The sequence below is a fragment of the Anastrepha ludens genome, chromosome 5 (assembly GCF_028408465.1).
Source record: "Anastrepha ludens isolate Willacy chromosome 5, idAnaLude1.1, whole genome shotgun sequence".
In the NCBI taxonomy this organism is placed as follows: Eukaryota; Metazoa; Arthropoda; class Insecta; order Diptera; family Tephritidae; genus Anastrepha; species Anastrepha ludens.
In genome coordinates this window covers 123866685-123978471 of record NC_071501.1, presented here as the reverse complement: position 1 = coordinate 123978471, position 111787 = coordinate 123866685, and the positions used below count along the sequence as shown (strand labels likewise).

General features: G+C 37.4%; 5 protein-coding genes across 5 annotated transcripts; 1 reads left to right on the top strand and 4 right to left on the bottom strand.

Moving 5' to 3' along the window:
* Positions 1-16464: 16464 nt before the first annotated feature.
* Positions 16465-18058, bottom strand: LOC128862912 (WW domain-binding protein 4). The gene is made up of 4 exons (XM_054101737.1): positions 17948-18058; positions 17781-17853; positions 16982-17709; positions 16465-16873 (listed from the first exon to the last, which is right to left on the bottom strand). Coding segments are annotated over exons 1-4 (1023 nt in total). The 5' UTR covers positions 17950-18058; the 3' UTR covers positions 16465-16653.
* A 12651-nt stretch (positions 18059-30709) lies between these two features.
* Positions 30710-31465, bottom strand: LOC128864893 (DNA topoisomerase 1). The gene has a single exon (XM_054104653.1). It carries the CDS (start codon positions 31463-31465, stop codon positions 30710-30712), a length of 756 nt encoding a protein of 251 aa, XP_053960628.1.
* Positions 31466-42358: 10893 nt separating this feature from the next.
* On the top strand, positions 42359-43167 carry LOC128864892 (uncharacterized). The gene is made up of 2 exons (XM_054104651.1): positions 42359-42526; positions 42583-43167. Exons 1-2 carry the CDS (start codon positions 42410-42412, stop codon positions 43165-43167), a joined length of 702 nt encoding a protein of 233 aa, XP_053960626.1. The 5' UTR covers positions 42359-42409.
* Positions 43168-43285: 118 nt separating this feature from the next.
* Positions 43286-44087, bottom strand: LOC128864891 (putative nuclease HARBI1). The gene is made up of 3 exons (XM_054104650.1): positions 43934-44087; positions 43732-43876; positions 43286-43665 (listed from the first exon to the last, which is right to left on the bottom strand). The coding sequence occupies exons 1-3, from the start codon at positions 44069-44071 to the stop codon at positions 43286-43288; spliced, it is 663 nt and encodes a 220-aa protein (XP_053960625.1). The 5' UTR covers positions 44072-44087.
* Positions 44088-55883: 11796 nt separating this feature from the next.
* On the bottom strand, positions 55884-108705 carry LOC128864890 (homeobox protein goosecoid). Its single transcript, XM_054104649.1, has 4 exons — positions 108686-108705; positions 100195-101174; positions 97764-98116; positions 55884-56198 (listed from the first exon to the last, which is right to left on the bottom strand). Exons 1-4 carry the CDS (start codon positions 108703-108705, stop codon positions 55908-55910), a joined length of 1644 nt encoding a protein of 547 aa, XP_053960624.1. The 3' UTR covers positions 55884-55907.
* Between the last annotated feature and the right edge of the window lie 3082 nt (positions 108706-111787).

Below are 111787 nucleotides of genomic sequence, written 5' to 3'. Positions count from 1 at the left end.
TGCTCTGCTACAACAACTAAAACGTTATGTACATATGTTCAAATATCTTTGTGATGTAGACATTTGTGGCCAGTGTGGAAATGTGGAAATGTGGAAATGTGCTGACGCATTCGTCCCTTGACTCAAAGAAAAAATTGGCAAAATTCGCGAAATGACGGAGAAGTGTGCGCATTCGAAATGTTTAAGTGGTTATTAAAAACTTTCATAAAATATTTTACGAGTACAAAAAACCAAACGCATATAATCTTTCATCTGTGACTCATTTCGATATTGACTGACTACTGAGAATATTATTATGGACAATTTTCTATTATTTCCACTAAAAAAACTTCCTTCATGGCAGAGCCGTAATAAGACAAGTTTTCTACAGGGTTTTCCTTTAGATAATCATCCGATCTAGGAGGAGTAGCAATAACAATATAGGCCTTGTGTTTAGGGTGTTTAGGATGTTTCCTTCTTCATAACCGTTTTTATAAAAACCAAATTTTCAGTTCCTTTAAATGAAATACACCCCTCAATCATCATACCTATGTCCCCCGCCGTGTTTATTTTATCCTCGGTTTCAGGTGGTTTGCTTTCAGCTCCTCATTGTGCTTCCGCCAAACCATGGCTTTCTCGTGACTACCGAATAAGTTAAATTTGCTCTCATTCAGGAAAATTACGTATTTCCACCAAGTTTCTTCATGTTTTATGTGCAAAATTCATCCGCAGCTTCCCAGTTCGTTCGTTTATATACGTTTTCTATCTACTCGGTCATTATAACCCTCTGGTTTCCGGACACTACGAATGGTTTGGGGTATCGACTAGCTCTATACTGCTGGGTTATGGAAGTGGCTGCTCTTATTTCTTACTTTCAATGTTCATGTACTTGTTCTTCCATATCGCCAACCTAGGCAGCCGGATAGTGTTGCTGCTTGACTGCTGGTGATTTGTTTCTAAAAACTAAACTGCGCTTGCTTTCATTGCCCTTGAAATTTTAATTTTATTTAAGGCCGGCGGGCCAATTAAAAGGTCAAAAAAATCGATTTTTTTTTTCCTGAAATCAATAGCTTAGATATTCAAGAACATGAGACACAAATTTTCAGAGTTGAATTCCAAGTATTTGCAGAGCTACAGAGCCGAGCGTAGTGCGGCGTCGAGCAACCGTGCGCTTATTGTTGACTTTGAAGCGCGTTTTCTCGGCTTTTCATTTTCACGACTTTACCTAATTTATGTACACGATTGCAAAAAAACTAAACGAGCTATCCATTTCATTCAAAATGCGTTATCTTCAGTATTGTTTTCTCTTCTATGTGAACTAAAAAAAACATCCAAAAACTTTTTTTAAGCGACTTTTTTACCCAGTTGAAGAGTTTTTTTTTCCTTGAAAAACCACTTTTTTTTCTACCTTCCCCAAAAATTCGAATTTTACGTGTTTCTCCCAATTTTCTTAGTTCACATCGACAATAATTACATCAAAATTAATAATCTTTTTTTTTTTTGTTTTCAGATGAAAATTGCAAGTTGTATCTTGTACAGAAGTTGGATACTTCAGTGGCAAGGCGCTCTGGGAATCTATTGATAACTCGGCTTACAATATATTGTTGGAGATTGTACAAATTTTTTTTTTAGTTCAAATATATATTAAACTATCCCCAAAACTTCATTTGGCTAATTGTTTTTTTTCTCATCCTACAACGCTTCGCGAAAACTACTGAATTTAGGACATCTAATTGGCCCGCCGGCCTTAAATTATTTTATTTGCCCAAAAATAGGGGAATGCGTCTTCTAAATGTTGTCATAATTCTGTCATTCTGTATTAGCCTGAATGCTGTGGGTTCGACCAGCAAAAGGGACGAAAGCAATAAAAACTTGACCGAAACTCTTCTTACAATTTTTCATTATTTTTAATTCTTACATTACTTTATATTTTACTTATACTAATACATTTTATTTACCCATATCAAAATGTCAACTATGATTCATTCAACTTTCACCTTTGCAGAGCTTTTGCTTTGTTGCCCTTTTTGCCTTTATTTGTGAGGCCGCTGAAGTAATTTTTTTTGAACTGCGAAATCGGAGACTCATACATATACACACATATACATGTATAAGAATATTTATGTGCACTTTATCATCTACTTATGTGTGCTTTAGAAAATTGTGTAGGTGGACACTGCAGCAATGAACTGGTCAGTAAAGAAAATGTGAAATTTAATTCAGCTAATTTGCGATTCCCTACAAACTGAGACAAAAGGGATGCAAAGTGTGCCCACTGCTACTACTCGACTAAAAAGTCAAGCAGTTCAATGCACTTCTATTGTTTTTGATTGTTGCATGCGATTTTTTTCAACCCAATGCATGCGAGTAAAAGAGTAAAAGGTAAGAGAGTAGGAGTTGCAGTACTCATAAGAAGGGACTTCAAATGGACTCAGAAATAGAAAATTTGCAAATCAGCGCACACGTGTCTCTCTGTTCAATCAATTTACTCTTTCATGTGTGTGAATTACCATCCAGGTACGAATGGGTCTCTTGACTGCATTTCCGTTTGATATTTTCTTGTGCTTGTTTTTTAAATATCAAAACAAGTCAATTTAATGGATTATCGATGAAATTGTTTTGATTTTTCACTGTGGAATTTCATTCTTTTGTATTCTATCTGTAACTTTTTTGCACAAATCGGCAGTATCTACTTGCTATTGTATGTATGCATGTATTTATTTCACTTGTATTCTTGTAGCTATCTGTCTGCCAGTCTGTCTACCCGTCGGTTGTCTATGTTTTCAGTTTATCTGCTTGTTTATCTGCCATTCGTTAACAGTCGGATATTTTGAAGACGCTTTTCTTCTGACTTTATTTTGTTGTTGTTGTTGTTATTGTTATGGTACATTAAGTGTTTATTTTTCGTTGTCTGGATTTGCGGTCATTTGCATGCCTAAACTGGTTGAACGCGTGCCCCCCACCGCAGGCCACAAACTGTGCGTTAATCACATCGATTTTCATTTCAGCCTTTGGATGACTAAATTAATCACTCTTTCATTTCGGAATACGAAATGGGCTTAATTAGCATTGGAATGTTGATGAGCGCACACAAATGTCGCTTCTGTATTATTTTAGTGTTGGTTTTGGGGGCAATTGATAGCTTGTGGGCGCATGCATTCTTACTCTCAGAGGTGCCATTAGAGGTATGCAAATGTGTGAATGAACTCGGGTTACACTGATTTACAAATCCTTTTTTACTATACGATTCCTTTGTAAAATTGAACGATGATGACAAAAATCGAGTTACATTTTTGAATGGGCAATAGACTGGCCGCAGCTTGTATGGAGAAAAATAAAAATTGGAAATCCAAAAGTTTTCGGGTCTTAAAACATGAGGTTAGATGCAATAAAGAACGGTATATTTTTTCAAGCCGATCCAATGATGTCTAACCGTGCCCATTTGATCCCAAAGTATGGAAAATTTGAAAAAATCACAATTTTTACTAATTTTTTTTCGTTTCCAATTTTTTTGTTCGAATCTTATATTTATTAATGTGATGCGATTTTAATTAATGATCTTGTTTACTTTATTGCGGTATGGCCCAATTTATATCGCGAAAGCCACCTGACAAAAGGCGCTTTCAGCACACAAAACTGATTAGTGATACGTGGAAAATATGTCACCGTCAGTTGAGTAATAGAAATTGTGTTTTATGAACGGTGTGTTGAGCCAGCTGCTAAATGAAATAATTATTTTTAAATTTTATGCAAAGGTACTTTTTCAATAATTTTTCACACTTCACTATAATAATAAAAATAAAAATTTGTTTCACAATCAACACTTTGGTGATCACTAAACAATTCATCAACTGTTGTGTTCGCTGAATACGCTAAAAGTTTTGAATTTTTACTCGACATTTGAATTAGTAGGCTTTGACATTGCATTCTTATACAGTTTCAGTTGCCTTATGCGTTTAATAGTACAAAAGTAATTAGTTAGTGAAAAAATGAGTTCAAAATCATTATCAGGCATTCCGAAAAAAAGATTACGTTCTGAGCAAAAAATATTTCTTGTGGGTGAATGTGAAAGTGTTATTTTGGGGGCCAAGTTGCCATCAATGAAACAGGTGCTCCAATTATTGTTTTACAAAATGAGGCACGAAAACTTGACTTTGGAAAGCAGTATGAAATACACGATTGGTGCCATGATTGAATTTTGGAAAAAAACTAAAATTCCCACGGCGCAAGAAAAAAATTGTATTAAAAAACTTAAAAACCTTTACGAGGAATGGAGAAATTTACAAAAACATTCCAAGACTCCTAACGAGAAGTGTCGTAAAAATGAAGCAGAGTTTAAAGATAAAATTGAAAACTTCATATTTGACATTGCAGCCATGGATGCCCTAGGTATAATGAAAATGCAGGAAGATAAAGACTTTCTTTGCTCCAAAGAAATAGAGGACGTCCAGGTAGTATGTATGGTGCCGATACTGTACTCACAAGAAAAGAAAAACGCAAAGAGCAACGAATGGAAGAAGAAAGAAAGCGCGTTGAAAAGCATTAAGTTCATACTAAGTTTATTAAAGTTAAGCTTTACTGGTTCTTTTTTTTAATATTTGATCCCATTTGAAGCTAATTATGCTCTTGAAGTCTCTGATACCGAGGATGCTGAAAAGGATATTTCAGCTGGCGAAGAAAATGCAGCAAAAGATATGAATGAAGGCGAAGATACAGAAGGAAGTAACATTAATTTACTACCGAAAAAGGCAAATCGAGGAAAAATTAATTTTATAGATGATAGAATGCTTGCATGCATGGACAAATGTAACCTCTCAACAAGAGATAACATGCATTTGGTGAGTGCAACGGTTGCTGCCTTCATAAATACGAGTACCATGCAAAATGTTAATGGAACGCCGTCAATAAAAATGGAAGATTTAATTCTTAATCGAACAACATGAACGATGAGGAGAGATTATCGTCGCAGACAAGCTCAAGAGATTATTAATGGATTCAGTGTAATGGTTTTACTAAATATGTTTATAAGAGTTTGGATTCTTGACCAAAAAGAAAGGTCAAGAATCCAAAATCTTGTTTGTAGATTCCCGACGTTTTTGTCCTTCACTGGCATGGCAAGCTGCTTGCAGAAATCCGAGGCACAGAAAAAAAAGATAGATTGTCTCTTGTTGTCACAGGAGAAAATATGGAAAAACTGCTGGGAATACCAAAAATTGAAAGTTCAACGGGAGATGCAATAGCTGCAGAAATACATAACTTTTTGTGCAAGTGGAAGCTCGATGATTTAGTGGAAATTGTATCATTTGATACAACAGCTGCTAATACAGGAGTTAATAATGGAGCAGCGTTCTAGCTTGAAAAAAGGTTGGGCCGAAATCTACTTTTCTTTCCCTGTCGTCACCATGTTAGTGAGTTGCTACTCAAAGCAGTGTTCGAACTAAATTTTAGAAAATCATCAGCACCGGAAGTTCCCTTATTCAATCGTTTCTCTAACAGCTGGAAAAACATTAATTCTAAGTCATTCAAAAGTGGAATATCGGAAAATGAAGTTCGGAAAGTCTTTACAATAGCTGAAGTGGAAATACTTAAGAATTCTTATCGAACTGCTTTAAATAGTCACCACACTTGTGCCGATTATAAAGAATTTCTACAACTATCGTTGCTCTTTGTTGGGGAAGACGTACCAAATTTTTCACAAGTACGGTCACCTGGTGCAACATCACACGCAAGGTTTATGTCAAAGTGCCTATATTGCTACAAAATGTTTCTGTTTCGCGAGCAATTCATGTTAACAACTTCAGAGATAAATAGTCTAAGAAGCGTTTGCATTTTTTTAACCTGCATCTACGTTCCATATTGGTTTCGTTGTGTGGATCTAATAGCTGCTCTACAAAATGACCTTAAGCTCAATCAAGATGTGATTGTATGTTTCGATAAGAATGTATCCAATGCCTTGTTACATAAAATTAAAAATCATTTATCGTATTTGTTGGAAGAGGCGGTTGGCTTTTCATTTTTTGATGATCAAATTCCTTCACATATTAAGCGAAAAATGGTGGAGGCAATTACTAGCGATAACCAGAAGGAAGATGCTGCAACAATGTCAGAAATAACACTTTACGGCAGCAAGAATATAAATGATTTTATTTCATCAAGAACTAAAACATTCTTTACCCGCTTAGGAATTGAAACAAGTTTTTTGGAATCAGATCCTTCAACATGGCAAGAAAGTGAAGACTATATAGCGGGAAAACGAATTTGTCAGCATTTGTCTGTAGATAATGACGCTGCAGAGAGAGCATTGAAATTGATCACAGACTACAACAGATCGCTTACTTATAATGAAGAAGATAAACAGTACTTACTGCAAGTTGTTGAGCACTACAGCACCAAAACATCTCTCATTAAACAGACAATCTAATTCTTTAATTAAAATTTTATTAAATAAAAATAAATAATATAAATAAAGTTAAATTATATATATATTAAGTACATACATATTAAATTAAATTAAATTATATAAATTGGAAACAAAAAAAAATTTTGTAAAAATTGTGATTTTTTGAAATTGTCCATACTTTGGGATCAAATGGGCACGGTAAGGCATCATCGGATCGGGTTAAAAAATTACACCGTTTTTCATTACTCCTAACCTCATGTTTTAAGACGCGAAAATTTATGGATTTCCACAAAAAAAAGTTACGGCCAGTCTAATGGGCAAATTTCCGAAATATTTGCATTTTACTATTAGTCAGCCAAAAAACAGTAGTTCCATTCAATCAAAAAATCGAAAGATAATAGAATTCACCATTAATATTGTATCAAAAGACGAAACGCTAAGTTTATGGCAAGACCGCTGGAGAAACGAAGCGCGCGAGAAAAAGAACGCTATACGTTGGAGAACTCACTCGGTCATAGGTATAACCACCGAAAATGTAATCGACAAGTTTCTACGCAGCGAGAAAACGTGGGAAATTATCAGTACATTAGGGGCAAATATACTGCGGATGAAAAGGCTGCAGCACCATAAATCTTATAACGAGTTTTTGTTTAGTCCCTGACATACACCTGCTGCGACGGCAGCTTTAATGATGCATAAGGCATTTAAACCTCAACCGCGGAAAAAAAGAAAACTCGGATCTCAATCAGCGAGCGATTCTACGTAGAAATTGTATAATTGCTGCGCATTTTTGCTGTAGACCAGTGTAGCTCATATGTATAAATGTAATAGCTGCTTACATCCCTTTTTATGTGCCTATGTGAGGAGAGCCTAATATGTGAAAAAACTGTTTGATCAAACCCAGGATCTACAATCGATAGGGCATGCACAATCACACCCGGCTCCGGCGGTTGAATTTGAGGTTTTTCATGTGATTTAATGCCTTTCAATGGAATAAAGTGGACGAAAGAAATGAATTTATTGAAATAAAAACCATCTTCAAAATTTTCTAATAACGATTATTTCTCAGCAAATTCCAGCTCACAAAGCTTTAATTGCCTCCATTCTTTCACTCATTTATCTGTATTAAATTGTATATAAAATAAAGTAGCCAATCGGCAAACCATCAAATACTCGAACTCAAAACAAAAAAAATCCAAATGTGTAGTAACTATAAATTTTAAAAAGCCTGCAACTTAAAGTTGATTCTCGCCTTGTTTGATTTTCTGAAGAATTGAAACATGATACCAACGAATATTTATTTACTTGCTGCATATTTTATTTACTTTACATTTTATAATTTTCAATATAAACTTTTTTTTTAATCGATTTCCTCTTTTGCCCTTTATTACAATACAAACAGCTATTTTTATAAGCAAATTTTTCCGCTTGCAAATTCTTAAATGTGAAAACTCTTCCAACACGAATTTGCGACTTGGTCTTAGATGTCACTTTACTCTTACATAACAAATTTAAATAAATGCTAGAGCACATAAAAGGCGGCTAACAATTTTCGATCAGATAAACGCCTCTGGGTGATAACAGAAAAATGTTAGGCAGTAACATAAGGCATTTACAGGCATTACAACAGAGAATGTCATTAACATTAACATTCGCATGTTACCATGTTAAGGTTAGTGCCATTCTCCGATTATAGTCTCGTACAAAATACAAGGTGGCACAAAAATAATCATCCAACTTTGTTTTTAAACAACTCTTTTACTAAATAAATAATAATAATTTTAAACGATGGACATATTTATTTCGACCGTTCATTATTTGTCTTTTTGTATATTGCAGCTGTCTAGTTCATGATTGAAGTACGACGCCCTCTGGAAAAAAAATAAAAATCTTCCTATAGGGTGATTAATTTTGTGCCATGTTGTACATACAAAAAAAACCGCGTTCGATTTGCCACTCTTCTGCTGGGAAAGCAGCAGCAAATTAACTGAGTTGGCGATACATTTTATAGCAAATATTTGGCAATTATTCAGTATTGACTTGTCATTGAAAGCTCAGCACATCGTTAAAACAATTTGTATTGACGAAAACTGAAATAAATTATAGCATCCCATTGTTTTTTCGTAGTGGCACATGGCGTTCACACCACGAATAAATAAACAATAATTTAATAGCAGATCAATAATGAAAAATCTTTCTTTCCACAGATCCAATGTGATTTGTTTTGATCAGCTACATCAACTACATCTGTATGTGTGTTTATGCATATATGTATTTTAGTGGGCGTTTAGAATTGTTTACATAAATGGACGGATGGGCGTGGGAGGCAAATAGACGTATGCAGTGGTGGAAAATAGGATACATCTGCGCGTACAAATTTCCTCGGAAAACCCCTGAATTGTTTACAATTATGAATCAAAGAGGAAAAAATAAACGTAGTCTCTCAAAATATAAACATATACACCTACATACATTGTTCTAATAATTTAATATAATATGCGGACCAGAGACAGTCCAGCAGAATGTTCTTTCTGGCCTACATATTTACAACCGTGGTCATATAATTAAATACCCCATTCCAAAGAATTGCTATTACATTTGTTTTGTTTTGGGTGTTGTAGTTTTTGTTGTTGTTGTAGCAGCTCACTAGGTCCTGACAGTGCGGAGTACTCACCGATCGTCATCGTCTAACTCATCTAACGGTAGGGCCTGGCAACTTGCTGTTTCGACAGGTTGGCTCTAGGGGGAGTGAGGTGTTAAATAAGTGGATTTAAGAGGGTAAGTGAACAGGTGGTCAGTATCGTGCGGTGTAACTTCACATGCAGGCCGTTTATTGAGTAGATTCTAGAAAAGAAGGACTTCAACCTGCTACAATACGCAGACCGTAAGCGAGCCAAAATTACTCAGGCTTCACGAGGCAGTTGAGGCTCTTCGTCTGCAATGGGTGGTGGTTGGACTTCGATAGCGGCTTTCGGAGGTGAAGAGTTTAGAAAGGTGGGGAGAGTCTCCCGATGAATCTCGTTTTGTGTCTTTCTATATACTGTCCGGTCCAGTAGTTCAGCTGTGTTGGTTTCACCCGTAAATTATAAATACCACCTCTTATGAGATGATTTGGCTTTGATTCGGCTTTTGCTCTGAGGTAGTGGCGGTGGAGCAGCTGATTAGATACTTTCTTTTGGTTTTGGTCTCTAAATTGTCAAATTTTATTTGAAATTTTTCTCAACTTCCACTTTTAATTTATATATTTTGACATTTTAGGAACCAAAGGCAAAAAAAAAATTATTGCTCTTGTTGTTTTTGCTCTACTGCTACCACCTATTCAATGTGCTTTGATTTATACACAAAAATGCCATAGTTAGTGTTGTTGTTCTTGTTTTCTTGTTTTTATTGTAAGATCGCAAAACATTATCCATACATTTTTAGGAAACGCTGTTGAATTGGCAGTCCTTGGCCGAATCTTGCCGCCTGTTCAGAACAAACTGTTGTGGGAATGAATAGAAGATAATACTTGGTTGTGACTTTCGATTGGAACGCTTCATTCGATTACGAAAAAATGTATGTAAGATGTTTTGACACCTTTCTCAAACAGAAGTTACATTAATTGCGTTGAAAGATGCATTAGCATATATTAAGTTCGAATAGTAATTAACGAGAAATAGGACGAATGTTTCGTGAATGTAGATACAAGTTTATATTTCAGAATGTAACGAAAAGAACTTTCATCGCATATGCTCTTGTTAGTTGACAGCATACGACTTCCTTATTTACTTACTTAGGTGGCCTACAACCGGATATGGGTCTTGGCCGAACCAAAATAAGACGCCAGCTGTTTCTGTCCTGTGCTCGCTGGTGCCAGTTGGAAATCTCGAGTTAAGATAGGTCCTGCAGCATGTGGTATTCACCTTACTCGTCTTCCTTTTTTGGGATCGTTTCATACGTTCGCCTTGCTGGAACGTCTTCGTTCATATGGGTGGCATGTCCAAGCCAGCGTAGCCGCTGTATTTTTACACGCTTAGCAATGTCCATGTCCTTATATAACTGTTGTTGTTAACAGCATAGGTAGCCCTGTCAGTGTAGTCATATCATCGTTCGTCTTCGTCTAGCTCATCTAAGGGTAGGCCCAGGAAACATGCTGTTTCGACAGGTTGGATCCAAAGGGAGAAGGGGGTTAGATGAGTCGGTTTGAGGGGGCATGTGAAGAGGTGGTTAGTGTCGTGCGGGGTACCTTCACATGCCGGACATGTGTTTGGTATGTCGGGGTCGATTCTGGATATGTAGGAGTTTAACCTGCTACAGTATCCAGAGCGTAGTTGTACCAGTGTTACACGGGTCTCGCGGGGAAGCTGGAGCTCTTCATCTGCGATAGGTGGTGGTTGGACTCCGATTACGGCATTCACAGGACGGGAGTTCAAGAAGGTGGTAACGGTCTCCCGGTGAATGTCGTTTATAGACTGTCTAAATACTGTCCGGTCCAGTAGGTTACGGTCGGTCTTGTCCTGGATATCGCCAGCGTAGTCAAGGAGGTGTCTCCTGACGTGCCTGGGAGGCGGCTCGGGCTCAAGCAGGTGTCTGCAGGGATGAGACCTACGGTAACATCCGAGCAGGAACTGCTTACTGAGCAATTTGTTGTGCTCCGCAACTGGGAGCATTTGTGCCTCGTTATGAAGGTGTTGAATAGGTGACATCAGGAGGCACCAGGTCGCTGTCCGAATGGCGGTATTTTGACAGGTCTGTAGCTTAGTCCACTGCGAATCACTAGTTCCAGGCGACCAGACAGGCGCAGCATAGTTGAGAACCTGCCGGCCAATTGCCTTAAATGTCGAAAGCAACAGTTCTTTGTCTTTGCCCCAAGTGCTGCCGGCCAGCGATTTGAGGACCTTGTTGCGATTTTGGACTTTAGTGGCAATTGCGGTTGTATGCGCAGAGAAGGAGAGCAAGCTGTCAAAGGTTACACCCAAAATTTTGGGGTTATTCACAGTCGGAATTGGTGTGTCGTCGACTTTTACCTTAAGGGACAGCTTGACCTCCTTTGTCCAGGTGGTGAAGAGGGTCGCCGTGGACTTGGTGGGGGAAAGTTGGAGATTCCTCGCAGTGAAAAAGCGAGAAAGGTCGGTGAGGTAGTTGTTCACTTTGGAACACAGGCCATCGATGTCATTGCCCGACGCCATTATCGTGCAATCGTCAGCGTATGAGATCAGGGAAACTCCCGCTGGTGGTTGGGGGAGCTTCGAGATGTAGAAGTTAAAAAGCAAGGGTGAAAGGACACCACCCTGCGGTACGCCTTGCTTAATCTTCCTCTGCTTTGACATTTGATCTCGAAAAATCACTGACGAGTGCCGACCGCTCAGGTAGTTCGCGGACCACCTCTTCAGCCCTGGCGGGAGTGTCGACAGATAAATGTCATCTAGTAGCGTGGAATGGCTGACTGTATCGAAAGCCTTTTTCAAGTCCAACGCTACTAGGACAGTCCTCTCGCAGGGGCGGTTTTGGTTAAGCCCGCGATTTATCTGGGCGTTTATGGCGGTGAGTGCAGTGGTGGTGCTGTGCACTCGTCGGAAACCGTGCTGATGTGGGGCTGGGGCCAGGTGTTTCGTGTAGAGTGGGAGTAGGAGGGCTTCAAGTGTCTTCACTACTGGGGAAAGGAGAGTTATCGGCCGATAAGACTCCCCTTGGTTGGCGGGTTTCCCAGGTTTCAGTAGTGGAACCACTCTCCCTGCTTTCCACTTGTCAGGGATGATGAGAGTGGCCATGGACAGATTGAAAACCCTTGTGAGAAATCCTACTCCCAGGGGTCCCAGATGCTTCAGCATCAGCGCGTTTAAGCCGTCAGGGCCAATGGCTTTCGATGATTTCGAATGGTTGATGGCCCCCTGAACCTCATCACCGGAGAAAGTAAGTGGCGCACTGTTGTTCGTCAGTTTGTGCAGCCTTCTGGTAGCACGACGCTTGGTTCTGTCGCCCGGAGGATGCAATATAAAAAGCCGGCTAAAATAGCTCGCGCATCTCTTCGGGTCCGACGAAGTGCAACCGTTGAAGGTGATAGCCACCTTGTCGTTGTGCTTCGTCGGGTTTGACAGAGACCTAACGGTGGACCAGAGCTTACTCACCCCAGAGGTGAGGTTGCAGGTCTTCAGGTGCTCAACCCATTTGGTCCGCTTATGCTGGTTTACCAGTTGCCGGATCTCCAAATTGAGATCCCTTATGCGGGGATCCCCGGGATCGGCCTGGCGTAGGTGGTCACGCTCGTTTGCTAAACTGGCTGCTTCGGCTGGGAAATGAGGACGAATGTCCTTATAACTTCCAGCTGGAATGAAGCGAGCCGCAGCAGCTGTGAGCACCTTGCGGAATGCGCGTTCGCCTACGCGCACATCAGTGGGGATGGGAAGAGCGGCGAAGGTGTCCTCAGTGAATTCCGTGAAGCCGGCCCAATTAGCTTTTTTAAAGTTAAAATAGGACCGGTGATTCGCGGAAACGAAGTCGGCAGGTCTCCCGATCGAGACGATAATGGGCAAGTGGTCTGATGCAAGCGATAGCATAGGTCGCCACGTTATGCTATTTATCAGACCAGCGCTAGCAATTGTTAGGTCAGGCGAGCTGCTGCAATTGCCCACTACCCTGGTGGGGGCGTCGTCGTTCACTGTGCTGAATGTCGAGTCGTCTATCTGCTCTGCCAGTTGCTGTCCCCTACGATCATTTGGCAGGCTTGAATGCCAAAGATCGTGATGCGCATTAAAGTCACCTACAACCAATCGGTTTTCACCTCTGATGAGCGCACCTATATCAGGGTGATATCCTGCCGGGCAGCAGGTGACAGGGGGTATATATACGTTAAATACTTCGAGCTCGGAATCGCCTGAGCGGACAGCTATGCCTTGACATTCTAAGGTGCTGTCCCTGCGGTCGATTCCTTCATCGATAAGACGATACTGCACAGTGTGGTGGACTATAAACGCTAGGCCACCACCATTGTCTCGCTCGCGATCGTGTCTGTGCACGTTATAGCCATCCCTGGTGATCAGAGATGACCTAGCGTGCAGCTTTGTTTCTTGGACCGCAGCTATCTTGATACTGTGCCGGCTCATAAAGTCGACTATCTCGTCGACCTTACTCGTAAGTCCGTTGCAGTTGAATTGGAGAAGCTTGAAGCTTCTCGGCGAGGTCAGTGTAATCCGGGGTGTGAGGGACGCGTGGTGTTGTCTGCGTTGGGCCTGCTGCGCAATCCACTGTGGCTGTTGCGGCCTGATGGTGGTGGGCGGCCGCGCCTCCGAGGGCGGTAGTGGGTGCAGGGCTCTGCAGCAGGGGGCAACGTAGGCAGTTGTCCACTCACGGGTGGTGCGCAGGCCGGAACATCTCCGAAAATGGCACCAGCCATTGCAGGAATTGCATTGGACTGTTACCAGATTCCGAGGTATTACGGCCTGACACACGGAACAGACTGTGCGGGGGACCAGGAGCTGCTGGTTTGTCCCCGCACTGGGGTTGGAGCTGGAAGGAAGGGGAGGGGTTGAAGGGGAGTTGTGTTGCTCCGATAGGCTCCTCACCGTGGAGGTGTTGGTAGTGGTGGCGGTTGGTAGTGCCGGCCTATCAGGGGGTGTGTTAGCCGTGGAGGCATCAGACGCCTGCTGGCGGGAGCAACACGTGGCCACATACCGTGTGGACCACTCCCTATGTGACTTAAGACCCGAACAGGTTTTAAGGTGGCTCCACCCGTTGCACTTGTTGCACCTAACCGAGGTGGAGTTCGGGTGAAGCCGTTTGTGGCAGACGCAGCAGTAGAATACTTCTGGCCCAGGGTTGGATTCGATTCCAGCTCTGAGGAGAAGTATTTGGAGCAGGATTGCTGCGGGAGTTTGCTCCTGTGACGTAAGGGGTGAGATGATATGGGTTTCACTAGACAGGGCTAGTATACTAGGGCGTCAGCCCTTGGTCGGGAAAAACCCGAGTCATTCCGGTACGTAGAACCGGCTGCCATGGGAATGACTTATATAACTCATACTGCTCGCTGTTCCACCGTACACGATACTCCTCACCAACACGGAGGGGACCAAAGATCTTACGAAGAATTTTTCTCTCGAAAGCTCCCAAAACTTTCTCATCTGATGTCTGATTTTCATCGTCCATACTTCTGATGGCCGCGTAGCCGATTGGATTGGTGTGTGACTACCATTCGGCATTCGAAAAACGTAGATTCTAATCTTCCTGAAACACCAAAATGAAAAAACAATTTTTTTCTAATATTGGCCGCCACTCGGCAGGCAATGGCAAGTCTCAGAGTGTATTTCTGCCATGTATTTCTGCTCATAAAAAAAAATATCTGTCATTCGGAGTCGGGTTAAAGCTGTAGGTTTCCCATTTTTGAACCAACATCAAGACGCACGCTACAAATAGGAGGAGGAGCTCGGCCAAACACCCAAAACGGATGTAAGCGCTAATTACTTATACATATATACATCTGTGCAATATGGCAGACCGGGAATAATGAGCGTTTTGTACAGTCCCAGGTTGGTGCTTCGAGAGAGAGCTCTTCTTCTCAGTTGCCTACTGAGCCCATAGGAACACCTGTTGGCAAGATTTATTCTCCGCTTGGCCTCCAGACTGACGTCATTTTTGCAGTTGATGCTGGTCCCAAGATAGACAAAGTCCTTCATATCTTGAGATTACTGTTTGTCAACACTAACATATTGTCAAAGACGCGAAGACTCCTCGGCTGTTGACGGCAGGTTCTTTGTTTTGCCCTCATTCACCACAAGGCCCGCTCTCCTAAAGCTGTAGCATGCCGAGCAGACGACTGCGCTCAAAAAAATAAGGCTCTAAAAGTTCCAAATCTAAGCATAGTACATTGTACACCTTCTACTGGGAAATGCCATTTAGATGATGTTCCGTGTTTCCATATTTTTCCTTCGGCATTCTAAATGTATTTTGTGCTTACCAAAATATCCAATCAATTCTTGATACATTAACGGCATATACTGCTCATTCCACAGCAGTCGGTTCTACATTACGGAAGGTCCGAAACCGGAGGTCCCAAATCGTTAGTCGGTGGCACTTAGGGCAAAGACAAAGGAATTTTGCTGGCGACATTTGAAGAAATTGACCGGCCGGTACTGAGTTATGCTACGCCCGTCTAATTGCCTGACACCAGTGATTCGCAGTAGACCAAGATCCGGACATGTCAAAATGCTGCTATCAGGACAGCCACGGGTGGCCTCCTGATGTGCCACCTGCAACACCTCCAAAACGAGTCTTCAATGCTCCCGGCACAGCAAACAATTCCTACTCGGGTCTTACCATAGGAATCACTCCTGCAGGCAATTGCTAGAGCCTATGCCACCTTCCAGGCGAGTCAGAAGGCATCTCTACGACTCCACAACAGTCGGTTCTACGTAACCGGAACGACCCAGATTTATATCCGACCAAGGACTGTCACTTCAGCAGCATTCCTCGTATATGCACGGGGAATGTTTATGCTGCTACAACAACAACAACAACATCTCTACACTAAACGGCATTCATCGGGAGACTCTAAGCTCCCGGCCTCCGAATGCCTTTATCGAAGTCCAACTACCACCTTCCAGCAGCTTTCCCCATGCATGTATGCGGAACCACAACTAATCTATTATTTCTGTAAAATTTAAATATTGAGAAAAACTATATTAGATGTTTAAATCCATATCCAATGTTCAAAACAAGACATTTAATATGAGAAATTAGCCTTTACAAGCAAATTTACTGTCCATTTTGATAAAATAATTAATTTTCACCTTAATTGAGGCTTTTTGCTCCAATTCCTATTTTCGAAATACGAGTACTTGCCAATATTTTCAGCTTCATAAATATTTTGCATGGCCTGTGACGATGCCAGCATCTTCCGTTGAGATATGCATGTATGTATGCACGTAGTTTAGCAAGGAATAGTTTATATAAGTTTATTTTTATATGTACGCAAATACAAATGTATGCATTTACATGTCCGAGTGTTTTTATGCCAGACTGAACGCTTACAACTGCACGTTGACTATAATGAAACGCGTCATTTATGATTCACCAGCCGCTGACGTTGGCACTCTTAATTACACAAATATAAATGTGCCTTGCACACTGCATATGTGATTCTAATTATTTATGCGCAATAATGTCTAATTTTTGACGTCAAAATACATGCGCGGCGTGTCGTAAACACCCATACAAGAATTATTATTGACATTATTTCATAGTTCATTTAAACTAATCAACTTAACTAAGTTATTGACTAAAGCGAAATCGGATTACGGTGGTTAATCGACGTCCAGTCGTTGACGCTGATTAGCTTTTGCGGCAAACTTTCGCTTCTTGAATGAGGTGGGTAAATTAATTGCAATTGTTGGGTCCAATGAATTGATAGTTTTCTCTTTGAAGCGTTTTGCCGGCGGCTCAGCGGGTACTTCCGACACCACTGGAGGTACATAGTAGTTATCAACCTTGGGTAGTTCCAAGTCTATTGGTGCAGGAGTAGGTCTTTAAAAAAAAGTTGTTTGGTTTTAGGTAAAGACATTTACGTTATTATAAACAAAGGCAAATTATAATGGATCTGCAATGCAGTATCGTTTTTTTTTTTTGACTTACACTTGCTCCACCACCTGCCACTCTCCTATTGTTTGAGCGGTTGCCTCCTCTTGTGTTTTGTATGCCTGTTTTTCTTCGCGCCTTCGTTGTATCTCCTGTGGCGTTTCGGGTTTACGAAACATTTTCAATCGTTCACGGTTATAACGCGCGACATCTTCGTTTACGTTCTCACGAAACTTCTTCGCCTCAGTGGCTTGTTCCATTTCGTGCTTTTTTACCGCCAATTCGTTTATCCTTTGATATTCGGCATACGATAGATAGCCTTCCTTGGGTGGCTCCCATACAGATTCGTTAGTTTTCACATTCCAATAATATGTGTAACCTTCTTCAGAAACGCCCTCTACCCAAAGTGAAGCATTTGGTACACTTTCCGGTGCGACTTTTTGCACCCTAACACGTTTGCCGTCTTCGTTCTCATCATCTGAGTTTCCTGGTAGACGCACTGGATCCACTTGCTTTCCTCGTCCGGCAGCTGTTGATGTTGACGCAGTCACCGTGCCGGTTGTTGTGGTAGCATCAAGTACAGCGTTGATAGTGCGCGCCGTAAAGTCTCCACCTATGTGTATATCTTGTGCGTATGAGCGCATAGCCGCTTCTTCCATTTTCCGAATCTCGGCATCCATTTTCTTGCGCTCACGCTCAGCCTTTTCGCTATTGCGGCTGATATCCGTAATGCGCTTGGCGACGTTCATTTTGTGGCGCTTCCCACTCTCGTGGAAGGCAATGCTCTGTGAAAGTGGAGGTTTTTCATAAATATAAATTAAGAGATTCGCAAAAAATAGGTAAATATGTTATTAACCGCTTTATTGTCGCTAATCCAGCATTTGCAGAAATCGCAGTACTTGCGATCGTTCGACTTCCAGTAATCCGTCCTATAAAGAAGTGAATTAAAATGCAATAAAGACGAAATCATTTTAGCAACAGATAAGTAAAATGTTACGAATATTCAGAAAATATTAAACTTACATTTTATTAAAATTAAGCCTTAAATTGTTTGTAAACAACTTTGTTTCAGCGATAGTCAATTTTAGCGAACTGTCAACTGATGTGGAGACCAGCTGGTACAGTCGACAAGGCGGTGCATGAATTGTAATAGATTAATAGAACCATCGTGGTGTGTGACTTTGCTTTTGTCAGAATCAAAAAAGCAGAGAATATTAATGGACTCCGAGATTATTTATGGAATGAGAAGGCGCAAATGTTAAATAAGGTATGTTCACATGTCCATTAATTACCAATAAATCCACAAAATTAATCTACCTGTTCACATATGGTAGATTACGTGCAATATTTACAATCAGCTGTTGTTTCTTCATAGAAACTATTTTGGTGGAATATTTCGGTGTTTTTGGTTTGCTTAATTATTACTCACGATATGAAGAAAATACAAGGAGAAGGAATAGCTAATTTAATTGCGAAATTGACTGTTAATAATATACAGTTGGCGGAAATCCGTGAACGATGAGGTAGTGCGCAGAGAACGTTAATGTATAGAGAAGTCTCACGAGCTACGAATAATGTGAATTGTCAAAAATGAAGTCTGACCGCGAAGACTTTTTCACCACGCTCAACTCGACTGTGGGGAACTTCTTAACAGAGCTGATTACAGTTAATTATGTACAAGTACATTGGCTCTGCTCTGTTTTTGATTTCTGTATGAAATCAAATTGACGAATGCCGACGGCATTTTGCAAGGCATTTGCTTGTGCATTTCTATGTTCATTTGATAAACGAAAATTTATTCAATATAAAGAATTAAAATCCAACATATAAAATCAAAGTAACTTTAATGTTTGTTGCTTTAATTTTAAAAGAAGAATTTAAACAAAATACATTATAAAACGACCTCACATTTTGTTGTGTGCGTTTTAGTAAATTTGGTGAAAATTTTTACTAATTTTTCGAGTCGAAATTAATTTTAGACAAGAAATCAAAGAGCATATTGGTATATTGATGAATATATATTATATATATGTATATACATTGTACATATATTATGTTAGTTATATTTGTGCAAAAGTTCAATTGCATCTTCAATTCTTATGGTGTTACATATGCATGCGCACACGCACTGCAGCAACAATGACCTACCTCACGAGCATCGCCTTATCATATTTTATGCAATAATTAGGGAGTAAATATTCGAATTCCTGCAAATGCTAAAACAATTTCTTCTGCATATGCATCGACGTATTTGCATGTGTGTATATGCACACTTGATGCCCTAACCTATGTCGTTCAATTGATCAAATCAATAAATTCTTCAGGCACACAGGAAGATGGCATATGCAAATATTATATAAATAACGATCTCTGTTTTCTATACAGAAAACAAAGGGTTGTATTTAAAAAAGTATGGTTATAATCTAGGATTACTTCATAATCTCAGATTTCTGGATAGAAATTTTGTATGGATAGTCTCGCTTTTTAATTACGGATTGGCATTTAAGTACGAAAAGTAGATCATCTACTTATACGAGTATGTGAACGTATTATAACTTTTCTTCGAGTACTAAATTGAAGATTCGTTGTAAGGGATTTAAGATTTTTGCTTACCACGCTTGTAGAGCATTTCAGATTATTTTCACCACGGTGGTAAGGGATTTCAACACGCTAGTAAGGGGTTCGTCACATTTCATGCTCACAGCAAAGCAAATGAATTGGCTATTGAGAAATTCGCGCACACACTTAATCTTTGGTGTAGACGCTAAGGCCGACGAAGTGATTCGTATGGTTTTTGTGGCGCGTATTTAATTAAGGTTCAAGTCCTCCAGTGTGGCACTTTTACTTGAACAATTTTTTTCTTTATGCTTGAATTCCAAACCAGGAAAATTTGGTAAAAGTTTTGAGCTTATGTAAATTATAATTGCTATAAAATAGTGTTTTGGGTTTTTTTATATTTGATATTTAGAAATTTATTTTCCGTATTAAATAGTTCAATCTGGATATGAACTGATTTTTATATAAATCACAAAAAAAGGTCTGTTAAAAGTTTCACCGCACCACGGCGGCGATTAGACTTCATTTTTGACAATTCACACTATTCGTAGCCCGTGAGACTTCTCTATACATTAACGTTCTTTGTCAGAGAGTGTTAACGAAATGAGAAGACGCAAAAGTTACTGTTAAGTATTTTTAGTGCAATTGAGTTTAGAAAGGTTTGCTAGTAATGGATTTTAGGCGATAGAGACACCACACTGGGTTTTCCACCACACACAACTTTAAAACACCACCTCATTATTTCACCAATTAAATTTTTACTATTTTCTTACTTTTTAAATGATAAGCGAATACTTAAAATTTATTACACAAAATTTTTTTCGATTGAAATAAAAATAAAAAAGATAAAGAAAACATAAAAAAAATAATTTAGCGCCGTGAATTGCTGTCAGATAATATATTCTTCTTTTAAGGAAAACTGTTGACCGATTCCATTCATAATTCTTAAATCTAATGAAAAGCTCCTGGAAATGTTTACATTTATTTACATTTACATTTATGTATATTTTACATTTAATTTGTATTTGCTTGGAAATGGTCTCATATAAAAATTACTCATTTCATATACAATTAAATTATTTTATTTGCATATCAAAAATGTGTTGCTTTTACGTGTTCATTGGAAATCCATCACTTACCAGATACCCAGGCGACGCATGTGACATTTTACTCAAGGTCTGATGGGGCTCGAGCGCACTCAAATGCGAAATCCTTATCTTCTCTCTCTCAACAATATAAACTTAGCTTACCGCATGTTAATTAAGGCATGTGGAGCCCATAATTAGAGTGTTACTGTATGCTTATTATTCTCTAATCGCTCCCCCACAATTTCAGACTCTCTGACCACTTAAACAACAAAGCTTTCTTTGTTTTTGCTATCTTTTCATCCGAACACTCCGCGTATAACAAAAATACAGCTATCTCTACAATGTCGGTGTAGTGTATTTGCATGTATTTTCCATTTACGTTATTAGACACCAAATGCCACAAAAAGCTTAGCTTATATTAAGTTTCTTTCTTTCTCTACTTTGCATTAAATCTTTTTTTGTTTTTACAAGTACTTTTTCTCTTATTGTATTTTTAATCTTAATCACGCTTACATGGAAAGACCACCCACCTCAACAAGATTTGTGACGGCTAAAAGCATTGCAATACAATTTTACATTCTCACTTTTGCATTCGGTATATGAAGATAACCGTAATGAGTGCTGACGATAATAACTGCAGAGGTGGAGAGCGTCAATAGGTGAGTTTTTCGTTGTGTGACAATAGACCTACCCACATTCCCCCATCCCCAACACTATCGCATTTAATCCACACAATAAGAGACAAAAGTGACTACAATGTCGGAGCTGCTGCCGCTACAATTGTTTTTGTTGTTGGCTGGGATAATGATTATACTCAGCTGTTGAGCTGAGTTTGGCAGTTTGGGAGGCCGGGTGTTGGCATGAAATGGTAAGCAGGACTGCCTCGACGCGAGTCGACACTCGTCTGATGGATGTCAGTCAGGTGCTTAAAACTTAAAACCCTATGGGTTTTGGACTTTTTGCTAAATGTAGTTCGAAGCCTGATGAACTTTAGCATGAAATACAAATATACGAATAAATTTATGTAAAAGCATGAATGTGGTTGATGTTGATGGAATGGTAATGGGCCTTAATAACTGCTGAAATGTAATCATTTTAATTACTTTGAAGGCGTTGTCTCATGTACACTCCACTGATGACGTTCAGGCACTGGCTCAATCAGTTAATTATAATCATAGGAAATGACAACAAAACAGAAAAAGTTGCTAGGAGTTTCTAAACATTACCAGTTATTACGGAGATTTAGGTTGGTTAAAAAATACTGAAAGCGGGAACTATTAACCAGTAGGTGAATAAAAGTTTAAACGCCATTTTAGTAACTCAACTCTCATCTTTGCAGATCGATAGAACAAGTACGGTAGGGACCGCGTCGTATCTATAGGACGCTGGCGGGCGATGCAATCTAAACGTCCCTATAAACATCCGGTCAAATGAACATAAGAGGTTCTACTGCTCACAAGGTCCCAAGCCGACAGACGAACTCAAACAAGCAGAGGAATGGCAATCAAAATGGGACCAGTGTCACAAATTAACGAGTGCATCTGCCGAAAACACGGGGACGTTGATTTTTTCCCGACGCGATTTTTAAGCGGACACGGACACTTTTAAAAATATGCATCGCTTAGACTTGGCTTGGTAGTCCTTATTGCCGAGAATGTTTGGACGAAGAGGAGACTGCCGAGCATCTGACCTTTTATTGCAGCAAGTTCGCTAAGGAACGCGACGCCCTAGCAAACACAACTGGTGCATTTCTAATACCCAATAAGCTAGACCCACAAATGCTTGAGTCGGATGAAAAGTGGAGGGCGGTACAAGCGTTTGCAACACGAATTGTAGACGAAGGAAGCGTGAATTGGAGGCGAAGAAATGATGCTAGCGAATGCAGTAGCAAGAACAACTGCCGTATTGATAAAAGCAGCAAGACGAACAGCAGCCGAATGTAACTGACGATTGAGCTTATTGCTCGCGACGGCCTCCAGACGTAATTACCAAATCGGATCATCCTTCGAACTTGAGCTGTTTTTAGTGGCGCTAAAGTCCCACACTGTCAATCAGTGCCACGTTACGTTCTTCAAACTACGGAACGTAGTACGAACGTCGTACAGTGTCTCTGCTACTCCCCTTCAGTCTGTTGACAAGTTTACTGGGGCGGCATCCTTTGGTCTGGAAAACACGGGTCATTCCGGTAACGTAAAACCGGCTGCCATGGGAACGAGATCAAAGACCTTGGTGTGATCTTCGAGTCCTCTTTTTTTATTCAGCAAGCACATCAATTTGATCATACTTAAATCATATGGGCTTTGGGCTTCGAAATAGTTCTTATCTCACAGACCCCTACACTCCAAATACTCTTTACATCTTTTGCTCGTCCAAAACTTGATTATGCTGCATTTATCTGGAGACCGCATCAGAAATTTGCTGTTGATAGAATTGAGCGTATTCGCACGGTTTTCCTATGATGTGCCCTTTCTTCCTTAAATTTCTCCATGCCCACCCCGCGTACAAGCCCCGCCTCCTTTTCATTAACCTTAAGTCCCTCGAAAGCAGACGGACTATTCTTTCCTTGCATTTTATGCATGACTTGGTAAGTGATGCAATCGATTTTCCGAATCATATAATTCGAGTTGCAAACTAAAAAATGGGGGCGGAATTGGGTTTATACTTGAAAAAGCTCACGTGATACAGTTTTATATTTATAAAAGCGTGTCGAAGACATGAGTCGACACTTGATTGATGTAAACTTCGACCACTCTAAATGCAATCTTAATCTAGTGACAACCCTACCTAGCAGCCAAAAGGGCAACGGGACTCCCTCTTGCGCGCTGTTAGGCATCGACGGGAATTCAATCAATTTTGAAGCTTAGTTTTTAAAGTTAACGCAAGAAATGTGCATTTACTGTAATTTAAAGGCGAATGAAAGGCAGTTTAAATAAAATAAAAGGGCCTACAACTAAAGAAACAAGAATGGTTAAAAAAATGTATAAAAACGATGAAATAATAAACATGGTGCCGAAACCAGGGACCTTTCATTTCAAAATTTCAATTGTTCAATATGTTTGGAAAATTTGGAAGCATTTACCAGTTGTCAGGTCGATGAATTTTCACCTGTAGTCATTCACTTTATATTTTTTAAAAATCTTAGTAAACTGCCACTCTAGAAATTAAAAAGTTTTTAATTTAGAAATTAATGAGATGGTCATTCGATTCCGTTGCTCGCAATCAGAAGTAACTACCTAATAATAATTTCAAAAAAAATTTTTTTTTTCAATTTGATAAAATGAAATAATAAGGACTAAGGCAAATGAGGGTATAAAGGTGAGTTGTGCTATAGTTTCTAAGACATATTTTAAATAAATATTTCTACAAGCAAATTAACTAATGTAAATAATCAACAAATTATGCTCAGTTACTAGTCACCGATAGAAGAGATGCAGATATTTAGCTATTCATTTTGCTTTACTCTATTACCATATAACACTGTGCGACAGTGATTTTATACTTTTATGGAGACCTAGTACAACTTGTAGGTATAGTAAAACTAAGAAAAATGGTATAGGAGAAATTTCCAATACACCCCCAAAATCTCGTTTTATGGCCATAAAACCGTTTTTCAGTAGGTTGATGTGAAGAATCACTCCTAACATCGCCAATTTCCATCTGATTTCGAATTTGTTTTTTTAGTTCGAAAGAACAAAAACAAGCCTTTTTGACAGTGTGTTGACAATTTTTCTGAAATGACAACTGACGAGACTGTAGGCGGAAGTATTTGGATTTTTTTTTATTTTTTCTCTATTTTTTCAACTTTGACATAATTTTTACGATATTATCCGATATTGAGGATTTTTTTTAGTACACTACTGTTATAGTAAATTTAATTTTGCGTAGAATGAGCTATATTTGACTGTAATTGAATTAAAATTAATAGAGTTGCGTGAGTTTTAAGATTTTATTTTTTTTTTTACTAATTTGGTATATAGGTATAACTTACGCTAAATGGGAATAAGGACGTGTTTTGATGCGTTATTATAGATACGTAATAATTATTGGAGTATATATGTAATGTACTGCATACAACAGAACTGGTTAGAACTTACGAAAATATCTGACATATTATCACACATTTTTTTTTTCAATAGAAACATGAAAAAGCTCCCAAGTGTACCAAAGTTCACACTGTACATTGATTAACAAAAGAAGTTTGTTATTATAATTTAACCTTATTAAAACATTTAACCTTAAAAAAAATTCAAGAGATACAAATCAAAACGTTGCCAGAAAAGTCGAATTTCTCAATATTCTCCGATGATGTGGCATCATCAGCTTTTCATAAGCCAGATGATTGTTATTTTTGTAAAACGGACGTAAACGGTCATCATTATAAAGCTCGAAAGCACATAAAATATGCTGATGTTGCAACTGTTAAGAACCCCGTAGTCTTGGACGATATGATTGACTCAACTGCAGGAACTGAAGGAAGTTCAACTCATTGCTGATGATGATCAAACTGATAACAATAAACCCGATGATGAAGAGTACTTTCCGTCTGGTTCTAAGTCTTCAGAACGACACATTGTATCAAATTCAGATTTTCAGGATCTTTCTCGAGATTTACTTCCATCGGGAAGACAATCTGAAACGCTCGCTTCTCGATTTAAACAATGGAATTTAGTTGATAACAACTTCAGATGAATGATGATAATCGAATTTCTTAGAGAGAAGTATTCAAAACTGATGAAGAGAATGACAAATGTACCGTACCATACTAAACTCCAAAGGGCCGTTTCCAATGCATTTTTAAGTTTGGAACCAGTTCCGTTGTGTACTGCACCATACCGCACCGTACCATACCGTACAGTGCTGCACTGCACAATACTCCAATAAATATTATGTGCTTATAATGACACTTGTTATCATTTTCATGCTTCGATGCCTACATACCAAATTAGTAAAAAAAAATAAAATCTTAAAACTAACACAACTCTATTAATTTTAATTCAATTACAGTCAAATATGGCTCATTCGACGCAAAATTAAATTTACTATAACAGTGGTGTACTAAAAAAAATTCTTAATATCGGATAATATCGTAAAAATTATGTCAAAGTTGAAAAAATAGAGAAAAAATAAAAAAATTCCAAATACTTCCATCTACAGTCTCGTCAGTTGATATTTCAGAGAAATTGTCAACGCACTGTCAAAAAGGCTTGTTTTTGTTCTTTCGAAATTCGAAATCGGATGGAAATTGGCGAAGTTAGGAGTGATTCTTCACATCAACCTACTGAAAAACGGTTTTATGGCCATAAAATGAGATTTTGGGGGTGTATTGGAAATTTCTCCTATACTATTTTGTTTAGTTTTGCTATAGCCACAAGTTGTGCTAGGTCTCCATAAAAGTATATTTAATTTTTGTTTTGTCACACAGTGTAATTCATTATTTACTCATCAAAAGTACTCGGAAATTAATCAGTAAATACAAAATCAATCATTTGTATGTTGCCTAGCATTTCCGCATGTGCATATGTGTGTTATTTAATATATTACAGTTATTAGTGAATGCTCGAACACCATTTAATGATTTTTCACTATACCACATAATTACTTAACCTTGAATGATATTTATAACCGTTATCCATAACTAACAGCAGAAAATTAGCTCTAAATACCACAACAATGAGAAAATAAATGCGCTCATTTGAAACGCTCTCCTATCCGCCGCAATATTTTGACGTTAGTGTGCGACACCGCAGTATCCAGCCAGCTAGCTAGTCACATTTACCCACCGGGTGGCGCTCAACGGGACACTAACCGCAACAAGGCAACGAGGCAACAGGAAAACAAGCGAAAAATAATCGAAAAGCTACAAATATGCAATAATTGCGTGCATACATGCATACAAACGAGTGACGTTAATACGAACGCACAACAAATACAAAGGAAATTACCAAACGAGCAAAAACATCATTAGTACGAGTAATACCAACAACAAACAATAGCCGTTAGCATAAAAAAAAAATAAAATGGAGTTTTTACGCAACTCACTACAATGTTATTATGCGTATAGATATGAATGTCAATATGTGTATATACAATAGATATAAAGTATGCATACACATATGTGCGTATGAATTTAGTAAAATGCTTGTCTCACATACATACATACACATGTATAGATGTATTATTTGCTATTGAGAGGGATGTTAATACCCTCACTGCTGTTATGGAGCCGGAAAGAAGGATGTAGACTTTAATTCGGTGTATGCACATCTACATATGCATGCATATGTCTGTGTGTGTGCATGTCCGTGCGAACGCATTGAGTGTACACATGATTGCGTTCATTTTACGAACGCATCAATGGTTTCTTCTTTCTAATTGTGCAACTTTGCCAAATCTGTATTGACATTATTATGAAGATAAATTTTTTTACGTACATGCAAATGTAATTACATACCTTTTTAGGATATATGTAATAACTAAACGGAGAATAGATAAATTCACTCACTCGTCTGCAGTGCGAATGAAGTATTTATGTATTAATTAAGCTCTTAACTATTGCGCTAACATTTTTATAATATTCACGCAAACAAAAAAAGACTCACCTATGATTATAAATTTTGGTATTTTTTTAATTTGATTTAAACAAAGTTTGAATACAATTATAATGCATTCTTTAACAAAAGTCATGTGAATCAAAGTTCCAAACTTTATACGAAATTCAGCAAAATTCATCGAATTTTTTTAAATTGTCCAACATTTTAATCAGAATTTTTATAGAACTTTTGAGTAGGTACTAAGTAGATACAAGACAAGTAAATTTTTGTATAATCAAATGAAGGTTTAAAAGACCTGAAAGCTCGCAATGATTTTAGAATCTTTCTTTTGTTTGGCTCATGGCTCGAAATTTTGGTAAATAAAAACAAAACGTGTTTTTATCGTTTTTTTTTTATGTCTAAAGGATGATCAATGTAGAGGTATCGGATTTGAAATTAAAATAAAATAAAGAAAATACAAATTGATTGGTCAATCTTTTTTTATTTTTGTGTAGAACCATTCCTGACATTTATTTATTAAAAATAATCCCTTTCAAATGCTGGCCGCAACTGCGCCGTAATTTGGCCATCCGTAAACACCAATTTTGAATGTCTCGCTAGAGGCCTTCGATCAGTAGCTCGGGAATAACTTTAGTAATATTGGATTCGAATACCTCAATCGAAACTGATTTTAGCATTAGCATTTAGACTTTACATACCCCCACAAATAAAAGTCCGGGGGTGTTATGTCACACGATCTTGCTGGTCAATCCACTGGTCCGAAATGAGAGATAAATTGCTCACTGAAATGACGACGCAGTAAATCCATTGTTTCGACAATTACGAAATACGACAATTTTTCTTATTAACGTAGCCATTAAGCCAAAAATGGGCCTCAACGCTGCACACCATGAGTTGGCCTGAGCGCGAGATGAACACTTTTCACAAAGCGTCGATTACACTGTGTGCCAAAAAAAAAAAAATTAAATAAACTTTTATGGAGACCTAGCACAACTTGTAGGTATAGTAAAACTAAGAAAAATGGTATAGGAGAAATTTCCAATACACCCCCAAAATCTCATTTTATGGCCATAAAACCGTTTTTCAGTAGGTTGATGTGAAGAATCACTCCTAACTTCGCGAATTTCCATCCGATTTCAAATTTGTTTTTTTAGTTCGAAAGAACAAAAACAAGCCTTTTTGACAGTGTGTTGACAATTTTTCTGAAATGACAGCTGACGAGACTCTAGACGGAAGTATTTGGAATTTTTTTATTTTTTCTCTATTTTTTCAACTTTGACATAATTTTTACGATATTATCCGATATTGAGGATTTTTTTAGTACACTACTGTTATAGTAAATTTAATTTTGCGTCGAATGAGCTATATTTGACTGTAATTGAATTAAAATTAATAGAGTTGTGTGAGTTTTAAGATTTTATTTTTTTTTTACTAATTTGGTATGTAGGCATCGAAGCATGAAAATGATAACAAGTGTCATTATAAACACATAATATTTATTGGAGTATTGTGCAGTGCAGCACTGTACGGTATGGTACGGTGCGGTATGGTGCAGTACACAACGGAACTGGTTCCAAACTTAAAAATGCATTGGAAACGGCCCTTTGGAGTTTAGTATGGTACGGTACATTTGTCATTCTCTTCATCAGTTTTGAATACTTCTCTGTAAGAAATTCGATCATCATCATTCATCTGACGTCGTCATCAACTAAATTCCATCGTTTAAATCGAGAAGCGAGCGTTTCTTTGTCTTCCCGATAGAAGTAAATCTCGAGAAAGATCCTGAAAATCTGAATTTGATACAATGTGTCGTTCTGAAGACTTAGAACCAGACGGAAAGTACTCTTCATCATCGGATTTATTGTTATCAGTTTGATCATCATCAGCAATGAGTTGAACTTCCTTCAGTTCCTGCAGTTGAGTCAATCATATCGTCCAAGACTACGGGGTTCTTAACAGTTGCAACATCAGCATACTTTATGTGCTTTCGAGTTTTATAATGATGACCGTTTACGTCCGTTTTATAAAAATAACAATCATATGGTTTATGATAAGGCTGATGATGCCACATCATCCGAGAATATTGAGAAATTCGACTTTTCTGGCAACGTTTTGATTTATGTCTCTTGAATTTCAATGAAACAAACAATAAAACTTTGACGTTTTAATAAGGTTAAATTATAATAACAAACTTCTTTTGTTAATCAATGTACAGTGTGAACTTTGGTACACTTGGGAGCTTTTCCATATTTCTATTGAAAAAAAAGTGCTATAATATGTCAGATATTTTCGTCAGTTCTAACCAGTTCTGTTGTATGCAGTACAATGTACTCTTATGTATACATATATACTCCAATAATTATTACGTATCTATAATCACGCATCAAAACACGTCCTTATTCCCATTTAGCGTAAGTTATACCTACATACCAAATTAGTAAAAAAAAAAAAAAAATCTTAAAACTCACACAACTCTATTAATTTTAATTTAATTACAGTCAAATATAGCTCATTCCACGCAAAATTAAATTTACTCTAACAGTAGTGTACTAAAAAAAATCCTCAATATCGGATAATATCGTAAAAATTATGTCAAAGTTGAAAAAATAGAGAAAAAATAAAAAAAATTCAAATGATTCCGTCTATAGTCTCGTCAGTTGTCATTTCAGAAAAATTGTCAACACACTGTCAAAAAGGCTTGTTTTTGTTCTTTCGAACTAAAAAAACAAATTCGAAATCGGATGGAAATTCGCGATGTTAGAAGTGAGTCTTCACATCAACCTACTGAAAAACGGTTTTATGGCCATAAAATGAGATTTTGGGGGTGTATTGGAAATTTCTCCTATACCATTTTGTTTAGTTTTTCTATAGCCACAAGTTGTGCTAGGTCTCCATAAAAGTTTATTTAATTTTTTTTTTTTGTCACACAGTGTTATCGTAATAAAGTTTTACGATTTGTAAACGTTGTTGAGGCGTAAGTTTTTCCATGATGAAATGTCAATGAATACTCAAAAAAACTATTTTTGTGTGCTGATTTGCTTATAAGAGTTGCTGTGCCCCGTGTACCTTTCAATTCATATTCCTGCTGCCGACTGAAAATCTAACTCCGAAACAAGCACAATTTCTTCGATTTTTCTACTAATTTTGAAATTTTTCTTTACTGAACTAAAATGCTGCAGTTCCCTTGCAACATAAGAAATGTTCCATTAGAGCTTATTTTTTATATTTAAGCCTTTTTTAATTAGTCAAATCATACGATAAATGTTGAACACTATCGAGGTTAAGCAAGAAAAAAATTCCATCATATTTTAATGAAATTTTTTTTATTGCCCTCAAAGCGGACAAAACCATTGCCCGGAAAGACATTAGACGAAGAAAAATTAAACTTATAAATAAACATAGAGCAATATTTTAAGATTTATGGTAATATTTTATTACATATCTGAGGCGCAAGCTGACAAACGCGAGAGTTCTTGCACGTCCGTCATTGCTTTGATCACAATTTGTACATATTTTGATACGAGTACATATGAAAATAAATAATATCTACTTTATTGCACATTAATTTATTCAAACTACGGAACACCGCCTCAATTCTTGCTTTCCTCCTCCTTTTTACTCTTCTTCTCCTTTTCCTTCTTACTTTCCTTCTTGTGACCCTCCTTATGTTTCTCCTTCTTCTCCCCCTTTTTACCATACTCCTCATGCTCCTCATGATGTTCGCCATGCTTATGCTTCTTCTTGTATTTCTTCTCATCCTCATCTTTGTGGCCCTTTTGATAGTGTTCTTTGTTCTGCTTGTGTCCTTTCTTCTTGCCCGCTTCATAGTGCTCGCCCTTCTTATGGCCACCCTCCTCTGCTTCATCATGCTTGTGATCCTTACCGTATTTCTTATGATGTCCGGCTTTATGCTCATCATCGTAGAATTTCTTTTCCTTCTTATACTCATCCTTATTGAATTTCTTGTGATATTCCAACTCTTTGTGCCCCTTTTTGTGCTTCTTCTTGTGATGATGCTTGCCACCCTTCTTATGCTCGCCATGTTCTTTTTTCTCACCATATTCCTCCTCCTCATCATAGTAATTCTTCTTTTTGCCTCCTTTATTGCCGTACTTATGTTCATGGTCTTCCTCCTCATGATGCTTCTTCTCGCCCTCCTCCCATTCCTTATGCTCCTTATGGCCCTTATCACCCTTGTGCTTCTTCTCCTTATGTTCCTCCTTGTGATACTTCTTGCCCTCCTCTTCCTTCTCTTCGGAGGACTCCTCCTTCTCTTCCTTCTTCTTCGCGGTCACAAAGGTGACCAAGAGGGCGAACAGCAGTAAGACTTTTAGGTGACGACGCATTTTCATTTGCGGACGAATTGCCACTGTAACATAATTTGAGTTCAGTTTTATAGCAAAATCGACACAGTGAATGAGGCAAAATAGAAAAACAAAAGCTTTAAAATTGGTACACAGGCAGAAATTTCGCATTTATAGCAAAATATTAATATCTCAAAAGCATGAAAAAGAGTTACCAACATCAAGAATGCAGTCGGTCATATAATCACCAGCGGAATTCGATTTCTTCTCTGTATGTACGGAGCGCCTAAAAAAACTACCTGCTTAGATAAATATCGATATGCATGTTTTGTTAAGAATACTCGAAATAAATAAAAAATAGTTTAAAAAAACTAAAAAACACGCTTTTATTGCTAATCGAACTAAAATGTAGAAAATAAATTTTAATGACAAAGGGACCTATAATGAAGTAATAGCAAATCGAACGATCAGTCATAGTCAACTACCTCAGAACAGAATTATAACAAAAATTAAGATACAAATAGAGTAAGTCAAATTAGAGTTAAAAGCGTGGGATGCTTGATATAGTAAATATTACAATCATTGTATTGGCAACTACCTATGTACAGAGGGTTATCAAAGTGAAGCAAAATGCATCCCACGCTTTTAACTCTAATTTGAATTACTCTATTTGTTTCTTAATTTTTGTTATAATTCTGTTCTGAGGTAGTTGACTATGACTGATCGTTCGATTTACTATTACTTCATTATAGGTCTCTTTGTCATTAAAATTTATTTTCTACTTTTTAATTAGTTCGATTAGCAATAAAAGCGTGTTTTTTAGTTTTTTTAAACTATTTTTTATTTTCTACTTTTTAGTTCGATTAGCAAAAAAGGGTGTTTTTTAGTTTCTTTAAACTATTTTTTTTTATTATGAATGAAAATTATTGATATCATTGCAGTCAGTGAATAAATGATTCGATATATTCGTGTTATATTTAATTCCTTTCTTATCGACTGTGAGTCTAAAGCTATGCAGTTATCGGCCGTGATGAAGAAGTAATCGGGATGAAGAACTTATTTCGTGGAGGGAGCCTGAGAAACTGATTTACAAGAATAAATAAAGATTTTTCATTTTACAACCAAATTCACCTTACTTTTTGCCCACAGTAAAAAAAAGAAAATATTAATCCTGGCAATCCTAATAAGGATAATGGAACACTTTTATCAAATTATTGCATTGTCATCGGTCCTTGATAGGTGTGCAAAATTTCAAGTCGATCAGATTTTTAGAAGCCAGTGAAAATTAAGCTCAGAGATTCCGTTACATACATACATACATACATACAACCCGAGCTAATAAAAGTGTGTTAAAAACAAGTGCAACTAACTTGTCTTCCTCCAACGTCTGTCGCTGCTCATCAACATCTTTTCCGAGTGTATTACCAAGTTCAAGTATGATTTGGTATTCAGCTAGAACCAACAGATTGGTGTTGGAGGTTGGTCGATAATACATTAGAACGGATTCAGACTTTACTGCCACCTGCACCAGAGAAAATACTAAACACGATTTTTTGCAACTGTAAAAAAAGATGCAGTGCCAAATGGGGTTGCAAAAAAGTGGGTCTGTATTGTTCTCTGGCGTGCACAAATTGTCAAGGCCGATCGTATTCTAATGTAGAATCACCAACAGCAGAAGATTCGTTCGGTTCCGACGAACTGGCATGCGATACTTCGTTGTTGACGTAATTTACTTGCAGACAGGATGAAAGAGAAGAAGAAGATCGAGAAGAAGAGGAAGAAGACTGTAACATATATGACTGGGCTGGAATTTAGAATAATGTATATTGGGCAATTTTTGGCAAACTATTATGTCTTTTTTTTTTTTTTTATTATGTCTTTATTAATAAAACTTGGTGGAGATGTTAGTGAGGTGTTAAGGAACACTCTTTATAACTCCAAATTATTCGGGAAATAATAATTTCATAATTATTTGCCTTCAAAATGAACTTTGGAACTTCACTATAATGTGCCACATTACACTATATATTTTTTAACACTTCACTAAAATTCACCAAATATACACTCACACGCGTGTTTTTACTGATTTGTATGCTTGTATTCGAATTATTTCTATTAAAATTAAATGCAAATTCATTTGTCCATGCAATCACTTTCCAATTTTAAACGCGAATAAGAAGAAGATGGGAATAACAACAGTATGGTGTTGCCGGATGCATGCAAATGAAACTAAAATATGAACAAAAATTAAGTATTTAAGTTTAGTGTTAATGATGGGGATGGGGGTTATTGTGCCTCCTTGCTACATACACGCATATGATGTTTTAATTTTGGGTTCAATGGTTTTAACACGGAAAGGAGTTCTACGCAAAAATACTGTGGATTGCGTAGCCGGAGTTGGACTTATCAGGGTTATTTTTTTTTTTGAAGCGCGGCCAGAGGCCGCCCACGCGAAAAAAAGTTCTACACAAAAATACTGTATTAATTAATTTAATTTAATATTAATTACTTTATTATTTTTTGTGATACTGTTAATGTCATTGTTTTTAAGTTTAAATGAGTTGTATATTTTTATTTTCAAAAATATTTCTCAATTTTAAATTACACCAAAAAATACTGCAGTTTTACAATGAACCTTCCACTGAACATCCCTGCATACGAACTTCGTTTTTATTTCAGGCGTATGGCAACACCAACTTTTCGCAAAATTAGAGAACTTTAACATTAAATTACTTTAAAACTATAAGCCTCCGGCAGGTTCGGTTTTCAGTTTTAAGATGGGGATACACCCCTCTATCCCCCCCTTTTAACCTTTTTTTTCAAAGCGATATACATTATACTAAAGTTTTCCCTATGACTGTAACTCGGGATAATAAATTTGTTATCTACGATTATTTAGTTTTAATTCCGTTTTAAATCCGGAAAATCCATTTTCTACTTCCGTTTTTTTTATATTAATCACAACAAACCCGTGGAATAGGCCTACTGGGGAAACCACGTAAAAAAAACGCGCTAAGTACACTACCTCCGAGGTGGCGTGGAAATGTGTGCATATTATGACACTTGCAACTCTTTACTTCGTTATATCTTAGACACGGTGGTATTAAGGGAAAAAATCATTGATACCTTTTGTTAATAATTTTATGACCTATGTACAACTTTTGTCTGAGTTCATTTTGCGATAAAAATGACCGTTTTTGAGAAATTCACGAAAACCCCATTTTTTTAACCATTGACCTCGAGCCCTTTTTTCACCCCGCCCGGATCGATTGGGTACTTTAAACTTTTCTTTTTACATATGTTTTGAACAATTTCATCCATTTTCAGCTTGTTATGAATTTTAGTAGCTTGACCCTTACGTTTTGGCCTAATTTGAGCGGAACGAGTGGAAAACAACCCCAAAATGGATGAATGATGATTCACAAAAATGGTACACTGATGGATGAAAAACACCTTATGCTGTAGGAGCAGGAGTAGTGGGGCCCAGAATCCACAAATCATTCACTCTCACAAGGGACACCACCATCTTCCAAGCGGAATTATACGCAATAATGGATGCAGCAAACATCATGCAACGTAGAAACCATAAAAGAGTAAAGATTAGAATACTCTCGGATAGCCAATCATTTCTAAAAGCTTTAGATAGCTATGCCTACAACTCAAAAACTCTCTTAGAATGCCACAAGGCACTCAATAACCTGGCATCCAAAAACAATGTCTCATTAATTTGGGTACCAGGACATGAGGGATATGACGGCAACGAAAAGGCAGACTTTCAAGCCAAAAAAGGGGCAGATGTAAATTTCATCGGACCTAGTCCCATGTTTGGATTTAACAAAAACAGACGAAAACAAAAAGTAAAAAATACTGGATCAAAAGTCTAATAAATCAGCATTGGAACAACGTAGAGGTTCTTAGACACTCCAAAAAGTTCTTAAGTTTCAATGCTAAAAGAGTTAACATGGCTCTCACGTTAAACAAAACGAGCATTCGCACTCTCACAGGCGCCCTCACGGGTCACTTCACCAGCAACAAACACTTATAGTACATAAATTAGGCATAACTAACACCAGCACCTGCAGATTTTGCTGCGAAGATGAGGAGTCTATAGAACATCTCATCATCGAATGTTCGGGATTGACGCATAGAAGGAAAAAGTTTTTAAACAAGTTCATGCTTATAGATGAAGACCTACAATCACTCCCTCAGAAGGAGCTGGTACAATTCATAAGCATACTTAATAGTCAATAGACAGCATAGGGTGCACAATAGATCAATATGGTCGCAGTGCTAAAGGCCCATACCTTAACCCTTTACTACCATTAACCATTAACCATTAAATTTGACCGGACTAATATGCACTAATAAAAACATTTTTCTAATAGCGGTCGCCTCTCGGCAGGCAGTGGCAAACCTCCGAGTGTATTTCTGTCATTTAAAAGCTCCTCATAAAAATATCTGCCGTTCGGAGTCGGCTTAAAACTGTAGGCCCCTCCATTTGTGGATCAACATCAAGACGCACACCACAAATAGGAGGAGGAGCTCGGCCAAACACCCAAAAAGGGTGTACGCGCCAATTATATATAATATAATATATATATATAATATGCACTTCACTTAATTAAACTTGTTTGCATGTATTGAATGTATTTTGTATGCAGCATTATGAAAGAAATTTTTTAATTTTCTGCCGATATCAGTTCAGCGAGCGTTCCCCTCGATTGTGTAGTCGATTTCTTCCAGTGCATTTGATAATGCGGTTTTGCTTGTACAACCGAATGATGTAAATTTTATGCTCCAATGCCTCAGTGCGGTCAAGATGAACGTAATACCAAAATTGAGAAAATGTGGAATTTCCTTACCTCTTATCGTTTTACTACGCAGCTTCTGGATCCCAAAAAAAAAGAATATTCAGTAATATGCAAGTACCTTTGTAGCTGAGTACTTCATAAAATATAGGTAATTAATATGCATAGAAGCATAGAAGTGTGTATGAAATTGCTTTATGCGGGACACTCAATGGCTACGAGCGGATTTCTTACATGTGCCGACTCAGCAGAGGTCCATTATGCCATTGAACTAAATACTCATGCGGCATGTGTTACCGCTAAAAAGCCATTTTAAAGGGTCTCACTCAATTTAGTGCCGCATTGTGCGGCTATTTACCATTATCTCATTATGAGCAAACAGGATTTCAATTAACCCACAAATTGATTTTCAAACAATTGTCGCTTGCTGTGCTTCTTTTTGCAGTGCATCGTTCACGACTATACCCCCAACACAGTGCACGAGAACGACGCAAAGATGATCCTTTACCAGCCAGCGATCGCTTCTTAAGGCTCGGTTTATTTTGCTTGAGCCTACGCGCTGGCTTTAAAATGTCACAAAGTGCCACTATCAGTCAACAAAAAAGAAACAAGCCGAATAAGCCCGAAAGACTGAAAGTATTTCAAAGGGGAAGTAGTAAAATAATGAGCAACAAAGAATGAATAGTACGAGCATGAACGGGATTCGCACTAGTGCACCAGTTAAACAGTCAAACCAATTGTTTTTGGCATCTGCCATTGTTATGGATGTCGTTCAGTGCAGTTGTTGTAGTTATGTGGGTTTTGGGTTGAGCCGAGAGTCGAAGCACTGCACTTTGTCTGAGGTGAGAATACAAATTGGCCTTTGATGGGATTTATATGTGTTGGCTGAAAGACGCAGGCACACCTTTACCTACAAAGGCTTGCATGTTTATATGTGTGGGTGTGCGTACTATTCAATACACTCGCAAATTCATGTACTAGCCATCAATACGTAAATGTGTATGTATGTATTTATGCAGTTTTGGAAAAGGGTAATAATCCCCATTTGCTGATTGTTCCATTGCTGCCTGGCAGGCAATGACTGCTGCCAACGCCGCAGTCGACAATGCCATCGAACAGTAGCAGCCATCAGGCTGTCAAATAAGTAAATACATAAATAGACTGCAGGAATTAGCAAATTGACGGCATATTGGAGACATTCGCCCATTTTATTTTGGATAAAAGCGCGCCCGATAACTTTACTTAGAAAATCGATTACTTTTGCAGCGCCAGTTAGCAGTAACAATTCGTATATGGAAATGATTATTTGTGAAAATTTGGGATATATTATAATTTTTAAAATGTATGTATGTATATGCAATTCATATTTATATATGTTTATTTTAATATAAATATGTACACCGTTTTATTCCATTTATTTTGAAATCTTTGCGCTCCTTTTACTCTGATGCCGCGTTCGAAAATCGAGCAGTCGGTGCATAGAAATCAAATTAAATTTTTAATCTTTGCCTTGAGGCTGTTTGAAGATTAAAACCATAATATATGCATATGTACATGTGTGTGTGTGTGTGTATGTAAATGAATGCATAAACGCATGAGCAGCAAAGCTATCATATGCATACAGACATACATACATTTTAATCGATAGTCAAATACAAATTCTATCAAAGAGGCAACGGTGAATGGCTGTCCGTGTACTTGTCCACATGAACACACATGCACGCATACGTAAGCAAATAAAAGGTATATGTACATATGTATGATACTATATTTTATATGATGAAATATGCATTTGTATTATTAACATCCACACATCTACATACATGGATAATACCTCTGCAAAATGCACACAAATGCACCACGCCGTTGATGCATGTATTAAAATCAAGTGAAAGGAAGAATAAAATAACATTTATCACCTTTCTTCGAAATGTGCTAGAGTCATGTGCAATAAAATAGCAGTACGCTAGCTACTCTTTTTGCCCGATCTTATTTAAGGGGAGTACGGATAATTCGACCAACTTCATACTATAAAACACAAAATTACCAAACAAAGTTTTTTGTGAAAACACCAATATGAAGATGTAAGAACGTTCACAAACTGGCAGCATACGACGAGTCGCACAATAGAGAAATGAATTGAAGGAAGAGCTTACGCGTCACTTACAAAAGTCTTCAAATTAAAACTCCTGAACAGACCTCGCAAGCTGACACTGTATTACACTGGATGTACAGCCTCCGGTGTAATTTACGTCAGTTCCTGCTGACATTGGTCTTTACTGCACGATGCTCAAAAGCAAAGCGAATCAAATCAGTGCATCAAACGCTTAAAGTATTTACACTACCAATAGGTAGAGTGGAATAGGCACACTAGCCACCTTGTAGGGGTTCCAGGCCTAACTACACCTCTACCTTACTTTAGGTCCGGCACTCGGTTGCAATGCAACTCCAAATGCATCAAGCCAAAAATGTTCTACCCAGATTTAAGTCCGCGGTCAGACTTCGTAGCCAAAACTACGTCCAGATGTGGCCATACTCTAAGCCCCACAACAGCACACAAACTTAGCTAATCAACTGAACGCTCAAAATTCCTTCGCCATTTCAACATTCCAACGGATGGAGACTACACCATTCACATCTTACCATCCATCGGTACAACACCCCCAAGATTTCTAAAGCTTGAGTACATAGAGCATTCGCAGAAGACGTGTACCCGGTTCTCTCTTGGCGACCCAAAAACACATTCCTCACTTACAGACAGTGCCTTTTATGCAAAAATGTCTTAAGCGGCCAATGCCATGTAAGGAGAAAACACAACCTAAAGAAAAATCCAAAGTACGGATTTCTCCTGACAAAGGAAGCGTCCTAAATATACTCATATGTCACACGACTATTGCGACGGTTATCCCAACGGTCTTGCCATCTACTTATCACACTTAGAGTCAGTTCTTGCACTCCAAATCGCTGCATGTACAGTACTTATACCTGTTTTGTGTTTTGGAGCCGAAACATGGACATTAGGTATTCGAAAGGAAAATATTAGACGCGGTCAGAATTGGGCAATACGAATGGCGCATGCGATGGAATGGTGAACTGGGGTAATTTATCAAAGGCGGAAATGCAATGCCTTACATCAAAGCGCAGCGAAAAAGATGCCTCAACAAAATTATGAAAATCGGCAATTCGAGAGCCCAAAGAAAAGTACTGGAGACGAAATAAGAGTAAGACTAAGTTCGAAATGGATAGATGGAGTGAAGGAAGATATAGACAACTAAAACTAAAAAACTGGAAATAGAAAACAACGGACCGAGCAGCATGGAAGCGTAGGTGTCAGCAAGCCAAGGCGCCAAACGATGGTGATGAATGAAGGTTAATTAAATAAATGAATTAAATAAAAATGTTGGGGCGATAAAGTAAACGAACACTATGTTTACTTAATAAATTTTCATCCAATAATGCAGCAATTGAACAAAATTTCTCTAAGTTTTGGTTTTGAGCGAATGATAGTAAATCTCCGAAAGCGCATCGAAAAAAAGTTGTTTTGCGGCTTACGTCATAATTCGCTCAACAGAATCGTTTGAAACAAAAAAGAGGTTGTCTGTAAAGTCGGTTTACTGACGATAGTTTAACGTGACAACGTCAAAAGAAAATACTGATGCAATGGTTGCAATTTTCAAAACAAAATTTTAATTTTATTTGTTTGATAGATATTTTGTATGGATATAGAGAAGGAGGTAACTGGAATCGCCATGGAATAGGTCAAGTTACATTTACACAAACGTGAAAAATTACGAAACATTTATCAAATTCGTGAAAGATATGTTCAATTTCGATTGTGCATCAGACGTTAATAAGTCAACAACACTAAGAGGCAACATCATCGATTTGACTTTTTCAAGACACATTACACTCGAAACACCCCCTTTCGTTTCCTACTTTTCCTATCATCGTTAAATCATCATTAAATTTAAAAAGAAATTTAAATAACTTACCTCTTAAGTAGAAAGTCAATTTTGGAGTATTAAATTTTAAAAATTACTTTATAAAGTTCTTTCAATTAGACTACAAGTTTCAAGCTTCTGGCTTTGCAATTTTATTCATACAACTGTATGGCTTTGAGTGTAGCTCGTTTGCTGCAAGAACTACAAAACTCAAAAGAATTATAATATTTATATAGAAAATGTGAGTGCATCCTATATTCGGTAGTTGGCCGAACTTCTTTTCTAATTTGTGAAGTGCGACTTGATGTTGTTCCACAAATGGACCAGCCTAAAGTTTTATGTCGACTCGGAACGGCAAATATTTTTTATGAAGAGCTTTTTGAACGCAGAATTGCACCCGAAGGTTTGCTATTACCTGACGATGAGCGTCCACTATTAGAAAAAACGTATATTTTAATATTTCCTGTCCACAATGGGCTACAAACCCGCATCCACCGAATAGTAGCCGAACACAAACTCATGTGGCCATCACGGCCGGGAAAGCTAACTCAGAGCTAATCTATAATACAAAAAAATGTATAATTACTTTTTATTAGCTTATCTTTTAAAAAATTCTAAGCCACGAAATACGAAGCACAGGCAGTTGAAAATGTTACAGCGGCTTTTATGTTTACCTACATTTTGGATTTATGACAGTATTGCAGCAAATGGAGGCGTTAGGACTTTGCGCTTAAAATTTATAAAATATCTATTACATTTCTTGGTACAGAGTATACTGGGTCATAACTGAGTTCCCTTTGTTTATTATTTGATATGAAATCGCCGGCGGTTACTTATACTTCTTCCTGTTTTTGTTCTAAATGCAAGTATATACTTGCGTTAATAGAAAACAAATATTCTGTGGATTAAACTCACCTTTTAGCTAATCCTTTTAAATTCAGAGTATGTGAGTATGGTTATATTAAAATACGAATACACACACATAGGTATATTAATGTATGTGGGAATAAGTAACTATGTGTCGACAGATGACACAAAAAGCTACAGCAAAAGAAATAGAAATAGTTCGAAGAAAATCTTTGTAAATTCTATATACGGATAAAATATTGGGTGGCTCAGTTGGTCCAATTGTTTTGAACGTAGAGTAATTTGTTTTTTTGTTGGTATCGGTCGTACGGCATCGTCGTGAGATGAATTGAAATTGTGCGAGAGTTTAGCATACACCATTAGTTTTTCTTTCTCTATCGAAAAAAGAAGGCAATTGGGTTAGTTCAAGCCCAGAAGAGACCCTTCCGTATTCCTACAATTCGGTCTAATTAAAATATGGCGGCAATTAGTAATGGTCACGATTAGAATTATTCCAACAGGATTCGGCATCGTTCTCAGCAATTAGGGTGTTGACGAAAAAGTGTGCAGTGTTTTAGACTAAATGTATAGGGAGTTTTTTTAGAGCTCGAGATTCCATTTCCAAGTTTTTGAGAACTTTTTCTACTGCGTCTATCCATCGGTTTCTCTGTCTACCTTTGACCTTCACGCCCATCAGCTTCCCTCTCATGGCTTTCTTCTAAAATGATAATACAAAACAGAAATATTGTTGAAATGAATTTTTATTATAATCTGGGAGATAATTTCGCGGCTATTTGGAATCAAAAATTTAGTCGGGATGGTTCAATAGCGCTCACCATTCACCTTATCGGCAGCTCCTCATTTCGAAAGAAGACGACAGTGCTCTATAAACTTCCCGAACAGTTTTTTTAGGGGTTAGCGATAGCGGCCCGAAAAAATGATGATTTTCAATACTTTGTTTTGCTAGTCAATTGCTTTATTTTACATAAATAAAATCATAGCATTAATACATCATGTTTCGACTTGACTTTAGCAAAATTTAAAAAAAAAATTAGTAATTGTAAAAGTTATCACTGTTTGTGTGGAACCCGTTTCTCCAGAAGACCCTTGCGGAGATCATCACAAGTCCTTGGAGATTCATCTAAAATCAATCGGACAGGAGAAATAAGTTATTTTCGGCCATTTCCCACAATTTTTCTACGACAAGTTTTTGTAAGCGGAAAATCCACGAAAAATTGAAATAAATTAAAATAAAGTGAAAAAATTATAAAAATGTAAGTATTTATTGAATAAACGCGCAATCAGTATTTAATTTGTCAAAATACAGGTCCAAAATAACAACAAGGCAACAGTATGCGGCTTTACTGGAGTTGCTGCAAGAAAAGCCCTCTATGGCACACGGCTTTTCAAAGTGCTCTAAGGAAGAAGCGTCTGAGTTTTGGAAAAAGGTGGCGGAGGAGCTTAACAGCATGGGCCCACCTCAGAAAGACATCACTAGCTGGAAAAAGGTAAAATGTGTTATTTACTGTGCCTTGTTTGTGTGTATATATATCGTGTTTACTAGGTATGGCTAGACTGGAAGGCGTATATTAAAAGGAAGCTAGCGGAAAACAAAATAGAACAGAGGGCTACTGGTGGCGGTCGAAGCAGGCAGCACCATTTCAGTGAAATGGAGGAAGCTGTCATCCGATTGACTGCACTAGAGACTACCACGAATGGAATTGAAAACACTGTGAGTGTTGGGCTACCTGTTGCAGGCGATTCTGAAGCTGAGATCGGGGCTGACGTGTCAATGACGTCATCGAACCGCAGTCCAGCACTTCCGAGACGTATTTCCTCTGTGCGCAAACCAACTGATACAAGTACAGCAGAAGTACTTCAAGACCATTTTTTGCTTCAAAAGGAATTTCAGGAAAAGACCAGAGCACACTATTCAATACAGGAACAAAAGCTGGAAGATATTTGTTCCGGTATACGACGATTATACCTAGCAATGGAAAAGCACTACGACCTGAAGAATGCAGAAGTGGAAGAAACCCATAGGCACAACCAATCCATGGAAGATTTGATCAATGCTAAAAATTCAATAAAAAAACAAATGTTATTAGTTGAGCAAAAAAGCTTAAATGCGATTACCAAAAACAACTGAAATTTATACATATGTATGTATGTGTATGTACATTCCTTTATTTATATACAAGTGCCTACCAAAAGTTCAAATAAAAAAAGTGTAAATGAATTAATACATTGCTATTTTTAATTGAATATTACAGTCGTGTTAATGTTGAAGATATAGATTCCCTTATCCGAATAGCTACATCAGTATATGTTGAAGGAGAAGGTTCATACGTTTGATTAAAATAGTTTTCTTCAACATTTTCTGAAAAATCATCAACCACGCGATAATGGATACAAATATTGTGCAATGCTGCGGCAACGTTTACTATTTGGCAAACCTTCATGGGTTCATAATAAAGCTCACGAGCACCCAGAAGGCATCTGAATCGGTTCTTAAATACACCTATGGCCCTTTCTATAGTATTTCTGGCTTTTGCATGTATTTTATTGTAGTTTCCTTCGACGCTTCCTGTTGTAGGTGAACGAAAAGGTGTCATTAACCATGGCTCTAGAGCATATCCAGCGTCTCCTGTGGAATGAATAAAATCATTTTAGCAAAAAATTATTCAAACGGTCTATATGTGTATGCACATACCCAAAAGCCAAGTGTTTCGTTCGCCGTTTAGGTATTTATTTTCAAAAAAATTTCGCGCGCTGCTTACGTTCCAAATATGAGCATCGTGGTTGCTGCCAGGATACTGCGCATTCACGTAGCGAATTCTCATTTTATTATCGCATATCTGCAATAAATAAAAAATTAGAAAGATATTTGAAATATCAGTTTTTGCAAGACTTACAATCATAGCATTGATGCTATAGTACCCTTTACGATTAAAATACAGGAATTTGTCCTTAGCTGGCGCAACAATTTTAATGTGTGTTCCGTCTACACATAAAATCGCACCAGGAAATCCATATTTTTGATAAAAGTCCATCTTTGCTTGTCTTTTTTCTTCGTTGCTTAAATCAAGATTCACCCACTGAGGACCTAGGTGACATTGAAGAGTGTGTAACACGTATTTTAATACGCCACAAAATGTGGATTGAGCCATGGGAATTTCAAAGTCCTTTCCCACTCCATGCTGGTACTCACCCTCCGCAAAAAAACGTAATACGGAAGACAAACGCTGGAGCGAAGAGATGGAACACGGCCTCATTGAGCGTGCATTTCCATCTAAGACACTTAAGACGTACAAAAACGCCGCCTTATTCAAGCGGTCATTTTTAGTAAACCTGTTTCATAAAATAAAGTTAACCTATGAAGTTATGAAGTTATTCCTACACTTACATTGTGTCCTCGACATCGAGCGGATTGCTTGCGTCCCTTAATATTTTTCGTTGTTTTTCCAATATATATTCCAGTCTAATTAAATTTATTTACGCTTGTCTTTATTGAAATTTCAATTTATTGCAAAACATTTGATTTCGAAACGTCAAAATTTAAAATGTGCGTATGGCAACAACTTTTTCGAATTCACATGGGTTGCATGATAAAAAATTTATCCGATTCGGAGCGGACATTTACATTCGGAGATTTGCTACGATGGATTGTGTGATAGGGCAGATTAACATTTTTATTAAATTTTTATTGAAATCTACGAAGCGGTTCTTAGTTCACAGTGATCACCAGTTCAAAAAACATGGTCTTGGGAAAAAGATTTGCTAAGATTGATTTATGTAGCGCCCTTTGTTAATTGTTGAATAACTCTGAAAGTATTTATCGGACTCACTTCAAATTTTCATACAATATTTTTAAGATATTATAATTTAAGGAAATGAAAAAAAAAGAATCCAGTTTTTTGAAAATTTTGACTACCCCTAACGCCTTAAAGTAAATTTCGACAATTTGGAAGCGTTGTTCTGGCGTTAAATGATTAGTGATGACTTGCCAAACCTTACTGAACAGAAATGTCACATTGACACATTTTTGCCATTCTCGGCTGTCAAACTATAGTTACCGATACCTATAATTATTATACAACTAAAAAAATACCCGATATTTCATGTATTCATAGCAATACTTTTACAGACCCTGCTGGAGTTATTTCGCGCCACTGCGATATGTGAATTGGCTAACAAAATGATGCGATTTTAAGGCGTTGGATTTTTGAAAGTAAAAGTCTGTACCAGAGAACAAATTTGACGAGCCAATTCTAGATGGCACACCCTATTTTATTTTTTATATATGGTTATAAATAATATATTATATCATATTTGTGTATTTATAACGGTAACTTACACTAAAATTTTACTAAAACAGTTTTTCCAATGCACGCCAAATAAGTTAACCCTTAAACACATTTTCCCTTTTGACTTAATTCTGATGTTTAAGTTGCATTTTAAGCTTTGGTGTATTAAAAGAGTTTAAATAAAATTTTATAATAAATATTGCCATAGTACATTTCAGTCCGTGTTTACCGTGTCACTACCCACAAAAGAGGCAAAAAGGGTCCATCTATTGAGAATTTAACCCTCTTAAAAAGTTTCACAAAAACGTTCCCAATTGCATTTCACAAACAACGGCTGAGCACATCATATATATATATGGTGTGGGTGATTTTTTAGCTATTATCTTTTTTAACAGTTGGTTTGTTTCACTGTCAAACATCTTCAGTTTGGTCTATAATTTAACCATGAATCGTGTTATAAACGAACAACGCTTGCAAATCATTGAATTTTATTATAAAAATGCGTGTTCTGTTAAGAACGTTTATAGCGCGCTTCTTCCATTTTATGGTCAGTTTAATCGACCCACTGAAGCGGCTATTCGAACTTTTGTGACTAAATTTAGAACCAAATTTACATTATTGGACATCAAACCACCAACACGCTTACGTAGAGTGCGAACTGAAGAAAATATCACAGCTGTATCGGCCAGTGTTAATGATGACCATCAATTATCGATTCGTCACTGTTCGAAGCAATTGGGCTCAACAACGTGGAAAATTTTGCGAAAGGATTTAGATGTGAGACCTTTCAAAATACAGCTGGTGCAAGAGAACGCAGAATTTTTGGTGAATGGGCTCTTAGAAAGTTGTCCGACGATACACTTTTTTATCGAAAAATTTTGTTCAGCGACGAAGCTCATTTTTGGATCAATGGGTACGTAAATAAGCAGAATTGTCGATTTTGGAGTGAAGATCAGCCAGAAGAAATGCAAGAGCTACCAATGTATCCAGAAATGGTCACAGTTTGGTGCGGTTTATTAGCTGGAGGTACGAGTATCATTGGCTTTCCTTCCGTACTTCTGCAAAGATGCTGCGAATCGTAACGTAACTGTGAATGGTGAGCGCTACCGTGAAATGATATCCAACTTTTTTTTGCCCAAAATGGAAGAGCTTGACTTGCATGACATGTGGTTTCAGCAAGACGGTGCCATATGCCACACAGCACGCGTAACAATGGACTTGTTGAGAGGCGAGTTCGGTGAACATTTTATTTCACGTTCGGGGCTTGTCAATTGGCCACCCAGATCGTGCGATATAACGCCTTTAGATTATTTTTAGAGGGGCTATGTTAAAGCTCATGTCTATTCAGACAAGCCTGCTTCAATTAACGCTCTGGAAGACAACATTAAATCATTTATATGTGAGATACCGGCCGAAGCATTCCAAAGAGTTTGCCAAAATAGGACTAAGCGGATGGACCATTTGAAGCGCAGTCGCGGTAAACATTTGCATGAAATTATCTTCAAACATTAAATTATATGGACTGTACTATCGATTTAAATAAAAATTGCATGCATTTTTCTGAATTTTACGTGTGTTTTTTTGAAAAACTTTCCTATAGCTCTTAAAAAATCACCCTTTATAATTGGCGCGTACACCCTTTTTGGGTGTTTGGCCAAGCTCCTCCTCCTATTTGTGGTGTGCGTCTTGATGTTGTTCCACAAACGGAGGGACCTATAGTTTAAAGCCGACTCCGAACGGCAGATATTTTTATGAGGAGCTTTTTTATTGCAAAAATACACTCGGAGAATTGCCAATGCCTGCGGAGGGGCGACCGCTATTAGAAAAATGTTTTTCTTAATTTTTGGTGTTTTACCGAGATTCGAACCTACGTTCTCTTTGTGAATTCCGAATGGTAGTCACGCACCGACCCATTCGGCTACGGCGGTCGCTTGTTTTGATAAATTTCACTGTACAAATGAGAGAGGGAACTGGGGAACGAGCGAATAGCTATAGAGCCACTTAAGAAGAATACTTAAGAAGTACGAAAAAAGAGCCGCTCTTAAAGATCCAAGGGAATGATTTATATGTATGTATATGCATCGAAAATCATACAAAGCACTCTATTTTTCTTAATATGCGAGTTTTTTATAATTTGTATGAATTTCAATGGAACGTAATATCGTAGAAAATGTTGCATTCCGTGCAATTTCAGCTCTCCTTCCGAAATGGGTATCTGCATTTTTTTTTGTGCAATAAATAAGGCCATCAAAGGCGAAAAATGAATTGCAAATATTAAATACACCATATGAAAGGTAAAAAACAAGAACAACAAAAAAATACTCACGCATACAAATGCAAGTAAAATTTTAAAATGCATTCGTACTCGCCGAAAAAATCAGTGGTTCAACGCTCAATGTACGCACTCATATACATATACACACACATGCATACATACTTAGACAAATGTATGTATATACATGGTTGCACATGAATTTATATCATTTTAAGTGACTTTTGTGAAAGCACACACGCACGCACGACACGCAAGCAAGGCTGTGGATTCCATATTCGTCGACGCGAACGCTCGCGAGTCCTTTGGCCCAACCAAAAGGTGTTCAAGCGAAAGATGCAATTAACAAAATATTCATATTTGTGTTTGTTCAATAATTTTTTACAACATTTAAGCGCGCTAATTAAAAAAATATAAATGCATGATGTCGACGGGCATATGGATATGTATCTGTATTTATTTATGTATATCCACACATTTATGCGAGTGTGTGTGCGTGCGTGCGTTTGGCGTCGATGATGTGAAAAAGGGTTTAATTAAAAATACATAAAAATCGCTTAAATGAAAGAAGTGAGTTTAAAGCACACCTTTGGCTACAACAAACTATAGGCTGAATAAATGCACGCATTCGCATACGCACCCGCACACGCATGCACATAAACACACACACACCCGTGCATATTAAATTTCAACAAAGGCTTCCCTCGGCGTTGAAAAAATTTTACAAATTAAATAAAAATCAACTTTTAATAGATTGCAAATATTTGTAAATTTTTACATGAACTATTAACGTTGACAAATAACCAACGCACACAAACAAATGCCCGACATTAACAACAAGCGCTACAACAACAGCGCACAGGCAGCAATGAGAAATGTGAAAAAGTATATTTTACCACCACCATCTCCAAACAAGCACCAACACCCTTACAAATATTCATTCATCCAATGGGCATCGACTTCGCCATTCATTGTCACTGTCACGCAAACCATTCGGAAGCGAAAAATCAAACAACGAAAAAATTGTCAAATAGATAGGCAAACAACATGGAAATTCGATAGGACGCCATGTCAACACTACCGAAACGCAAATGCAAATGCAAACGAAGATGTTCACCCGTCAAAAATAAAAATAAAAAATTTGGAGTGAAGAACAATTTTTGGTATTTTTTAGGTCATCCGGACTGCCTTGCGTTTACTTCTTAACCAGTAAGATGCCATGGAGCACCTCAAGCGGAGATAGTACGCATTGGCATACGTGTGTTTACCTAAGGGCAGCTGCTTTTCTCCCTTGTGGCTTGTTGCCACTGCGCGTATTTTCTTCTTTTCCTTCATAAACAAAGGACCTGCATGCGAGCGCGGAGGGTTCCGAGTTTCATCGTTAGTCATGCAATGCCGTTTTGTTTGGTTAAGTTTGTCTTCTTTTTTTGCAGTGCTTATGTGTGTTTGTAAAAACATCAATACTGGTCTATAGACTTTAAGTAGCAAATTCTAGATGATAGGTAAGCAAATGAGCTGAAAACATTAAAAAATAAAACGTTGCGAAAATAAAATTTAAAATTTTGAAAAACCACTTGGAGTCAACCCTTTTCTTTAAAAACTTTCATCTTCAATAAAAAGCCTCTTTTCTCGCCAAGCATTAGCAAGTGGCGGATAGGTGAAGCAACTGGTATAAAGAAACAAATCTTGGCAGCGCTGGAATAGATTTGCCTAAAATTGCATGTGTTTGTAAAATAGTGAGTTATACCAGTCTTATGAGACTCGATAACTTACTTGTTGTTTTCACATGTACATTTTTCGTCAAGTGAGCCGAGCAGAGTAGTGACGATTAGAAGAGCCCTATTACTTAATATATATATTCATTTACATACTATCACATTCACACATATTTACTTATAATCACCTTCAAACACCCCTCGTCTTTCCCTACAACGCTCCCTGCAAAGCTTCCTTTGTTTGAAACAGTGCTGGAGGTCGGAAAGTTACTGCTTCAACAGATTCAATTCTTGTTCATTTTAATGCAGATTTCACCTTACGCGAGACGATCGATTGAGCAGTGGCATGTTATACTTGGCTAGAAATTCCTTGACAGAGAATGCGAAATGAGCCGACGCATTGTCTTGGTGGAGAACACAGCACTTGTCGCTCAACAATTCGGTTCGTTTTCCACTCATTCTTTTAACGAAGTTCAACAAGAATGTGAAGGTCCTAATGTTAACTGATATTTTGACGTTCGAAAGCTCAGTGAAAGTGCACAATCCTACGACTATTTCGATTTCATTATTTTTATAATACTAATTTCACATTCCTCTCTTGTCCAGACTATTTGTTACCCAATTTGAAGAAATGACTGGCGGAAAAAGGATTATATTCAAACGAGGGCTTGATTGCATAAACGAATGGCTATTTTTCAAACTTGAAAAACTATATTATTCGGAAGACATCAACTGGCATAAAAGCGTTGGACGAAATGTATAAACCTAAAAGGAGGCTATGTCGAAAAATAAAAAAGGTTTACCCCAAACAATTAAAAGTTTTTATTTTTCCACGGCCTTTCAAACAATTCTCGTATGTATGTATGCAAACCCGAAATCTGCCTGGTCAATAAAGCAACTAAGGATATCAATGGGATTATCGAGCTCTTTTGTAACAGTTCTTAACTTGATACCGAGCAAAACGACCGCTGTCTCACAAATAAATAAACAAAACTGCCGACAAAGTGTTTTTTCTACAAGGAACATTGGAAAAGTTAATAATTCAATGGTTATTGATTGCCATTGGCTAAAAATTCAAAATAATACTCGAAGTCTTTATGTAAAATTTACCACTACCATTCCATATCGATATAACTGAGAGATTTTAAGTGAAATATCCCGAATTAATTGATTCATATTACAACTTTAGCATAGTAGCAGCTGTTAGTCCTAATAATGTTGACCTGAACCTTGAACCTTGGGATTGGCATGATGTCATGATGTGTCACATTTCAGAAAATGGTTGTCCACATAACAGCCCACATCGACTGATAGGCAACCGCAAATTAGCAGTGAGAAATTTTCAAAAATGAAAACATCTGCGCAGTTTGCATAAAACTGAAGGCCTCTCTCTTTGTACTACATAAATATTCGAAAACTCACAGCATCTTGTCGACTTCTCACAACATTATTCATATCAAGTATGATTGACATATGATGCCATTTGCAAAAATTAGAAATCTTCCGATAGGGTGATTAATTTTGCACCATCTTGTTTGTTTTTGTAAAACAAAAATACTAGCGTGTTTATAATTTTGCAAATGGATGTTTATGATTAAGGCAAATACGGGGGGTTTTTTAAGAGCTTGAGAACTTAAAATGATAAAACAAAACAAAAATATTGTTGGACTGAACTTTTTTATACTAAACTGGTAGATAATTTCATCCACCGCGGCTACAAGTTCCATGGTCCATTCGCTCAGTTCAATTTTTGATTACTTTTTCCAATAAATTTGAATAACAAGTTTAGAATGACAACGAATCGATATTTCAGCATCTGCTTCAACACTTCCCTCAATGAACTTCGCGAACAGATTTATTTTTTCAAAGTAAATTTCCACAAATTGGAAGCTTTGTTCTGGCATTAAACGATTCGTGATGACTCGCCAAACTTTACTGAACAAAGGGACTATTCAACATTTGAGTAGATTCGAAATGGCAGTTTGGTGGTATTGAAAATAACGCGGCACTTCCACTGGAGCACCCATACATGCATACTGCGTATGCATTACGAATATGTGGCACTCCATTTTTACCAAATATGAAACTTTTTCATTGCACAAGCAAATAATTGTACAGACAAAAAACATATCAGCACGAGGTTTCTTTAACAAGCAAATCAAAAACCTGTCTTTTCTTTGATTTCCAATGACTGATTCACTTTGCAACTCTAATTCTTTATTTTTTGTTTTTCTCCTTGCGAATAAATGCAATTTACGTGGCATTTCCCTCCAAAGATATCTGAATATTACCATTGAAAGTAAAATGCTTGTAACTTGGCAATGACGAAAGGGCATTGTTGTTTGTAAGGATTCAAAACATTGTGTCTCCATCAATACTGCTGTTGTGAAAATGTAATTCTCGTATCGGTGATGAAAGGGTTTACCAGCACGCTGGCCATCCTTTAGTGTCAAAGTTAAATGTAAATCATTATTTAAAAAAATGTTTAACAAATGTGCGCATACAATTCCGATATAAAGAAAATGGCGATACAGAATCTGGCTGCAAACTAATTTACCTATGTAAGTAAGTACATTCAAATGTTCACTCTATGCAATGATAGAAAAAGAAGGACTAGGAAGGAAATGCACGAACGAAGTGTGCAATAGAACCTGGATGCGATGCGAGTATTTTACTTTCATTCGACTGCTGGCCACATGCACTGCACTTCAAATTACAGATGCCACATTGTTGACCAGAATGATTTTTATTTGAACAATGCAGCGTAACGAACAATACAATGCTTTGGTGAACTGCAAATAGAATATATCCCATATTTTACAACTAACTATTTGCTGGTCGCACGCCAACAACAACATTGGAAGTTTTACCACTTCTATTTATGTAGCTATTAGTGAAACAAACACCATTATTGACACACAAAGGCAATAAGTAAGAGCAATGGACACCGAATTCAAGCAGAGTCTCAAAATATTTTGTGCTTACATATCCGTAGCATGCAACTTTAGTAGTTTTTACGCCTCCCTAAGCAATCAGGGCAAAATATATAAGCACAATAGGAGCGTGTATATCTTCGACAAGAGCTTAAACGAAGCTCTTCTCACATTTGTGGTGTGAGTTTGATTTTGTTCTACAAATGGAGGGACCTGTGCATGCTTGCATAGCCTTCAAAGCGTATTTGGAAACATATTCAGAAATTTGTCACTACGGCTAAGTGGTCGGAATTAGAAAAAACTGTATCGATACGATCGAGTCCAGTAGCAGTGGCTGGCATGCCGCTACTAAATATAGGAAAAGTCATCAAAAAACTTATTTGTAAAAATTGTCAAAACGCTTATACTGGGGATGTAAGAATAAACGAAAAAGCAAAAAAGCATGAGAACTATCAATCTCGATAACTATGGTTTGAGAGCTGAGAATTGCAAACTGTAATAATACTTGAACTGAAATATTTGAAGTTTGATAAGTTTGGCAAGTCCTCATGAACCGTTTAACGCCAGAAGAACGCTTCCAAATTGTGGAAATGTACTTCGAAAAAAAATACATTTGTTCGCGAAGTTCACAGAGGGAAGTCTTGAAGAAGACGCCGAAATGACGATTCGTCGCCATTCTCAACTTGTTGGTTTTCGTACTAATTGGCGCTTACATCCTTTTTGAGTGTTTGGCCGAACTCATCCTCCTATTTATGTGGTGCGTCTTGATCGTGTTCCACAAGTTTCAAGCCGACTCCAAACGGCAGATATTCTTCTTATGAGGAGAAATACACTCGCAGCTTTGCCATTGCCTGCCGAGGGGACACCGCTATTAGAAACAACTTTTTCTTCACTTTGGTGTTTCACGCAGTTTCGAACCTACGTCTTCCGAATGGTAGTCCCACACCAACCCATTCGGCAAGAGCCGAATCTAATCTTTAAGGCTCTTGTTATCATAGACTTAAATAAATATAAGTGAAAAAATTAAAATGGAATATAGGTATATCTAGAACTTTGAAAACAGATGATTAAATTTGAGAGTCTTTACTTATATCGTATAAATTTTAGTTTTTCTTTTTGTTAATAGTCTGGAAGAATTTGTTTCATAGGTCAAATTAAATTATGAACCGGAACTCCTTCCTATAGCAGTTAAGGCGACAAAAAGAGCTAACGCTGTACTATACTATTTATGGATAGTAACATTTACAGTTGCTCTTTGTAAGTGATTCCATTTTTCCTGCTGCTATGTTAGGTTAGAAAAACTTCACACATATAAAATCATCGTCAAACCAGCCGAAACCAAGCGATAGCTTAAATGACCATTTGGAAGAAATCGAGATAATAAAAGGACAGATAAATAGAGAAACTTCAGATAAATGCTTGGATGATCGCATTTTTGAGAATCGAAGAGAAACTGAAAATTAAAGCTCTCTTCGCCCTAGAGCCAATAAAAGTTAGCAAACTACTGCCACCTCGCAAGAGTTTTATGTGGTTTGAAAGAAGCTTTCTGCAAGAATTTCTCCCACAAAAAAAATTACATATTTAACGCCGTGTAGAGTTACCTATATTACCATCGGCCGCGTACCCAGATAGCTGAAAGGGAAGCGCTTTGCAGATATGCAGAGTAGCTGGAAAAATAAATACCAATGGCACACCGAAACGGGCAACCCCTGCTCGAAGGTGTAGATAGTTTTCATTTATCACCAAGCTAGGATAAGCGGGCTGGCAACCTACTTATTCAAATCTAAATTGCTAACGAATCGTCAGATGTCCTATGCTCCACGAGGAGTTAAAGGAAAGCATACTAGGTAGTGGAATCAGTTTTGCGGTTCGATAAGAAAAACACAATTTTATGGTCTGAAATACACTTCATTATTCAGTGCAGCCTCCCTAATCGTCAATATACGAGAGCATCCAACGAGATTTTAATTTATGAATTCCATCCCTGAAGTGCGAGCCTGGAAGGGCTGCAAAATACGCTTCCACAGCTGTTATAACCTTTTTCCACTCATGGAAGGTTGTAGGTCTGGATTTAGATGGCAGTCGCTAGAGGCCAAATCTGGTGAATACGGTGGATGTTCCAAAAATACGAACTTTAATTCATGGATTTTAAGTATTATCAAAATGCTCTTGTGAAAGGTGCCTTGTCCTGGTGAAAAAAAATGTTTGTTTTGGAGACGCAGTTTTCACGAACTTTTTCCTTCAGCTGGTCTAAAAGATTAAAATATTATTCAGTGTTTATTGTTTTATCGGTTTCTAAGTAGTCCGCGGCGAATATCCCAGGCGATGGAACGATGAGTTGTATGAGCTTTACGACGACATAGACATAGCGCAGCGAATAAAGATCCAGTGGCTACGCTGGCTGGGTCATGTCGTCCGAATGGATACAAATGCTCCGGCTCTGAAAGTATTCGATGCGATACTAGCTGGTGGTGGTAGAGGAAGAGGAAGGCCTCCTCTGCGTTGCAAAGATCAGGTGGAGAAGGAATTGGCTTCACTTGGTGTGTCCAATTGGCGCCGTTAGCATGAGAAAGAAATGATTGGCGCGCTTTGTTAAACTCGGCCAAAATCGCGTAAGCGGTTATCGCGCCAATTAAGAAGAAGAAGAATTAGTCCGCAAACAAAATTGCTGTCGCATCCCAATTGGCCGATTTCTGCACGCGAACTCATTTCGGATCCAAAGAACCAGGTTCACACAACTCTTTAGCCTTTAGTTTTAATTTAGGGTCATGGTGATAGACCCAAGTTTTCGTTCCATTATTAGCGAATGCGGTACCCAGTGGGCACACAGCTTCCTGAAACCCAATACTTTACTCAAAATCCTCCATTACATACTTTTTTCACCTAACCACACTCGTTATTCTCACTTCATGTATTCGCATTTCATTGAACATGAAAAATGGTTTCAAAAATAAACAGTAAAATAATGCTTCAAACTTCTCATGACCCCAGCAATTAAAGAATGCTTCCAAACTCTTCAAAGTTACTCATATTTTATTTAATTGTATTTGTTTCTTTTTAATTAGTACTTACAATTGATCATTCGTTAACACCATTAATATTTACTATTCATATTTTAGCTAATAAATTTTTGCACATAAATTATAACATACTTAAAAAAACATTCACACGCTTTTTATTTTACTTAAATACAAGAATTTTTTTCGTTTTCGACGAAAATTAAAAATCACATTAACGCACTCCAGCACTTGAAGCTTGTTTTATATTACAAATTTATTAGTATAATTTAAGGCGTTATAACAAACAAACACATTCCAATAAAAATAACAACAGAAACCCTTGAAAATTCGTTTAAGGCCCAATTAGCCATAGCTGCATTCATACAGTATTTTATAAACAGATTTGAAATACGCACTAAAAATAAGTTTATATCGAAAATAAACGGGCATACGTACTAGCATTCATACACACAAACTATTATTTATTTAAGAATGAGTGATGAAATTTACAGCTAGAAGCATTTGCATGCGTTGATTTAAAACTTTACAAACTCTATTTTCGCTAATTATAATTAAAAATTATAATTTACATGTCATATTAAGATGAAGAGGAAAACCTACATTTACAACCTACATATTTACAAACGAATGGAAAGCATTCTTTTATGCCACCTCCAAGTCGGACGACTCATCCGCGTCGCTGTTATAACTATTTGGATCGGTTTTGATGTGATGGCTTAGTTGACTGGCGTAGTCCTCGGCGGCACACTTCAGATTCGCCACAGCGGCCATTACAGCGCCGGTACCATTAACAGGCCCCATGCCGGAGGCGCCAGTTACCCCTGTCGCTGTGTTGCCAGCGCCACCGCATTGTTCCTCTTGCAACTTACGCAGGCGCTCTTGTTCCTCACGCTTCTGTTTACGCCATTTTGCGCGTCGATTCTTAAACCAAACCTGAAACGACAACATGAAAACAAAAAGTAAATATTAGTCAGTTTTTTTGCATGGGCGTACACGAATATTAAAGAATAAAAAAGAATGCGTACAAAAATATGCAGTTGAATTTATTTTTTAATATTTTAATTTGCTTACGAAACCCGGAAGACTCAGCGCAATCATTGCAGTTGCATGCCTTCGCGAGCTTTTGGTCTTTTATTTACGACTAAGTAGAAGAAAAATGAAGTAATCGCATAGCAACACGGCAGGTGAATAGGCATCAAATTTAAATTTATGGGCATGGAAACGAACAGGTGACTTAATTTGTGCAACCAACCAAAGGGAGGTTAGATGAACTAATAAAATCCTGTGTTAAGCGCTACATAAACGAGACAGTTCAATATATACAATTTTTATAGTGTAAGACTTAAGGTTTAATTTGAGAGTAGGTTTTTGGGAAAAATAGAAGTAAAAGCGCCGAAAAACGCATTTTTATGGGTTTCTACTCCCACTTTTCTCAAAACTAAAAACAATATAACGCAGTGAGCATTTTAACCCCAGAATCACATTGAGTGTACAAGAATGCCTTGGAAATTACAAAATAAAAAATAAATAATTGGCGCTTCTGTTAGCTGTTTGGCCGAGCTCCCGCTCCTATTTGTGGTGTGCGTCTTAATGTTATTTCACAGATGGGAAATTAGTCCCATATAAAAAATTAGCAGACCTTTATTGAACGTCGGGACACTTCCTGTCTACCACATCGAAATAATCAATTTTGTGGCGCTGTAACCATTCGCGACACGTTAATATCCGACAGAAGTCGCATCATAAACTTACCACAAATGGCGTACAGCCCGCGAAAAAACTATAGCATCTCAAGATTTTGACAAGTTTGAACTAATTTGCTTTTTAACTATTTTTTATTTTCGCATAAAAATATAGCTCATTATCTAACAGAAAAAAATTCAAATTTAAACTTTATATAAATACTAGCTGACCCGGCTAACTTTGTTCCGCCCTAGAGGCAATAAAAAAGCAGATTTTTGATTTTATTAAGTTAATTTTTTATTAATCAAGTATTTCAATGAATCTTTAATAGATTGCACTCTTCAGTTAAGCACCTTGTGATACATGACATTTCTTGTTTTATTATCAGGTGCAAGAACAAATAACGCAGATGGTTTTCCGACCCGTTAACATGCCACATATAATTGACCATGTGAGAAACATTGATTTATAGATTCAGACCACAAACTTTCAAGAATTGGCCTCGTGATTTGTTAATGGTCATAGCGAATGCAAGACGGATCGGAAATTGAAGTCTTTTAAACTCAAATGGAAGATCGGCTGGGATCATCGGGATCCTCGGAAGGAGAACTTCTTCACCTTCGAATTTTCCTTTGAGTATCGTCGCGTAAATCTCATTGTTCATCAATTTATTTACCACCAAACGCGTACCGTTGCAAAGTTTTGGTGAGCTTATGTTTCGAAGCATGATTACTACGGAGCCAACTTTTAGGCGTAAATTGTGCGGTGGTAAGCCAGGCACATCCAGGGAGTCTAAAAATTCAATTGGATAGTTGGTGGCTTCATCTTCATTTGATACACAGTCAATGGATTTTAATGAATGCATTGTTCCAATGATATCATTTTGAATTATGTAGTTTAGGTCATCTACATCTTTATTCTTAGCCGCTAAAATTGCTCGCTCACTCAACCATTCATTATTTTTGTAGTTATTAATGATGTTTGTGAATACTTTAGTTATAAGCTCGTCTTTCGATGAGACAAAGTTACAGAAATTCTGAGGAAATGAAATCAATCCGCTCGATTCGTCGACAGGTACTCGACCATTACCGATAGTCAGTAATTGCTCAGAGAAATCTTCAGTAGATGTATCGTTATGCAATGCAACTCTCATGTTTGTTGTCAGCTGAAGTTTCTTCACTTAGCGTCATAGATTCGATGATTTGAGGCAAGCGTTTATTCCGCCAGCAGCCGTTGATCTTGGAATTACTGGCAGTATTTGGCGGAAGTCGCCAGACAGTAAAATCATTGCGCCTCCAAAATACCTTGAGTCAGTGCGTATATCTTTCAATGATCAGTTAAGTGCTTCTAATGCACGTTTATGCGCCATTGTGCATTCGACCCAGATGATGATTTTCGATGCTGATAAAACTTTGGCCATTGCTGAGTTTTTTGAAATATGAGTTGTTGGTTCTTCAAATTTTTTGAAGATTTAACGGCAATTTTAATGCTGAATGAGTCGTACGACATCCTTCTAACAATGTGGCTGCTATTCCAGAAGAAGCAACTGCAAGCGCAATGTTGGATCTCGCACGAACAGTGGCTAAAATTACTGACATGAGGAATATCTTACCAGTTCCACCAGGGGCATCAAGGAAATATAAACCACCATTTCCATCATCAATTGCCTTCATTAATGTATCATAAACTTCTTTTTGTTAGCGATTCAACAGTGGTACATTCGTTTGAACAACTAAATCTAATTCCTGGTGATCATATTCACGTTCCCGTTCCAACTCTCGATTAAATGCGTCATTCATTTCACGATTTGGCGCTGGCATTCCTAACATGACTAATAAACTACCGCACATAAGGTAACACATGTCTTCGATCAAGAGTAAAGCCCGATTATGTATCTCCTCATTCATCTCAAGATCCGGCTTTCTGGAACTGTCACGAATTTGATGTAAAATATCTTCTGACATATTATCCTTGTATTTATGCCATAGGATGGGTTCGATGGAAAGTATGTCGAAATGATGATCGCAAATAATGTGCGTATCTGACTTGGAGATGCAGAGATAATGGCTTCAACGATTGTCGTATCCCAATGGGTATCGTTTTCTAGTAAATTGAGTTCTTCACATGCAGCACGATATCACGATACCATTAACAGTCCGTAGTGACTCAAATGACGTTGGCCCATGCACATTTACCAGCAACAACCGCAAATAGAAGCATTCATCATTCTTTGGTTGAACTGTATACATACAACCAAGAGCATCAGTAGAACGCACATCCGGATAACTAGTTACCGTATCACCTTGCTTCCGTCGTTGAAAATTCTTCGATGAAGCATTCCAAGTGTAATAATACAATATTACCAAATTGTATACTTAACCATAGACAAAATTACGTTTAGCTGCCATTTGCGTTTTGTTATTCCACATTTTATAGTGACTTCACGGAAACGCGTTCGAATGGGATAAAAAGTATCTTATGTCCGTCTCCTGGTTCTAAGCTACCTCTCCATCAATTTTCAGCCAAATCGGTTCAGCCGTTCTCGAGTTATAAATAGTGTAACTAACATGACTTTCTTTTATATATATAGATTAGAAAAGTTCCACAAACTTTTTAATTTTTATTCAAAATTCTATGATTTTTACCTAGAATTTTTAGAAAAAATGTATAACTTATTGAGTTCTAGTATAATTATATATTTTTTATTTTTTATATTTTTTTACGCATTTTCTCCATATAACAAATGCACGATATTTTTTTTATATGGAGTAGATAGGCAACACTGGCGGGAACAGAATTTAACAAGCTATAAACTGCATATCAAAAACTAAAATTTCTTAAATTCTAAAATTCTAAGTAAAAATCGTGAGATTTTGATTAAAAATTAAAAGTTTGTGACACTTTTCTACTTTTTATATGAAGTAAATATGAATTTATATGGGTTTTGTTAGAAAATGAGCTATATTTGTATAAAAAAAATTATTAACAGCTAAAAAAAGCAAAATAGTGCTTGTAAAACTTGCGTAATTTCATTTTAAAATTTTAATTAAAAATTTTGAAACAAATTAAAAAGGCCTTGAAAAAAAATTTGTCAAATCTTTATAAATATTCCACAAAGCATGTAACTGGGATTAATGTGGCGCTTTTTATAGAAAGAACTGTGTTTTTATAAAAAATTTAATAAAACGAAAAAATAAATAAAATTATAAATTAAAAGATTAATAAAAATAAAAATAAAAATAGGAAATTAATAAATAGCCAAAACTTGTCAAAATTTTTAGATTCATAGTTTTTCCGCGAGCTGCATATTGGACTCAAGTAGCGACACGTTCCGAAAATAAATATGTGACGACAATAAAAGTTCGCAAATGTAAATATATTATGAGTAGTTCTTTACAGATAACTAAGCTTACCGCATGAATATTATTTGTTATGGTTTTTTTTTTTTTTGGTTTTACACCGTTGCCCTCTGCATTTCTTTTCCATATCTTATGGCTTCAAAAACACTTTCATCCGTTTTTCAAATTAAATTTTCATAAGGCGACTTTGGATGCTCGTGAAAAAGCATGAACAGAGAGAAAAAAAACAATGAAAAACATCACGTGGCCTCTGCGGTTATGCATAAAAGCAGCTTGACGTTTCGCGTTTGGTATTTTCTCTAGTCGTTTTATAATTTTTATTCCCTTTTTGTTGAATTGCCAACACTGATTTGGCTTCCATCCTCGTCGCTTTATCTTTGAATCCGTGGCTCACAACACACCACATTTTTACATTATTTTTTCCAAGCATTTCTTAGATACTTTTGTTGTAGTTATTTCAATTACTTTCTATTAAAGTTTGCTCAGCATGGATTTGCTGCTTACGCATTGCTAAGCTTGACCTTTTATGCCTTGCTGCCCCCACCGTCAACGTCGCTTCAAAATTTTTGCTCTCCATCGCTTCATTTGCGCTGCACTTTTGTAATATTTAAATTACAGTTTCCTTCGCTTAGAGCTTCTTTTCGCGCACTTTCATTTGCTTCCTGCCTAATTAGGCGGTTTATTATAATTGTAATTAATTTTTCTTACGCTGCTTTTTACAAGTGCCGTACTTTTCATCATCTTTTCCCCTTCAGTGCTTGGATGCTTGCTTACTTTTGCTCAACATTCATTCTTACTGAGTCTATGTTGCTATGCGTAACGTAGAACTTTTCTTAATACGCCCACCCGCGTTGGAAAAGTTTTCTGGAAGCGTTCGAGCGGAAGTTGCAAATTGGTCTTTTAATTAAAAGAAAAGCGTCGCAAGAGGCCAACAGGGAGGCAAGAAAATACAAACCAAAAAAAGCAAACAGCCAACTGGCGAAGGAGCTGCTTCAGAAAAGGGTAAAGAAAATTTCACTGCGCCATCTTTCACTAATTTATTTAAAAAAAATTGTTTAAAGGTAGCGTTGTGCGGATGCCTCTTCGCCTGATTTACTCCATTTAAATGCAAGTAGGTCTCATGATGCAGAGCAAGTTTGCTCATTCAATTAATTTCCGTCCATTGAAATTTGGATTAACTTTTCATCTGGTTGCAATTAAAAAGAAAGCATTTTGTATTTTGTTTTATTTGCTTGAAGAAAACAATGTTGTGTAAATAACTTAAGGGTTAAATACTACAAATGCGCACGCACACACAAGCATACGCATAAAATTTCAATACACGCCTAGATGTGCCTTTGGTGATTGGCGCAAATCGTGCATTCCCCCTTAATTTGCTCCCAATACATCCCGGCATACTCATCTTCACTGCTGTGTGGGTGGAGCTTCATTTCGCTCAAATGTCGATGGGTGGTTGTAGCCCCATTGACCATTTGTACAGCATCATCGGATATACACACACACATACACACACATACATCTATGTTATTTATTTTGTTATTTTGTTTGCAGTTGTGCGCGTTACGGTTTGTTGAATTAAGTGTTGCTGAATTTGGCCCTTATTTGCCACCTGATTCGTTGTTATCTGTTGTTACACCCATACAAGCCCATCGCCTTGTCCTATGCATGCTGGTTATTTACACCCATCTCTTGCACCTTAGCACTTACACCCTCTACCGTGTTCGAAACAATAAAGAAAATAATTTAAAATCAACAAAAGTGTGGAGCGTATTTTTCTAACTTTTAATTGAAAAATAAAAAATATCAGCTGTTGTTGTTATTGTTAGTTTCCTTGTTGGTAGTTTATCAATTTTGTTTAAGTTTTTTTTTATTGTTGTTATGCGCATAACTGCATTTCCTGTGCATACAATTCAAAGTATATTTTTGAATTAGCATATGCGGGTGCAGTGAAGTGATTTTGTCAGAACAATGCATGCAGTTTAAAAATCAACCAACAATACAATAAACAATATTTTTCTTTCTACAGCTCGTTACTCAATTTAGAATTGACGAATATTATTTTACACTATTCAAAAGAAGAGTAGGCATATATATTAGAACTGCAAATATTGGGAAAATAATTTAAATTTTCCGTTGATCTGGGAAACCCTTTGTTAGAAATGAATTTAAGCTAGAACTCAACATCAATCCTTTTAAGCTTAGGCCTATGCGCCGCTGATATTTCAAAAGACAAATTAGGACAACTATAACTGTGCATCGGGCCAGTGAAAGATGAGGAAGAGGAAGACACTCTAGATGAGGAAGAGGAAGCGACTCTTGCACCTCCTGTGACATTGTCTTGCTCTATCCAAACATAGATTTACATTTTCGGTAGACAATTTTTTAATGAATTGGATCATCTCAGTACTGTGGGAATCACGGTACACACGGTTTTAGAAGATACAGCGTTTGCTTTTTGAACCGCCTATTTTTTTGAGAATGGTAACACAAATGAGATGTCAAATGTGTTCATAATTTACTTAAAGGTTTGACATTTACGAAATGGGACGCTATACGCTTGAACAAAATTGGGAAATATTGAAAACCTATTTCCAAAGTGGTGAGTCTTCGGTGTCACATCGGTGGCTACGTCAATAAGCAAAATTGTCGGATTTGGGGCTCAGAAAATCCACACGTTACTGTAGAGAAGCAAATGCATCCACAACGAGTCACTGTTTGGTGCGGTTTTTGGTCTGGCGGCATCTTTGGGTCATTTTTTTCGAAAATAAGCGAGGAGCCGCGGTTACAGTAAAAGGCGTAACATGCTCAACGAGTTTTTGTTTCCAAAAATTGAAGACCATCCAGAGACGATTGATGCTTTAAAACACGAACTCGAAGTTGGCATTCATGAAATTGGAGCCCAAACAATCGAAAATGTGCTTAAAAATTGGGTTGATCGAATGGCCTACTGTAAAGCCAGTCGTGGCAGTCATTTGAACGATATTATTTTTCATTCATAAATAACAATGTTCAATCTTCAAAATATAGGTTGTCAAAAAAGTCTTGCGGTATTTTTATTGAATTTTCAATTGTTCATAAAATTGGTAATAATAATGCGATTTAAGTCAAATATGCGCCGTTTTGTTCGATGACGAGTTCCCAACGAGATGCCAACTTCATAATGCCCAAGCGGTCCAGTTGTTGGCAGTACAGGTCCAAACTGAGCGTTTGGCCATAGGGGAGCAGCTCATAGTGGATGATTCCCTGCCAATCCCACCAAACACACAGAAGAACCTTCCTGGCCGTCAATCCAGGCTTGGCCACCGTCTGGGCAGCTTCACCGCTTTTCGACCACGACCGGTCGCCGGTCTCTTTCGATTAATTCAGCGATTTTCGACGACAGGCCTTCCGGACCGTGGCGCATCTTCGATCACCTCTGCACCAGAACGAAAACGTTGAAACCATCGTTGTGCGGTGGAAATGGAAACTGTATCGGGTCCATAAACTGCACAAATTTTATTGGCAGCATGACATGCATTTTTGCCTTTATCGTAGTAGTACTGTAAAATATGCCGTATTTTCTCTTTATTTTGCTCCATGTTTGCGACGCTATAACTCACGAACGACTAAAAGCAAACAACAATTAATCAAACACGTGTTAGCACGTGAAAAGAGCTTTCCAAAAAGCTCTAGCGTGAACCGATGCGACGAATACAACTAGAACTACGCGCCTGCAAAGACAAGCTTGCGGAAATACCGCAAGACTTTTTTGACAACTTATAAAAAAAAAGTTTCAAAAAAAATATTGATTAGTTTTTTTTATAGCCGATTCAAAAAGCAAATTTTACATGGCCCACCCTATATAAGAACAAGTTCCTCACGTGGCATCGCAATGGGCTATGAGCCCGAGTGTGTCCCACAGTGGACAACCGCTTAAACTACTAATTTTCCCTTTGGGGATCGGCATGGCATTCAATGGAAGCTTAAGCAAATCATTCTGAAATATCGAGTCCATGCCGATAACATCTGCTTACTCTCACTCAAGCTTTCTGATCTTAAGGCTATGACAACGACCTTGCATCCGCAACTTCGTTCAATTGGACTAAAGATCAATGGCGCACAACTAAAACCCTGCATCTCAACGGTACTACCTCGGAGTTGATGGATGTTAACGGGTAGCAGTTTTGCTTCTTGGAAGCATTGACGATGTTAGTCGAGACTCTGATATAGATGTTGAGCAAAGAGAATGCAAAACGAAGTCTACACTTGGTATTTTTGCGCCTCTATGGTAAAACAACAACACAGCGTTAGTACCAAATTAAGGATATTTAATGCGTGCATTAAATCTGTGTCTCTATATGGGTGTATCACTTGGAAAGTTACAGTGACAATCACAAAACGTCTGCACACTTCAACCAACCGTTGCTTCCAACGCATACAACGAATCTTCTGGGCCCGCAAAATAAGTAACTCCGAGTTGCTTAGGGTAACCAGTCGGGTCGAGAGTAGTGCATAGAGGGAAATGGCAATGAATTGGTCACACACTTCGAAAGGATGACGGCAACGTGGCCAAACATCTGTTATGATGCAACCATTCCAACAAGTAGGGTATGCTGTTGGGAGACTTCGTATAAACTGGCTAAGGTCAACCGAATCCGAAATCGCAACTGTCGGTAGCGTTCTGAAGTAGTTGACGCCCTATACTCCACCAGGAGTTAATAGTACATATATATATGAGTAAGAAAGTAAGTATTTTCAATTTGAAAGAATAAATTAAAATTAAACAAAATTGAATCACTTTTGCAGACTCTAATAATATGATATAAAAAATACTTCCCGTGCTTGATAATCACTAATTTAATCTGACGTTTACCGTAAAATCCAAACCGTGCAATTTTTTTACTTATCCGCTATCCTTTGCACAAGCACCGCTTCCAGTTTAAATTCACACACACTCACTCTTCTACATGCACATGTTTGCATTGTGTGTGTATTCCGTGAAGAGTCGAAGCTCTCTGAACACCTAGGTAACCTTTGATGACATCAAAGCGCTTGTATACGTGCATATACATGCTCCCATACAAACACACATATTTGGCAGAGCGCAAAACAGCAATGGAGGGAGTGTTGAAATTCTTCATGAATATACATACATACATATATATTTGTAGCAAGTGTGAGTGGTTGCATGCGAATTTAGAATTTAGACTATTGAAACTTACACAAATCAAAATTTAATTTGATGCGCAGCTATCAAAATTCTTACTCACAGTTGTCAATTCACATTTGTCAATTTGACGCTCATACGATATACATAGTTTTATGTTCTATTGTTTCTATACACACATACATACATGTAGTATATTATACTATTATGCAATACCTATTTTATACTACCTAGGGATTATTTAGCAGAGGCTGCTCCTTATATGTTAAACTTTCTGGCAGATACATACGTTTCTCTTTCTATTTGCGAACAGATTATGAGAGTAGTGAACTGTGAATGAGGGATGAACTCTAGCTCAAACCCCATTTTGTTCATATTTGAATACATACATACATTACCATGCTTGAATGCTGATTTGTTTTACATATGTATTCCGTGTGGTCGCCTGGAGCTCATTTAATGGCTCTGCATCCGTTAGATAGGATTATAAGGCAAATACCATATTTTCGATATTCAATGGATCGGCATCAACGACACAATTAGAATAGGAAATGCAGTACTCTTTGATAGCTTCCAGTACAGGTGTTTATGCGTGCGCTATTTGACCCTTAGGCCGTTTTAATATAAGTGAGAAATGAGAAAATTTGGAGAGTTTCCCCTTAACAGCCTTTAAGATACTGTAAGATCATTTCTCATATCCTAGAGACCGTATATTTTTAGCTCTCTTATTGCAATAACAACTACTTATATGAAAAAAAAAAACAAAAGTAGTTCAACACTAAATATAATTTTGCTCCAAGTTATATAAAAATTAATGAGCTCTCATAGGAAAGTATAAATGTAAAATTATCAATTTAAATGTTGAATAATTGTAAATTATTGATATTAACATAATTATAATTATTGGATGGTCAGAAAATTAAAGTGGTAACGCCTGGCGCAGCCCAAGGATTTATTCTCGGCACAGATCTTTGGAATCTGAGACGAGATCTTGGGCATAGAAATGCCAGATACGCGGACGATATAGCGGCGGTCATATCAGCGCGATACACCGAGGACGTCAGAAGGAAGCTGAACCAAATCATTATAAGGACCCAAATATGGCTTGACCCAAACATAAGACCGAAATCATTCCGATGACTCGAGCTCGCATACCACGCAGTTACCCAAACAGCGAAAGACACGTGAATTTAAGCAGACTAATGACAAACATCTGTGAGCCAACACAGAGCAAAAGAAGGCTGATCATGGCTACCACAAACTCAATTCTCTGGTAGAAGTATGAGGAGTTGCCCTAAACGGCAAATCTAAGCGCAAAGCACTGGAGGCTATGCAACGAACAGCGTCACACAGAGTTGCCTCAGCCAGAGTTCTGACTCTGCAGCCTTTGTGATCAGCGGGGACATACCCGTTGGCCTCAAGGCCCGGTAACGAATATGTGTGTGAAAAGAAAAAACACGCCACCACTAGCGCGCGGAACGGAGATGTCAAACCATGCAGCAGTGGCAAAGCCGATGGGATACAGATGGACGGCGAAACTCCGGGTAAGTGAACTATTTCAGGACTCAGTTCCTCTCAGCATATAACCAGCAAAATGCTTAAACGCGAGGGCAACTGGAATGCGGTTAAAAGACACATTGAAGACGTATGGCGAAAAATAGTTAGACCTCGGCACTGTACAACAAAGCGAAGCCTCACAGACGGAGACATGAAACTGTCTTCCTTTAGCATGAAACCGTCTACAAATATGGTGGGCCCACATACCCATTTCATGTTCACCGCTTCGGGGCCCTCCCGAAGTAATGCGGAGGAGTCGCGGGAAGGGAGTCTCCCCAGAAGCGGAAAAAGGATTGTTTTAGTGGCCAAACTACTCAACGCGGTAGACGACGGCCACTGTAAGTGCTTGAAATTTTTGTTTTTACGCCTAGCTTTTAACGTCAGCTGGAATTTCAATTTCTTGCCCAAAACTTTATAAAAAAAATGGTATTCCCTCCATTAAGGGTATATTTTGGATTATCACCAAAAGATATTCACTTAAATTTATTTATAATTTCCTTACTTATAATTTCCCCATTAACTAAATACAAATTTTTTCTCAACGTACAATTTTCGATAAAAATTTTGATTTTGATTTTTTAACTGATCCCTCCCAGTTGCTCCTCTGTCGGTAATGACAAACTTCCGAGTGTATTTCTGCCATGAAAACAGCACAATTGCCATTCGGAGACGGCGTAAAACTGTCGTTCCCTCCATTTATGGAAAAAAGCACCAATAGGAGGAGAAGCTAGGTCGAACACCTGACAAAAGTGTGCGCGCCAATTATATGCATATCTTTATATATATATTTCTTATGTTCGTGTGTTTGTCACTGAACTCCTCCTAAACGACTGAACCGATTTTGATGAAATTTTTTGTGTGTGTTCAATGGGATTCGAGAATGGTTTAGATTCACAATTTGGTCTCCTTGGGGTCTCGAGATATAGGTCAAAACGTGGGCCCGGGTAACCTTCGGATGTGTATATACAATATGGGTATCAAATGGAAGCTGTTGGTGAATGCTTTAGTTCAGAGTATTTTTCATGCCGCTCCGTGACTAGGGTCCCGAGATAGAGACCAACACGTGGACCCTAGAATGTGTTTGTACAATATGGATATCAATTGAAAGCTGTTGGGGAATGCTTTAGTACAGAGTATTTCTCATGCCGCTCCGTGACTGGGGTCTCGAGATATAGGTCAAAACGTGGACCCGTGTAACCTTTGGTTGTGGATGTGCAATATGGGCATCAAATGAAATCTGTCGATAAGTGCTTTAATGTGGGGTAATTTTCATACCTATTGATGACTAGGGTCTCGAAATATATGCCAAAACGTGGACCCGCCGTGTCTTTAAACCGAATTAAACCAAACTTACACACATTGTTAAGTATTCACTGTATTGAAGATGGTTTCCGTATAGTTTGAATACCTATTGATAGATAGGGTCTCGAGATATAGGTCAAAACGTGGACCCGGGTAACCTTCGGACGTATATGTACAATATGGGTAGCAAATGGAAGCTGTTGATGATTTCTATAGTATAGAGTATTTTTCATACCGTTCCGTGACTAGGGCCTCGAGATAGAGACCAAAACGTGGAGTCAAGAATGTGTTTGTACAATATGGATATCAAATGGAAGCTGTTAGTGAATGCTTTAGTTCACAGTATTTTTCATGCGGCTCTGTGACTAGGGCCTCGAGATAGAGACCAAAACGTGGAGCCTAGAATGTGTTTGTACAATATGGATATCAAATTGAAGCTGTTGGTGAATGCTTTAGTTCAGAGTATTTTCCATGCCGCTCCGTGACTAGGGCCTCGAGATAGAGACCAACACGTGGACCCTAGAATGTGTTTGTACAATATGGATATCATTTGGAAGCTGTTGGTGAATGCTTTAGTTCAGAGTATTTTTCATGCCGCTCCGTGACTAGGGCCTCGAGATAGAGACCAACACGTGGACCCTAGAATGTGTTTGTACAATATGGATATCAATTGGAAGCTGTTGGTGAATGCTTTAGTACAGAGTATTTTTCATGCCGATCCGTGACTAGGGTCTCGAGAGATAGGTCAAAACGTGGACCCGGGTAACCTTCGGATGTGTATGTACAATATGGGTATCAAATGGAAGCTGTTGGTGAAAGCTTTAGTACAGAGTAGTTTTCATGCCGCTCCGTGTCTAGGGCCTCGAGATAGAGACCAACACGTGGACCCGGGTAACCTTCGGATGTGTATGTACAATATGGGTATCAAATGGAAGCTGTTGGTGAAGGCTTTAGTACAGAGTAGTTTTCATGCCGCTCCGTGACTAGGGCCTCGAGATAGAGACCAACACGTGGACCTTAGAATGTGTTTGTACAATATGGATATAAATTGGAAGCTGTTGGTGAATGCTTTAGTGCAGTGTATTTTTCATGCCGCTCCGTGACTAGGGTCTCGAGATATAGGTCAAAACGTGGACCCGGGTAACCTTCGGATGTGTATGTACAATATGGGTATCAAATGGAAGCTGTTAGTGAATGCTTTAGTTCAGAGTATTATTCATGCCGCTCCGTGACAGGGGTCTCGAGATATAGGTCAAAACGTGGACTCAGGTAACCTTCGGATGTGTATGTTCAATATGGGTATCAAATGGAAGCTGTTGGTGAATGCTTTAGTTCAGAGTATTTTTCATGCCGCTCCGTGACTAGGGTCTCGAGATAGAGACCAAAACGTGGTATTGAATAAATAAATAAATAGTATGAGAATAAAGAAATACATAATATGAAAACCATACCTTTTCTGTTCTAAACCATATCTATTCTATTTCAGTGTGCCCAGCGAAGCGGGCCGGGTTTGCTAGTATTTTTATATATTCTAATAAGCAAAATTATATAATACTAGCAAACCCGGCCCGCTTCGCTGGGCACACTGAAATAGAATAGATATGGTTTAGAACAGAAAAGGTATGGTTTTCATATTATGTATTTCTTTATTCTCATACTATTTATTTATTTATTCAATACCACGTTTTGGTCTCTATCTCGAGACCCTAGTCACGGAGCGGCATGAAAAATACTCTGAACTAAAGCATTCACCAACAGCTTCCATTTGATACCCATATTGAACATACACATCCGAAGGTTACCTGAGTCCACGTTTTGACCTATATCTCGAGACCCCTGTCACGGAGCGGCATGAATAATACTCTGAACTAAAGCATTCACTAACAGCTTCCATTTGATACCCATATTGTACATACACATCCGAAGGTTACCCGGGTCCACGTTTTGACCTATATCTCGAGACCCTAGTCACGGAGCGGCATGAAAAATACACTGCACTAAAGCATTCACCAACAGCTTCCAATTTATATCCATATTGTACAAACACATTCTAAGGTCCACGTGTTGGTCTCTATCTCGAGGCCCTAGTCACGGAGCGGCATGAAAACTACTCTGTACTAAAGCCTTCACCAACAGCTTCCATTTGATACCCATATTGTACATACACATCCGAAGGTTACCCGGGTCCACGTGTTGGTCTCTATCTCGAGGCCCTAGACACGGAGCGGCATGAAAACTACTCTGTACTAAAGCTTTCACCAACAGCTTCCATTTGATACCCATATTGTACATACACATCCGAAGGTTACCCGGGTCCACGTTTTGACCTATCTCTCGAGACCCTAGTCACGGATCGGCATGAAAAATACTCTGTACTAAAGCATTCACCAACAGCTTCCAATTGATATCCATATTGTACAAACACATTCTAGGGTCCACGTGTTGGTCTCTATCTCGAGGCCCTAGTCACGGAGCGGCATGAAAAATACTCTGAACTAAAGCATTCACCAACAGCTTCCAAATGATATCCATATTGTACAAACACATTCTAGGGTCCACGTGTTGGTCTCTATCTCGAGGCCCTAGTCACGGAGCGGCATGGAAAATACTCTGAACTAAAGCATTCACCAACAGCTTCAATTTGATATCCATATTGTACAAACACATTCTAGGCTCCACGTTTTGGTCTCTATCTCGAGGCCCTAGTCACAGAGCCGCATGAAAAATACTGTGAACTAAAGCATTCACTAACAGCTTCCATTTGATATCCATATTGTACAAACACATTCTTGACTCCACGTTTTGGTCTCTATCTCGAGGCCCTAGTCACGGAACGGTATGAAAAATACTCTATACTATAGAAATCATCAACAGCTTCCATTTGCTACCCATATTGTACATATACGTCCGAAGGTTACCCGGGTCCACGTTTTGACCTATATCTCGAGACCCTATCTATCAATAGGTATTCAAACTATACGGAAACCATCTTCAATACAGTGAATACTTAACAATGTGTGTAAGTTTGGTTTAATTCGGTTTAAAGACACGGCGGGTCCACGTTTTGGCATATATTTCGAGACCCTAGTCATCAATAGGTATGAAAATTACCCCACATTAAAGCACTTATCGACAGATTTCATTTGATGCCCATATTGCACATCCACAACCAAAGGTTACACGGGTCCACGTTTTGACCTATATCTCGAGACCCCAGTCACGGAGCGGCATGAGAAATACTCTGTACTAAAGCATTCCCCAACAGCTTTCAATTGATATCCATATTGTACAAACACATTCTAGGGTCCACGTGTTGGTCTCTATCTCGGGACCCTAGTCACGGAGCGGCATGAAAAATACTCTGAACTAAAGCATTCACCAACAGCTTCCATTTGATACCCATATTGTATATACACATCCGAAGGTTACCCGGGCCCACGTTTTGACCTATATCTCGAGACCCCAAGGAGACCAAATTGTGAATCTAAACCATTCTCGAATCCCATTGAACACACACAAAAAATTTCATCAAAATCGGTTCAGTCGTTTAGGAGGAGTTCAGTGACAAACACACGAACATAAGAAATATATATATAAAGATTTATGGCACTCATACAAGCAAAGTCGAACACTGAAATGTACAATAAATAAACATTATGCAATGTTGTATCAACTAATTTTGGCGGATTTTACCTCTTAACTATGTAAATATTTTAAATACCACAAAAATGCAAATTATATTTATTACATTATTAAATATATCGTCCGGTATAGTTTTACTCAAAATAGTGCAGCACACTGCACTGCATATAATATAAAGCTGATGGACAAAAAAAATCATTCCCAATCATTAATTATAAAATTTGCGGCTAATTAAAACCGGTAATATTTAAATACCCAAAGTTAGTTGATATTGAAAATTATGAAGTAAACACAAAAAAGTGAAATCGCATATGAAAGGGCTTCATTAAAAAATCACATATGTATGTATATTATTTAGAAAAAATAGCTAGAAAAAAGTTGCGCAGTCATAACATATTAAACGGATCAGCTTGCAGGGCCAGCTTTACGCGGCGCACTAATCCCATAATTTTTCCAATCAACAGAATTCTCCCATTTTTTCGCCACAACATTTCGTACTCTTTCTCCTACGTGCACAACCGTTATGAAAGCATTGTTTCAACGGTTTTACATTATTCGTTACTGCATAAAAAATCCATTACTAAAACAAAATTTTAATAACCGCAGGCTTGTGGCTAACTAGCGAACACACACGCGCACATATGGACACTAAAACACACATACACACATACACATGTGCATACATAGGTACATTTACGTATGCGCACCTAAAACTCGTGATTTCTATGCGTCTGTATGTATGTGTGTGCATTAAAGTTCTTTATTTGTGTATGAATCGGTGTGATTGTGCGCCTGTGTGTGTTTTGAAATAACGGTAAGCGGCCATTGTTATGAAAATGTTGGCTTAGTGGTGCAAAATATCCAAACTCAATTTTTCAAATTAAATAAACAGAAATTTTAAGCGCTTTATGGCAGCCACGGGCGCTGCGGGCATCACAGAATGAAATAGAAAATGGAGAAATACATATAGCACATACAAATATACCTATGTGCGTATGTAAGAGTTTATATGCAAAGTGCTGACGCTTACGTTTTCGTATTTACATGCACTTTTGACAACTTGGTGATTAAAGAAAAGTTTCATAAAATATTTATGGCAGTACCAAAATATTAGGAAAGGATCAAAACCCCATTTGGAATAAGTGCACACCGTTATAAGGCACAATTCTTTTTGAAATTCTAACCTATAGTCGAATATACAAAAATTTCTCAAGTTACGAAGTCGATCATAAAGTAATAAGGAGCCTCTGATTGTATAGGATTTTACAAATTTCCCCCCAGGAAGCACCTTTACTTACTTACTCCTCGGTAGGGGTCTCTTTATGAGTACAGCCTCCTTATAAATAATTGCAAGCGGACGAGAGAATTCCTTGTTTTGTTCTCAAGAAATTGTTCTCTTATCATAATTGTTCTCTCGTTCGCTTGCAATTATTTATAAGGAGTCAGTACTCATAAAGAGACCCCTACCGAGAAGTAAGTCAGTAAAGGTGCTTCCTCGGAATCCAGATTGTGAGATGATAGTTAATTCATTGGAATAGTATTCATTTATGCACAGGGCAATTAACTTCAAAAACCAAAAACCAAATCCATTTAATATTTTTTGAAGGTATTAAGAACTTCTTTCTGCAATCATAGTCCATTGAGCATATTCAGGATTAAGAATCTGTACCACAAGTCGAAAATAAAAGTGTCGCAACGAAATTTCGAATTTAAAAAAATTTCAAATCACGAAATCGTACCCTGTAGAAATAAATAAAGTGACGAAAAGTGCAAAATGTCGATCAAAATATGGAATCTTAGGGATCCGAACTATAAGTCAAAATTAAAGGTGCCGAAATAAAAAAAAATACCAAATATGCAAAATATCAAAAATGTCAAATAATTTGCAAGCTTAGTGTAATTTTTTGAACATTTAAAATTTTTTTTATTATTACAATGTCGGTCGTATCGAAGATTTACCTTATAGAGTATCGATTTTGATGATTTTCATAAAATACTTTATAGGATTAATAAATACTCAGCTGACAAATGTTCACTGCTTTAGCTGTCTACATGGAACTTTAAAGAGCAATCTCGTACCTAAACATGAGAGCTATAGTGACCCGATCGTAATAATTTTCGCTGTTAACCCTCGAACCATAAGAAGTAAAAATATTGAGATATTAGCTGAAGGTCAAATACTCACTTTTTAACATATTTTTTAGGATTTTTGTTTTTAAGAAAATAAAATAATTAAAAAAACATACCTTTTTGCAAAAGTCCGCCATTTTGTTATTTTTCAAAAAAATGTCCCATTGTCACACCTGCCAGAATGTCAAGCCTACAGAATAATAATCAGTTTAACTTTTTCGTTTCAAATGTCCTGAAGAGCCAAAATCATGTTGGCAAACCACTTATCTGTTTTAGGACGCTTACTTTCGTGCCACACTACTACAAAAAAATATGCGAAAAAAATTGTTTTTGTATATGATACTATTTGATGTCAATAACATAATATAAAATCAAAACGAGCGCATTTTATTTTCTTTAAAAAAAAAACAATCCTAAAAAATATCTATAAGTTAATGAGTATTTGACCAGACTACTACCTGAAAGAATGGAAGAGTTTTAACGCAAAATCTCATAACTGAGGAATCAGTTGCATGGGAGCTATGATGAACAAAATGATGACAAATGATGAAAGGTTTCCAGTGTTTCGAATTAAAACAGAATATCTCGAAAAGCAAGGACCTAGCTTGTGTTCATGCAAACGGACAGGGCAGACAGGCAGCAGTTCCTAATTGCTACTGGATTCATACAGACAGAAAGGGCAGATAGGCTTAGCCGAAAGAAATCGACGATCTGAGCTTTTTGGTGTAGCTTTTTATGGATTTATCTATAAGACACCTCCTTTGTGAGGTAATGGATTTTTAACAGATATAGCGCATTCTAAACGACGTTAAGCTCATTTATAAAAGTCGCAGGATGGCTTAAAAGGGATCCTTTATGTTTATCGCTTCTTATTCTCATTCATTCTAATAACATTGCGCCAAAGCTGCAAAGAAGCTGCCATTATAAAAGATATGAAAATAATCAGAATGTGAATATTTTTGTCAGAAGTTTATTAAAAACTTTTTTTTTGAATATTAAAAAATATGTACTTTTCTTCCTTTCCATTGTATGATATTATTATTGTATTATTTTTTTTTTAATAGGAGTTTTGTTTTGCAAACAAAAGCCTTAATGCCTTGTAAAACTTCAGCTCTTAAATTGTACTAAAAGCTTTTAACTGTATTTGATTGCGGCTTTGGAAAATGAGAAAGATTGGTTTTAGAAAATCCAGATGCAATTATGTTAATGCTCCATCGGGCATCTGACGCACTTTTTCCACCCTTTTCAGTACTAAGAAAATATCGATATTTCGCTTTTCAGGTAATTATGAACTCGTACATATGTATGTACAATATTTACAATACGCCAAATCTTGGAAATGATCCATGAAAGGAGAATCGACACCGACACACACCATCTTTTCGTCGATTTCAAAGCTGCATTCGACAGTACGAATGTATGCCGCGTTGTCTGAATTTGGTATCCCCGCAAAACTAATACGGCTTTGCAAGATGACGTTGCTCAACACCAGCAGCGCCGTCAGAATTGAGAAGGACCTCTCCGAGCCGTTTGATACCAAACGAGGTTTCAGACAGGGTGACTCGCTGTCACAAAACTTAATCGCTCAGGCACAATATTTTATAAGAGCGTACAATTGCTGGGCTGGCTCATGTCGTACGAATGGATACCAACGCTACGGCTCTGAGAGTATTTGATGCGGTACCAGCTGGGGGTAGCAGAGGAAAGGGAAGGCCTCCTTTGCATTGGAAAAATCTGGTGGAGAAGGGCTTGGCTTCCCTTGGTGTGTCCAACTGGCGCCGATTAGCACAAGAAAGAAACGACTGGCGCGCTTTGTTAAACTCGGCCAAACCCACGAAAGCGGTTATCTCGCCGAATTAAGGAGAAGAAGACATATGTACATTTATGGCAAAAATTGAAATCCAGGACATAGTCAATGCTTGTGTTAAATTTAAATTTTATTATTTAATCATATTGCACATGTATGTAGATTTTTGAAACTAGTTTTATAAGATATAATATTTATTGTAACTTAAATCAACTTGTCACAATAATGAAATTCGTGTGATTTTTACTCCTCATTCTTTACGTTAATTGGATTATATATTTTTTTATTCAACTTTTTATTTTCCGGTATTCTTGGGTTTCTACCATACCCCAGTTTTCGTTTCGTCATATGGTACCAGTTCCTATAATTTTGATATTTTTTTCAACATTTTTTAGGCAAAATGATTTTCTACGTCCAGTTTTTGGTTTGCCAGTCCTTTTTCTATCCTCGACAGAACCAGTTTCTTGAAATTTTTTCACCAAAATTTGAATTGTCAACTTATTGGGATGATTATTTCCATAAAAAAAATCAGGAATTTTGTTATACGAGCCTGTTTTGCTTTCATAATAAGTTTCAATAAATTTAACGCGTTTTTCTCCCGTGGAAAGTTGTACTTCTGTCTGCTTGACGAATGTCAAAGATGGCATAAAAAAAGTTGCCGTGTGGGAGTTACTCTCTACTGTCATCTAGGCCTCCTTTTGTAAGACTCTTTAGTCTTCTAACATTTCTCGAGGCTTTGTTTAAGGGGTAACACCACTGTCAAAAAATTGATTTTTTTTTTATAAGCTTAAAAAATTCTTTGAACCTTTTAAAATACAAAACAAAAAGTTTTATACGTTACCGAAGTTTATTTCATAAATATTTTAAGCTTTTAACCAAGCGTTAGTGACTGCTACCTAACGACTTCTCCAAATTTCCAAACTTTAAACGCGTTTTTCTCAAAACACGTTTTCTGAAATTGGCACGCAACATAACTCAAACATTTTTAAATATTTTTAATCAGGTTTTTCACTACGTCTGTATAATAACCTTCTTAAGAGAAGAGCGTAGGGGATTTTCGATAGATTAATTTAAACGATTGTTATAATTATTTAAGTGCCGTTTTTTTAGTCCAAAATAGAGTTTTTTCCTTCAAATGCTTGCTAATTCCACAAAAATAAATATTTTTTAAATCCCCTATGAGTTTCTCTAGCTATTCTTATCTAGATTAAGAAAAAAAATGTTTCTTTGTTCCAGATTAAAATTTGCACCCTCTGTGCTGCGTGCCGCGGAGCTCCTTCAAGAGAAACCACATTACAAAAATGTCTCCAATGCCGCCATTTTGTAAAATTTTTCGATCAAACTTTGTAATTTTGTATTTTAGTATATAAGTAATAACTTCCCTAATCAGAGTGATTGTTTTTCCTTTCCTTCTATACAAAAAAATTCTTTAAAAATCGTATTTATTTTACGCGTGTACAGTGGTGTTACCCCTTAAACAGAAGCGCTTGATCATCAAAATGTTTTCCGATGCCAAGGATGTGGGAATGTTTGTTATATAAAATGAAATCTTTGAATTAAAGAAAGTAGCCCCTCTTTAGTTTTCACAGTTAATTTTAAATCCCTTCTCATGAATTAGAACACTGGATCCCACGCGCCACTCGTCTAAAGTGTGTCGTTCTTACCATAGAGGAGGCAACAGTGGAGTCCATTTCAATTCATATTATTAATGCAAATACTTATATGTATATGTGGTGTTAGCTGTATGTACTTATACACATATAAAACTATCTGTGTGCAACCCCGGTGATTGTGCAAGAAAATATTATTTTAAATTAACCGTTTAGCGCAGCGCGTAGTTTTCTATTTTTTTACTTTTTTCTCTTTTTCAAACTACTGAAATCCGCATTTCTCCAATCGCTCAAATGGATTTAGCAAGCATGCAAAATCCCAGCTAAATCTAGCAATCGCGTTAGAGCTGGTTTCTCTTAGGCCGCCGCGATTTTTCATTTAGTTCGCTCTCGTTTCATCGACGTTATCTGAATTTTTAAACAATTCACTTAACAGCGAAAACTGCAAAATCAACACAGTCACCACAGCGCTATAATTCCTTCACCCCCAGAACAAAAGTCGGCCGCTGAACAGCGCGCTTCGGTTTTGAGCGCTCAATGCGCTAAGAACAAAATACGCACCGCAAGTGATGGTAAGCAAAATTGCCGTAAGCGATGAGTGAATATGTATGAATTTGTGTTTGTGCAGAGGTGAGTGGCGTTGCAAGTGTTAGTGTGTGTACTTTTGTGTATTACAATTTTTCATATATGTACATAGACGGATTTTACAACGGCAAAGCGTATAAATCGCTGATACTATATTCCGCTAAGTTTTGTATACGCAAGGCGATGATGCGGCCAAGCGGGTCGACGGCAACCGCGCTGACAGTGGCCGTGACAGTAGCTACAGCAGTGGCAACGTGCATGAAATCCATTAAACAAACACACCCAGCAGCAGTTGATTTTTAATTAACTACACGCAACAGCAAAAAGTAAGCAAGCAACCGGCGTCGTCGCTCAGGAACGATAACAACACCAACAACTGTACCATTTGATTCGGCAGCGATGTACCTACATATGTCATGAACAAACAGACAAACACAATCACCATACGTTCACCGGCACTCGCACACGCCCACACACACAAACACAGATACTCGCACTCTTTTGCCGATTTTACAGGAAAGTTGTTTTAATAAAAATTCAGTGAAGCTGCCTGCAACACCATGTCGATTTACGGCCTAGAGATTTTGGGCCGAAAAACAAACTGAGCTCCAGCTCACACAGGGATGTGTGGCAATTTCTGCAGTATCAGCACAAATTGGCACCATTTCTAGCCCACATACCAACACCAACGCGAGGGGTTCCATGGATTAAAGTTGGTGCTGCACCGATATTGCACCCAAAACAAAAATGCATACATGACTGCCCCCAATCTAGCCAGTGCAGCGCAAAAACCCAGCTAGCAAGACCAGCAACACACCAGCACAGCAGCACTGAAGAAAAAATTGCTGCCGATGTTTTGACTATATTTCGGCATTTTAGGCATTTTGGGTAAACAAGCCACATGGCAAGGCTTATAAGTGGACATATGCCATGTACAGGCAGTCAACGTTTATAATGTCAAAAGTGGTGTTAGCTGCCCTGCATTGCAACTTTGCTGGCTGCAGCTACAAGCTGTCACAACTTTGCGCTTGGCTAATCTCAGCAGCTGTCATGTCACCTGCTCCTCAGACGCAAACAACTAATTTGTTACGAAAGTTATACGAAGAATGGCAATTACCCAACAGTGGTGGCAATACTTGCGCACATATACATGCACACACCAGGCTTAATTAGAAGCCGACCCCGAAAAGGCTGCAGCAAAGAAATCTATCGAGTCCACTGGGCCGCTTTAACGCACTGCTCGCTTTAACGCAGGACTCGACCACTTAAAAATGCTGCTTTTGCTTGTATGCAAAATATATGTAACAGCAGGATGAGAATTCTTCGTTTAGTGAATTAAACATTTTATCAAGGCATGCATTTGAGCCTTAAATTATAGTAAGCCCTGACTCTGGGTTTTTTATACTGAAATATCTTGAAGTGTTCCGTTTATTTCACAAAAATCAATTTTAATTTACTTAACAGTTCACACTTTATTGTATTGCAAAATAAACAATAGGCTTTCCCATGGTCAAATGTCATGTCATGCCAAGAATGATAGAACCAAGTTTGCGCCGGTCAGAGGGTGCCTTGCGTTACATTAGTGTAGTTAAAAATAAAATAAATAATTGGTGCGTACACTAGGCGTGTTTGGCTGAGTTTCTCCCCCTATTTGTGGTGTGCGCCTTGATGTTGTTCTTACTTTTTATACTCAAAATGTGAACATTTTTGAGTGTGGTGTTTGCTTATTTTTTAATTTAAAGCTACAAAATTGTAAGTTAAAGAAGTTATATTATATATTTAAAAAAAATTATGAAAAGCCCACCCTTGCATTTAAAGTTTATGCTGAGAAGATTTCAGTGCTATCAAAAATTTGATGGCTTGAAAAACTAATTTGTTGCTCCTTTTGAGGTTATGAAAGAATATTGGATCTTCTTCACTCAACTCTTCTTAACATTTAAAATTATAAATTTTAAAAACTCTTTGAATTTACTGAGTACAAATTAAAGCCATAGAGGTGTATTTACAGTAAAAAAAAACGAAGGAACAAATTCTGGTAAGAGATCATTCTTCATTCATGAATCTTAAGAGAACCGGAAGAGTATAAATCTCATCCATACTCAGTGCATCGCAGCCCAAGAGCCTAAGTCTGATTATTGAAAACGCCGCCAGCTACAAAGAAAATGCTTGCAGCGTCCTCATTATCAAGACAGGAAAGGCAAGTTGGCTCGTCATTGATTACTATAGTAGCCATGTACTAACACCAGGCGTTGCGCTCTGTGATTACACCCACCAGTAATCTCAGGTCCTTCCTACTAAGTTTCAAGAGAGAAGTCACTAATTTCCTGTTTAGTTCTTTCACAAAACTCTTAGCTACTCTGCAAGAGTTCAACTTAGACTAACGCCTTCTATGGGTAGACCTCATGAAGTCGTCAATTCATAGTTGAATTAGTACAGAATTGACAACTAGAAGGGTTCAGGGCCTAGTGGTATGCTTGCTGAGCCTTCATTAGCCAGTTTATCAGCCAACTCTTTCGCTCCAATAACAAAATGTCCAGGCATTCAAATAAGACAAGCTTTGTTGTGTTTTGCAACACTGTTCGGTTTTGTCTTACATTCACGGACAAATTTGGAAATTTGGGTTACCAAGGGCTCTCATTGTAACTTGACTGTCACTACACGCATACGAAGTTCTTTAAGTAATTCATTAAAAATTTGGTTAAAAAAATGTTCTTTAAATGGGCATTTTAGTGCTTTTTTATATCCAAAACTAGGCAACACTGCCGCTGTGAGAGAGAGTTTTGACTACTCGATGGAGAAGAAGAAGAACAATCTTGGAAAAAAATGTAGATAAAGCTAAGAAATGTCACACACAAATAGACACGAATAATAACCAATATCAAAAATAATCGCAACCGCCGACAATGTGAATAGGTGAAAAAAGTAAAGCTTAATAAAACTGAGTGAATTATTGAACTGATTTTTTTTTTTTAATTTATGTTTTCCATAATTATAAACATAAATGAAATAAAATTAAAAATAAATCATTGGCGCGTATTGATGTTGTTCTACAAATGGAGGGACCTACAGTTTCAAGCCGGCTCAGAACGGCAGATATTTTTATGAGGAGCTTTTTCATGGCAGAAATACACTCGGAGGCTTGCCATTGTCTGCCAAAGGGCGACCGCTATTAGAAACAACTTTATCTTTTCATTTAGGTGTTTAATGTACAGAGATTCGAAATTATGCACTTCCGAATAGTAGTCAGGCACCAACCCATTCGCCGGCGGCAAGTTTTTTTAATTTTAAAAATTTTTGTATTTTACATAACTATAAACATCACAATTTAATTAAAAAAGGATAAAAAATAACAGAAAGAACTAAAAAAGTGGTAATCTGGTAACACTGATCACCGATCCCACCAGTGCGATGTCACAAAAACCACCTGATACTTTCAAATTAACTGAGAATAAATGCACTTAATTATGACCTGTCGTATTGTGAATTTTCGTTTCAGTAAATTTGAAATTAAGAAGTGGAAACACTGATTTTGAGGAATATTAAAATTCTTTATGATGCTTTTAAATTTTTTCTTTTGGTTTTGTATGATATTTTCCCCAATAGTTTACCATTTCCTTATGTTCCACAATTTTTCCCCATTTATCTAGCAACTCTAAAAATAGATGTGTTTATTTGTGTTTTGGAAGGATTAAACGCGCCAGTGTATTAAAACTCACTCCACAGCATTAATGCCGCACAATGAACGTACAGCTCCCACAACGTGAACTGTCTGCTGCCTATTTAAGGGGTATTAGTGTGCTTGACAAAGTGCGCAATCATCGCCGTCTCTTCGCTTTTTACAGCGCCTCTCTTTTTATTAAGTATCTTGAGTAGATGTACCTTCGCTGCATTTTCTTTTTACTTTGTTGTTATACAGATACAATATTCTTGCCAGTATCACTATTTTTCATTGTTACATATCATTTTTTCTTGTGTGTGTTTTTTTCGGAAGAACTAAGCCTTAAGTAGACCGACAAAAGGACAACAATTAGCAGTAATCGGTTTCGATTGCCGCATTTGTGTTTTCGTTGGATGTCCTTTTGTAGTTAGCGCGCAAAGACACATATATACATATGTACATACATACATGCACACATATGTATTGTACATACACCAACATCTATGGTATAATCTGCGTTCAATTGCGGAATCGGGACCACCTTGAAGCTTCTTGTCAACAATACTTTTGAGTTGCTGCATAAAAGTGTTATTTTAGAGTTTTCTGAGAAAAATATATTTTCACTACTGTTATGAGTAAACTTAGACACACGCACACATATATCAATGATATCTAATTCTTCACTTATATAAATATCAAATATATAATAAATTTACTTCGCATGTGTAAATGCGTATTACGTAAAAGTATCTTCAAGTGTGTATATTAATAAAATGGTCTAGATACTTATAAGCCGATACCCTCTTCGATAAACTCTGCCGCGAACCACACCATCTGGATTTCATTACTATTATTGCGCAAATTAAAATATTGTTTATTTTTGTATGAATTAAATGAAATTAAATGGCAATGAGTTGGAATCAGCAGATTTTCGTTGATTTTAAATGCAGTAACAAGTGGCCAGCGGCAATGTGTCCTCAACCTCGACGACGCCTTACCAGGGCCAACGCACACACTTGCATTCGCACATACCTATCCATAGCATTGCAAACGTATTTTGCGTGTAAACCACCACCAAGCCAGCAGACACGTTTACACCCTCACCCACAATGCCGTAAGTAAGCACTTGTGCCACACGTTGTGGTCTCACAATAAATGCCACTTACAGCCAAAATTATTATTTTCATAATTTCTGCTTATTGAGGCCACTTTATTCTACACACATACATACGTACATATGTATGATATACAAGAACAGATATAATCCTTAAACACGCCCTGTAGAGAAACCCGGTATTAGTGAATAAAATTTCTGATTTAGAGCTATCACAATTTCACCAATTTATAACCACTTTGTAATATCGTAAGTAGGTCGATCTGTATTCTAAGTGTGGCACTTTCAAAGCCAAAAGGTGAAGGAAAACAGTAAATTTTTGCTTCGAGTCTGGCTGGAAGATGGTGTTTATTTTCGAACTTAATATTTATATCGAATTTTTCAAAATCGAGTTCGGTTGATCGTTCCCCAATAAAAGTTTCAAATTAAACAAATTCAACCATTACTTGATTTCTTTAATATAAAACTTTGATAGAAAAACCGTATTTTCTGAAGTTTATGATTCATTAATTTTCCCCCTTCCCTTTTCAGTAACATAAATGTTAGATATGACCTTTCTATAATAAAGAGTCTTTGAATAAAAAGGTGTGCATAGATGTAGTTTCAAACTAAAAAATAAAAAAATCTAGATTCTATTTTTTTTTTTTTTCAAAATTCGACTCTTAACAAATATATGTGAAAAATAGCGTCATTTAATTGCCCCCCTGAGAATATCCACTCGTAAAGTCAGTATATTCATGGACGCCTCATTGTTGAGAACGTCGCGATATCGATGTTGATGGTTGTTGTCCAGCACCACTTTGCGCTACAGCAACAATATTCTCAACAGAATGTACAGTTTTTGGTCTACCAGCCTTTTTTCCATCCTCGACAGAGTTTTCTTGAAATTTTTTCAACAACCTTTGAATTGGCGACACATTCGGACGATTATTTTCACCAAAAAAATCACGAATTTTGCGATATGTTGTCTTAAATATCGACCATTTGTAAATTGAATAATTTCAAAGCGTTGAGCTATCTTGAAAAATTGTACATCTATCTACTTGGCAAAATATCACAATGGACGAATTTTGACTCTTTGCCCAAGTGGGCCCCACAGCTCTAGAAAAAGTCGTGCAACAACTATCATAAGAGGCGCATCAGTGCATTTTCCTACAGGCTCCCTCATATGTGTGTGTACGTATATGTAAAAGCACATTTTCTATGTATGAGTGTGAGATTCTTAACCAACTTCCTCTGGGAAAAGCTGCTGTTTATTTTTCTTGCGGCGCGTAAACATTTTTATGGAGTAACTTAAAATTATGCCCTCAAGCATATTCCTGACGGGACAGGAGCCAAGCTTTAAAATTTACTTTCGAATTTAAACCGCCGGAGTGTGCAATTCGTAGACAAACATTGGCAAAGTGGGGTAATGTTTTTATTGTATTAGCTATTGGTGACGGCAGCATTTCGGAAGGAGTGCATAAATTTACACTTAAGTGAAAATGCTCTGCATTTTTTTTTTGATATTTATAAATTCGCTTTGGAAGAAATACCGTAAGGCGTTAAGTCAGTAAACGTGGCAGCAATTTCCCCTATGCATAAGCCGAAATCAAACAGACGAGCAGGAAAGTTATTTTCAAAAGCTTAACCGCACATATGCAGCTTTTGAAGAGCTGCAATGAAATACTGTTAGCAAACGACGTAAAACAAGCAGTTAAAAATATAAAAATGTTTTTAAAAAAATCTACAGAATCAACTAAAATAAATAGAAGATATTTTTTCAACCAAATTTTGTTCTTTTCCTAACAATAATTCTACCATAACACTGTGCAACAAACATCTACTATTTTTGTAGTCCAGTAAATTTTTCATATGCACGTGAAGCTATAGACTTTATAAAGTAATGGTGTAAGCAAATTTTTTTTTCACTTTAAGTCATTTAAAGATTCTGTGCAAAGACGGAGAAGTGGTACTACTGGCGCATATCGAGGTTGTGTTTAGTTAGTATCATCGCTTGAAACACACATCAAGATTTAGGGCGGAGATCGGTATATTTCCTTGTTTTTGGCATTCGTTTGAAGAATCGTTGGTTAGAGAAGATGTGCATTTGTGAGAATTATGTGGTCGAAACTTAGGTGGATGTATAGTTTGAGCACTTTTAATGGAAGATGTAGTAATGAAATGGCGTAGTGGTGATGGTAATTTTTCCAGTTTTCTAACGCCGCTGTTTCTAAATGCGCTTCTGTTTTGTACTCTCCAGCAGGATGTCATTCTTAGAGTAGCATTTATAAAACGTTGCTAGTAGTATGGTGACATTTTTTGCTGCGGGGTTAGCGTTTTCATTGCCGGTAATCCTCGAATGTCCTCTGACCCACATAAGTTTAATTTTATTTGGATGAGTAAATTTTTTATAATATAATTTCGCCTTGATCGTGTCTTCGACAACCGATGTCATTGATACATTACTGGCTGTCTGTGCATATGATTATTTTGCCCTTAATTTTATTGGCCATCAATGCCACTCTTTCTACTGTAAAAGCTGAGCATATTGGGTGCAAAAGACTATATTTGGTGACGGCAAAAGATGTTTCGGGTCTTTGAGCCATCTGTAAATACGAATTTTAATTTTTTTGCTTTTTTGTATGTAAACAGCGCCTTGTATATCTTCTTCGCTGTATGTTCTTTTGATCGCTTCAGCTGTGCGATGGCGAATGCTACGCGAAGGTTCAAGTCTTCTCTGCAAGTCAAACATTTGGCTATATCGGACTTAATTTTCGGATGTATTTTCCTTGCAGACGCGGAGAAAACCCTTAATAAGATTGGCATTGCATGTGAAAAGTAGTTTTGGTAAAAGTTGATGAGATGATGCCTTCGATCATATTCGGAATCATTGGCAAACCAGTTTCCGCAAACAAGTCTTGAAGTGATGTTGTTGGGAACACTCTTTTTTGACTCAGACTTTTTATAGCAGATTTTTTTATCACACTAAAATAAAATTTGATTCAATAATTTAGAAAACACATTTTTGGGCCAAGAGAAATCGAGCAAAATAGAATTCGAAATCTCGTTGAGTTCTCGAAGTGAACGTACTAATGGAGCATTTCTTGCGTAATTAGTACATACTGAGGGTCTTAAGGTAAAAAGTAAAAGTAAAACGAATTGTTCTCGCAGTTGAAGTTGAATAGCTCGCGGTAATGCGGTGTAATCGATTACATCACTTACCAAGCCATGCAAAAAGACAAGGGAAGAATAGTCCTTCTGTATAGAAAACAATGTATGTATATGCGACCGCCTACCAATTCTGTAGACCAAGCAACAATGTTCACAAATGAGAGCTGCCAAACAACCGCGTCAAAAAAGCTACGCTAAATTTATAAATTTATTTTGTTATTAAAAATAGGCAGTTTTAATTGGATATATCACCTCTCCCTAAGCTCCTTCTATGAAGACCAATGCCAACAACAAATTATGTTAAGTAATTATGCGTGCTACCGTTTGCTTATTTCATCACTCGGGATTTATAATTTTAAAATACTTGACGTTTAAATAAAAATAATAATGATTTGTGAAATCAAAATAAAAGAACTAAAATTCCAGCCAAGGCACTACACCAAACAATACTTCGACAATTATCGTACAACTACAACTACATATGCAAATAATGAACAATCTCAAGAAAAATCTCTCAAGTTGATTTGCATATTTCCTCATCAAAAGAACAACAACTCCACAATGACTATGCACTGACTTGGAATTTTCGCTGTCAACAGCCAGCAAATTGAGTGGCTAAATGACAATCGATAAGCACAGTCGGGACAAAGCAACCACATGGCTTTTTGGAAAAGGTGGTATGTATGTATGTATGTATGTGTGTACAAATATACTCGTGCATAAGTACGTATGTAAATAAGTTTATCATCTGTATAATTATGTATTACTTGAGTCTGTTGTTTCAGTGCATACTTCAAAAGGAGATTTTCAATAATTATTGCCACTTTCGACTTTTCCGTCAGTATACATAAATACGAATTTACGAGTAGATACAAATCTTTTTTATACACACTTGCCTCAGCTTGCGCGAACGACATGCGTACATACATGTATGTATGTATTTCACAGCGCTTGCAGCAGCCAAGCGTTGTCGACTTCGACTTACATATTTGTCTCTGTTGGAAGGACAGTTGGACTGCCATTTCGACTATCGTTGCTTAGTTGTCGATTTTTTCTTTGCTTTTCGGCTCAAGAGGTAACACTTTTGCTTTAGTAAAATTATGCTAAACAGTAGCAACGGTTGCTTTCACACAATACGTATGCATATATATATATTGTATAAGTATGTACATATGTGTATGTATGTATGTGTGCATATGTAAATGATTTGTGAGCACTCCTATAAGCAATTACTTCAAGTGCCTTGAAAGGCCTAAGGTAGGAGCTACTGTACTGTGCTTTCGTTTTATGTAAATATGCACACTAAGGCATTCGTACACACACACACACACACAAATGCATACGAATGTTTGCCTAGTATATATGTATGTATATATGCTCTCGGGTTAATAAGCACGCATTTCGCTGCTGCCCTGTGTGAACACCTTCATTTGCCATCACTCACTTTAATATGGTAATTGCTGGTGTGCAGCTTGTGGAGAGTGGGCAGCATGTATGTATGTAGGTAATATGCATATATGTATACATATGTATGATATATCTTTAGTCATGTGGAAGAACAGCGTTTGTCGAAAATCACTGTTTTCAGATATCTTCAGTTTTAACTCATTTTTGTTTTGAAAAAAAGTTTTTTAACTAAAGTAATGCTAATAATATTTTAAAAGTGTGAAGGTATTAGCTAAAAATTAGAATATCATATGATCTGCAAGATTTTACATCGCTGCAATGCTGATAATCTCTTTGCTACCTCATCTGGACTTAAGCTTCTCTTCATTATTGACACAGATCCGCACACATACACTTATACGTAGCTACTTATATATGTATATGTACATTTATTGAGATATGTATGTATGTGTTATGCTGGCATGCCTCTGCAATCAAGAGATTGTCGGTCAATCCATCACTTAGTTTGCAAAGCAAACGACTTTCGAGTTATTTGAGATTAAGTGTTCGAGTGTGATTTTATTCATTCCCTTTCAGGTGTATTTTCTTAACGTATTTTTTTTTGTTTCGCATTTTGTAAGACAATTCCGATGGTGTACTAGTTTTTTTTTTTTTTAATTCTTTTATTGTGTCTATAAGAAATTAGGTTTTTGCGGTTGTCGAAATTACAGATTATTTCGATAATGAATTGAGACTACTGTTCATTTCAGTCTTCTTTATTTTTACTTTTATTTTTATTTTCCTTTTTCACTCCGCTCGGGAGCATACGACCGCTTCCATAGTACTCGGTTCTAAGCTGTTGTTTTTGAGCCGTCTCATGTGATCTAAGCATCCGCTAGGTCACGCAACATCGACCTTCTCCAAGAATTCTTTGGCCGACCGTGACTTCTGCTCCCTTGCGGGGTCCAATCCATTCTCATTGGTGGTTTTCTAAGCGGGTGACCTGCCCATCGCCACTTTCCGCGTTTAAGGGGGGAAACCGGTTTAGATCGATCAAAAAATCGATTTTTTTTATTGCATAAATCGTTAGTATAAGTACTCAAGAATATGTGGTAAAAATTTTAAAACAAAATTCGCATTATTCCCGATTCTATGAGCACTTAAGTGACTGCACGTCGCTTCCGCACCGGAGCACGCGTTAGTTAGAACGACGTTTTTCTCGAAACTACTTTTTTTGAACTGGTGTTAAAGTTATCGACCAATCGTTCTAAAATTTTTCGGGATTTTTTTTTATTCAGTTCTAATCTATATGAACCTAATTCTGGGATTATATTGTTATTTAAAATATGGTTTTTTAAGCAAAATAGATGAAAAAATATGGTATAAAAAAACTACTTTGTGTTCAAGCGCGTCAAAAGCATGCAATCTTCAATATTTTTTACCACAATTAGGTTCATATTCTTAGGAAACATGTTGTTAAAAAAAAAAGTTGCTGTTGATTTAAGAGAAGAATTGCAACTTCAGGAATTCCCACTAGCAAGACATTCGGATGGCGATCGTCCATGGACAGCATGCTCTAACGCCACTATCTCCCGCGGAAATAGCTTCAGAAAAATTTGAAAGTGTAGCTATAAATATAAATAAAATATCATCTAAACTTAAACAAATGCTGATTATTCCTTCTTTGTTCAAAAAATTCTCGCATTGTTTAACCTGCAGTTGACATCTTTATCTGATCCGCTGTCTGTCGTGATAGGGCAGCCGAGCTAGCAGAAGCTTGCGGAAAATTCTACCGGGCATCCGTCAATCGTATCATATATTGCATATCAGTTAGTTTGCAGATGTCAACGGCGAAGTCCAGGTCCTCAGATGTCTGGTGAAACTCTATACGATGCTTCTTTTGTACAGGGTCAATTTACTCATGACCTCTTCAAAGACAATGGCGACAATGGGTCTGATATTGTCATTTTGAACTGCCAGTTCGAAGTTCTCGTAAAGGGCTCTGATGACACGGATTATCTTAGCGGACTATCCTTTATTTAATAAAATTCTAATTTTATGCATATACATATTACATATATGTATGTACATATCTATTCACATATTTTGGCCACACAGAAAACACCAAAGTAAACATTTCAACACATCTCTGCTACACTAAAAGTGAAATCCTAAAGTCATCGGCCGGCAATCAACCACAGCAATTCAAATTCAACTAATCCTGTCGTTCAAGTGATTCAGGTGATTTGGATGTTGATTTCTAGTGGTAAAAAAGCAGCGGCTCATTATTGTTGTAACTGCTTTGTAGTCGCTGAAATAAAATTGAAGCGCTGCGTAAATATTTGCGTTTGGGAAAAAAGTAAAAAACTGCATTTGGGCATAATTTGTTCTCAGCTAACGAGCCACAAAAACCAAATGGGCCTTTGCATTGTCCAACAGTCAATCTTTAACGACACACAATCAATATAAATAAATACATATACGCAGCCACAGACATACATATATTTATGTAAAGGTGAAAGATATGGTAAATATTAGTGCTACTGTGTGGGCCAGAAAAGAGTAAATATTAGTTCAATTTGAGATATTATCAAAAGTCTACAATAAAGACGATAAGGCGACAAAAATGGAAAAAGAAAAAAAGAAAATGCATAAAATCTTAGATTAGTGGTATTGTGCATTTTTTCGACTACAAAAAAAATCCCAACAGTAGCCGGAGCACTTAAACATTAACTGTGAGAAAGCGTCAAGTCATTACGCGTATGGAATCTTTATGTTCATGAGGATCTTTGTTTGGTACGTGAACCGCTGCTGCTTTTTAACTTATGTGGTACTTCCAGTTCGTCTGCTGAAGGAATGGACTTGAACCGCAGCTGGCGCATAGAGAATTAAACTTTATATTTTCTAAAGACTTACAATTTTTTTCGATACGGGTAATAATAAAACACTGAATAGATCGCGTATGATTAACTCTATGAATACTTCATTAGAAAATTTTAATTTGAGCTAAAGTCATTAGCAGTAGTTAATTAAATCTCTTAAAGGATGTAGGTCAGAATAATTAATTCATTTTGTGAATCTGTATAGATTCCGATCAGTCCAGTGTAAAGTACAATCAGTGGTGTCGAGAGATCTATGAGACTGAGTACTCTAATATAAGCAGTTTTGACCACATCTTAGAAAATATTTATCAAATAAAAAATACATATTTACATTTGGTTGCGATTTCCACATATGATTATTTCGAAAGTTGTATTAGCGTATGGATATTACTGAAGAAGAAATCAGGCACTACCAAGATGAGGTGTTAACTATAAAAAAATGAAAAGTTCATATTTTATGAAGTGAAAATGTTAATAACAACAAATTAACCATCAGAGAGCTAGTAGGTACCTTGAGCATTACTTATGGATACGCTCAGGACATTATAGTTAATGATTTGGGCTTGCGCCGCGTTGCTGCAAAGTTGGTCTCAAAGGATCTGAATTTCATGCAAAAAAATAACCGCGTTGATATCGCCAAAGACATGATTTCCAAGGCTGAATCCGACATCCAATCCCAATAACGCATCATTACTGAAGATGAGACGTGAGTTTATGAGTACAGCACGCAATCCAGGCATCAGGCGCGTGATTATAAATATTATTTGGACTTTATTGAAACGTTAACGTGAAGCAAATCGCCAAAAAGTAAAGATTTCCGGGGAAAAACAACTCTTCAATTTTGCACCATGATAACACGCCCTCACACCATAATGATCCGTGAATTTTTGACCAAGAACGAAACGAATATCATCAGCCAACGAAAGAGCTATTGAATTCGCCTGATATAGCTCCCTATGATTTTTTTCTGTTTGAACGAGTAAAAACCCCATTCCGGGTAACGCGTTTTAACAGCCGAAATGAAGTAATGGAAAAATCGAAGACGGCTCTGATGGCTATACCGAGTTCCAGAACTGTTTCGAGCGCTGAATCAAACGCTGGCATAAGTGCGTTGCAGTTGATCGGTAGTACTTTGAAGGCGATAAACTTGTATTTTGAATTTTCTGAATGTATTCCGGGAACTTTTTGATCAATGTGTAATTTATATATATGCACGAGCACTTGTATATACACGCATATGTTTGTGCATATCCGCATGTAATTGCATTAACCCTTATAATGATCAATACGAGAGGTTCTAAGCAGGCTTCTAGGAAGCTGTGTGCATCATCTATTTTGCTATATGCTGTACCGGCCTGGGTCGAAGCAATAAACTGCAGCTCCTGCATGAAAGGCATTAAATCAGTATACCGGTTATGTGGAGAATGCTGTATTAGTCATCGCGGGTATGCTACCAGTCAAGCTGACTGCATTCCAATTCACTGGGATAAAAAAACCGAGCAGATCCAGCAGAGCTGACCAACCGAAAGACCGAACGGCAGAACGGAGCAGCCATACGTGGCAGGAGGAGTCGAAGAACTCTATGAACGGATGATGGGCGTATCGACTGATTTCGAATATCTACAAATGGTTAAAGCGAAAACATGGACAGATTGTCTTCTACCTGGCCCAAGTACTTAGTGGACATGGATGCTTCAAATCTTATCTGCATACATTTAAGCATAAGGGCGACCCCTACTGCACCATTTGCGACAACTTTATTGAAGAGGTAGAGCATGTTTTCTTTGTCTGTGGATATTATAGTGGATATTATGCTTGACTCAGAAGAACATTGGTCCGCGGTCAGTACTATGACCAAAATAGTATTCACCAAAGTGCGTCGCACTGAACAACAGCGCAGATTTGCATGAAAAGGCAATAGGCCGCTCCCTCTCGCGTGAAGTAATACTTAACGGTTATCCCGCGGAAGGGAAAAGAAGCTGGGGTAGATTTTTAATGGGTGAGTTGAAAGACTAGTCTCACACTTTTCCGCTTTCAATGCTTTTTGCTACCTCCATAAAAATAAAAAACAAAAATTAGTTATTATTATTTGGGACGTGTATCGTTCAGTAACTGGTTGTACCGGAGTTGTAAAACGTTATACTAATATGTTTCGATTTTTCCTTTAGAGCATTATTAACCAAATTAACCTGGAGGTGGTGTATTTTTTACACTCTTTATTAGCAGCCGCTTTGATCTTAGAACAGAAATTCAAATAATTGAATGCATCTTTCCCCAAAGAAAATAAATTCTAAGCCATTCACTCAACACAGCTTTACCGCACTATCTGCCCCAATTCTTTCGACAGCTTCCAGGAAGTTAAGTGACAAAGCTAGTGCCGGTAATTCGTGTGCTCTTAGCCTGCGGTCAAACAACACTAAACGGAAGTATTTATCTCGCACTTGACAGATTTCCTGCGACTTCCCACAAGCTTCCGCCCTCACAAATTATATACACGCTATCAAAACTGAAACTGACAGCTGAAAGCGTCAAAATGCCTTTCGGCGTATACTTAAACATTACCTTAAATATTATGCATGTGTGTGTATATTTAGATATGAGCAGCTATGCTGATTACTATCAGGTACAGACGTCACCAGCCAGCACACCTAACTACAACTAATTCTACTTATGCTTACTCATACTACTGCTAATAATCCTAATTACTACACAAATGTCCACAAATGTGTTGACACGCCAACCAAGCTCAAGGAAACCCCCGCCTCTGATCAGCCTCTAGTTATCATTGAGAACAAAGCGTAGTAGAATGTGAAAGCCAAACAAATGCGCACCCAACCCCTTTCGTTGGGCGAGTTTGCATATAATATTATATATGTATGTATGTGTGTGCATGTATATGTGTATGTGTTGTCACGTCGCACAAATACGTAAAATCAACTATTCCTAACAAGCCTTACAATCTGTTGGCAAATCCCTACAAATGCTAAGTTTATGCCGCATCATACCACCCCCGACCCCGCTGGCGGTGTTAAAAAGTATGGTACTTAATTGCCATTCAAAGTAATTACTTACATATGCCTGTACATGCATGTGTATTTGCTTATGTGCATATGTATGCGTGCATCAAAAGTTATACAATGCAAATTGAATTGTCAACTTAGATCTTTTGGCTGTTAATTTGTTGACAAATCGTTACATTAATGGATCTATCAAATAACACAACAACAGCAACAACAGCAGCAATGAACACAACAAGGCGAGCAAACGCACTGTCGACTGTCGACTGATAAATGTTGAACATTGATTTGTTTTCCAAATCCATTTGTGGGATTTTCTTCAAATAACAACAACAAATATCAATCAGCAACAATAAGAATAACATAAACAGTGCTTACAGCCAAACTCCGAAGGTTTGCATAAATTTTTTCGGTTTTAAAATAAACACATCACTTAGGGGTTGTTGAACCAAACTTACAAGCCGCTTCCCAACTCGCCACTTCCCCCCAGCTCGCTGTCGTTCTCGGTCTGCGGCAGCGCTAAGTTATCCTCGCGGGTATAATTTTTGTTACGCCCGTACCAAGCGCATGTTGTTGCTCTTATTGTTGTTTTTGCTTCTAACGCATCTTACACACGCAATTCATTCACGCAAATGCTCAGTTCGTCTACTTGGCAACGCAGCTGGATTTCGACTATATTAGCATACTCTGTGTGTGTGTGTATGTGTATGAGTATGTATGTAAGTATGCCTGCAAGTGTGCATATCCTGCGCATCCTTAAGCGCTCCCAAAACCATGTCCAACAGTCGGCAAACAACTTTATTTACATTGCAAATCAAGAAGCGATCTCTATGAGCTACGCCAAGCCCAACAACCACACCATTATTGAAATTAAGTGAAATGATAATTTTGATTTTCTGTCCGCTTACTTCCTTTTTACGAGAATTTTACTGACTGATGTGCGTATGAAAGTGTGTGTATGTGTGTGTGTGTGTGTATACGGGCGGCTGGCATTTATCCGAGTCCTTTGTGGTATGGCATTTGCCATTGCTATTGTTATTCTTATTATTATTGTGTTGTTGTTATTGTTGTTATGGTCGGAAGCCTCTCAATTAAAGCGAACAACTAAATAAACAAAGTGATTTTCTCAAATGACTGCACTCAATTGGTTTCGCGCGGAAAATTCAGCAATCCTCGACGGAAATTATTTCCTTGCACGTAAATAAGTCAATTCATACGCATTTTTGTGGCATATGACTCACATGTCTCTTAGGCATACAAACATATATGGACCCGCACTTTACATGTATACATATACGAGAACTATTTAATTTTAGAAGTGCAAAGGTTAGTGATGAAAACCAGAGAAAGGTTTATGATATGATTTTATAATTTTTTTGTAGAACTATTTTCAGGGTCAAGAGGATCAAAGACTACCATCCGCGAAAAATATGCAATATGTAGTACAGGGGAGTTTTTTGATGAACACTAACGGCCAATCAAGAAGAGAAAAAAAAGACATTCGGCTACTGCGGCGATTCTTAAGCAATAGACATATGCTAAAACAAACATTTTATCTAAACTTTTCTAGTGCAAAAAGGAAGAGCTCTCGGGAGCATATGAATTTAAATTTCACTAACATTCGACTCTTGAATGCAAAACCTAAATTTATTATCAACCATCTATAGTTTTGTATTTCCATTACTACCGAAATGAAGTGGAATCTTTTTGGTAAAGCAAGCAGTGTAGCATAGTGTAGTTATTCAATACTCAAAATTTAAATTGAAATATAAAAACAAAAATGTTTGCAGTATATTTTTCTATGGCTATTCGCTGGTGAGACAGTGAGGAAAAAATGTGAGGCAATTTTAGAGCTATTAATCAAAGCTTTAAATTTTTTACTGAAAAAAGTAAAGAAATGTTCTGCCGAAGCTGAACTGGAACCGAAACGAACTTTTGGAGCCGAAGCCAAAGTTTGGTGGTCCACTACTTAAACCTTAAGCAAAGCGCAAATTATTATTCTCATGGAAGCTTTTAAAGTATTGACATATCGCTAAAAATTGAAGCCTTGAAGGAAATATTCAAGAAATCCTGAAAATTTCGATTATTAAATGAGTCATACCATGTGGAAAAGATCAAGAAAATTTATTACTATTTTTTTATTCTAACAAAAGATTATCTTTCAATGAACAAAGGGATAAGGGATCTTTGGAAAAGATCTAGAATTATTAGTGGGTGGTAGGTGTATAATTTTAAAAGCGGGGTTTATGCAAAACTGAGCATGCCACTTTCTTACAAGTGTCTAAGTCTACTCCTGTAAGCGTACAGTCGTACAAATAACATCAAACCTGCACAAACTCACTGACGTCGCTACTTGTCATATATTTCAAACAAATATTTCACCTAAATTAATGTTGCGTTATTTTCACCCTATTGTCCTATTTTGGATAAAAGAGGGAAAGGAAGCTCAAATTCAGATTCACACTAAGTTTTAATGTCCAATGCATTGCGTACAAGTTCCAAATACGACTCTTACAATTACAAAAATGATAGATTACAAGATTTTGTCATATGAAGCAAAATTCTGAGAATAACTTTGGCTGCTACGTCATAGGGGACTTGACAGCACTATTTTGTCTGTGAACGTGTGAACGTATTCTTAAGGCTTGATTATGCATACTTCGCACAACTTCGCGTTAATTTTAAGCTATCAGTAAAAAATCTGTTGAATGCATTTTTTGTATGCCTGATTACCCGCAAATTGCGAAAAATTAGCAGCCTGTGGAATGAGAGTTGTTGAGTAAAGTTATTGCGAAGTTGTGCAAAGTATGCATAATCATACCGTGACACTCTTCTAATCAGTCGTTGCTCAGATGACGACCAAGTAAATTCAGCAGCAACTGTGTTGATTTTTTCGCACGTTGGAGAGAATAATAAGATGGCGCTTATCGTTGTGTCGATTTAACGCCCTATGCTCCACTAGGAGTTAAAGAAGAATATTAATCGCAGAATTTAAAAATCACTTATGTTAGAAGAATTCCCTTTAAAAAAAGGCGAAAAACACTTGTTTGCTATATTTGAGGTTATGTAACAAAATAAGGTACTCCTTAGTTTTTTGTTTATCTTTACTATAAAAACATTTGTATGGCTTTAATTCGTATTTACTAATATAAATTCAAGGCTTTTTTTTAATTTATAAAAAACTGTTAAAGGAGTGTTGAGAGAAGAAAATCCAATATCCGTGCATAACCTCAAAAGGAGCAAAAAATGTAATTTGCACTTTCAAAACATCAAATTTTATAAGAATCAATAAATTTTCAATTGTACTGAAATCTTCTAAGCGTAAACGTTTAATGCAAGAGTGGCCGGTTTTAGCCTTAATTTTAGCCACACTGCGAAGAGCAAAGGGTTGGCAACAATGCACAACTGCACTAATGTGACGTCACGCACTCTCTAATAGGCGCAATCTTGTTTGTATAATTCTTAATTTTTACGCACATGAACAACACACTCTCAGTTTTTACCTACAGCCGCTATCTCTCCTATTATGTCAGCAAATCAGCCGATTCCTTCAAATTCGCTGAGAGCCGATTAATGGATTGATGTTGTCCACACCTTTGCATTCGGTTTTTCCAGGAAGATGTTAAAAATAAATAGGAAATAAATAAATAAAAACTTGTCAATAAGTCCCTGTGCTATAGTTATTGAACGCTTCATAAGGCATTACTTTAGGAATTATATTTTGTTTAGAATACATTTTTTATTATTTTTTTATACATTTTATAGATGACCGGTTTTATTTTGAAACCGTGTAAAAAAAAGGTTGGTGTACTTTCATATATTTTCCAGCTAGTATTTCCGTGAGAGATATGACTTCCATATACGCTTCATTTCTACCCATAAAGAAATTTATTTATTTCCTCACCGCTTCTCTCTCCGAGTCATTTTCCAGATTCATAATATGCTTCAAACGAATACCAAATTTTCATAAGATATGGCACTTCAAGAAAAATTTGGTATATAAAGTACTATAAAATACAGCTCGCGCAGGAAGCGAAGTGAGCATCGTTTGAGTCGCATTTTTGCTGTTTGAGCTCATTTAGATTTATTATTCAGATTTATTGGTAGAAGTAGACAAAGTGGGCTGATCGAATGGACATATGCCGGATTTCATATTCAAAAAATAAATGCCCTAAAATTATGTACCAGATTATAATAAAAAACTTATTTCAACAATATTTCACGAAATGACTATGAGCTTGAGCATATCCCACAGCAGACAACCGCTTCAATCTAATCCAACAATACTTCTGTTTTGTATTATCATTTTAAGTTCTCAAGCTCTTAAAAAACACCCGATACTTACATGTTGTTACAACAATAACATGCATCTATGTAGTTATGCATGGGATGCAAAAACATTGAAGCATTCGTAAGCACAAAATTGCATACTTGCGCATAGCAAAAATATAAAACTATAAAACTCACCTCCACGCGCTCCTCCTTCAGATCCACTTTCAGCGCCAACTGTTCGCGCAGCACCACATCGGGATAGTGTGTCTTGTCGAAAGTGGCCTCCAGCTGCTCCAACTGCTCCTCAGTGAAAATTGTGCGATGCCGGCGCTTTCGTTTCGGTGGCGGGCCATGCCCCAAGTGATGCGCCACATGATGGTGCGGGTGATGTGGATGATGCAAATGATGCGCATGGTGAGGATGCGTGTGAGCGGCCAATGCGGCCGCTGCCGCGCCATGACCGCTAACATGCGCCTGCATTTGCGCCGCAGCCACATGAGCCACCGCGGCGGCATGCATGTAATTTGGATAGAAGTTCGGGTAAGCAACTGTAGAAAAGTTGAAAGAAAAAACACGAAAAACGCGGTGAAAAAGGGGTGGATAGTACAATTAAAATATAGTTAAACTGAACTGTTATGTGTAGAACGATGCGTTGAAGCTTCGAACGTTTACACAAAAAAAATGTAAGTTGGCTCATGTAACGTGATATTTTTGGCAAGAGGAGCGTGAGCTTGTATAAAAACTCATCGCAAGCAGCGGCATAAATGCATTCATGCTTACAAATAATTATTTTTTTTTTGTAGCACAACTTTTTATGATTCATATGCGCATATACCGTAATATTTTTTGTTGATTTTACGTATGAAAATGCAAAGAAAAAACAACCTTTAACGTTTGAATATTTTAATGATGGTTTAAATTTTAAAACATATTGAGCATATTTAATTTGTGTGTGCATGTGTATGTGTGTGGTGATAAGAAAAATCCAACTCGCTTACTTTTTGCTTCAATAAGCATAAGACTATGACAGGATAATTTTAAAACCCGCCTTTGGCCCAGACACAATATGAAAAGCATCTTAGTGCCTTTCTGCTGACAAAGAACCTTGGAATATGCAATATTTTTTTTTTGTGTTCTATTAGAGCATCAGTATTTCTAAATCTCTTGCCCGACAGAAACACCCCATCTCGCCCTTAGTAAGCCAGAAAAAAATCATCTTTTACGGTTCATTGCGTATTTACATGTAATTCAGTCACTCTTCAAATCCTTTTTACAATTCGAACGCAAAGTGAAAACGATGTTTTAAAAATGATTATAAGTATGTAAATGCGAGCGCAAGTGTTGCGTTAAAAAGTTGATGTAAACTAGAGAAGATGCAAAAATATAAGCTCAAAATACCTTCAAGCGATTGCAGAGGCCAATGAAGCCGTTACAAAGCTTGCCTGCATCATCGCCCCGCTGCCTCTTCCTCCTTTTTATGCGAGTACTAGCGAGTGCTGAGCAAAGGTTTTGTGGGGTGGCGCGGATGGTTTATGGGTGAGTGCTAAAGGTACGGTGATAAGCGTGTTACTTAGAAAAATTAGACGTGTTAAGAGGCACAGTTGCATACACACGTAAATTAACGGTTACAGCTATAAATGCAAGGAATGACTGGGTGGTTCAACTGTCATTCTTATGCCTAAATCTTTTTATCTGTCTAGGTTTTTAGCATTGGTTCGAAAATGTTTTACTTCAATCTAATCTTGCGCGTATATATGTGTGTTTGCTTAATACTCATGAAAGTACGCTTACGCACAGATATATGCCAATGTTGTATGGTATAGTGGTGGAGGTAGATTTGATAATTCGTTTAAAGAGCCATAAGCTTTTCGTTCACAATTTTTCGTGTTCGACACTTAATCCAGCGAATTGAGGGCTCCGATGGTGGGTGAACATATTTTAATAACTCTATTATATATCTATATCTATAACGAAGTTTGTTTGCGCCTTACAAGTAATGTTTAACCCATAATCAAGCAGAAAAATATATTAACGCCCATTTAAAAAACTCATAATACAAAAAATTATTAAGCTAAACTTTTTTCCAAAATCTGGTTATAAACGTTCTGAACAGTAATCCCCGTTTATCACGACGGCTTGAAAGGATTAATGGAAAAAATAAGAATTAAAAAAACGCTTGTCATGGTTTTGTCATCAAATTTGGTTCGACTCAAGTTGAGTTATTTGAAAGAAGTTGTGCGCAGCTTAGACTGACTAGAAAAAACCAATTCGCTTTTTCGAATACCCTATTTGTGGAGCCCAAAAACCAGGCAATGATGAATCTCAACTTCATTTAAAATCCGATCCTTTATCTAAGTTTATATCGGTTTATGTGATTTTGCGAAATAACCCCCAAATAAGTTATCTGAATGAACTTGCCCCGAGCTCAGACTGACTAGAAAACTAAACAAAACCAATTCAACTTCATTCAAAATCCAAGGAATTTGTGCGAAGCTCTGCCTAAGTTTAGCTCGGCTTAGGTGCTTTTACAAAACATCCCCAAAACTAGTTCGAAGATTAGTTTAAGATTACCTAAAAAGTATCGAATTTCACAATTCGCAAAACCAGCAACTCAACAATTACTCACCTAAGAAATCGGACGGTGAGGCGGCGAACCCGGTCGCTGCTGCTGCCGCCAAGTGTCCCAAATGCAAGCCGGGATGCTGCAGCATGGCAGGAACTCGTTGCGGCCGTATAGGACTGGTTGCCGCCGAGCTGGAGTTGGAACTGGGTGAGGCGGGTGAATCTGCGCGTTTTGTGTTACTAATAATTATATGATTACTGCTGCTATTGTTGTTGTTATTGGCATTGCTACTATTAACTGCAGACCTCGAGCCACCCAAAATACTGTCAATTGTAAAAAGCGAAGCTGCTGCCGCCGCGGCAGTCGCTGTACCAGCCGTAGGTCGTGGGGGACGTTCATCGTCAATTATTGTGGCGCCCGACTGCGATCCATCGTCGGAGGAGGGTGTCTGTGATTGTGGCTGCTGTTGCGGGTGCTGCTGGTGGTGTTGGTGTTGCTGTAGCTGATGTTTCTGTTGCTGTTGTTGCAAAACTGATTGCAGTCGTTGTCCCAAGTAGCCGCACTGTTGTGAATTCAAAAGCATAGCCGTCGTCAAATAGGCAGCGTTCGGCGTACTCGTGGGCGGCGATCGCGAACTTTGGCGGCTTTGGTGCACATGTTGTAGGCTGGATTGTTGTTGCTGCAGCTGTTGTTGCAACTGATGCTGCTGTTGTTGTTGTTGCTGCTGGTGATGATGATGCTGTAGCTGATGTTCAGTGAGCGGGCTCCCCGCGCCAACCATGCCGACGGCATAGCGTTTTACAGCTATGCCACTGGGCGGAGTGGTAGTCTCTACCATATTGTTATTGTTGTTGTGCAACAACGTTGAATTATTGATGGCGTTGGCGTTGATATGCGTAGTCAAAGGCAGCGATAGCGACAATGGCGGCGGTGTAGGTGGGGGTGATGTCGGCGACGGGCTCGGTGTACTGACGACGGTTATTTTGAATTTCGGATGTTTTGCGCCCTTGGACTCCAGTCCACCGACCAGCTGGTTGGGCGCGCTCCACAGTGAGGACAGAATTTTGATGATTTTTATTTAAACTCGATCACAGAAAATTTATTAAACTTTTTATTTTTTTAATCCTTTATTAACTCGTTATTTTTAATTATTTCTTACTTCATGCACATATTTTAAATTTCCAGTTTTTATGGTAGTTTGCGATGCACCATACTAAATAATTGGCTTTGATCTACCTAATCTTGTAATCAGATAATCTCTAACACTTTTAGTTTATTGGCAAGAATGCACGCGCTTAATACAGCAAATCGAACAGGTTTACTTACTTACTGAGTGACCACTGACCGACTACACACGCGTTCAAATTCGTTTTACTTTCGAAAGCAAATTTTATTTAATCCATAAAAATGCGCGTCAAGTTTCACTGCCAACCAACCCTTCTGAATCGAAAACCGAAACTGTTTCGCATGTCTTTTAACTGCGATACAAACACTGGCATCTCTCAATCATCCAGCCATGCTTATACATACACGTCTCCACACAGTCAAACAGGCATCTGTATGTTAAACCTGCCACACAGCTTCTAAAACCGGACGACATCTTTTTACTGCCACCCTCCTCGCCAAACCAGTTCAGTTATTTAAAAAAGCATACAGTCAAGGTGCCAGGCAGGCAGCAGGCAGACAACAAACCTTGCAACCAATCAGACTACCCCATTATTAACTTTGATTTTGCGCAAAGAGAGTAAATTCGTTAGGACACACCTATTTCCTTAGCTACCATATTGGAAAATGACTGACACTCTCAAAAGAGCGCACGATAGAAGTAAGTATGAAATAGGGGAGGCACTTCTCTTTATCACTTACACATTGGCAGCGTAGTAGTCATTTAATGAGATCAGTGATGTTTTGTTTAATATTGAGGGTCTAAACGCATATATATTGCATTTTTTTAACTCTTTTCAAAGAGACTAAAAAATATCAGTTTTCTACTTTTTAACGGTTTTTTAGTTAAAAGTCTCAACTCATACGCACATATTTTATTTATTTTTCCATGAAAGTTTTGGCAACTTTTAAAAGTATATTCAATAACAATCTTCTTTTTATATTTACAAATCTCTAGCATTTAATTTTCCCTAAACAATTTGACCGATTTTGAGTTGTTTTTTTTTTGTTTTTTGTACTCATTTGGATGGTTTTTAGGTATACTTGAACCCAGTAGATGGCGCTGGAGTCGAGATAATCTTAAATGGTTTTTTGGCCTGATTTGATGCATATTCAGAATATAAAATAGCTGGCGAAAAATAAAGAGATGCCTAGAGGTAGAGGTAGAGGTGAAAAATGTATCCGATGTCTGTAAATCAATAGAACTGATATTTATAGTTCGATTCAACTCATATTCGAATTAGTTGCATTATAAGAAATATTATTGCAGAAAATAGACCCTCCAGGAGGAGATGATTTCGAGATATATGGAAAAGTCTAAAATATAGGACTTTTATAGGACTAAAATCGGTCATATCCAGAAAATAAATTTACTAAGTAAAGGTAATGGCTTCTTTTCTCGAAAACCTCATTATACGTCGCCGTTACGAAAAGATTGCCATAAGCTCCTTGAAAATGTTTCGTATTTCATATGGGAACAGAGCAAGAAGTATTTAATATATATATATATATATATATATATATATATGAAAACTTATACTAAAATATGTATGTTTCGTATATATATATTAAATACTTCTTGCTCTGTTCCCATATGAAATACGAAACATTTTCAAGGAGCTTATGGGCACGTACACCCTTTTTAGGTGTTTGGCCAAGCTCCTCCTCGTATTTGTGGTGTGCGTCTTGATGTCAACAAATGGAAGGACCTAAAGTTTCAAGCCGACTCCGAACGGCAGATATTTTTATGAGGAGCTTTTCTTTTTTTTCATGGCAGAAATACACTCGGAGGTTTGCCATTGCCTGCCGAGGGGCGAGCGCTATTAGAAGTATTTAATAGCTCCGCAAATTATTTGTTTACTATAATAAAGTATATATGTATACATACATATTTTAGTGTAAGTTTTCACACAACTATATTGACGAACATATAAACACGCTCACCCCCACTTTTGTAGATGGAAGAAAATCCGCCGCGAAAAATCGCCTGGTCAGAGTACTCGTATAATTGTCTTCTTATTTACTTACACATTTTGCGCCGCTTCCAAATGGCAGATGCCTTTTAGTAACAGAAATGAGCTCGAAGGCGCAATTGCTTCTCATGGGACTCTGTTCTTTGAAGTTTCTTGTCTACCGTAGACCAACCAAATGGCATTTTCTTAAGTATTCATTCAAAATCTGTGTGAAAAGCTCAGCTCAAATTGTATTCAAATCATAGTCATATGTAAAACATCTGTGTTCAGAATAATAACCGGCAACTTATTGCACAGTTTTGAATATTTACCTAGTTTTTTTTTTTTTAATTGTTTAACATAGATTATACTACGACAAAGTCATATAACTTGATATGATAGATATGTTTTAACAGTGGAAAAACACGGTCTCCACCTGACATTTTCGTTTCAACAGAGCTTTTTTAACTTAATATGTAGAAGGTGTAGATTATTATAAAAAAGTTGAAAATTTTAATAACAATATTTTTTAATTTACTATTGTAAATTTTTGAGAATTTTAAACAAAGTCCGAAATTGCCATCACTGTCTTGCCATCCAAATTTCTTGCCATCACTGTCTTTATAGCAGACGTCATTTCGTAGTTTGACAACTAAATTTTCATTTTACCGCGCCATTTGCATGCGCGATCTGAACAACTTGATGGGGTTTTAAAAATTAAATGTTAAAGTCAAATCAGAAATTTTACAGATGTTATGACACACTTAGTAGAAAGTGTAAATGTGGGATTAGGAAAATTTCGATTATGCAGTTTTATGGTCCATTAAATTTCGGTGTAATAAAGGGCAAGTTTAAAATAACTAAAAAATCGCGTTCATTTTTCAAATTTTTTTTTTACTTTGTTGGCAATCTTATATATTTTTGCTATTTAAAAATAGTCGTAGTGTTCGTTATAAGAAAAAATGCGTAGCATCGTCAATTAAAAAGTTTGTAATTTTGATGAAAATTAATTGTTTTTTTTTTTTAATTTTGAGCATAGCTTAAAACTTTTTGATGAAAATTGATTGCTTTTTTTTTAGTTTTGAGCATAGCTTGAAACTTTGAATTATATAGTTTTTTTTTGTAGTAGGAGCTCTTTTTTTATAAAAAGTTAAAAAAAATTTAACAAATAGCAAAAACTTTCGACATTATGCAAGCTGATATTATGTGAACAGGTGTACATTTTATATTTTTTAAAAACATTTTCAAATAAATGTGTAATTTTGTTAATTTAAAAGTTACACGATACGCTTTAAAGTGATAAATTTTTAGTTTAAAAGTGCCATCAATATTACAAGTACGTGTGATACGTAAGAATATGTATGGGGTTGTTGAATGGGAACCGCCTACTTTTACATACACACACATATATCATTTCCCTATCGGTCATTTAAGTATGTCCTTATGCTCAGCAACTACAACGAGTATTTAATATGAAGATTCCACAATGATATCTGCGAGATAATTTTACTTCCGAGCCACACAATCAACCACACCACCCTCATGAGAACATTGGATTTGAATGATGGGCGTTGCAATGCGCTCAAACGAGCAGCTACAATGACATCACAAATACAAAATTTTCGAAATATGTATACATATGTGCGTGTGTAAGGTATGCTTATATTCACGGGTATGAATGTGTCTGCACACAGATTCACATAAGAAACTAATGCTTTGGTATGAATCGAGACTTTGCGCCACCAACATTCCTTTACAGCATTTAGATATGTATGTAGTTTTTTAAACAGAGCTCTTTTCGTCATTATCTCTCGCTGCTCTGTACTTTTACTTTTACATGTACTCATATATGCATGTGTATATGTATGAGCACGTATGTGGATATGTACATACTAATGCTTGAGACTGGGATTGCTGGCCATAGGTATGCCCCCCCGTCATTTTGTTGTGATTTCAGATGCTGTTATATTTATTCAAACCGAAAGCCGACAGTTATTATTATCTCGCTCGCACTCTCGCTCGTCAACTGAAGACAATTGAAACAAAAGATATCTCACGATTTAACTTACAAATATCGCAACACAGCGCAGACGGATCTTGAATACGCTCCACACGCCTTAAGTAGATAATGACTAAATTAATGCTTTTATGTTTTTGGCAATACATAAACAATATTATACGTTGAATCCGCCGAAGTTTAGCGTTGCTTCTCCTTTGCCTCACATCAAATAGCGAAAAGTTAACACACGCAATGATGTCAAAGCACTAGAGCTCGTATGTATGTATGTGTGTATGTATGTAGATTCCTTTGTGGAAGTACATATATATAATCGTGTGTACTTGATTTTAGAAGGCATATTAAATGCATAAGTATGTGTTTAGGGTGGGTTATCAGCATTTGGGGAGACAATCAATTCAAAATAAGTGCAATCAAGATATTTCTGCCAATTTATGTAATCTCTTTCATGTTGGCAAAGCAGTTGACATGGCCGTATAATGAAAAATACCTTATCTATGAAATATACAAAGGATAAATAAGTGTGCGCATATTACAAATTATAAATAAAGTCCCTGCTTTTACATCGGAAGCTTAGAACTAAAGCACTTCCCTTACCTGATACTTTATTGCCGTACGTTTGTAAATGAAAACATCTAATTATGTTGCAATATGTAATTATATAACGCTCCTTCTTGTAGTAATAACTGATTTTGTTTGGTATTCGACCAAAACCGATCTTTTAGCTCAACTGAAAAGAAAATCCAAACAAAATCTCAGCAACTTTTTATACTGACATAAGTGTTAATTTTTTTCTCTAATCCACATTTATTTACATATAAAAGGGCATTTTTAACAAAGCGGAATAAGTCTTACAATGGGACCGTAATTCAAAATTGCATTAAAAAAGATAAATTTTTAAAACCAGTTTGCGACTAAGCCAAATTCGAGCTCTAAAATACTTTTGATTGAATTCAAGTATCGAGATTTTATTTTATAGAAATTATGCCCCGCGACTTCTAATTCTTTGAGGAATCGATATAAGTTTTTTAGTAATATAGCTCAGAACTACATAGTATGTCATTCCAACTGAAATTATAACAGTCGAATAAGTACCTACATAAAGAACAATAATTTTGAACTTCCAACTCATTTAATTTGCTCAAAGCAACTGAAACCATCTAAATAATAAGGTAGGGAATGGCATTCGCCGAAAAGTGGTGCAGCTGAACTTAAGTCTTCGGATAACTGACTACTGCAGCGCTTTTCAAGCTGAGTTAATAGCTATAAAGTCAACGGGTCAGGACCTACTCACCATCTACTCTATTGAATGAAGAGTTATTCTTAACGAGCTGACCAAGCGGTGTATCACGACCCTTATCTGGGTTCCTGGACACAGAAACATACCTGTAAATTGCATCGTGAAGTTAAATTACTCAAGTCCGTCCATAATGAGATCTGAGTTAGGTCGGTCTACATTGCGCAAGCCAGCAGTAGATGAACCACGAAGTCCACTTTTTATATAACGCGACAGGTTTGGCCTAGAAGAAATTAGCACAGAACTACAATAAGCTAGACCGACCTTCACAAATCTAGGCCGGCCTTCCATTAATATGGTGATTGGTATCATCACCAGGCACTGCCAAATCAGAACACATGAGAAACGTAAGAGGTTTCTCTCAAATGACCTCTGTCTCAGCTGCAAGAACTAGGAGTAGGTAAAGAGCGTTGAATACTTTCTCTGGCGTTGTTCCGCTCTTGTCAAAGTGCGATATCGCTGTCTAAACTCTTACTTCTTTGGATGTCTAGATGACTTGGAATCGGCAGTCATCCACAGTTGTTTATCGTTTACCCGAGAGACGAAGTGGAAGTTAGAGTCGAAACTTGTAACATCACTATGGACCTCCAGGTCTATGTGGACCACCTCTACCCTCTTATGAAGAAGGACAGCCACAGTAGCCTCACCTAACCTAACTAAAACCATATTTTATAAATGGACATCATTTATTTAATAAGTACATATAAATATCCGCAAAAGGCCTAGAAGTGCTTGTTCCTGCCAAGGCCTACCTTTCCCATCATTTTTCTAACAATTAATTTGTTTGTGTTTGTATGTATTTACCTTCATATTTAATGAGTGAAACGGGTAGCACCACCACAGTGTTATGATACTTCGCAGATACTGAAAGATACTGAAGCAATTAAATACATACACAACATTTTTTTATTAATTAACTCAACCTTGCTTGAAAGTATACGGTTGCACCATTTTGAATATTGTATTTGCCAGCTTATTAATTAAGTTGAAATAGAATTTTGCTCTTTTAATTTGTTTTTGTTTTTAGAATGCTTATGTATGTTTTGTAGATTTTAATGGAATTACTTGCCTGAAGGTACTCTTAAATTATTCAAATAATCTAAATATGTTTTCTCGGTTTATTTAAAATGATTTGGTATTCGTAGTCGCTAATGATGTAAAAAAAATTTTATAGCTAACGGAAATAATATTTCTATAGAGTAAAGACGCAAAATATCAGTTATTACTTATAATTTAAATTCTTTGCCGTTAAGAACCTCATTTCTACAAGTCAACTTGGGTTCGTCGGTCACAAATCTAACTATTTTCAGCTATTTCTGCTTATCTGCCTCAGGTGGATACTATCTACACTAACTCCTCGAAACCTTAGACAAAGCATCAAATTGTTTACTTCTACTGAAATTGATCTCTTTTGGTTTTCATTCAACATTCTTGTCCTGGGTAGCTGCTGAAAACGTAGTTTCCATGGCATTCATCGCGTCCTCAGATGTTCCCCAAGTAGTATTCTCGAGACTCTATTTTTTGTTCTTTTTATCCCTGATATTTGCTCATGTTTGAAGTTTGCCAATTTCCTGCTTTACGCTGATGACCTTAAAATATTTGCCACCATCACAGATTTTCGCGACTCAGCCAACCTGCAATCCGACAAAAATAGAGTCAATGAATGGTGCGGCTTGATATCAATGAATGCTTTCATGTAAGTTATACTCGTAGTAGGCATACCAACACTTTGAATACTTCTTATAAAGGGTAATCAATTTAAAGATATCGGACTTTAAATTCAAATAAAACAACGAAAATTCAAACTTATTGGACAACTTTTATTATTTTTGTGAAGGACCATTCATGACATTTATTTATTTTTAATATAATCTCTTTCAAATGAGGGCCATAATTCGGTCATCCGTAAACACCAATTTTGAATGACTCGCTGGAGGACTTCGATCGGTAGCTCCTGAATAACTTTAGTAATGTTGACTCCCAATGCCTCAATAGAAGCTGGTTTATCCACAGAGCATTTAGAATTTACATACCCTTACAAATAAAAGTCCAAAGGTGTGATATCACACGATCTTGGTGGCCAATTACCTGGTCCGAGACGAGAACGAGAGATAAATTACTCACCGAAACGGCAGTGAATCCATTGTTTCACGGGCTATATGGATCCCTATTGTCGGATCCAAATGTTTTCGAGATAATTGCCTTCAATTTTCGGCAACAAAAAGTCTATCAGTTTATCATGGCGCAATAGCGTTCGCCATTCACTGTTACATTGACGCCAGCCTCGTCTAATATGGGCCGATGATCCCTCCCAGAATGCTATTCTTGAATGGCTTCGGGTTACTCTTCGGCCAGGTACGTAAATTTTTCTTATTAACGTAGACATTAAGCCAAAAATGAACCTCAACGCTGGACACCATGAGTTGCCCTGAGCGCGCGGCGAATACTTTTCAGAGAGCGTCGATTTTCGTAATTCAATTGTACGATTTGTAAACATTGTTGAGGCATACGTTTTTCCATAATGAAATGTCAACGAATATTGAAAAAGTATGTATTTAGTTTGGCAGCAGTTACGCATAATCTGTCAAAAAAAAACCTATTAGAAAAATTACGTCCAATACGATCAGCCTTTATGAGAGGAAATAATAAAATTCAGAGTTTTTGAGAAGTCACATCAAAACATTTCTTTATATTAAGTAAAAGCTATTTTGGGCACTCATATTTTGATTGAATTATCATTGAAATATCATCAGCTATTCAGGCCATCGCATCGAACCCTCGGGAATATTAGGTGCGCAACTAAGTCAATCAATCATTAGATGCCGTCAGCAGTGTGTGCTAGCCGATTCTAATATAACCTAAACGTCATAAACCAAGCTTAGGCATATGGTAAACAAACTGTTTCGACACATTAGTGATTTTGTTTTGGTAGTATATACTTTTGGTTTTGTGAAAATGTCTGATTTTGTGCCAAATAATCGTCATTTGCGGGAGGTGTTGATTTTTCTCTTTCATTCGAAAAAAACGACGGCTGAAGCGCATCAAGAGCTACAAAAAGTTTATGGAGATGCTGCTTTAAGTGAAGCAACTTGCCGAGATTGGCTCCGTCGCTTCAAAGATGGTGATTTTAATGTTAACGACCGTCCGCGTGAAGGAAGGCCAAAAACATTCGAAGACGCTGTATTGGAGGCATTGCTCAATGAGGATCCATGTCAAGCGCAAGAAGAGTTGAAAGGGATGTTGAACGTCGTTTTTTCACCTGTGAACAACTGCTCCAGCGGCAAAAAAGGAAAGGGTTTCTTCATCGCATCGTGACGGGTGATGAAAAATGGATTCATTACAGCAATCCAAAGAAAAGAAAGTCATGGGGACTGTCCGGTCATGCTTCTACGTCGTCGCCTCGGCCGAATATTCACGCTGCAAAGGTTATGCTATGTATTTGGTGGGACCAAGTTGGTGTTGTTTATTATGAACTGTTAAAACCAAGCGAAACCATCACTGGGGATCGGTATCGACTTCAATTGATGCGATTGAGCAGAGGACTGCGCGAGAAGCGGCCGCAACACGCGGAGAGGCATGAAAAAATTATTCTACGGAATGACAACGCTCGGCCTCACGTTGCTAAACCCGTTAAAACCTACCTGGAAACACTTCTTCCCCAAGACCCGCAAACACAGTATCATTAGTTTTCCACTCTACTTATTTCTGTACCAAATTTGAAACACATTGGCTGAAAAGTCCCCCGGCCCTAACACTTTAACGACACTAATTTGCGTTCACCTCTTTTTCAGTTAGTACAAATCTTAAAAAGACAGCTGTTGACATTTCATGATATTCTACTCATTAGTTCATGAGTTATTGGGCTAAGAATGACGCAATTTGTTATGTTCAAAACAAAGTTTCTTGTTTTAATTTTACGCTGCTTCTTGCAGCCTTGGGGAAAAAACCGTTCAAGCAAAGCAATGGCTTGAAAAGCGTTATGCGGACTCCCTTCCATTAGAAACAACAATAAAACGATGGTTTACTGACTTCAAACGATGTCGTGCGTCATCGGTGTCTCTAGATGATGCACAATGCAGTGGGCGTCCAAATGAGGCGGTAACTCCGGAAAGAATCATAAAAATCTACAAAATCGTTTTGAATAATTGAAAAGTGAAGTTGCGTGAGTTAGCTGACAACGTAAAGGAATGAAAAGGCTGTGTTGGTTTTATATTGAGCCTTTAACTGTGAGAAAGCCCTGTTCAAAGTAGGTGCCGCATTTGTTCACTGTTGACCAAAAACAAGAACGTTTTGATGATTCTAAGCAATGGCAAAACTACATCAATTGAACTTCGAACTGCTCCCACATTCACCAGATTTGGCTCCCACTGAATATTGGCTATTCGCAGGCCTAAAAATGCTCGCCGGTAAGAAATTTCTGTCGAATCAAGAGGTTATCGCTGAAACTGAGGCACATTTTGAGGCAAAAGGTAAATGGTATTGAAATGTTGGAGCGGCGCTGGAATGATTGCGTTGTTCTTCACGGAGACTACGTTGAAGAATAAAGCTAATTTTGAATAAAAAAAGCCCATTGTTAAGCCCGGGACTTTTCAGTCTATGTATTACATCTAAAAGTATCCTATTATATTGACTACGTCCATTTTATTTAATCTAATTTTTATTGGCAGCTGTCAAACAGACATTCTTGTAGTGCTTAAAACAAAATGAATTAAGGGATGCAGGAACTATTTGCTGTCAATTCGCGTATATACAACTATATTTAAATGCACGAATGCGCCCCTACACATAACACGAGATCATTGCCTACTTGCCCTAATTTTGCGAGCAGCTTTCATATTCATGTTCACGCTTAATACCGTTAATATTTGGACCATTATATGCATTATTATCGCTTACTGGCGAGGCACCAGCCATACTGGCGAGAGTTTCCGCATCTATATGGAATACCTACCACTGGATTAATGTCAAACGCAAATCAACGTTTGTTTACCGCTAAATTTACGCCTCACCTCATGGCAAACACATACAAATCCGGGGCCCGTTTATCCGTACTCAATGGCATATAAACAAGTTTACTAACACAGCCATTCAATCAAATGCGTGATCTACCTATAGAAATACATACATACAGACATTAGCGTGCATTTATACGTATAAAAGAGCTTTCCCGCGCCATTAAGGGCTTGTATGTATGCACATATATACACGATATTCTACGTAAACGCA

Excerpts from the sequence above, each read along its gene's own strand:
- LOC128862912 (XM_054101737.1), bottom strand. Across the intron at positions 17,710-17,780 it reads GGATTAGCGACAATAAAGCG|AGCATTGCCTTCCACGAGAG; the intron begins GTTAATAACATA and ends CCACTTTCACAG. Across the intron at positions 16,874-16,981 it reads TGGCAGGTGGTGGAGCAAGT|ACCTACTCCTGCACCAATAG; the intron begins GTAAGTCAAAAA and ends TTTTTTTTAAAG.
- LOC128864893 (XM_054104653.1), bottom strand. The coding sequence starts at position 31,465 with ATGCGTCGTCACCTAAAAGTCTTACTGCTGTTCGCCCTCTTGGTCACC.
- LOC128864892 (XM_054104651.1), top strand. The coding sequence starts at position 42,410 with ATGGCACACGGCTTTTCAAAGTGCTCTAAGGAAGAAGCGTCTGAGTTT. Across the intron at positions 42,527-42,582 it reads ACATCACTAGCTGGAAAAAG|GTATGGCTAGACTGGAAGGC; the intron begins GTAAAATGTGTT and ends CGTGTTTACTAG.
- LOC128864891 (XM_054104650.1), bottom strand. The coding sequence starts at position 44,071 with ATGGACTTTTATCAAAAATATGGATTTCCTGGTGCGATTTTATGTGTA. Across the intron at positions 43,877-43,933 it reads ATAGCATCAATGCTATGATT|ATATGCGATAATAAAATGAG; the intron begins GTAAGTCTTGCA and ends TATTTATTGCAG. Across the intron at positions 43,666-43,731 it reads ACGAAACACTTGGCTTTTGG|GAGACGCTGGATATGCTCTA; the intron begins GTATGTGCATAC and ends TTCATTCCACAG.
- LOC128864890 (XM_054104649.1), bottom strand. The coding sequence starts at position 108,705 with ATGGATTCACTGCCGTTTCG. Across the intron at positions 98,117-100,194 it reads CTCACCGTCCGATTTCTTAG|TTGCTTACCCGAACTTCTAT; the intron begins GTGAGTAATTGT and ends ACTTTTCTACAG. Across the intron at positions 56,199-97,763 it reads TGAAGGAGGAGCGCGTGGAG|GTTTGGTTTAAGAATCGACG; the intron begins GTGAGTTTTATA and ends TTGTCGTTTCAG.